Genomic DNA, 130,681 nt, shown 5'->3' with positions numbered 1-130,681 from the left:
CTGGAGGGTTTCTTCTTGTGTGGCTCCAAGATGCCACACAATACATAAAGGGTTCCCAGAGCATAGCTCATGCTCAGCCTCACTGATAGATGGTCCAAGTAGGTCCTTGAAGCATTTCACCTACATCCCCTACAAAGCTGGCATCAAATGGCAGGACAGAGTCCTCAAAATGAGGGACTAAAGCCTGCTCACTCTACCAGTGTGGAAGCTACCTGCCTTGCCAACCAACTGCAGGGCAGAACAGGTGTGTCGCTGTACAGCCAGTAAGAGAGGCATTGCAGAAGTTCTGGCTTGGGCAAAGCCTCCCCGGTGTGTCTTTACCCTTGGCATCACTACTAGCATATACTGAGAGCTCACTGGGTTCACGACACTGAAGTAGGCTCTTGGGGAATGTACAGAAGCAGTGTAAGACACAACCCCTTCCCTCAAGGTGTTTACAAACTGCTTTCATTTCTCCATTTGTCAAAAGGGGGTCAGGGTTGGTTTCCAAAACATTTTGAGAGACTTTAACATGGGATTCTACACAAGTTCCAAAGACTTAGCATGAAGAGTGAATTAAAGGAAGATTCCTTTAGAAGAGACGAAGCAACATTAGCAAATTCCATCAACTCTTAAAAATGCCATCCACTATTGCTGATATACTACCGTTGGGCAGTTTTCATTCCAACTCGATGTGCCATAATACAAAGTGGGGGGGAATGTGCTGCACATTAAATAAGACAATTGAAAATAGTGACTGGAGGAACTTGAGCAGCACTCCAAAATCAAAGGATGTGGAAGGAACCGAGGTGCCTTCTGCAGTAAGGTGGTAGTAAGTGCTTAACAAATACCAACATTATTAATACACCTGCAAATCAAGGAGATGGATATGTAAACAGTGTCAAGCACCACAACGTTACTGCAGTGGTAACCAATGGGCAGTCTTTATGATCCTGCAGGAAGAACACCACAAAGGTCTTTTGAAGCTCTCCCCGCCGCCCCCTTCAAACACACAGACACACACACACACACACGTGGGGTTTCACTGCCAGCAGGTTCCTTGGACTATAAATAATACCAAGGAATGCACCTGGAGCATAAAACTTGAAACATCTTTTCAGAGCCTCATGAGAGGCAAGATAACTCAAGAGTAGCATATGCAGTGAGAGGTTACAAGTCCTCTTTTGGTTTGTTTCTCAGCCACCTTTGTTTTAGCATTTGACAAATAGCAATAAAGTCATCGAGATTTTGAACAAAATGGGTCAAAAGAGCAGATTGCATCATGGTACAAATAAAAGCAAATCTGTCATCCCATTTCCCAATCAGCTGGGTTGGTGAGTGAGCCAGACGAAAAGTGAAAACACAGTCCATTTTGAATAGAGTGAATGTGGCTGTCAATTTCTGGCAATATTCTGAATGCACTTGACTCCTATCATCCTGGCCTAATCCATCCAAATTATTATCACGCTGATGCAAGCACTTATCCTATCCCACCTTGACTGCTCCATCTGCCTCCTAGCTTACCTCCTGGCCTCCTGTCTCTCTCCACTCCAGTCCATACTTCACTTTGCTGCCCAGATCATTTATCAACAAAAATGTTCAGTCCATGTCTCCCCACTCTTTAAGAGCTTCAAATGGCTGCCCATCCACCTCCGCATCAAACAGAAACCATAGGCTTTAAAACACTCAATACCTTGGCCCCTCCTACCTCACTGATCTCCTACTACAACCAAGATTGCATACTCTGCTCCTTTAGCACCATGCCCCATTTCATCTGTCTCACCGCCAAACCCTTTCCCACTTCCTTCCCCTAGCCTGGAACTCAGTCCCCGCCCATATACACCAGACCACCACCCTCTCCACCTTCAAAGCAATATTAAGGTCACATCTCCTCCAAGAGGCCTTCCCAGGTTAAGCCCTCCCCCACCTGGCTCACTCTCCCATCTGCATCATTTATGCACTTGGATGATCTGTCATCTATTAGCCCCATCCCTTATCCCACAGCCCTTATGTACATATCTTTCAATTATATATTATAAATGATCTATAATGTCCGTCTCCCACCGAAACTGTAAGCTCATTATGGGCAGGGAATGTGTCTCATTTTTGTTGTATTGTACTCTCCCAAACAGTACAGTGTTCTGCACACAGTAAGAGCTCAATAAAAACCACTGATAGATTGACCAATCGATCCTCCTCCAGGTGACTGGGTTGGTATGAAACATCAAAAGACCAAAATTGTTAGCATAAAACTCCCAACTAGAATTCATCATCATCATCATCTTGAGTACCTAAGTGCTTAAGGGGTACAGACTCCAGTGCATATGTGATGTAGTAGAGGGGTATAAATAGGGTGTGGTGAGAAAGAGGAAAGCAAAGCATAGTAAGTAGTTTGGTGTTAGAGAAATGAAATGTGTGGAGTCGGTTGTAACGGGAGAGGAGCAAGGATAAGTAGGAGGAACACAGCCGATTAAGTGCCTTAAAACTGATGGTGAGGAGTTTCTGCTTGATAAGGAGATGGATGGGCAAGCAATTTATTTTTAAATTACCTGGGTAACACAAAAAATTCTATTACAGAAAGTCAATTACGTTTTGGAGTATTCCATATCATAGACCAACATTTAAGGGGAAAGGGAGAGGGGGAAGGGGAGAGGGAGGGCATATGTGTGTGCATTAGGACATTAGCTTCTGAACTACTATATGCAATTCTGCTTGCCACATCGTGGCAGGTCATACATGGAGAAAGTACAGAAAAGGGCACCCAAGATGTTCAAAGAGTGGTGATGCTTCTAAATGAAAATAGGCTGAAAGATTACAAAGCTCCTCTCCAATACTCCACTTGACTAGCAGAGCAGAGGATGAACAGGGTAGTAGCAGTAAAAATGTTTTCTGTCCCTAGTTTGCAACTCTCCTAGTAATGAGAGGAAGAAACTGCAGCCATAAAAGCTTAACCTGAACAATTCGGTTGCCATTCCCAAACAGTTAAAGCGTTCCTGGAATGGAGATAAAGTTGAGGTTTAACACATAATGATTTTTATAATTAATTACTTTTATGATCCCTTCTGCCAACTGCAAGTGGGGAGGAGAGAACAGTGAATAAACCTCAATAAAAGATACAAGATGAAAAAGAGAGGAGGTTATGAATCAAAGAGGGAAATAAGTTGAGGATGGCAACTTACTGGTGTTCAACAAATCTCACTACAACAGGATGAGGGGCCCCCACTGAGGCAGCGTAGGAAGCAGTGTGCCCTGTTAATATTATTACTACTACTAATAGCAATAATAATTTAAAAAACGGGTCTGGGAATCAGAGGATCCCACCATTTGTCTCTGTGCCTCAGTTTCCTCAACTGTAAAATGACATTTCAATGCCTGTTCTCCCTCCCACTTTGACTTTGAGTCCTATGTGGGATAAGGACTTTGTCCAACCTAGCCCAGCACTTAGAGGAGGTGCTTTACAGATGATAGGAAGCACTTAGTGTGACCTTGGGCAAGTGACTTAACTTCTGTGCCTCACTTTCCTCATCTGTTAAATGGGGGTGAAGACTGTGGGTCGCGTGTGGGACATGGACTGTGTCTAACCTGATTAGCTGGTATCTAGCCCAGTGCTTAGTACAGTGCCTGGCACATAGTAAGTAACAAATACCATTAAAAAAAAAATCAATGTCTTCCCAAGCATTTATTGAATACTTATGTCATGCAAACCACTGAATGGGGCATTGGAGAATTTTCCTCCAAAATTGAAATAAGCCAGTCTCTGGACCTCAAGGAGTCTCCGAACTATGACACCCCTTCCCCCTCCACCCCAAGACAGAAAGTAAGCCACTTCCAAATTCAACCATTCAAAATGTTCACATTTTAAAACACACATGTATTCCATGGGATAGTGAGCTTTTCTGGTGCTACAAACCATCAGCCTAATTGAATTTCTTGATGCTACCCAAGCAAAGTTTAAACAGGAAGTGTAGGATACATTCAAGGAGGGAAGAAGAGGAAAGAGCAATCTGGAGAAAGAGAAAAAGTTTGTGAAAGCAGGTTGGGGGAGATAAGGGAGAAGAAAGAGCAGGAAATGGGAAGGAGATGACAGAGGTCTTTAAAAAAGAATGGCATTTGTTAAGTGCTTACTATGTGCCAAGCACTGTCCTAAGAGCTGGGGTAGATATAAGAGAACACAGTCTAACACAGCCTCTGTCCCTCATTGGGCTCACAGTAAGAGTAGATATTGAATCCCTATTTCACAGATGAGGATTCTATAGCATAGAGAAGTTAAATGACTCGCCCAAGGTCACACAGCAGACAAGTGGTGGAACCAGGATTAGAACCTTGGCCCTCTGACCCCTAGGCCCATGCTCTTTCCAGTAGGCCACACTTATCATCATCTTATCAGCATGGGGGAGAGCTTCACACTTTCCTAGGGGTAGGGTTCAGCTCTAAATCTAGTTATTTCTCACATTTGAAGATGATGCTCCCGACGGGTGATATTGCCTTGTGGGCACAAGTGTGGTTGAAAAGCTCACTGGGGGACCCACAGTCTTGGCCATATAAAGAGCATCCCCGTGGTGCTAACGGCTTTGCTGTTGGCAGGGCCTGGCACTGTTTTCACTTTAATAACTGTGGTATTTGTTAAGCACGCACTCTGTGCCAGGCACTGTGCTGAGTGCTGGGGTAGATACAAGATAAAAGTTCCCATATGAGGCTCACAGTTTAAGTAGGAGGGACAACAGGTTTTGAATCCCCATTTTGCAGTTGAGGGAACTGAGGCACAGAGAAATTAAGTGACTTGCTCAGGATCACACAGGAGACAAGTGGTAAGGTCAGGATGAGAACTCAGGTCTTCTGACTTCTAAGCCTGTGCTCTTTCCAGTCAGTCAGCCAGCTAATGATATTTATTGAGTGCTTACTGTGTGTAGAGCACTGTACTAACCACTTACCCACAGTGAGCTTACAGTCTAGAGGGGGAGACAATCATTTTAAATAAATAGAACACACTGCTTCCCTTTAGCTTTTTTGTCTCACAGAGTTCCCAGAGATACCACTCAAAAAGAGCTTCTCTTTCTGGGATTGTCAAGTGCCACACTGACATTTCTGCTATCGGTGTTTCAGTACTCAACTATGATGCCAACATTGTTTCGCATCAGGCTGCAGTTTACTCCTAAGCTTCCATTTCTAGGCTATCCATCAGCCGCCTCCTCAGATCAGCTCTCTTCTCTTGCTATCCCCCAGACTCATGGTTTTCAGTCCTCCCAAGCCAAACTTCTCACAATACCTGGTTCATGACTCTCCTGCCTCCAGTCTATTGCTCACACTTTTCCCCTCAAAACCTCGCCAGCAGTCACTGACTTCCTTGACCCTCCCTCACTACCAAAAAAAGAAAATAAAGGAAAATTCAGAGGACTGAAAAAGAAAAAAACAGCTCAGATAAAAACTATAAGATGAAATCAACTAAAGACCACCACCCTCACTTAATTGACTGTAGAGAAGAAAAATGTCAAAGGAGGAAACTTTACAGCAATATACCCACTTCGATTGAAAAAACAAGATAAAGCCATTATCCCCTCAAACTGATATACCCAACTGCATGAATCACCCTTTCCAAAACTCAAATACGTTAGCAAATCCATGAAGCCCTATCATGAAAACACTCCTTTATTGCCTCACTGAATGCTTTGGAAACTGGGAGACCAGAATGAATTCAGATCTTCTGCTGCATCCTTTTTTTTTAAGTAGTTGGTAGTAAAAATGCTATTTATTAAGCTCCTACTGTGTGCAGGTCACTGTACCAGCTCTTGGAAATGTATACCCAGGTGGGAATTAGACAGCAAAAAAGGAAATTGCTGTATTGCAAATCAGGCACTTGAAAGCCCACCTGTCCAAGCTGGCACAACCCAACCAGCATTTTAGTTACATTAATCTGAAATTCAAATGCTTTCCAGTTTCCTTTCCACACATGCCTCAAAGTCAAAAAGGTTTCCATGGAAACAAGGCCTACTCCGAAACCAGTCATATACACTAATTGAAAAACAAAAGATTACCTTGTCACTAACAATCTCTCACCCAACTACAAACAGAAACACAAACTGGATGAAGCCCTACAATAACCAAAATGTGGAAAATTGCATAACCCTCCCCTTAGAGTCGATTTTAAAGAAATCAGGGCCCTCCATCCAGTCACAGGGGCGATTCCATCAGCTTTTTGGGTGAAAGGTAGCTAATTCATTCAATAGTATTTATTGAGCACTTACTATGTGCAGAGCACTGTACTAAGCGATTGGAATGTACAAATTGGTAACAGATAGAGACAGTCCCTGCCCTTTGACAGGCTTTAGCTAATCTGCCCCACCCACTTTGAGCTGGAAAGGGCTCAGAGGACGAGCCAAGATGGTGGCCCTGGTCCTTGCCTTCTACCAGCAAAGCACATAGTAAGCGCTCAATAAATACTATTGAATGAATGAATGAATGAATGAAAGTGTGGTCCTAACCCATCCCAGGGACCTGTAGGGTTTCCTTCAGCCTTACCAGGTTATAGGGTGAGTTGGAGCTGCTCTTGCTCTCTATCTCATCCCTACTGTCAAGGCTGATCCAACTACTTCTCTGGCAGTGAGCCATCCCTTATCCCCACTCTCTCTCAACCACCCACTCACTGCTGCCATCAGGAAGTAGAGGCAGCAGCGAGAACAGGCTGGCTAAGCTGGCATGGGGATGGCTCACCACTTTTACTGATGACGGCATAAGAGGAGAACGAGGAGGAGGAGGAGGAGGTTGAGGGTGAAAAGGAGATAGTAACAGTGCAATAGGCTGGCTAAGTTTCAATAGAGCAGTGTAGCCTAGTGAATAGAGCATGGGCCTGGGAGTCAGAAGGACCTGGGTTCTAATCCCAGCTCCACCACTTTGGGCAAGTCATTTAACTTTTCTGTGCCTCAGTTTCATCAACTGTAAAATGAGGATTAAGACAGTGAGACCTATGTGGGATATGGACTGTGTCCAACCTGATTACCTTGTATCTACCCCAGTGCTTAGAACAGTACCTGTCACATAGTAATGTGTCTAACGAATACCATTTTTAAATAATCTGTAAACAGGATTCAGAGGTGCCTAATGAATTAAAAATCGGAGTATGGCATCACGGGGGCAAGGCTCTGGGGAGGGGGCTTTAAAGGGGTGAAATGGGGAGACAAAAGGGGGAAGAGAAAAAGGGGAGGGAGAAAAACAGAGGAAAGGATGGGGAGGAGGAATAGGGAAAGGAAGGTAAAGTAAGATCTGAGATGGTGACTTCTATTATCAGTTCCTTCATGCAGGTCCTTAAATCTTCCATGGGACTGAGGCTCGGCTGTCACTTCTTTCAGTAGCAGACTCCATCATCTCTCCCACAAGTTCCTAATTCTGCTCTCTGGCTACTCTGCACCAAGTTCATCCTCACACTCAAAATGAAAAGTGGGCTCCCCTGTTTGGGACTACCAGTGCCAAGTCAGCCAAGACTGTCATTTTCTAGTTTGAAGTGCCAACAGCAAACACCCACTTTTACTTGAACATTTCTCCCAAGTTTCCCATAGTTTTAAGAGAGAACCACTTCTCAAAACACCCCAAGATCCAGAGTGCAAATGCCTTTCCCAGATTTATGGGGAAAGGTTCCTGTGGGGCTGACAACTGAATCCCAATCTCTTACTATCCAATTCCCTGACTTATCCACAGCACCTAATGGCCTCTCCAGCAGGGCAAAGTAAGCAGATTCTGCAAGGGTTTAAGTGGCCCACAAATAGAAAAGGCTACAAAGTGCAAGAGTAGAATAGAGTGTCCTGGTCCCAAATGGATCAAAAGCCACTAAGAGGAATGTACAGACCAAAACACCAAGGAAACTAGAAAGGAGCTGGTCCCCCTGACATCGGGTCTTACCTGGCAAAATCATAGATTGTACGACTCCCGAGGGACAGGGATCATGTCTGTATTCTCTCTGAGCACTTAGTACAGTGCTTTGCACATAGCAAATTCTTAACAAATATCACTGCTATTGTTATCATTATTCGTATTATTATTATTATGGTATTTGTTAAGCACTTACTGTGTGTCAAGCATTGTTCTAAGTGCTGGAGTAGATACGAGATATGACATAGTCCCCGTCTCACATGGGGCTCAAAGTCTAAATAGGAGACAGTAGGACTCAATCCTAATTTCACAGATGAGGAAACTAAAGCACAGAGTTGTGACTTGACCAAGGTCACACAGCAAGCAATTGGCAGAGAATGGATGAGAACCCAAGTCCTCTGAATCCCAGGCCCCCGCTCTTTCCACTAGGCCATGCTGCTTCTCTAGATTCAAAAATAGACTGCAAACTGCTGTTTATCATGAGTCAGGTTATCAAGATAAGAGAAATGATTATTCATGAAGTTAGCATCAGACCACCAGAAATGATCTTAATTTCTGCAGATGAAAACATTTTCCTACCACCAATAATACTAAAGCCAAGGAGATGATTCCGGTGGATCTTTTTTCATAATATAATAATAATGATAGTATTTAAGCACTTACTATGTGCTAAGCACTGTTCTAAATCTTAGGGTAGATAAGAAATCAGGTTGGACACAATCCCTGTCCCACAGTGGGCTCAGGGTCTTAATCCCCATTTTATAGATGAGGTAATAGAGGCCGAGAGAAGTGAAGTGACTTGCCCAAGGTCACACAGCAGACAAGTGACAAGTGATGGAGCTGGGATTAGAACCCATGTTCTCTGACTCCCAAGCCCATGCTCTTGCCACTAGGCCATGCTGTTTTTTATGCCAACCTAAATCCTGCTCTTTACTGCTCTTTAGCAAATCTCCTCACAATCCCTTCCTCCCAAATCTCTTGCCTCTAACCCAGTGCTCACAACCTTTTCCGTGCACAGTATTTCTGCCTCTAACTTCTTCTCTCTTGGATGTAATCTCACATACAGCCACATTTTTCATCTTTTTAAAAAAATTGCCCTACTGTTTAAATCAATGGTACTTATCAAGCACTTAACTGTGTGCAGAGCACTCTATTAAGAGCACAACAGAGTTGGTAGATACATTCCCTGCCCAACACGAGTTTACAGTCTAGGGAAGTATCTCTCACCTCCTCACACTTCCTGCTGCATTTCACAAAAACTCCTAACCCTTGGCTTCCAGGCTTTCAATGAGCTGTCACCTTCTTAACTTTCTACTCTCTTTACCCAGTAATACCAGTCCCCACTCTTCACACCTTCCAAGCAAACTTTCTAGCTGCAATCCATTCAGGACTCCCACCTACAATCCACTGCTTATGTCTTCCCCCCACACCCTAACTCCCTCCCTCCTTCCTCAAATCCCCCAAACCACATCCACTCCCTACCGTTAACATCTCCTAAAAAGTCACTTCCTCAAAGAAGCAACCCCTCAACTTCTCCCTTCTGCCTTTGTGGATTTTTATGTCAATTTATTATTTATTGATCTAGCCACTGGTGTCTACCATTTGTACTTATTCATTCTCTAGTAGCACGTTTTCCAGAGTATACATTTGTTAATTTATGCCTGTCAAAACAACTCACAGGGGAGTTTGAGGAACATGAAATCACCAGAAAGAAACCAGCTTTGCCTCAGGCCAGCAAAAGAAGTCCATGCTGTTCCTGTGCTCAGCTACTAAAGATAGTCATTTTGTTGCTCACTATCTGCTCTTAGGACTCCTAAGTATTCCTTCACATTTCAAGCCTAGAAGACTATCCAAAAATCCCTGGTCCCTTCCTGGCCTGAGACCGAAGCCCCCAAAATAAGTAGTGCGCTAGGGTCAAGAGAAAAGGTAATGCTTTTGAGAGGCAGCGGACATCCCAAAGACCATGTTGCTCATTAAATACCTTTAATTGAGGGGAATTTAACTTTTGGTAGTAGTGTCAGGTTAACCTCTGCCTCTGTCACCCCTCTTGGCCTTGTCACGAGCTTCCTGATTATACCCCTTGGGTCTCCAGGAGCCAGAAGGATGAGTCCCAACCCAGGGGAGGAGGAAGCCTGGGAGGGGATTGTTCCTCTCATCATGCCCTGGTCTGGTCTCTATGACTTCTTTGGACCTGGGGGTAGAGGAGGGGGAAAGAAGGGGTGGGCAGTGGCAAAAGTCAAATATTAAATCTCCAAGCCAAGCCAGAGTGGAAAAGCACAGGAAACTATGAGGACAAGGAATGGCAAAGGGGAATTGGGTCCAGGGGCCCAGGAGGGTGGGAGGGTGGTCAGGAAACAGAGAACAAGATTTTTTCAGAAAGGCTGCAGGAAGGATGGAACTTACCTCAGGCATCACCATCTGAGGCAGAATGTGGGTAGTGGAATGGGGCTGCCCCAATAATCTGGATTTATGAGGCAATGAAGTTTGCCACAAACCTTTAATATGTGCTCTCAGACCCAGTCAACAATTCAGATTGGTTCCTGCCAGAGAACTTTTGGGATAGTTTCAGACTGAGCTGAAAAGCTTCCTATAGAAAGAAGAGTATTCTAATACCAACAACCAGGTTTCTTGTCAAAATCATGAGAACAAACAGAGCAAAATTACTGAACAACCTAACTTCCTCCTTTTGTGAAAGGGTCAACTCTGCCAGCGCACTTACGGCTTAAATGTGATCAAGCTGGGAGACAGCAGTAACTGGGTACAGTTGGCTGGGGTGATGCTCTTTCAGGAGAAGTGTATTTGCTGAATTAGATTCTCTCTGCCAATAGGAGCAATTTCAAACCTTAGGGCTGAGTAGGGGGTTGGGGCAGGGGAGAGTGAGGAAGAGAAAGATTGTCTCAGCAGCTTTCAGGATGAGGTGCATGGCTCTGGACCTTCCTTCTCAGAAGCTGAGAAAATTAGACAATTATAATGGGGATAACTGGCACCACAGAAACATTGATTTATCACTTCAAAAGCAACAGCACAAGTCTATGATGCCTTAATAATTTTAGGCCTCCCTGAAATAATTTTGAAAGACAAGGGAAATGTGCTGGCAACTTCAAGCACTCAGCATCTAGATTAAAATTCTAGAGAAAGAATCCCACAAAAGAACTCTCTGCAAAAAATAGATGGCTTGTGGGAATTTTAAACCTTCCTGTGGATGAGGATTAGACATACTGGCTAGAATTCTAACATGTGTCCTCTGTCAGAGTGCATTGGAATGGAGTTCTGAGGACAATCAATTAAGCAATCAGTGGCATTTATGGAGCCCTTATTGGGTGCAGAGCAGTGTACTAAGCAGGAGGAGATATGAAGCACTGCAGAGCACACAGTAGGTGCTCAATGAAAGTCAACAGTCCCTGCAGGACTGGTCCAGGAAAAGGTCAGGGGGAACAAGTGGGTTTGAAGAGCTATTCCAGCTCCCAGCAAGCAGCTTTCAGAGGCCCCCAGCTCCAGTCTTTAGGTAGACATTAGAAAAGAATCTTCATCTCCCCTCTTCCTCCTCTACTCTCACAGGCAGGGTCAGATCCAGAAGGCTCCATTTCCTTGAATCTTTTGCATAAAAAAAGTTTTCTGTGTAATTAAGGTCAAGTGATTAGCATGGGTGTTCTCCAGGGTAAATGTTCTAAATAGCTCTTGGAGCAAGATATAAAACAAAGCAAGCTCTAACACATTTTTCATTTCTATGTAATCCAGGATTTCTAACAGAAATCTACCCTGAACATCATGCGTGACCTTTACTCTTCGGAGCTAACTGGTACAACTTTTAGTCAACACTCATTATTTCAAGTACCGCTTGCAAGCTCAACAGAAGAAAAGGATGTAATGAAATTTAATTTACACCCTTAGCCTAATCCTCATGGTCCTTTGCACCCCTGACCAGCAGAATGATAGGATGGGGTGTAGTCGATATATCACCGACAGGATAAACCGGGCACCATTTATGTGTAGACCCTTGAAATGCCCTGCTGCACTTGTAGATAAATTACTAATCACTGCTAGATAAATTAAAACTCAACATGAATTGCAACTCTCAGGGTCCTTTTCTACAAAGCTGATGGAAGTTTCTCAGCAGAAGTGACATTTCCCACACAGAACTCCCTCCACTACAGTGGTGGCTGGTCCACAGCTGTGCATTCAGTCAAGGCACCAAGTCAGCATAATGGCCTCAATGAATCCAGGAGTTAGGGGCCCCCAGATAGGGGCTGAGTCCCCAAGAATGGGCCTTGACCTTCCCTCCTTCTTGACACTCTCTGTTTTAGTAATGATGGTATTCGTTAAGCACTTCTAAATGTGTCAAGCACTCTTCTAAGCACGGGGGTAGATACAATCTAATCAGATTAGACACAGTCCCTGTCCCACATGGAGCTCAAAGTTTTAATCCCCATTTTACAGATGAGGGAACTGAAGCACAGGGAAGTTAAGTGACTTGCCCAAGGACACACATCAAACAAGTGGCGGAGCCAGGACTAGAACCCAGGTCCTTCTGACCCCCAGGCCCATGTTTCATCCACTATTATTGTTATTATTATTATGGCATTTTCTAAGCACTTACCATGTGCCAGGTAGTGTACTAAGTGCTGAGGTAGATACAAGCAAATGGGGTTGGACACAGTCCCTGTCCCACATGGGGCTCACACTCTCAATCCCCATTTTACAGATGAGGTACCTGAGTCAAAGAGAAGCAAAGTGACTTGCCCAAGGTCACACAGCAGACAAGTGGCAGAGTCAGGATTAGAACTCATGACTTTCTGACTCCCAGGCCCATGCTCTATCCACTAGACCACACTGCTTCTGGCTGCTCGTTTAGTCTGTGAGCCCGTTGTTGGGCAGGGATTGTCTCTGTTGCTGAATTGTACATTCCAACCGCTTAGTACAGTGCTCTGAACATAATAAGCACTCAATAAATACGATTGAATGAATGAATGCTCCTTCCCCAGAGATCTGGGATCGGGCATGTTCTAAGGGAACAGACCACTGCTCCTCACACGACTACCTGAGAATGTGTTTTTTCTGCCATTTGAAGTACGCACATGTGCATATGTACATATGTGCAAGTCCATGCACTCCCACTGCTGTTTCCACGCTGACTGGCATTCATGTGAAAGCATGCTTCTCCTGCAAATGAGTAGGGCCCTCCAAGTCCCAGGGTTCAGAGTGGGGCTGTGACTTTCCCGGGGGGTCTCAGCTCTAAATTCCGGCTGAAATAGCCTCAGAAGTCACTACAGAGAAGCAACATGGCCTAGTGGAAAGAGCACAGGCCTGGGAGTCCAAAGACCTGGCTCCACCACTTGTCTGCTGTGTGACCTCGGGCAAGTCACTTCACTTCACTGTGCCTCAATTTCCTCATTTGTAAAATGGGGATCAAGACTGTGAGCCCCATGTGGGACAGGGGCTGTATCTAACCCAATTTGCTTCTATCTACTCCAGAGCTGACACGTAGTAAGTGCTTAACAAATGCCACAATTATTATTATTATTTAGGAGTGACAACACCCCAGCCAGCCTCCCAAAGCCCTCCAATTTGTCCATTCTTTGAACCTAGTTTTGGGGACCTTTTCTGCTCAGTGCCCCCCAGGTCCCTGCAAACCTATCACTGTCACCCCTTGCATGGCATAGTGGATAGAGCAAGGGCTGGGGAGTCAGAAGGTCAAGAGTTCTAATCCTGACTCTGCCACTGTCTGTTGTGTGACCTTAGGAAAATCACTTCACTTCTCTGTGCCTCAGTTACCTCATTTGTAAAATGGGGATTGAGACTGTGAGGTCCCACATGGGTTGGACTGTGTCCTACCCAATTTGCTTGTATCCACCCCAGTGCTTAATACAGTGCCTGACACATAGTAAGCACTTGACAAATGCCTTTATTATTATTATTATATTATTATCCCTTTGCTCTTCCCCCTTCCTATACATTACATGTCTATAATTTTATTTATTTACATTGATGTCTGTCTCCCCCATTCTAGACTGTGAGCTCTTTGTGGGCAGGGAATGTCTGCCCACAATCTGACATGTCTGCTCTGCATACAGTAAGCGGTCAATAAATACGATTGAATGAATGAATGTCACTGGTTATTGTTGCACTGTAGTTTCCCAAGCTCTTAGTACAGTGCTCTGCCCATAGTAAGCGCTCGGTAAATATGAATGAATTGAATGAATCAGTGACCTAAAGCCCGGACATCTCCTGCAGGGGAAGAGGTCACCGAGGACTAGCCTACCATCCCCTCCCAGGGCTGGCTTCAGGGCATTTACAAGCTAAGTGCTCCCTCCCATTCAAAAAGCTCCCCAGGTCCACACGTCTCTCTGACATCTGGAGCTTCTCCTCCAGCCCTAACATAGGCAGACAGCAAGATCTGAGAGCTCCACGGTGTTTATAATAGTTTCTTAAGTCAAGAGCAATGAAAATTGTAGTTCAATTCACATTTCCCTCTATCTAAGATTTTTCCCCCTAGTTTCTTCCATACTTCCCAATAGAAGTCCCAGGGTTCATGCTTCTCTGGTCCTTTCCCCTCTTCTCTTGGGGTGTCCCAGATTCCAGTCTCCCCCTTTCTGAATTGTTTAGAAGCAGGGTCTCTCAGCGTCCTTCAGGAGCTTCACTCCTCTGGAGTCATAGTTCTGGACCACAAACCTTCAGGATATCCCAACCTTAATCTGAGGTCCTCTCTGATCCAGGGTCCATCCAGGGTCACAACACAAACTTTCCTCATATCCTGCCATGACCAAGGATCTCCCGCCCCCCCCCCCCCCCCACACCTACTTTCTCCCCAAGCCTTCTCTCTGACTGGCTTGGCTAAATCTTTACACTTCCCTCAGGGAGGGGCCCCTCAGAGTGACTTCCCTGGCTTCCTCCCTGCCCGGCCTTCTTCCTCCCTCTCCTAAGTGTGGTGGCCAGTGGAACTGATGATCAAAGGGGCACAAATTGGAAATGTGGCTCTTGAAAGAGGACAAGCAGATCAGTCAGACAATCGTATTTATTTAGTGCTTACTGTGTGCAGAGTACTGTACTAAGTGCTTGGGAGAATACAATATAACAACGTAACAAACACATTCCCTGCTCACAAGGAACTTACAGTCTATAGGGAACTTAGAGTCTCCTATTGCATCTCCTTTTAGGTTTTCCTTTTCAAACAGCTTGTCTGGATCTAGCTAGACTTTGCATTGTACAAGTGGTACAAATCATGCCAAGACAGTTTCTGGTCACTCTAATCCTTTCCTGCTCATCTAATAATAATAATAATAATGTTGGTATTTGTTAAGTGCTTACTATGTGCCGAGCACTGTTCTAAGCGCTGGGGTAGACATAGGGGAATCAGGTTGTCCCACGTGAGGCTCACAGTCTTAATCCCCATTTTACAGATGAGGGAACTGAGGCACAGAGAAGTTAAGTGACTTGCCCACAGTCACACAGCCGACAAGTGGCAGAGCTGGGATCTTTATCTCTTTGTCTCCTCCAGGAAAGCTGGACATTGTATTAATTGAATGTATCAAATCCAGTCCACAGACTTCCCATAAGATTTCTTAAAAACATTCTCCACCCGGATGGAAATCCCCTAAAAGGTGTGGGGGGTGGGGGGTGAGGTGTCAGCCATCTTTAAGAGTCAATCAATCATATTTATTGAGTGCTTACTGTGTGCAAAGTACTATACTAATTACTTAGGAGAGTACAACAGAGTTGGTAGATGTTCCCTGTCCACAACAAGCTTAAAGTTTAGATGAGTCAGCCTGAGATCCAGCTAAGCGTCTTTTCACCTGCTTCAAGCAGAAGGGTGTTTTTCCTGACATGAGACAGTATCTACCCTTTGTATTGAATTTTAATGACCGTATTACCTCTCGCTTCAGCTGCAAAATTTACCTTGGTTTAGTGGTTCCCTTCTCTTAGGAAGTGATTCACTTCAAATGAATATAGGTAAAGGCAGATCTATTTAGCATTGATAATGACATCTCTAGTTTGTTAGTTTTAAGTACCTTTTTCTAATCCCCATTCTGCCACTTGTCTGCTGTGTGACCTGGAGCAAGCCACTTAACTTCTCTGTGCCTCAGTTACCTCATCTGTAAAATGGGGATTAAGATCGCGAGCCCCAAGTGGGACAACCTCATTACCTTGTATCTACCTCAGTGCTTAGAAGAGTGCTTGGCAGATAGTAAGCACTTATCAAATACCACAATTACCTTTATGAGTAGGAGCAGGAATATAGCACTTGGAAAATAAAGTAATCACATATATACGCAAAAAAAGAATTTAAAATCCTTCTTTATTGGTACATATTTGCATTATTTGATTATGTGCATTGTGTTTTTTATCACTTTTTAATGTACTTATATTCTTTAGGTTAACTTCTGGGATCTTGAGAGTACATTATTTCCTTTGAGAAATGATATTTCATTTAGCACTCCTTTGCTCAGCACTCTATTTTCATGGGATCAATTAAGAGTCCTAACTGGGGCCTAGCAGAACAAGCACAGACCTGAGAATCACGAGACCTGGGTTCTAATCTTGACTTCACTGCTTGCCTGCTGTGTGCCATATTTTACTCATCTGTAAAATAGGGATTAAATACCTGTTCTCCTTCCCTAATAATAATAATAACTGTAGTATTTGTTAAGTGCTTACTATATGCCAAGCCCTGTACTAAGTTCTGGGATAGATATTAGGTATTCAGGTCAGGCACAATCCCTGTCCCAACCAGGGTTCACATTCTAATTAAAAGTGTGAGCCCTGTGTAGGACAGAGACTGTGTATGACCTGCTTATCTTGTATCTACCCCAGAGCTTAGTACAGAGCTTGTCACATAGTAAGCAATTCCACAAGGATTATTAGTGTTCAACCATGCTTAGAAAAGGTAAGAGGCAAAGGTTATTCCATAGTGAGTTAAAGCAGGAGTTATATTAATCAAGGTACTAGCAAATAATTCCAAACTAGGGAAAGGTGAACTACAGGGAAAATATTTGAGGGACACGGCATCCTCTCCATGCACACTCATGATAAACTGTAACTGAGTACAGAGCGAGAACTGTTTGTTTTTATGTGTGCAAGCATACAGCTGAGAGCAGGTGGAAATACCCAAACTGAAACAGGGAAGGGCTCTCCAAGGAGATGAATCAGACCCAGTTACACACTTAGATATAGGCAGGTCAGGGCTGGCTTCAGACAGTACGACAGGCAAGCTGTAGCTTCAGGGCACAGCACATCAGGGGCAGTGTCCTGGGACCTCCCGATGATAATGGCCACCGGGGACCTTCTGGAAGTGGTGACCACCTCAAACTTTCCAAAGATGGTGGCTGGATGGCTTCCCTGAAAGATGGCTACAAGATGGAAGTGATCCGGCAGTAGGGCTTAAGTCAGTGCCTTGGATCCGACCTGGCCTGGGGCAACAGTGGAGAAATGTTGTGAATGGTGATATTATCTTCATGTGCACTGTAATTGAATTATGTTACACATAGTTAATGGCATCAGTACAGTGCACCGTCCACACAGTGTGATGTGTGTGCACCCATCCTGACATAATCGTCATCATTCATGGTATTTATTGAGTGCTTACTGTTTAGAGAGCACTGTGCTAAGAGCTTGGGAGAGGACAATACAGGGAAGTTGGTAGACCTGATGTTGTCATGTGGAACACGGGGCACAGCCAAATTTCTAAAGGCAACCCGGAGGACAGGTGCACACACTCGTGCACAGATGAGGTGGTAGCTCGCCATCGCCATCGCCTTTACTTCACCCAGACTTGCACCACCCACCACAGATTTTGGAGCATATTCCTTAATTCAAGATGGTTCAGCAGGCTGCCCAGTTTGCAAGTGAGGCTCTCAGAAATGCCTGCTTATTGACATTGCCACTGTTCCAGTTTTTTACCCTTGCTTCCCCCAGAAGATCGAAAAATGATGCCACCCTCATGAAAGGAGCACCTTTGCAGGAAACAAGCTACAACATCACCCACCATTTCAGAAGTCGATTTCTCTTCCTGTCTTTTCAGTCAGCAACACTAAAATTGTTTTTTAAAAAAAGGTCTTGTTGTTCTCTAAGAATCTCTGTTCCATGTAAACCTCAAAGGAGAGGTTTTCTTGATGCTCCCTTCCCCTAGCTTCCTCTTCAGGACGTGGCTGCCGAGATGTTTAGAGAACCGCTTCGGCTGGGGAGGGGGTACTGATGGCAGAAAATGGCTGCCAGCCTAGTCTTGTTCTTTGAAGGGTCCTGGAATGCTTGCCAGTAGGCAGAGGACCTCTCCCTTCCCATTTGAGAAACAGAGACCCCAGATTATGCACACCTAACCTGCAGAAACATATATTGTGGGTAGATCCTTTGAGTAACAGTTCACGAATATGTTCCTTTCGGAAGACTAAAATGCAACACACAATCATTGTCAGACTAATCTTTCGAATGATTAATCAGTAGAGAGATTTTTTCATTGTGATTCTGAATCAGAAATAAGCACTTAATATTGTGCTGTGTGATTCAAAAGAGGTGGGAAAGTCCATTTTTTGATTCAGGTGTGTGTTCTCTAAGATCCTTTTTCCAACAGATATTTCAAATGTAGCAAAATAATGCAACACTAATCTCTAGGACTTTTTCAGTAATAGATGTTTTTCCTCAGTAAATCAATGCAAAGGCTAATTGGGGTGGAAGGTGAGTATCTCTAGTGGTTATAAATACATTTGCATTGCTATCAATCTTTTCCACGACCAGTGTTAAACGAGGCTGAACAAGATTTCAGTCTGGTGTGAGAATAAGTGGATAAGAAACCCGAAGGGGATGCTGCCATCCAATGGCAATCTAGAGAGTTGCAGGTCAAGAAAATCAAATTGTCAAAGTTGGAAAATTTAAATCTCCTTCCATTTTGAGATAGACACTTTGTTTGTAAACTAGATAAACATTCTCCTCTCCCTTCCCTCCCAACCTACCAAGGGTTTTTGGTAGCAGCTTTAGAAGCTTTTTATTGTGTCACGGGTTCCTCCAAAATCTTTCATTTTGCATCTGCCATCTAAAATTTGCTCAGGGAGATTGTTATTGGTCATAACTTCTACACGGGACAAATTCTCAAGGAGTGAGTTGGGAGAGGCTCCCCACCTCCGTGTCTCATGTCTGAAAGGAAATATGATTTTTATCCAAGAAGATTAGTGAAACAACAAAGAGAAATTCCCAAACCCTGAAAGGTAAATTTTTTGACATTATATTTAGACAATGACTAAACCATTTTATGCACTTAGAATCTCTAGGTACTATTTTATAGGTCACTTTCCAAACGGACTCCTTTACTCTCAGTTTGATAGCCATTCCTCTCATCAATCCAGAAATTTGAAGGGCCCAGTTTTCCCATGTTAAATCGGAGAAAGCAGAGACCCAAAGCAAGTAAATAACTTACCTTTCTTCCCACATCTAAATCCCAAGCAGTGACAGGATTAAGAATTCCCAGTCAAAAGTTTCAAGTCTGTTGGCCAGCCCACAAAGAACTTCAGAGAAAGAGTAGCCCACAAATTTCCCAGTATGTGCCTAGACCACGTTTGGGTTTCTCTGGAATTTACCTGATGTTTAATATAGTTTATAGGTTGAGCACCAATTCCTGGGTGACTTGAACATTTACCCATCACATGCCTGAGGTGAAGATGGTCCCTGCATTCCTTTCAGAAAAGGGACTCGTCTGTCTCTTGTCTGCTGTGTGACTCTGGGCAAGTCACTTAACTTCTCTGAGACTGTCACCTCATCTGTAAAATGAGGATTAAGGCTGTGAGCCCCATGCGGGACTTGGACTGTGTCCAACCTGATTAGCTCTCTTCCCCTCTTCAAAGCCTCCTCCAGGAGGCCTTCCCAGACTGAGCCCCCCACTTATTCCTCTGCTCCTCCTCTCCTCCCCATCGCCCCTACTCCCGCCCTCTGCTCTACCCCTTTCCCCGCCCCACAGAACTTGTGTATATTTGTACATATTTATTACTCTATTAATGATGTGTATATATCTATAATTCTATTTATCTATTTTGATGGTATTGATGCCTGTCTACTTGCTTTGTTTTGTTGTCTGTCTCCCCCTTCTAGACTGTGAGCCCGTTGTTGGGTAGGGATTGTCACTGTCTGTTGCCAAACTGTACTTTCCAAGTGCTTAGTACAGTGCTCTGCACACAGTAAAGTGCTCAGTAAATATGATTGAATGAATGAATGAATTAGCTTGTATCTATCCCCAGTGCTTAGTACAGTGCCTGGCACATAATAAGCACTTAACAAATACCACAATAATCATTGATCATTATTATTACTTAGACTGTGAGCCCCATGTGGGACAGGGACTGTATCTAGACCACAGCACTTAGAACAGTATTTGACACACAGTAAGCACTTAATAAGTACCAGAAGATTTGTGGAGGGCTCAACATCCACAACCCAAATGGCACTTGGTGGAGCAGGAGGGATAGCCTTCCCTAGCAGCCTTTAGTGATGCCTGCTCACTTTAGTTCCCTAGGAGGTTGGAATGTCCTGGAGTCCTGGAGATACAGAGTCAAGTCCAATGGGGAAACAACAGTTTCTGTGACATGGTTATGACTCCTTCTGGAAGCCTGGCTGGACCTAGTCCCCATCCCCCAAAGTCCCTGCAGATCAGAGAAACCAACTCTGTGGCTATCTCCAATCGCCTCTTTTATCTGGTACTTGTGAACCATAGCCTAAAGACTGATTGATGAGGAATAAATGGTGCTTACTTATTTTGCCTCTCCTTAAATGATAAATACATAAGGTACTCTTGAAGAAGAGGCATTTAGCCCAGAAGGCAGAAATTAAGAGTCAATATGTCCCTATCTGGTCTTATCTTGATCCCAGAGACTAGGAGAGATGAAATACCTATTCTCTGTTCTCTGGTCTAAAATGTGTTCATTCCCTGAAGCCTCATTAGCTCCCTGGGTCAGAACTTAGTGCCAAAGCAGTCTTTGCTGGCCTCAAATGTCAATACTAGCTTACAAGGTACTGACCTTTCCTTTCTTTAAAATTATATTTGTGCAGTGCTTACTATGTGCCAGGCACTGTATTGAGCACTGGGGTAGGAGTGGGGTGGATACAAGCAAATCAGGTTGGCCACAGTCCCTGTCCCACACAGGGCTCACAGTCTTAAAACCCCATTTTACAGAAGAGTGAAGTGAGGCACAGAGAAGTAAAATGACTTCCCCCAGGACACACAGCAGAGATGTGGCAAAGCCAGGATTAGAACCCAGGTCCTTCTGACTCCCAGGCCTGGGCTCTATTCACTAGACTATGCTGTTTCTAATAAGTAGGGGGGAGAGTAGGAGAACCAAAGCCCAGCAAAGTGAAGTGACTTGCCCAAGGTCACACAGCAAGCATTTGGCAGAGTCATGATTCAAACTCGGGTCTTTTGACCCTCAGGCCCATGCTCTTTCCACCAGGCCGTGCTGCTTCGCAAGCCTGCCCAGGGGCCAGGCTGGGCAATGTCAAAGCAGAACATTGCCAATTCAAACTCACACTCTCCTCCTGGGCTCTCTCCTTTATAAGGGTCATGAAGCCAAGGGAACCTAGCCCAGCAGCTAGTATGTTCACACATGCCCAGCTGTTCCAGTCTGGGTGCACACAACATTCCCGGCTGCCTCTAGGATCATCTCTCATGAAGCGAAATGCCAGGCAGGAACTATGCCCGGTGGGGAGGAGGGTACAGCAGACTGGCCAGGTGGGACAAATTAATACACCTGCTCCCTGCAGGCTAGAAAACCCAGCACGGCCTTGAAGCCAACTACATTATCTGTTGAATTGAGCCTTAGCTTGGGCCACATGAACTATTCAACTGAAATGCAGCACCTCAGCCACCATATGTTACCAACTATTAAAATAAAATTGGAATCATCTTTTCATTCCAGTAGTTTGCCTAAAAGTCTCTCATAGGCAGGTTTGACCTTTACATTATGAATTTCATTCTGTTGTAAACGCTTACATTCCTATTACTGCTTAACATGCACTCTTCTTAGAAACCTGCCCTGACAATTTCTCGATGTACTTATTCATGCTGAGCTTTCTGCTTAACTACCAGACTGAAAATGCAGCACAGGTATCAGGGAACTAATATTTCCTGTTAGTTCAGCATTGGGAAGGTCATACCAGCCTGGTGCAAAAGCAAATCAAATGGTTTGCTATTTTTCTGTTGTGCTGCCCAACTGAAACACCTTTCCACTGCTTACAGTAGCTTTCAACTGCTGTTTATTTCACTTCCTATGTCATTAGCACATCCCCTGCCCTTCTACCAGTCAGCAAGGTGGAGGGAGGCTCCTCCATACCAGTGCTACCTGAAGCTCTTCAAAAAGCAGAGCGCTTCCAGTTCAAACTTGCACTCTCCACTTAGGCCCTTTTTAAGGGTCATCAAGCCAAGAGAACCCAGCCCAGCAGCAGAATGGCCTAGCGGATTGAGCACAGGCCTGGGAGTCAGAAGAACCTGGGTTCTAATCCCAGCTCTGCCACTTGTCTGCTGTGTGACCTTGGGCAAGACACTTAACTTCTCTGTGCCTCATCTGCAAAACAGGAATTAAGACTGTGAACCCTCTGTGGGACATGGACTGTGTCCAAACCTGATTACTTTGTATCTCCTCCAGCACTTAGAACAGTACCTGGCACATAGTAAGAGCTTAACAAATGCCACACAAAAAAAAAAACACAGAGAGAAAAGCAGCTAAAGAGTCACCTGCCAAGTGTAATGAATGATTATTTTGGCCATCCATCCAAAGAGCAGTGAGGTTCCATGTCTTGGTCTCTGTGCCTAGATTTTATTATGATGATGATAATCATAATGGCATTTAAGCACTTATGATGTGCCAACCACTCTACTGAGCAATGGAGAAGATACAAGCTCATCCGACCGGACATTCTGAAAGGAAAGAGAGAGAGCCTGGTGCACTCTTCTATCTTGCAGGGCAGAGGTCCTAGGAGTGGGTGATTGAATGGTTTGGCCAGTTGAGCGGAGACATGTCACTTCTTAGAAATGGCCCTGGCTGGGTCTTGGCCTCTCTGACAGTGTTGGCATCCTGGCCCAAAGACCACAGGTGGACTTGCTTTGGAAATTAAATTATGGACCTAAAATGCATCCCAAAGGATGTCATCCTGGTCTTTGCAGACACATCAAATACTCTCAAAGTCATTGCTAAAGGGATAGGTGGATTTCTTTGCTGGGTTTAGAAATGAGTGGTTCTTGGGCATTTTTCATACTGGACAAAATGCTAAACAAAGGGGAAATTTTCCCAAAGAAACCAAAACAATCAACAGTACTCCAGCAACAAGGCCTGGTTTTCAGCACTAAGTGACAGATATCATGATGTCAGTGTAGAATCGAATCAACTATGAAAAAGATATTTGGGATGTGGGCCCCATAAAATGCTAGAATTACCCTACAGCCCAGATTCTCATAGAAAATGTACCCTCCAAATCAATTTGTTGATTTTGTGTATGTGGGTGAAAATAGAAACTCTCCTGTCACATGGTGTAACTTTACCAGCACTAGGACAGAATGCCTAAGGATCTAGTATTCCAAAATTGGACCACAAAGCAAAAGAGCTTAAAAAGAAAATACCATTATTTCATATTCAGAGGGAACAGTTAGAATTTCCATAGACTAGTTCAGGAAAAGTTCAAGAAAACTTTCCCAGTTTCCTGCAGACAATTGCCAAGTCCTTGGATGGTTATAATCTCTATCCTTGATAGTCAAAATAGTCCTAAACTTTTAGGTACTGATGTTTATCTAAGGGCCTAGCAAGAGTACATACCACAAAATCACTCTCCTAGTGGTTGCCTCTTTTTTTTTTTTTTTGGCAGAGATGGGAGAACATAGATTCTAAATGTCAAAAACAAAAATATTCAAAGCCACAAAAGCACCAATAGGATCTTGTACTAAGAAAAAGCATTTAGGTTCTGTTCCCTAGTCATATTCCAGGGGCCCTCCCTAATGCACTGCACCAAATTAAAAGTCACAGACCTAGCCAAGCCCCGTGGGATGGAGCCCGTTTCCAGTCTGATGGGCCTTTTTTCTTCTGGTTGGTAACAACCAAATTCTGGTGGGAGTGAAGTAAGCACTTCAAACGTGTACAGGAATCACCTGTTAACCCCCTCCTGCAGAGGACACACAGATAGTTGAGCAGGCGGGAAATTAGCCATATCTGAACAAATTCCTAAGCCACAGTCTAAAACCAGCCCGATAGCTATGCCAAGCGGATCTCTTCCAGTCAAAATGATCAACAAGAGCATCTTCCTGAGCCCTCTAGAGAGGAAGAGACCTGACGTGGACATGGACACAGCCTCCCAACCTCTCAAGAGGGAGAGGCTAGGGTCAGAGGGAAAAGTTGTTTTTTTGTTGTTATTGTTTTTAATGGTATTTGTTAAGCACTTTCTTTGTGCCAGGAACTGTATTCATTCATTCAATAGTATTTATTGAGCGCTTACTATGTGCATAGCACTGTACTAAGCGCTTGGAATGAACAAGTCGGCAATAGATAGAGACAGTCCCTGCCGTTTGACGGGCTTACAGTCTAATCGGGGGAGACAGACAGACAAGAACAATGGCAATAAATAGAGTCAAGGGGAAGAATATCTCATAAAAACAATGGCAACTAAATAGAATCAAGGCGATGTACATTTCATTAACAAAATTAACAAAATAAATAGGGTAATGAAAATATATACAGTTGAGCAGACGACTACAGTGCTGAGGGGATGGCAAGGGAGAGGGAGGAGCAGAGAGAAATGGGGGGAAAAGAGGGTTAAGCTGCGGAGAGGTGAAGGGGGGGTGGTAGAGGGAGTAGAGGGAGAAGGGGAGCTCAGTCTGGGAAGGCCTCTTGGAGGAGCTGAGTTTTAAGTAGGGTTTTGAAGAGGGGAAGAGAATCAGTTTGGCGGAGGTGAGGAGGGAGGGCGTTCCGGGACCGTGGGAGGACATGGCCCAGGGGTCGACGGCGGGATAGGCGAGACCGAGGGACGGTGAGGAAGTGGGCGGCAGAGGAGCGAAGCATGCGGGGTGGGCAGTAGAAAGAGAGAAGGGAGGAGAGGTAGGACGGGGCAAGGTGATGCAGAGCCTTGAAGCCTAGAGTGAGGAGTTTTTGTTTGGAGCGGAGGTTGATAGGCAACCACTGGAGGTGTTTAAGAAGGGGAGTGACATGCCCAGATCGTTTCTGCGGGAAGATGAGCCGGGCAGCGGAGTGAAGAATAGACTGGAGAGGGGCGAGAGAGGAGGAAGGGAGATCAGAGAGAAGGCTGACACAGTAGTCTAGCCAGGATATAACGAGAGCCCGTAGCAGTAATAAGTACTGGTTGGACACAGTCCACGTCCCATACGGAGCTCAGTCTTAATCCCGATTTTAGAGATGAGGTAACAGACACAGAGAAGTTAAGTGACTTGCCCAAGGTCACACAGCAGACAAGTGGTGGGGCTGGGATTAGAACTCTGGGCCTTCTAACAGTGCTTGGCACATAGTAAGCGCTTAACAAATACCATAATTATTACTGTTATTATTATTGTTATTCTGACTCCCAGGCCCATGCTCTATCCACCAGGCCATTTGATGTGGATAGAGCACGGGCCTGGGAATCAGAAGGACCTGGGTTCTAATCCCAACTCTGCCATGTCTGCTGTGTGATCTAGGGCAAGTCGCTTCACTTTCTGTGCCTCAAGTTAACTCATTTGTAAAAGTGGGGATAAGATTGTGAGCCTCATGTGGGACAGAGACTGTGTCCAACCTAACAACCTAATTAACTTGTATCTATCTTGGCATTTCGAACAATGCTTGGCACTTAACAAGTACCATAATTATTATTATTAAGATTATTTGATGTTACTCTGTGCTGCATTTTGGTGAGTAGAGCTTGATGAGAATAGAGAAGCATCATGGCCTGGTGGATGAGCATGGACCTGGGAGTCAGAAAGACCTGGGTTCTAATCCCAGCTCTGCCACTTATCAATCATGTGACCTTGGGCAGGTCACTTCACTTCACTTCTCTGTGTCTCAGTTACCTCATCTTTAAAATGGGAATTACGACTCTGAGGCTCATATGGGACATGGACTGTGTCCCACCTGATATGCTTATATTTATACTCCAGTGCTTATTATAGTGCCTGGCACATAGTAAGCACTTACATAACACACAAAAAAACCCTCAGCCTACTTGTATCTGGAACTTCGAGGGTCATCTGACCCAATCACCCGATTCCAGGCAGCTAATTGACCAACCCACCCAGAACATACAGTGGCTTAGCTTTCCAGATAGATCTCCAGGGATGGAAGTGCTATTCCTGCCTTGGACAACTCATTCCAGTGTTATTCAATTTGAGAGTCAGGAAATTCTTTCTCATGTCCAACTGCAGTCTCTCCTGCTTTAATTTTAGTCCATTTCCTCTTGTCCAATCTTCAGTGAGTTTCTGGTCAGCACCCTCCCCACAGCATTGTTCTTAGACTTGAAGAGAGTATGGCTCTTCTGAGGGAGCAGATTTTTTCTCACTCACTCATATTTTAAATTTTATATTTAAATACTCAATTTTTAGGAACAAATGATCTGAACACTTAAGAACATAAAGCTCTATTCCCAACTGACTCAGGGACTCAGCAGAGGTGATCTTGGTAAGGGAAAATTCTTCCTCACAACCAGAGTGCCACGTGCGGTTTTCGGTAATTCTCTCAAGCCTGTGTTTGCTTTTGGTGTTCATATATATATAAACATATATGTATACATGTTTATATATGAATACACACACACACACATATACACACATTTGTTCTTCTGTCAATTACTTTATGAACACTTTCTTTGTTTGTCTCTTTATCGTCCATCAGACTCGACGGGACTGTGTCTGACTCTTTCTTTGCAACTCCCTGCAGTGGTGCAGAATAATTTCTGCACAGGGTGGGTCCTCAGTACTGATGACTGATAAAAGACTGTTGTTTTATTAAAATTTTCAAATTACAATAGATTGCATGGAGTAGCAACAAACTTCTTTGATCTTTAAAGCCCTCTTTGAAAGAGATGAAACAAATTGGAGATCAATCCTTTGATTTCATGAGCATCTGCACTCACCACCTTCTAATTAGTTGCTAGAGTTATTTTTTCAGAAAGCAGGAATCAGTAGAAGTAAAAAGCCATCAACCAGTCCTGCTCCCTTGCCTGAAAGACAGTGCATGGATAAAGTAGAAACTGTAACCAGATGTTTAAAAGCCCAGAAAGAGTTGTATGTTGTAAGCTTTTTAAGATGGAAAAGCTACAGTGTGCTATGACATGATATGATAAGGAAAACACTATAGCTGGTGTTTCTCACTGTGCCTCTTTCTCGTCTATTTTGCCATCAACCCCTCACCCTCCTCCTGCCCCTGGCCTGGAACGCCCAACCTCCTCAAATTCATTCATTCATTCAATCGTATTTACTGAGCGCTTACTGTGTGTAGAGCACTGTACTAAGTGCTTAGGAAGTACAATTCAGCTACAGAGACAATCTCTGCCCACAACAAGGTCAAATCCAACAGACAATTGCTCTTCCCTCCTTCAAAGCCTTACTGAGGTCACATTTCCTCCAAGAGGCCTTCCCTAAGCCCCCCGCTTCCTCTTCTCTCACTCCCTTCTACATAGCCCTGACTTGGTCCCTTTGTTCTTCCCCCTCCCAGCCCCATAGCACTTACGTACATGTCTGTAATTTATTTATATTAACGCCTGTCTCCCACCCTCTAGAATGTAAGCTCGCTGTGGGCAGGGAATGTGACTGCTTATTGTATTATCCTTTCCCAAGCACTTAGTACAATGCTCTGCATACAGTAAGCACTCCATAAATACGATTGAAATGAATGGTGCCAAGGTGCAGTATAGCCTCAAGTCCCTGATAAAAGGGAAATGTTGGTCTCCCTTGCTTTACACCAGAGTGGTGAACTTCAACTCAAGGCAAATCAGTCTAAAGTGAAACAAGCTGTATGTTGGAAAACAGGGATGAGGCTCAAGTTTTCTGAGCCAAGATCAGACAGCCTCCATTCCCATATGCCACTGTTGTTTCTCCCGAGTCAATCAACGTCTGCCTACCTGGGTCTGTGTGATCCATCCAGCATTGGCTCACTCCCACCTTGGAGCTCTGGGTTAAAGTGGCCCAAGCACAATGCTGCCAAGCCTCCGGAAGCCTGAGCTGAGCTACTCCAGGTCTCCCGGGCCAATACTGAAAGGATCAGTGTGGCTCTGCTGAACTGTAAGAAGCCTGAATAAATGTGAGACTCCTGTGCCTGGCCAAAACTACTTTTCTCCTAACCACCCCAGGGTGGACTAAGTTTTTAATAGCAAAAGTAGAATCCTGTAAATGTGAACCAATGTAAACAGAGCTCATGGGCAGTGAGACATCTGTCAGTATTCTGTTTCACAGATTCAACTCTAATTAAGTTCTTCCTGTTATCTATCCCCAAGGATACATTAAAACAAGCAAAAAGCACCTCTGGTTCATCAAAACAGTGCTTTTAAATGATCAAAGAAAGTCCATTTGTGGCTGAGATCTTGGGTTGAGTGACTTTTGAGATGTTAGCCAAGACTGTAGGAAAGGGAAAAGACAAGTTTAAAAAAAGAAAACTATCTTTATTTTTTATTTCTTCTTCAGTTACACACTTTTAAACTGGGATGTATTTTATTATTCAGACATTCAGGCAATGCTGATTTCATTTGTGTAGACAGAGAAAAAGCATGTAAATGCAAAACACTGTTGGCAAAATCTGACCATGCCTCCACTGTCTATTACCGACCAGCTGGTGTTGCCAGAAGACTCTTTCCTTGGCAATACAGTGGAGCCTTGAAAACATTGCTAAAAGCAAATATCTACGAACTGGTCTTTGCAGCAAATAAAGGGTTTTATACCTTAAAATATTTAAGTCCAACATTGGATTAATATAAATACCTTTTGTGGAAGGAGTCCAGATCATATAAACACTGTACAGTCCAAAATTTTTTTTTTTTTGAAAATGAAACTAAACAGGTGTATAGGAAATACAGGAATTGCATGGACATACATCTATACTGGAGCAAAACATTTGGTCAGATATTGTTCAGAAACACATGACTTCACATTAGAATAGCCAGGTTGACCATCTACCTTTTCAGCTCAATGCAAACAAAACTAAATGTTTAGCATGTAAATCCTGTAGTTTGAGACAATATGACTCATATTTTGAATAGGTAGAATGGAAACTGTTGACCAGATGTTACTGTGAAGGTTTCATAGGCTGAATTCAGGTCTTTAAAAACAAGTATTTAGCCAGATCATTTATGGCAACAAAGAGAATGTCCAATTTGTAGGTGTGAGTGCCAAATTCATAAAAAAAAAGGCTCAACTCCTGGCTGCTTCAAAATAAATTATAAAATACAATTAAAATCCCTGTAACACAATAATGAATTCAAAAGTATGTGTTCATATATTCCAATACTTTTTGAACATTAGCTCAAAAGAAAAAAAAATAAATAGGTATGCCAAATAGGCATGAGCTTAATAAGACAAGAAGTACTACATTAATATGAGGAGATGTCCTATTCAAAAGTGTGAATCTGATATTTGGTAAATATAACTTCTCTTGTCTCTCTCTTTCCCCAACTTTCTCTCTCCAATACTCCCTAGAAATTCCTGGCTAGTGACAAAAGTCACACCTCAGTCTTTGTGGTTTAAATGAAAAAAATGAGAAGAGTGGGAATGAATTGCTTTTTCTAGAGGACAACTGGTGTGTTCATAGCACAGGCACTTGGAGAGACTATATTGTACACTAACTGCAACAACACTGAAAAGGGACAAACATTTCAGAGAACCCAATGAAGTTTTGAGTCTCATAGGCTAATATGCACAAAAGGCAACACAGTCTGACACATTCTCTTCTTTTTTTTTTAAGTAGAGTGCAATAAAATTTACCGTTAAATGGCACATCCAAAGTTTTCAGCTTCGGGAAGGTGTCCTTTAGCAGGAGGCAGCAGTGAGATTGTCTTCAGCTTGGATCCCCAATCCTCTGAACAAAGTTTACATATTTCCTCCCCTTTGGAAAATTCCTCCCTCATCGCCTGCTACCTAGTAAGCCTTTTCCCCTAAAAGCACTGTAGTAGACCAACATGTTGTGTTTCGGTGTAGCATGTGCTGGTGGCATTCCAACAGCCACTTGGAACCTCAATTAGCACACGCTCAAGGGAAAGTGCCTACTGGTGACTCATAGTTATTCATTTACAAACAGAATATTCTGACCATTCTACTGAATCCATCTCGTTATTTAGTACCTTTGGGGAGTGCCTGTACCAAGATTTCTGAAAGAGAATGCTAGTACAATTCATGAAGGCAGTACCAACCCTAATTTTGAAAATCACTGCAGATGTATTACAAAGTACGAAAGCTCAAGATAAAACTTCTTTCAAATGTTTGAGCAGCTACGTTTTTGGTTTTTGTTCTCTCCCCCCTCCTCTCCCCCCTCCCACCCCCACCCCCAACCCCCGATTAACCCAAGGAAAAAGCAACTGCTTTTGAACTGTTTGAAACATCAAAAACCAGACATGGATTATATGATTATCACTTAAGATACTGCTAACACTTTCTAGAACAGGAAAAATACTTTTAAAGTCTTGCTAAAGATACAGTAGTATTCATTTGCACCACTTCATTGATCCATTTGTTGATGGTCAGAGAAGCACTCATTTTTCACTAAATTAAGCTTATATAAGACACGGCGAAAAATAAAATATGAACAAAAGACAACTAAACTGATGCAGGGAGGCAATGATGTCTTTGTTTCTTTTTCTTCCATTAAGAGGGTGCCCTTGCTAACAATTATGGTCACTACAGAGATGATTTTAATCACGAGGCAGCGGCTGAATATTTAAGTAATTCCCGAAGGTCTGTCTGCTCGCAGATTTATTTGCGGCGTTGAATGGCTTTCCTTTTTCTTCGCTTGTGAAAACAGCAGCACCTTTAAATGTTTGGGAAAAATAACACTTCAGTTACTGCAAAGGCATGAAGAAGACACCCAGAGTAAGGATGAGTCTAATGCAGTTATCAATGTAATTTTTACATAACAAGGAACAGGCTACTGCAAAGAACACATTAAAGAGGGCAACAAAACACAGATTAGTGAAATTTCTGCAGAATGAGTTCTAAGACATTTCACCAAAGTGTATTTTTTAGGAGCAGCTAATCATGCTGAGCAACAAAAAAAGAAGCAACTAGACTACAGATGCGTTCAGCCAAGACAAAAAATGAGAGAAAAAGAGAGAGAGAGAGAGAGAGAGAGAGAAAGCAGCCAGAATGTCCTGTATTTTAACCCCAGATCCTGACTCACCACGTGAAATTAAGCATCTCGCTTAAACTCTACGTCGACTCAGTAAATCCTCCTTGTCAGCTCACCTTTTCCTGGCAGTTTTCTCATGGGTTCCCTCTCCTCGTGTCTAAGAGGCAACGAGGGCTGGATGCATGACCAGAATGGAAATACTTAATAGCAAAGGTGGGCCTAACTCCCAGAAAGACCATTTCCCTCCTCTTCTTCTCAGAATCCTGTCCCACTCCAGAGTTCAAAAGAGGGCCTGGCTGTGCATCCATCACCAGATTCTACTAAAGAGTACAAATGACGCCACCATACTAATTAGCCTAAACACTGCAGGCTCTGGAAGGGGTCATGAATGTCCAGTGAGAATCCTCTTTTATCTCTTCCTGGAGATTTTCTTTGACTGCTACTCCAGACACTTATCCTAATTCTGCCTTACACTGTCCCTGAGGTAAGAGGTATTTTTGCCCAGCCTCCTCAGAATGACCTGCTTGATTCAGTGTCGTGAACAATAATGTTCTCTAGGAGGTTGCAACCTGACATCCAAGTTCAAAAGAGGAATCCAGGACCGCTCTCTCAAGAGGACTAGTTCCTCTTAATCTCCCCACCAGCCTCTCTCCTGATGGACCAAGTCCCTGTGAAGGCCTTAGCCTTAGGGCAGCTGGTCAGAGTTGAACCCCAAGAGAGAGTGCTGTCCTTAGGAAGAACACAATGAGCATCCAAAGACCAAAGATTCGTGTTCCGTGGAAAGGGACTGGGCACTTCAGTGTGACCACCATGCTGTCAAGGGGCTGGTATGACAGTCCCAGGAGCCTCACATCAGCTGGGCTTCAGGGCCACTAGCTTTGCTTGCCTTGAGAACAGCGAGGGGTTATTACCTTTACTGACACAGTCTATTCTTGGTCTAAATACACATCCCATAAAGAAATGGACCAAGGTTAAGAAGCCTGTCCGGAAATCCCTGACAGAGCTTGCTAAATGGAAATTCACTTTTTTCCTGTAAAATTCCAAGATCTCTGTCATCAAGGGTCCCAGAAGCTGAAATGCCTACAAGAAGATAACTCCTTTACAATTTTCTACATGACAGCCAAGATGGCCAGAAAATTCTTGTTTCAAAGGCACCATCACTTTCTCCATCTTCTTTCTGGTGAGAAATTATTTCAGGCCCTTGGTTGGGATTAGGAGCATGCCCACATTACTACTCAGAGGGTATCCAAAAGCAAAACACCTGAGTTTCACTTCAGCATTCATTTAAGTAGTGTGTGCTGATTGCAGATCAATTTATGAAGCCTGAACAATTCAAAATGGGTGTGTGGGGTCACTTTTTCATGTACTGCTTTGACTGCAGAATGGTACACACTCTGACTCAGTCATGGTGGCTACATAGAGTTCAGAGTCCACGGGAGTCACTACAGAACAATTACAAACAGGTCCTAGTGGAGTACTTGGTATAATTTCGCACAACCTGAGGATGTGATAAGGCAAAGGTTTCTTGCAGACAGCTCTAAAAATATCACAAGGAGTGACAAAATTCTCCACATGGAGAATTATCTTCTCTGAGATCCAAGCAACTGAGAAAACAAAGCCAACTGATTTTCTCCACAGTAATGAACTCCAGTTTGAACGAGATGGAACAAAAACTATTAAACTATGCATGAGCATGTAATTACAGAATTTGGAAAATTTCTATCAGCAAGAAAAAATTAACGGGCACCTACTGAATACAACAGGCTACACTAGCGATATCAGTTTGACCTTTGGGAAAAATGAATTGCACAGCCATAGTAAACTAACATTCCAATCACCTAACATAAAATAGCCCCACCAGCAACTAGTGTTCCAAATCTGTATGGCCACCTCAGTGCTCCATAGGGATGTAGGTCAATTTTTTTATATTTCTATTTCAATTGCACTTGGTTGCTGCATTAAGAACACTCCACACAGAAAAGGTCGAGTATGAAATATTCTCAATGGGGGTTAAACTCCTAAGACCTTTGCACATTTACCAGCCACTCAAGTGGAATATTTACAACTCCACAATTTAATACTTAACACATATGACTGTACTTCTCATAAATGCGATAATCCAAGGGTTGATTTTTTTTCCCAGTTTGCGTTCAACTCCCACTTGAACTGTGCAAATGTAACTAAAGGCAAAGATATTACATTGCCAGGAGAAAATATGTTCAACCTGCAACATTTGGGAAATCACTGCAATTAAAATCATATGAAATTATTTAAAATCAAATATTTTTAAAATGGTCATGGGAAAGGAATTTTATGGCCCAAGCCATCGAAAAAACTATTGTTTTTGTACAAATGACCTCCATTTGAAAAAAATCACACTTGCACACATGGATAAAATCTCACCAACCCCAAAGGGGAACTCAAATAACGCACGCTCTCTCTCATCCACTCTCTGTGCCCTTTATTCATAGAAACTATGCTACTGACAGTGAGCTTTTTTTGTAGGATGTGCAAATGTGGCCAATAAGGCCCATGCCTGCTGATGATCCTTCCGCATAGAGGGTGTGCGAAGATAGCCGCTTGCTGCGCCATCCTATTTGCTGCCCACAGTGTTGGGCATTGCTTTCGTTTATCTTTCTTCATGCTGTGATCTTCCATAATCCTCTCCTATAGTAGAGTAGCTCCATCTCTAACTACAGTAGCTCCATCTCTAACTACTGTACATAAAGCTACCATCTTCCAGTGCCACCATCTCTCAACTATCCGGGGCTGTGTCAGATGGCCCAGGTTTTGGCTTAATAGTGTCTTCAAAGCATTTCTTCTTCTATCCTATTTATGGTTTCCCCACTGCACCTCACCATTCATCAGCTATCCTGCTTCTGTCCATCCCTCTTGCATGTCCTGCCCAGAGAAGGTGTGATTTGATCGGCATCGCTTCGATACTAGAGATCTGACTGCATTCCAATACTTCATTGTTTGTGATCCTGACTTCCAATCTGATGTTAACAGTACCCCGTTCACTTTAAGTTCACTCTGACCCTTCATTTCAGTCTGAAGCTTGAGGTCATATTTGTGCCACATTGTCAGCCTCCCAAACGAGACTCCTTGATTCCACTTTTTTTACCTCTTTCCACAAGAGGCAGAGTGGCCTAGTGGAAAGAGCGCAGGACTGGGAGTCAGGAGACTAGGATTCCAATCCTGACTCTACCATTTGCCTGCTGTGTGACCTTAGGCAAGTGACTTCACATCTCTGAGCCTGTTTCCTCATCTAACTGCTCTCCCTCCCTCTTACACTATGGGCTTCCTGTGAGACAGAGACTGATCTAATAATCTTGTATCTACTCCATAGCTTAGTAGGTTCTAATCCCTGCTCTGCCACTTTTCAGCTGTGTGACCTTGGGCAAGTCACTTAACTTCTCTGGGCCTCAGTCCTTCATCTGTAAAATTGGGATGGAAGCCTGTGAGCCCTAAGTGGAACACCCTGATTACCTTGTATTGACCCCAGCACTTAGAAAAGTGCTTTGCACATACTAAGCGCTTAACAAATGCCATTATTATTATTATTATTATTATTAGTGAAGTACTATCCGCTTGGCACATAGTAAATACCACGATTATTCTTATGTGTGATGTGTTGCTCAGGTAGCAGAATTAATTAACAGCCTTCAATTCGGTGCTGCTGTGGGAGAACTTTGGAGAACCTTGGTAGGTTTACTCAAACTGTCAGTCCATAGTGCCTTGACAATTCTGAAAATTGGCTTACAGTCAGGTGCAGGTCTTCTGGGGGTCTTCTGCTTGGGTCAAGGTGTTTCTTGCAGGTGCCTTCATTCTCCTGAAGTTTGCAAGACTTTTCTCTTTAGCGAAAGTATTCAAGAGATAGTCAAACTGTTTGGCCCCCTCCCATCTCCACACTAATGCTGACTCCCCTTCAGATATCAAGCAAAGGCAATGGTATTCTAGTGATTGTGTGACTTTGGGCAAGCCACTTAGCTTCTCTGTGCCTCAGTTACCTCATATGTAAAAATGGGGATTAAAAAATGTGAGCCCCACATGGGACAATGTGATTACCCTGTAACTACCCCAGTGCTTAGAACAGTGCTCAGCACATAGTAAGCACTTAACAAATACCATAATTATTATTATTATTAATGTATCCTTGTTTAAATCTTAGGTGTAACCAAGGTGTCTTTACAAGTTAATGTTTGGCACATTCACTGAGCAGAAATTGGCCCTTGTTTTCAACTTTCTAGTCTAGGTTAGTCCTATGATTTTTCTTCAGATTTTAGCATCACTGCCTAAATGGGTGTTGAATCTTGCACGGCAATGAACCTATCAGACAAAAGCACTGTAGGGTTGATTCAGTTTATGAAGAATTTTTCTTCACATTCATAAGGAAAGACAGGCGTCCGGTAGTCCAAATCACCACTAGAGGGCAGCACGATTACGTGTGATATGGATTTCTCCAAAAAGCACAGAGATATGCAAGGGCCTTCCTGCTGAACTAGGAAATACCTTGAGTAGTCAGATTAACTTCAGATGTTGCAGATGAGAGGAAAACAGGGCATTCAAGAACATTGTAAAGTGATTTTTTTTCTGCCCGAGTGAATTGTTTATACTAATGCAAAACAATGTATATACTTCAGCATAAATAATGACTAAGTTACTGCTATGATTACTTATTCCGATGAAATCAAGTATGTTCTAGGCAAATAGATTTCTGAATGGATTTTTCCTCTGAAGATATGTCTTTTTAGTCCAGATCTACACAGGGCAAAGCTCACCCTCTATGCCACCCCACACTGGCAGTGGTAGCTCCGTGATCCCAAAGGATACGGTTTTGCAATAGGAGTCCAGGCTCGGCTCTCATCAGGGTACCTGACGATAGCTCATCAGTTTGACAGGTGGCACTGAGGTTTGTTCAACCATTCATCCTCCTTTTTTTTTTTCATGGCTAGCTTCTCCCTAGCTTCTCCACCTCCTGCCTGATGTTGCCTTTGTGTTACACATTCACAGAAGAGGGCACATAAAGAACACTGACCCACTTTTCTGATCCTAAATAACACAGTTTATGCTGAAATGCCTCCAGCCCTTCACTTTCTTACTCCAGAGAATCTCTGTATTTGTATGGCCATCTCAGTGTTCCATCCAGGCAGACTCCCATACAAACAGGAGGATTGCCTAAAGGCACAAACTCATCAGCTCTCCAAAACGTAAGTCCGACAGTTCGGCTGACACAAATACCATCGCCATTATCACCTCCATTTATTGAGCACTGCCGTTAGGCGTCTGGGAGCATACAACAAGAGCACACTGTCCCTGCCTTTTGAGAAGCAATGTGACAATGTGACAAAAATCACCACTGCATCTCCCCCAATCTATGCCCTACACAGCGGGCTAAGAATCGAGTACGTTAAAATACATCTGCTCCATGAAGAATTGGCCCGTCTCTCTAAACAGGCTTCAGGCTCCCTCAGGTGGTGGAGAACACCAGGTTTAGTGCTGAGGGGAATTGCTGAGAAATGACAAGACACTAGTCCTTCCGAGTTTTCTGCCTACCTATTTTACAGACAAGAAACCCACCAGAGTACCCTAATGGCATCAAAAAATGAATCAGTCTCCTCAGACAGTAAGTTCAAATCGAAAGCATCTCTCAAAGATCAACAGATCCACCATTCTCCTCGCTGCCCTGTCTGCTGGGGAAGCCACTCCTCTGATAATAATAATAATAATGTTGGTATTTGTTAAGCACTTACTATGTGCAGAGCACTGTTCTAAGCGCTGGGGGAGACACAGGGGAATAAGGTTGTCCCATGTGGGGCTCACAGTCTTAATCCCCATTTTACAGATGAGGGAACTGAGGCACAGAGAAGTTAAGTGACTCGCCCACAGTCACACAGCTGACAAGTGGCAGAGCTGGGATTCGAACTCATGAGCCCTGACTCCAAAGCCCGTGCTCTTTCCACTGCGCCACGCTGCTTCTCGTAATCATACTGAAAGGTTCCTGAATCATCTTTAGAGAAATCCACATTGGTGGAAGCAGTGGTGGAAGCTTTCCCCTCATCCACCAGTCCCTTGCAAGGTCTGGGAGCAGGAGGGGATAAGGGGAAGGAGTGTGAGGAACTCTTTGAATTGTGTGCTCAACTCTCCAACACCTCTGCATCCAAAATGGCTAGGAGTTACAGGGGGACAGAAGCTGGGAGAAGCCTGAGAACCTGCACAGGCCAAATCTGGGGGACCTGGGCCCTCCCCACCCCCTGGTAGACAGTAGAGCTAAAAGCGGATTTGCTGGTGTGGTCTGACAATGGCCCAGTGACTCTGGCTGCACATATACAGCTCACTGGGCCATCCCAGCTCCGTTGGAAGAGTAGTTACTGGAGGAGGGTTTTTAACAAAAACAAAACAAAAACCTCTCAAATTTCACTTACTTATTTTGTTCTTTCTCCTGTTATCCTCTTGTGGCCGAGTCAGCAGTGGAACCAACAGCATATGGAAGGGGAGTGCAGGGGCACTGGCCTATACCCAACTGCATATGGCTTCGTGCAAGCATGGGTTGGTTCCTTGGAATCTGGACCTGTGGAACCTGCAGGCTGGATGGGGCCTGTGCAGGACTCCCCAGGGAAAGAGGACTTACCTAGAGCCTCTGGCTCCTGCTGTCTCTTTGTTGCCTCTTCCTTGTGACCATGACCATGAGCTGGCACACCAGGTGCTATGGAGAAGTCCTCTCCCTGGACCCCCACAGCTCCTGGCATAGATTTGTTGTCCAATCCCTCAGTCAGCATTCTATAGGCCCAGAAATTTAGAGTCACAACCCAAACCTGGGAAATATGTGAACAGTCTACTCCTGTATCTAGATGCTCTAGAAACCACCACTCACTTAGGCAACGGTGGATGCCTAGGGAGCTAGCCTAGGAGGCTGGGTTGAGCTGAACCGGGGGAGGGGAGAAAGAAGGGAAGTCTACTGGAAAGTAAGGGGGTGAGCTGCCCCAACTCGGCAGAAGAGATTTTGCGTGTAGCCTAGGAAACCACATTGCTGAAACATCCTGTTAGCATGGAAGCTTTAAATAGCTTCATGACCCACACTGGATCACCACCCTGCCCTGAGGGAAGACTATATCCAGTCAGTGTGGAATCCCTCCTGTCTTTGGAGGGTGGGGAGGAGGAGATGGAGGGAAAGAAGGTGAATGCCACCAGCCTCCACTCCTTCCTGCCTTGAAAAAAGGGGGTCCAGGAGGTGGTGGTCAAAGGGTGGGCCCAGAGGTTTCCTTTTCATTTTCTTTCATATACACGTACGCACAGAGAGCTTTATTTGACAGAAACGTATGCGATCGCAGACGTAGGCCCACACAGTGGGACTAGAGATGCAACTCCTAAACAAGGGATTCAATGGGCATCGAATATTGCCCAGAAAGATCTACTCAGGTCAACTGGCCGAAAATTTGAAGAAGAGGGAAGCACCATATACCAAAACCAAAACCATATACCAAAGCCAAAAATAAACTAGTTGACAGCAAATGTTGAAGCAGGAGGAAAGCAGTGTGAATCAGTTTCAATAAAATTGGAATTATGCCATTGAATGGTGGGCTACCGATTAAAGAAGAGGAGGGAACTCGCTGACTCCCCTGTTTTGCCATAGGTGATATTCAGATCAGAACATCAGTCAACTACATGCACTAAGGAAGAGAAACGGCTGAATCTCAAAGAGCATTGGAGTGATGCAAGGGCAAGAGTATGTTCTAAACAAGAAACCTGGTTGTGAACAGGTGCCAAAGACATGGGGCAAGTAAGTTATCTATGAAACAAAATGATGATGGCTGGGTCATGCAGCTAGCAGTAAGGACCCCAGATGGACTTCTCGCTCCCTAACACACTGGACCCCAAGAACACACAATACCCATTTAGAAGATCAAGTCTGTGCTGGGCATATCCAATGACAAGAGTATGTTAGAGATGCATAACAGCACAGACCAACGTGACACTGCCTTGCATTTGTAAAGCCTGCTACCTCGCTAAATATAATAATGTTGGTATTTGTTAAGCGCTTACTATGTGCCGAGCACTGTTCTAAGCGCTGGGGTAGACATAGGGGAATCAGGTTGTCCCACATGGGGCTCACAGTCTTAATCCCCATTTTACAGATGAGGGAACTGAGGCACAGAGAAGTTAAGTGACTTGCCCACAGTCACACAGCCGACAAGTGGCAGAGCTGGGATTCGAACTCATGAGCCCTGACTCCAAAGCCCGTGCTCTTTCCACTGAGCCACGATATAAATACTGTGATGAAGAGGACTTAAAAGACCAGGTGGAGAGATTGAAGAAAGAATCTAAGATAGCTTTAAGAACCACTCCCATGCTCTGTCTTGGTTAAGAGTAGGCAAAGGAGCTCAAGATACCTCGACAGAGGATAAGGTAGGCACCAAGACTACATTCCTTTAACTCATGTGCCTGTTACTATCGGATTGTTGTATCTCTCCATTTGGGATCTACGATCTCTGGGGGCGGAGGGGGCGGGCAGGTATTTTCTCCGTACATCTGTACTGATATCGAGAAGATGATTTCTGAAAATGACTCTGGCTAGGAAATTAGACTATTTCTGTTTCCTCACTTAAGCAATGGTGGAAATGGCTCACCTCACAAGACCCGAGGCAGATTTCCTAAAGGACATTGTTCTCTTGAGATCGGATTGAAAAGGGTTCCAAGAATTCTCAGGAAGAAAAATATTCGAAGAGGCAGGGTTTCTGAGAAGAAAATTTTGCTCTGAAGATTTCACTTCTTCTTTGTATCAGATCCATTACTGCATAACCTGCATTCAATGGGATAGTTCTACATCCTAATACCCTTAATTGCCCATGCCTTGCCCGTCTCTCACACCCAACAAAAATCCTCATGGATAAAAGGCCCACCATATTCTGAAAGCCATCACATTAAGGTAAGCTGCCAACACATTTCACAGACAAAAATTTTACTTCCAAAGTAGTCTACTGGAACCATCATCCTCATCACTAAGACCACTGATTGTGTGCAAAGGTACTTGGAAACATACAACAGAAACAGTTGAAGTGTTCATGTCTAAAATCAAAAGTGCTTATTCTAAAGAACATCTGAACTTGGGGCCAGCAAAAAAAGACTACCTGGAAGTGGATTAAAGAGGAAGATTTTGGCCATGGATGATATGTGACAATTATAATCTGTGAGAGCTATCATCTTCGGACCCAACAGGTAATTTCAAAATCAGTCCTGATAACTGAGAAGATGGTTTTGACAAAACCACTTCGATAAGAAAGGATGTACCTGCAATCAGCATTTAAAAATCAATGCATGTCTACTAACTAAAATTTAGCTTCATTTTCTACAAATATCAGAGAGTGAATTCTGATGAGGATGCTGTTTGACCTACATGCATACTATTGCATTTGTCAGTATGCTGGATGTTTCCTGAAGTTAAGATTTTGAAATGAGTGTACTGTCCTACTACTATTTCGGGCCAAGCTAGATCTAAAAATAAAATAGATACTGAAGCACTAGGATGTAGCCAGTAGCTCAAAAGTTTGGAAAGCTTGATTTTCCATCTAAAGAAGCATATAAAGCTTTAGTGCTGAAGAAGCCCACAGAGTGATACTGCATCATCCACTTGTTTAGAAAGTGACCCCCAAACTAAGCCACTTTGAAGCAAACAAATTGCAGCAGGCAAAACAGCTCCTCAAACTATTTCTTTCTGTTTAAAACTAGTGTGCTGTGCTTCAGATCCCTTTGGGTGGGTTTTACCATTTGTAGTTAGAACAGTTTTTTTATTATTATTAAATACAGTTTTAAACAAGATTTTGAAATTACAGTCGAAGGAGTTATTTCTGCCTGTCTACACTCTGGAACTCACCACATGTTCAACACTTTCTGGCAGCTATACAACAGAGAGAATACAAGGGAAAAAGAGATTGTCAAAAAAGCAGAACAGCCCTCAGTGAAATGCCAGTTTTCCCCATGATGTTGATCATGCTTACTTTTATATCATGCTTTATTAAAAAAATTCAGTTAAAACAGCTCATTCTAGACTAATTTAAGGCATGCAGATGTTGGGAATTTAAAATGGAGAGGAAACAATTACTTTCAAATCCATAATGAGTAAATTAACATGTGAAGTGAATTTTTTTAAGTAACTGACACATTATGTAAAGAAGTGAAACACAATACAGTTAATTCAAGATTGTTTGCAAATGGATTATCCACTTTGTAGATTATCTATGGAAGTTTCTCATGCTTTCAAATTTGCATCAGCTGTAAACCAGCCATTCTTCTGACTTCCTCTTACTCTGTGGCAGCACACAACACCAGCTCTCCCAAGTCTCTAGATTTTGTGAGGCTTTTCTAAATAGATAGATCCCTCCTGGGCCGCCCCACCCCTCCACCCACCGGGCCTCAAATGACTCCCTGGTGTGGATTGTTTGGATTGTTGTTTTCGGTTCTCCCTCCAACCAGTGCAAATAATCGAGAATTGACTGTAAGGTTAAAATAATACCACTCATTCTAAGCAGAAATTTAGGCACAATTCCCGAGTAGATAATTAGTAAGATAAAAAGCTTTACCAGAGCAGCTAGATTCTGCATCCTTCAGATTTCAATACCAACCTTGAGTTTTACTCACCTTCTTTAAACACTAAATACGCCTGCTTTTAAAAAATGTATCAAGGGTCATTTGAAATGGCTCGACTGCCCAATGTGAGGGGCTTAACTAAAAACATAATACATACTTGCTTTCTTCCAGGACTTCAATTTCTGCAGGGGCTGTAATAGGGGCATTGGAACGGCCTGCAGTGGGATCATCTGTATTAAGTTCGCCATTTGTCACACTTACAACCTGTAAAGACCAAAGGAATTCAAAATGTTAAGCTGAATAATGTGAAAAAATATACTGGAAAAGTAACCTACTTACCCTATCAATGATTAATGTGAAAAAGACTTCAAAAATTGAGGTACAGCTGAACACAATTTAAGGGTCCCTCTAAGGGCACAGGGAAAGCCAAAGCCCTAAATAGAGGTCCTGGGAGGGAAGAGCTGATTTCTTCATTGCCTCTTTCTATCTCGCACTTCTTTCTCTTCCCCCTTAGTCTCCCTCTTTCACCCCACACCCTGTTTAGTTACTCCATTAAGCTCTTCTGACCGGAAATCAAGGGGAAAGGAAAACTCACTGCAAGTTCAATGCAACCTTCTATCAGAAACCTGTTTTTCTAAAAGGTGGCCAACTTTAAAATGAACGTTTTACACCATTCCAAACATTTACTTGATATACTAAAGAGGAATGTTTTGTGTGACTTTCATTTCTTGACCTCCCTTATGCAAAACTGGAGAACATTTCTTTGAAAGACTTGGAAAGCTTTAACTTTTTCAGTTAATTCTGTTGAATACAGTTGGGATCCAAAGAGCACTGAGTAAGGTACTTATAATTTTAGCACTGTGGAAGGGTGTCCCTTTCAGACTCTCATCTTTGGGCATTACTGGAGAGTCAGGGGTTCTGTAGAAACAGGATGTGAACACATGGTGGGGCCACTCTGAAATTCCTGAGGGCATCTGTATAGATACTATTTTTGTCCTTGACTTCCATCACTGCCACTACTAAAATGATTCCAGTGTCAGAGTTGATCCTTGTTAGTCTGATGATCGTGTCTACATACACATTTCCTTGGTCCCCAGGACACTTAGGACAGGCATTGCTCATACTGCAGAGCACTATGGGCAGATATCCAGACACCAGGCCAACTTCAACCACTTCAAATCCACCCTCTCTTGCTAACACTATCCATTAAAAAAAAAGGTGCTTGTTAAGCACTTACTATGTGCTGGGAACTGTTCCAAGCACTGGGGTAGATACAAGTTAGTCAGGCTGGATACATACAGTCCTTGTCCCACATGGGGCTCACAGTCTAAGTTGGAGGAAGAATTGGATCCCCATTTTGCAGTTGAGGAAATTGAGGCACAGAGAACTTAAGTGACTTGCCTAAGGCGGCACACAGCAGGCAAATGGTGGAACCGGAATTAGAACCCAGGTCCCCCTAGCTCCCAGGTCTGTGCTTTTTCCACTAGGCCACTGGTTTCTTCCTCTCAGCAACATTTCTTCTCCTCCCTCGTCGACTCTCATACTCATTGCCCTCACAAGTCATTCCAGACAGTAAGTCCCCCTTGAAATCCCCAGTTCCCACACTCCCTGTTTAGTTCTTGATGACCTCACTGAAAACACTAAAAACATCAGGCATGCACTACCCAAAATCTTCCCTTCACATCCCGATCTCCTTCCCTTCCCTGCATCATTTCTCTCATCCTTCTCATCTCCCTCTCTAGAGAAAATCTCCCACCTGCTTTCAAAACCTACCCTCACTCCCCATGCCACACAATGCCCCCCACCCTCCCACACTGCCACCACCTTCTAAAAACACTTGCTCCTACGCTTCTTTCCCCCCACCCTACCTCCATCTTCAAATGCTCGCTCACTGGTGGTTCTTTCCCCTCCTCTGTCAAACACACTCACATATTCCCTATTCTAAAAATAACTTTTCTGGAGGTCACTGCACCCTCCCATGACTGCTCCATCTCCTTGCTACCATTCCTGCTCAAGCCCCTTCCTCTCTTCCTTCCTTCCTCCAATTACTCTCTTGACCCACTACAATCTGGCTTCCACCCCCTTCACTACCCCAAGACCGCAGTCTCCAGGATCACTAATGACTTCCTCCCTTGCCAAATCCAATGAGGTTCACTCTATTTTAACCATCCCTGGCGATTTTTGTTCTAGTGGAAAGAGCTCAGGTCTGGGAATCAGGGGACTTGGGTTCTAATCTCAGTTCTGCCACTTGTCTGCTATGTGACCTCGGGCGAGTCACTTAACTTCTCCGGCCCTCAGTTTCCTCATCTGTACAATAAGGATTTGATGCCTTTTCTCCTTCCCCCTTAGACTGTGAGCCCCTGTGGGGCAGGGACTGTGTCCGATCTGATTTTGGTGCAACTCTCCTAGTGCTTTGCAGACTGCTTGGCACATAGTAAGTGCTTAACAAATACCATGTTGTTATTATTTTCATTCAACTTTTTATGGTGTTTGCTAAGTGCTTTCTATGTGGGAGGCACTGTATTATGTGCTGGGGTAGATACAACGTTGTTAGGTTGGACACGGTCCCTGTCCCGCATTGGGCTCACAGTCTTAATCTCCATTTTACAGATGAGGTAACTGCGGCAAAGAGGAAGGGAAGTGACTTGCCCAAGGTCACACAGCCAACAAGTGGCGGAGTCGGGATTAGAACCCGGGTCCTTCTGACTCCCAAGGCTGTGTTCTACCCACTAGGCGGTCATCTTCAAAGTCATTCTGAAATCCCAACCCTACCAGGAAGCCTTCCCTGATGCATTTTTCTCCTCTCTAGGTCATATCTTCCCAACTGAACCTCAGCACTTTTGTATAACCTCCAGATTTATGCACTCAAAACAACCCATAGAACTTCATCGACTTACCTGCTTCTTTCTTTCTACTCTTGTGTTAAGTCTGTTGCTAAATCCTGTTGGTTTTTCATCCATAACATTTTTCAGATCAATCCCTTCCTCTCCACTCAAAGAGGCACCATCCTGGTCCAGGCACTTGCCATATCATGGATTAGCTACTGTACCTGAAAGCTTTCTGGTCTCCCTGCCTCCAGTGCACACTTAACTCCCAGTTCACTTTCCTAAGACATCATTCTGCAAACATCTCACTCAAGTATTTGTTTATCCACATATTAAGCAGAAAATCCTAACTGTTGCCTTCAAGACACTTCCCCAACATTTTCCCCCTTATCCATGCTCTCTTTTCCCACTAAATTATAGCTTGAACTATTTTGTTTCTCTCAAGCTAACCCACTCATTGTACATCATTCTTGTTTCTCCCTCATGCTCTTTCTCCTGCCTGGGACTCTCTTGCCCTTAAAATTCACCCATTCATCTTGAGAGTCCTTCGGAAACCCCAACTCTACCAGGAGGCCTTCCCCGACTGATTTTTCTCCTCTCTAGGTCATATCCTCCCAAATACCACCTCAGCACTTTTGCATAACCTCCAGACTTATGCGCTCACAACAACCCATAGTACTTCATCGACTTAATTCTACTATATAAGCAATTACTCAGTACATAGCCACCACTCCATTCTTTTGTTCATCCTATCTGTAAGCTACTTGTGCCTGTCTCCCCGTCATGCTGGTCTCCCCCATTTTCAAGGCACTTTTGAAATCATATCTCCTCCAAAAGGCCTCCCCTAATTCATCACTCATTTCCCCTTCCTATAGCCACCCTTCCCGGCCTCGTCAAATGCCCCTTTAGCATTCCACATCCCCACTACCCCCCGCCCCCGTTGCACATATATAAACATCTCTTTATACTCAAGTGCTACCCCTTACCTGTAATTTATTTTAGAGTCTGTCTCTCCTGGTAGACTCTACGCTCCTTGAGGGAAGGGATCATGTGCACTAAGATCATGTCCACTAACTCTATTGTACTCTCCCAAGTTCTTAGTACAGATCTCTGTACACAGTAGGTTCTCAATAAATACTACTGAGACTCCATCATCACCACCGTGTATTCTCTTATATTACGAGTGTGTTCTCTCTACCCAGATTATACGCTCTATATTGATGTACAGACACAAAACCAAGATGAATGGTTCATTTGGTCTTCAAATACTTTCTTGGTACGAAGCACAGAAAATCAGCTCATGTTAAAGAATCTTAAAAATCTACTTAGATGTCAAAGCAAACATGGAATGAAAAGGGAAGTAAATACTTAATGGAGGGCATGAATGAAAATTTGCTATCAACTAATTTGGGCTTTAAAACAAATATTCAGATTGCAGTTGTGCAAAAATAAATCTGGTTTAGGCATCGAACAATTCATAATTTGTTAGACAAGCTGTCTGACTGCTGCTAGAAAGCCAGATTGCTAAATGATTGCTGATATATTTCTGATATAAGCAGACAATTGGTGTAAGCAGACAGCCCTTCTACATGGTGTTAAATCTGATTGGAGTGATTATGAGGTAATATGAGAAAATAGCTGGGAGCATTACAAAGGAGCAAACCTTGTGGCTAACGGCCAGTCATGCCATGAGCTCTGCAGTGGCATAAGGTCAGAAATTAAAGAAATGATTACTCATGCAAAAAAGCAAATACCTGTACCGAGCCACCATGTCTGTCAGTTGCTAGGTGAGCTCTCAAATGATGGGGATTGCCCTGCTGAGAGTCCCAGGCTGCCCTGTGGTCTGCCGCCTGCCCATTGTTGACCACATACAGAAGAGGAATAAGAGAAACCCAAAATACATTAAACACAGTAATCTTAGTTTAGACCTCTGGACACGATATTACAGATTACAGGTATACTCTACAACACAGCTGTTCCTTGAAAATGTGGTTGGACCTTGGAGCCCATTGCCTCCTAGACTTGCATGTTATCAATTGGGATCCAACCTAGAACCAACTCTGGTATCAGGCAAAGCACTACAGGTCAATTCTAATTAAACTGCAAATCTCTCTCTTGCCACTGTTCTTCCATTCCCTCCGGCCTTCCTACCCCTGATCCCGTTTCTCCTCAGGGCTTTGAACTGTGCAACATTTTCTTACCTTTCTGAACTTTAATTTTCATTTTAGGGTTGGGGTCATTCGCCCCTCCCAACTTGCGGCCTCCCCCTCCTTCAACCTCCTCTGCTGCTACTCAGGCATCATCACCCCCAATTCCCCATCACAATCCCTGTGGCTTTGGCTGGGGAGGAAAAGCAGGGAAAGCGCAAGTTGGGGCAGTGACCACTAAAGTTAAAATTCAAGTTTTGAAAGAGAAAAAAAAAACTTACTGTACAGTACAAAAGTCACCATTGGGCGAGCACGGGAGAGACAATAGAGACAGTAGAGGGGGGACAGTGAAGGGGATTTACTTAGCGGTGGCAGTCAGTCATGACATTGGGACAGGATGTGCAGATCCTGGGGCGGGTCACCCAAGAGTAGAAGTTGTATTATGAAGGGAAGCAGCGTGGCGTGGTGGAAAGGGCAAGGGACTGGGAGTCAGGAGACCTGGGTTCTAATCCAAACGCTGCTGTTTGCCTGCTCGGTAGCCTTGAGCAAGTCACTTAACTCCTCTGAGGCTCAGTTTCCTCTTCTGCAAAATGGGGATAAAATATCTGTTCTTCCTCTCTCTTGGGCCGTGAGTCCCATGTGGGACATGGACTGTGTCTGATAATAATAATAATAATGATAATACTAATGTTGGTATTTGTTAAGCACTTACTGTGTGCTAAGCACTGTTCTAAGCACTGGGGTAGATACAAGGTAATTAGGTTGTCCCATATGGGGCTCACAGTCTTAATCCCCATTTTACAGATGAGGTAACTGAAGCACAAAAAAGTTACGTGACTTGCCCAAAGTCACACAACTGACAAGCAGCGGAGGCTGGATTAGAACCCACAACCTCTGACTGCCAAGCCCGTGCTCTTTCCGCCAAGCCACACTGCTGATTACCTTGTATCTGCGCCCATGCTTGGTACACAGTAGGCACTAAATAACCACCACAGTTATTATTATTATTTTTATTTCATATCCCAAGGAAGGTAGCAACCCAGGATTCAGCTGTAAAATCCTCAAGCTTTTGAATGAGAGAACTCTTCTGTCTTACTCATTCACTGATCAAAAATAACAAGAAATTAAATCACGAAACTTGAAAGGCCATTCAGAAAGCTGCCTTTTGATAACAAAGACTCTTCCCCTCCTTCTCCCACCCCTATCAATGGAAAGTTTAATTTACTACCACACAGGTGAAATATAAATTGTGCTATGCAGACTGCAGAACAGGGTAGGCAAGTATTTTGACTGAAAGGCCAATAGCTCATGGACTTTCGAGGTGTACCCAGTACGGCATGCAAAATCATCCTGGATATCAGGATAAGAGTGGGACGAAGATAGCAGGGGATGGTAAACTGTGGACGTGTAGCCTACTGTTCATGAGGTTACATGGTGCCAGGGATTGTAAACTGCATCCAAGGTCGGCTTGGATCCAGGGAGGAGTCTCTGGAGGTGGAAGTGCCAATTAAGAGCCGGGTCGAATCCAGCCCATGGGCTCTATTTTCTCCCTCACCGTTGCAGACCCGATTATTTAACCCAGAAAAAAGTCAGAAGGAACATATGTAAATTATTCCAATTGGTTTAGTTAATAGATCCATCAACTGTTTTTATTGAGCGTTTACTATGTGCACAGCGGTGTAGCAAGCGCTTCAGAAAGTATGATACAACAGTGTTGGTAGGCACGTTTCCTGCCCACAATGAGCTTACGGTCTAGAGGGGGAAAGAGACATTAATATGAATAAATAAATAAATTATGAATATGTACATCAGTGCTGTAGGACTGAGGGAGGGGGGCAAATAAAGGGCGCAAATCCGACTGCAAGGGCAATGCAGAAGGGAGTGGGAGAAGAGGAAATGAAGGCTTAGTCAGAGAAGGCCTCTTGGAGCTGTGCTTTTAATAAGGCTTAGAAGGTGGGAAGAGTTTGTCGGATATGAAAGGCCTTGACCAGGACCTATCAATCAGTCACCCAATCAATGGTATTTATTGAGCGTTTACTGTGTGCACAGCCACATGTTATGCACTTGGGGAATATTGTTGACAGACAGGATCTCCACCCACAAGGAGCTTACATTCTACAAGGGGAGGCAAACATGAAAATACTTTACAGAAAGGGGAAATGGAATATAAGGATATTTATACATAAGGGGCCCTGGGTTCCCTTTCTCAGGTTCTACACTGGCAGTTGCAGATTCCTACACTCCAATGGCAGTGGGAGATCCAGGCTGAAAGAGCAGACCCTTTTAACTTCTGGGCTGCTGGGGATGAGGTTTGTCCCGAATCCCAAGACCCTGGCCGCCGACTTCTTGCAGGATCAAAGCCCAAGCAGGCCACGGCAAGGTCCTGGCTGCAAAAATACTACCTCGGGTAAGCGTTTGGTCTCACACTCAAGCATGGCCAAGCATGGCATGAATAAGTCCATGTGGCCCAGACCCCTATTTAAGATGGAGAGCTCCAGGGTCACTGCAATCCAATGCCCGTACCAACTTCCCCCAGCAGCTAGACTACCACTGCAAGATGCCTACCTTTAGAATGCTTTGAATACTGGGGAAACTATGCCGGTCTGTACCTAAGGGATGTTTGTCTGGAGTAGTGTGAGCTGTCTAAGGGCTCCTCCCAAGAATTCTTTATTTACTTATATTAACATGCCTGTGCATTTTTTGTTTGTTTTTTATGATATTGGTTAAGCACTTACTATGTGTCAAACATTGTTCTAGGGGCTGGGGTACGACAAGTTAATTAGGTCAGACACGGTCCCTGTCCCTTTGTAGGGCTCACAGTCTAAGAAGGAGGGAGGACAGGCATTTAATCTCTATTTTAGAGTTGAGGAAACTGAGGCCAGAGAAGTTAAGTGACTTAGCCAAGGTCCCTCAACAAGCGCTTGGCAGAGCCGGGATTAGAAAACAGGCCCTCTAACTCCCAGGCTCGTGGATCTTTCTTTCCCAGGCCACGCTGCTTCTCTTTGTTAACTGTTACTTACTGTTTTTTGCAGTGTGCTGCCTTTATATGCTACAACTGCGCTCCCAGCGTGGGATGAGGACCATTATACAGTATCTACTCTATCTATGTAATAAATACCATAATCAGTCAGTCAACGGTATTTATTGAGCACTTACTCTGGGAGAGGACAATACAAAAGAATTGGGAGACACAATCTCTGCCCACAATGAGCTTACAGTAGTATGGAAACCTTGCCAGGCATAATTTTGCAATTCATAGCAAAGGCTATGACCGTAACTTCCAAGTGTGGCATGGAGTTACCTTAAAGGCCTGATGTCATTTTTTTTTAAAGTTGCTAAGGTTGCGGCTATAACAAGGCTTCCATCCCTGCCACTTCCAGACATCTAGATATATTTTGCACTGTTAAAATTCACATTAACGGGCTATAGTTGGGTCCACAAAAATCTAACCCAAGTCTACATCAATAGTCAAATCATGAAGCAAATATAAGTTCAATCCTCTCCCAAAATGGAACAGGGAGCTCTCAACCTCATCTCCGTCTTCCCCTCTCTGCACCCAAACCACATTCAGATCTGGATTCAACTCACTTCTGACTCATTCAAAACTTGCCAGGGGGAGGGCAGCACAGGGATGTGTAGGCAACCAAGAACCCGCAGCATGGTGTAGTGGATAGAGCACGGGCCTGGGAGTCAGAAGGTCATGGGTTCCAATTCTGACTCCACCACTTGTCTGCTGTGTGACCTTGGGCAAGTCACTTAACTTCTCTGTGCCTCAGTTACCTCATCTGGAAAATGGGGATTGAGACTGTGAGCACCACGTGGGACAGCGACTGTGTCCAACCCCATTTGTCTGTATCCACCTCAGCACTTAGTACAGTGCCTGGTACATAATAAGCACGTAATAAATATCATTATTAAGTTTGGGGCCAGGGGCACTACCGAGCCCCAAATTCAAACCGAGACAAGTCCCAGGCCCAACCCCAGCAGCTTGCTCCTCTTTCCCAAACCCTGGCTTGCTTTTGTGTACCCCAGAAAGGTCCGGGACAGGAAAATCCTTTGAGAGGCAGCACAATGTTTTGGGTCTTAACAGGGATCTGGCTTAAGGCTTGGTTGCATCCTTGGATTCATACTTCACAAGAAGCAAAGGCTGCAGGCCAGAGATAGAACCAGCTCGGGGATGCTGTGATCCTGGGCCAGTGAAATCTTGAAGGTGGCCACATTGAGCCAGAAGCCCTAAAATGACTAATAAACTCCTTTTGTGGGAAGCAGTGTGGCCTAGAGGGTAGAGCCCAGACCTGAGAGTCAGAAGGACCTGGGCTCTAATCCCTGCTCTTTCACCTGCCTGCTGTGTGACCTTGGGTAAGTCACTTAACTTCTCTGGGCCTCAGTTACCGCATCAGAAAAGTGGGGTTAAGACTATGAGCCCCAGTGGGACACGGACAGTGTCCAACCTGATTCATTTGTACTTTACAGTTCCTGGCATATAATAAGCACCTAACAAATTACCGTTTTAAAAAAAAAACTTGGGGCAAAAAGATGAATTGGTGGGAAAAACAGATCACTCCTTAGGTGGTCCCTTATCCATCAAGTGCTCCCTCTGCACCCAAATCTGAGTCCTTAAAAGAGAACACCTAGTTTTACAAATCTGGGGAAGTCTGAATTTGAGGGGACAGGCTCCTCATTTGTGCAGTGTTCCTCACTGCCCTGGTATGGAGTCCTATTGGCTAATCTTCAGAGCAAGATGTAAGTCAGGTATCTTTTTAAACCGCCTTTTCCGACCGGATATGTTAAGGTTGACTTTTAAAAATATGCTATTTCACTTGGCCATGAAATAAACTTGCTTTTTCAATTAATCCCGTCATTCTCTCTGAGTTCCAAGATCATACCAGAAAAGGTACAATTTCTAGAAATCCAAACAACATTCTCATGTGTGTACAATTACGGTACTTATTAATAAATTTGTTGGGGGATATTGATCAAACCTCATGTGGGACGGGGACTGCATCTGGCCTGATTAACTCGTATCTACCCCAGCACTGAGAACAGTGATTAACACAAAGCACTTACATACCATTAAAAAAAAACAGGCTAAAATACAGTAAATCAGTAATGCACCATACAGCTTTAGTACCACTGGTATACAGAACATGAAAAAATTGTTGATTTAAGTACAGAAAACTATAATAAACAGAAATTGTCATTTGGCACAAAGAATTTTAATACTTGAACACATTTAAAGTTTGATTGTTGGAAGATAATGTAGACTCAGATCAATGAAACGTAATGTCAGAAAGGACTGCAAACTGAATTTCAGGACTGTTGTATGCTTTCTCTATTCTGTTGTGACTGATTCTCTGTTGGATGGGTAACATGACCGAAGTTGAGTCAACTAAAATACACAATTGACACAAATAGTTTCAGACTGCATATTGAAACCGTTTGAACTTATGCCAACTAAGAAAAAAAACACAAAACTACAAACCCGTCAGTCGGCCTAAAAACGTGTGAAATGACAATTACAGGTTGGGCTAGAGAGATGGGGGCAATGGTGGAGGTGTCACCTGGGATGGGAAAGTGAAGCAGAGAGGATTTGAGAGGGAAAATTAGTTCAGTTTGGGACACGTTGAGTTTACGGTGCCCGTTGGGTGTCCTGGAAGGAGGAAATGTGAGACTGCAGAGGTTGGAGAGGTTGATTAGGAGTCACCTGCATAGAGGTGGTGGTTGAAACTGTACAGAACAAATGAGGGGCATTAATACAACACAGGTACTAACACGTAGTTGAGATGGTAAGCATCTTGGGAAGTTCAAGGCACGAAGGAGAGGAGCAGCAGTCATCAATCAGTCCAGGACTTTCAATTTAAAGCTTAGTACAAGGCTACGTGCAATCCAAATTTATTTTTGAAGAAATGATGTTTAGTTAAGCCTTTAATAACTCCTTCTAAGTAAGGCCACTTTGTAAAAAAAAAATATATATAAAAACCTATCCACAGCTATACTGTGACCCCTCCCCGCACCTCCAAAATGTGGCAATCATATTAGATTACTGATTGAAAAACCTTATTCAACTGGCTCAACAGAGAAACCGAGCACTCCACAGAAGAAGTAACTGTCATCGGTCTGTAGAGAGTCAGAAGACTGGGCACATATTGAGTCAAAGACACACTGGGACGGCACACACTACTTCAGAAGGTGAATGAGGCATGTCAGTGTTTCCTTCAGTTCCCGATCCTTGGATATTTTGAAATTACTACTTCTCAGAAAGGCAAACTAGTTAAAAGTTAATGTTACTCACCATTTGTTTGTCCATCCAGTCATACTCATAATCAAATATGTACCCTTTCCGTTCGAACAAATCTGTAAAGAGCTTTCTCAAGTAGTCATAGTCCGGTTTTTCAAAAAAGTCCAGTCTTCTTACATAACGCAGGTATATAGCCATTTCATCTGTACATGGTAAAATTGAACAAGCACAATTTGCGTCAGTGCTTTCTCGTAAAAATATGTATCAGATACACTAAAAATAGAACCCAAACTTGAATTCTTAAGTAGTTTTATATGATAATAGCATTTATTTTGAACAAACAAGAAGCATAATTTTGCATTCTGATAAGCACTTTGATTTTTTCTTCATTTATAATAAAACTGAGGGGAAGAGAACTTCTGTTCTTGTTAAGTAGGGAAATAGGACATAATTTACATACTTACAAACATTTTAGGGTTTGGCTTTTTTTTTTTTAATTTCCCAACACTGTTTTTTAATTTACGGAAATTTCTCTGTGATGTGTTCAAAGGGACACAGTGAAACTATTTTAAAATGTGGCTGATTTAGTCATAAGAAACTTCGCGATTAATTGAACAGCATCTCTTACTGAAAATTTGTGGACACATTCAATTTTAGTTCTGTCCTTCACATTTAAATACTTTTCCTGCTACTTGTTCTAATAACTCAGAACTATAAAACACTGTACATTACTGACCCCCTGATCACCTAATGACTAAAGCAGTACGAAAATACGTGATCTCTTGATACACTACCCAGGTGGGCCTGAACTGGACCATTATCTTAGCCCATTGTGTCCTTCCCCTTTTTCATTCATTCATTCAATCGTATTTACTGAGCATTTACTGTTTGCAGGGCACTGTACTAAGCACCTGGGAGAGTACAATACAACACTAAACAGCCACATTCCCTGTCCACAACAAGCTTAGGGTTTATTGAGCCTCTCAAAAGTTGTCAGTGAGCATTCCCCTTTCCCATCCCAAGTGCATGGGCGGGAAAGGGAAGGACCAGAAATGTGTCTCTCCAGTCGACCCTTGCATGGGCTGGTCTCACCCCACTTATCCCGAGTCCCAGGGGTCTGCTGAGCATAAAAGCTGCAATGGCAGAGGCACCAAACTCAGGAAAATGTCTAGGATTCCCTTTAGTGCATTGTAGCCCACAAGGCAAATATGCCAATTTAGCAGTGCTTCCCAAAAGTGAGTCTTGGGACACTTCTGGTTAGGCCAGGGGTCACTTGCAGTTCAGCTGTGCTCCAACATTGTCATCCAGTGCTGAAGCCAAGCTAGGTTAAGTGAGCAGGGCCTGAGGCAATTTAACTGCAGCCCTACATTTCTATCCCACCATGGGTTCTAGCTCTCGGACTGTTCCTCATGTCTTGCGAGTGCCCCAGAGTAAGAAGAGGGGCCTTGCGTTTTTGGCACATGGGTAGGAAACCACACTCCCTTAGCCAGACAATAACTGCACTCGAGGCAGACTAGGATGCTTCTGGGGTTTTTTTTTCTGTTATACTAATTTATACCCAGAAAAAACAGTTGCAGTATCGTTAGACTTAAAGGCTAAGCACCAGCACTAAATGATAATATGGAGGCCTGGAAGTTTTTGTAGAACTCGCTAATACCAGGAACTTACTCAATGTAGAGTTTACTCCCCATACAATCAAAGCCCATACGCAAAGTTAATCACCCTCTTTCTTCGATCATTGAATTAATAGCGCTGAGGGACAGTTTGGGCATCATTAGCCATACTCAAACAATACTGTGGGTTGTTTAGGAAAGAAATCATTATACATAAGCTTGTAAAAGTCTTTAGGAAGATAAGGGTATATCAGATTTTAATACATGAAAACAAGTTTCTGACAATCCTAGCTTTGACCTCGGGCCTGGGAGTCAGAGGACCTGTGTTCTAATTCTGGCTCTGGCACTTGTCTGCTGAGTGACCTAGGGTAAGTCACTTCACATCTCCGCCCCTCCATTTCCTCATCTATAAAATGGGGATTCATTACCCATTCTCCCTCCTACTTAGACTGTGAGTCCCATGTGGGGTAGGGACTGTGTCCAACCTAATTATCTTGTACCAACCCCAGAGGTTAATACAGTGTTTGGTATAGAGTAAGCACTTAAATATCACAATTATTATGATTTGAACTGTTCATTTCTACTGTGAAGTCTACATGAGTGTTGAACATCCACACTCCATTTAGAGTCTAATCTCAGTTTATTCTGCTTGCAAGCCTGTGCTTTTCACTAGCTGGAATCAGAAATGAATTTCTTCTTCATCACTTAATTTTGAAAAATAGCTCTATACTGTAAATTTGTTGTGGGCAGGGAACTCTCTTACATTGTACTCTCCCAAGTAATCAGTACAGTGCTCTGCACACAGTAAACACGCAATAAATACAACAGAGAAGCAGGGTGGCTTAGTGGATAGAGCATGGGCCCAGGAGTCAGAGGACCTGGGTCCTAATCCCAACTCTGCTATGTGGCTGCTGTGTAACCTTGGACGAATCACTTAACTTTTCTGGGTCTCAGTTACCCATCTGTAAAATGGGGATTAAATCCTATTCCCTTCTATTTAGACCGTGAGACCCATGTGGGACAGGGACTGTGTCCAACTTCATTAACTTGTATCTTTCGTAGCGCTTAGAACAGTGCTTGACACAGATTGTGCGCTTAAGAAGTACCGTTAAAAAAAACTGATTGATTTGTGCACCTTATAGTTCCCTCTTCTACCACTAGGTGTAGTCAGACACTCCCAGAATGCTACAATACATCTGAACACTGGCTTGAGTCAAAACAGAAATTCTTATATTCAATGGAACTTGATAAATTCACCCAGTTGTCCTACACCTCAACAGCTGTGTTGTTACGGAACCTCACCTTAAGGAAAACTTGCCATGCCTTAAAGTATGCACTGTGTTTGATGCTGCAAGCATGTCCACAATTCCCACCAGACTGTAAGCTCCTTGTGGGCAGGGAATGAGTCTACCCACTGTCATATTACACTCATCTACATGCTTAGTATCATGCACTGCACACAGTGAGGGCTCAATAAATACCAACGATTGTGTACTTTTTGTTAGCACTTAGAACAGTGCTCTGACCGCTTAGTACAGTGCTCTGAATACAATAAGGGCTGAACAAATACTATTACTATTCCCACTATAATGGCCTAGTCCAGTACCATGTTGAGCTGTATCCCGATGGGGTCATGTTGTTTAAAGAATATTCCTTAACTCTGTCACTGCGTTGAGTCAAGATGCATAGAGAAACCATGCACTCTGGCAGAACTGAGTGTATTTTGTTGCAAAAGCTATTGGAATCTTATTCCTGAAGAAATAAGTTTATTACACATCATCTGGTAAAGACATACCAGTTGATGCAAGAAATTTTTTCTTAATGTTAATGCCATTTTGTCTTAAAAATACACATTTTAGAAAATGTCTGTACAAAATGCAGGCCGCTTAAAATCATACTTTGTCTTTTTCACTTAAATAATATTTTTAAATGTAAGTTTCCCTAATAAACACAAGTTATTCTGCCTATTACCTGGAAAGCTTTCGCATAAGATGTCAATGGGTGTGGATCGTTTGGTGTCTCCAATTTTCTGATATCTTTCCTTCAGGGTTTCAGCCTGAAAAAAGAAAAATAAGCGACGGTTTAGGAGATTATAATTCCACAAGTCAGGGAGCCTAATTCTATTCCTGCTGGGGGGTGGGGGGGGGAGAGGCCTGGGAGGGAGGAAGAAGGGGTGAGCACTATTTGGAGAAGCAGCGTGGCTCAGTGGAAAGAGCACGGGCTTTGGAGTCAGGGCTCATGAGTTCGAATCCCAGCTCTGCCACTTGTCGGCTGTGTGACTATGGGCAAGTCACTTAACTTCTCTGTGCCTCAGTTCCCTCATCTGTAAAATGGGGATTAAGACTGTGAGCCCCACGTGGGACAACCCGATTCCCCTATGTCTACCCCAGCGCTTAGAACAGTGCTCGGCACATAGTAAGCGCTTAACAAATACCAACATTATTATTATTATTATTTTATCTGGGAGAAAAGAAGGGACCCAAACTAGTCTTTCCCAGTGCACACCGGAAGGCAGCCCGAGAAAAGAAGCAGGCAGAAAGTCTGACAGAAGGGGTTGGGGGAGTGGTTTCTTCAGCCTTGAAAGGGTGTGTTGTTTGGGGACCTTCCAAACGAAAAGGGGGAAACAGCAGAACACTTGTTGATCTAGAAATGATAGGGTCAAAGCCCATTACCTTCAAACCTTGCCAAGGAAGGCTGCCTCGCAGAAAATACATGAACATGTGACCTAAAGCTTCCAAATCATCTCTTCTACTTTGTTCTGAAACATAAGATGCAAGGACACGTCAAATTCTTGACTACTGGCAGAGAGTAGCAGAAAGTCTTACAGAGTTGCATCAATTCCAAATTCCTGTCTGAAGTTTGATTCACAGCTAGCATTTGAACATTTGAGGAGATAGGAGTGGGGAGCCATCTCGCCTCCCTTCATTTGATCTGGAGAGAAGTGTTGCACAAATACAGCCGTGGTTTTCCGTAAGTTCACCCATCGGGAGAGACTCAGCACCACCCCGCCTTGTGTCAAAGGGTGCTAAGCATGGCACCTACGCTCAGCAGTCTACCATGAGACCTTGCTAGGGTGCAGACATTTTCGGCCGAGATGACTGCTGAGCTCTGGTAGGAATTCTGGCACTTGGGCAGCAGTGACCCGTCATCCCCTGGTATTCCCTTTCCCTATGCATCCTTCCAAGGACACAGTGGGGGAATGTGGGGGGGGAGGGGGTAGAGAAGCAGCGTGGCTCAGTGGAAAGAGCATGGGCTTGGAAGTCAGAGGTCATGGGTTCAAATCCCAGCTCTGCCACTTGTCAGCTGTGTGACTGTGGGCAAGTCACTTAACTTCTCTGTGCCTCAGGTACCTCATCTGTAAAATGGGGATTAAAACTGTGAGCCCCACGTGGGACAACCTGATCACCCTCTATCTACCCCAGTGCTTAGAACAGTCCTCTGCACATAGTAAGCGCTTAGCAAATACCAACATTATTATCATTATTATTATTAGTGCTGAGCCCGGGGAGAGAAAAAGACAGGGAGGAGGAAAAGGAAGAGGGGAGGAGGACGAAAGGGAAAGGAAGAGAGAGGGAAAGGTAAGACAGTGTTTGAGGCTGTGTCTTGTCTATTAATTGTGGTATTTGTTATGAGCTTACTATGTGTCAAGCACTGTTGTAAGCAATGGGGTATATAGGAGTTATTGCCCCCACATCCTATGTGCAGGTTCTCAGTCCTGAAGTTTTCTATAGGGCCAAAGTTCAACTGTTATATTAGTAGTCACAGGAATTCTAGTTCAGTACTCTGTAGACAGTAGGCATAGGTACCCAACAAATCAATCAAATGGCATTGATTAAGCCCTTCCTGTGTACAGAGCGCTGTACTAAATGCTTGGGAGAGGACAATACAACAGAGTTGGTATACATGTTCCCTGGCCACAACGAGCTGCCAGTCTGGAGGTGGAACTTCCAGGCAAACCTTTACCCTGCTTGTCCATTTTCCCCTTTTTGCCCTCCGCCCTCCTCTGCCACTGCTTAAATCCATACTGGGCTACAGGTCAGTAGGCTTTGCTGGATCTGGGGCGCAGGGTGGCTGAATTGTTCATTCATTCATTCAATTGTATTTATTGAGCACACACTTGTGCAGAACACTGCACTAAGCGCTCGGGACAGTACAATATAACAATGAATGACACGTTCCCTGCCCACCACAAGCTTAGTCTAGAGATGAGCTTATCTCCTCCCCGGTGCCCGAGGGGGCTGCCATCAGTGCACACAGCAGTTGGGCACAAATATTGCCCTCACTCCGTGCCCCAGCAGTTCACTGCCACATGGTACATGACTGCTCAGGGCTCCTTCCTCTGCCCAGGGCCCAGTCCACCTTCTGCCACATCAGGGCATGCAGCACACAGTCCTCTGGAGCGAAAGTGCCCCGTGGGAAGGGAACGTGTCTGAAAACTCTGTTAATAAACTGTACCCTCCCAAGCGCTTAGAAGAGTGTTCTGTACACAGTAAGCACTCAACAAATACCACTGCCTGACTGATGATGTGGGGGCTGCTTTGGTTCCTGTCCCTGCCCAGGGTGCAGCTTGCCCTCTGCCAGTCTGGGCATTTGGCATCTGGAACACGAGCTGCTTTTACTTCCTGTCCAGCACTGGAGGATGGGAAGGAGGGGCCCCCTTTCCTGACTGCTTTCCTGGCCTGCCCTGGGCCCAGCGGCTGCTTGCTGCTGAGGGCAGTGGATGGGTAGTACACAAAGGATAGGGAGGAAGGCGAGGGGGAGGCAGTTTACTGTCAGGGAAAGGGCTGGATCGCCCCCACAGGCGCTGCTCTGGCTCACCCTTCAGCCCGGTGATGGGAATCCCAAAGGTCTCTAGGCCAGGCTGGGTCTGTGTCCTGCCAGCAGAGGGTAAGGAGTAGAGCTGCCATACTGGCTCTGCCTCTTGCCCATTTCCAGATTTCCATTTCTGGTGGGGCGATCCAGCTATTGTTAGACTTTCAGCCCAAGAAGCCAGGAGAACGAAGCTCACAGCACCGCCCCTTCGGGGCCAAGACAGAGAGAAGAGCGGCAGGGTCTCGCTCTGGAGGGGAGGCGAGGGCGATTAGGTGCGAACTAGAACTTTCGGCTAGTGGTCTCTAAAAAGGCTCACTACCTTTTAGATCATTCATTCATTCATTCAATCGTATTTATTGAGGGTTTACTGTGTGCAAAGCACTGTACTAAGCGCTTGGAAAGTACAATTCAGCAACAAAGAGAGACAATCCCTGCCCACAACGGGCTCACAGTCTAGAAGGGGGGAGATCAGTGAGGCAGATTCCCATTTTGACTTGGAACTGCCAATCAGATAGCAAGACATATTTATTAAGTGAGAAGCAGCATGGCCTAGTGGAAAGAGCACGGGCCGGGGAGTCAGGGGACCTGGGTTCTAATCCCAGCTCTGCCAACTGCCTGCTGTGTGACAGCGGCCCAGTCACTTAATTTCTCTATGCCTCAATTACCCTGTTCTCCCTCCTATTTAGATTGTGAGCCCCATAAGGGGCAGGGACTGTGTCCTAGGTAACTGACTTGTATCTATCTTAGCAATTATAACAGTGTTTGACACATACTCAACACTTAACAGATACTATAAAAAAAACTGTTTATCTTGTGTTAAATGCTGGGTTAGACATGAAATCATCACACTGGACACAGTCCCTGTCCCACATGGGACACAAAATCTAAAGTTAGGGAGAGCAGGCATTTTATTCCCAATTTAAGACTGAGAAAACTGAAGCCCAGAGAGGTTAAGTGACTTGCTTTACGTCACCCAGAAACCCAGTAGGCCTACCTCTGCCTACTGACAGGTAGCCCCCCCACCCCGTTGTTTCCACTAGGCCGAGCCTTAGACAGGCACATCGTGCTTATTTTTTTTCTGCATTCTCTTGGAATAATCATTTCTGGTCAGGGGCAGAAGTAAAATCTGGATCACAAGAGCAACCTGGCAAGTTCTACAGTGTCATAAAATATTTCAGCAAACAATTGCAATGTTTATTTTTAATGACAAGTGTTGAAACTTTCATATTGCACAGTTACACAGAATAACTGGTATTTTCAACTCAAACACACTTCTGATTCAGTATTATTTGAAACAATCATGTCTCTTAGTAGAGAGAACTATTCTGAAGTGGGTGGAAATTGAAAAAGGACATTTCTAAAAAATGCAGAGAACAAGTAAAATGCAAAATTGAAGTGATTATCCCACTGAAGAAATCAATTCCTTTGCATAATTTTGGAGTCTTGTCATTTGAATTTTTGAGCTACGTTTTAAATTCCCAACATGATTTCTTGCACAAGAAACAGGTTGCTTTTAAATACTTCCAGATAATATTTTTTATACAGCCCAAACTACTCTTTGTATCCTGAATTGCACTTTTTTGCTAGCTTTTGTGAAACATCAGTGAAATTCTTTTGAGAAACGCAATGAGGGCTTAAGAACTCAAAAAGCTAACTGCAGACCTACTGTAATCGAAACTCTTCAGTCTGAAGTCACAGTCTGGTTGAAGACATTACAATTATAGATCAACTGTTATTAATATCAATATGGCCTCACACCACAAGTTAAATAAAATCAGAGTTATGAGGACAAGAAGAGGGTGAGGAAAAATGCCAGAAAGGGGGAGGACAATGAGAGAATGTGGGGTTGAGAATGCCAGAAAGGGGTTGAGGGAGCGAAAAAAGTGATGAATATGGTTAATGTTAGAGAAGCAGCGTGGCTCAGTGGAAAGAGCACGGGCTTGGAAGTCAGAGGTCGTGGGTTCGAATCCTGGTTCTGCCACTTGTCAGCTGTGTGACTGTGGGCAAGTCACTTAACTTCTCTGTGCCTCAGTTACCTCATCTGTAAAATGGGGATTAAGACTGTGAGCCTCAAGTGGGACAACCTGATTACCCTGTATCTACCCCAGCGCTTAGAACAGTGCTCTGCACATAGTAAGCGCTTAACAAATACCAACGTTATTATTATGTTCTTTACTCTGTATATGACCGAGAGGAAGAGGAAGAAACGAGAGACGGAGGGAAAGATGAAGTTGAGGACAAAGGAAAAAAAAAAGAGAAAGCCAAGCACAGATCCAGAGCTATATGTAGATCGCTTCTAAATAACAGCCTGGGGGAAACGTTTATATCCTGCCAATTTTGGGGAGTAACGAATAGAAGTAAATGGGGCTTTCTTTCTAAAGAATCCCCATGTTGAGCCGTAAGTCATATGATGACTGTGGTATTTGTTAAGTGCTTACTAGGTGCCAAACACTATAGTAAGTGATGGGGAAGATACAAGCTAATTGGGCTGGACATAGTTCCTGTTCCACATAGGGCTCACAGTCTTAATCCTCATTTTACAGATGAGATAACTGAGGCACAGAGAAGTAAAGTGACTTGCCCAAGGTCACACAGCAGACAAGTGGCTGAGCTGGGATTAGAACCCAGGTCCTTCTGACTCCCAGGCACATCCTCTACCCACTAGGCCACGCTGCTTCTCAGCTTCATCCTACATTGTATGCAAAACATTACTTGGGACACTAAGACATGGTATTCAAAAAAAAAAAAAGAGCTTTCATTGTAGCCAAATCTTTCAGGTGTTTCATAAAAGTAGGCAGGGCTTTCTTTCAAAAACCTGTAGCATGAAGCATGAGGGGGCAGCTCCCCATTTGTGAAATAGTTTGTGCTTAGCAGCCACTATATAGGTCATGAGTATTACACAGTGGAAGAACTGAATGGGAAATGATCATTTTAAGACATTCTCCCTTCAGGGGTTCAGTCAAAAAATGAAGTGAATTTAAGAGCAAATGGAACTTCGGGATATTCAACAAGCACTGAAACTTTCAAAATACAGTCAAAGAAAGAACAGGAGGGAGGATAGCAAGCAAGGGCAAGCCTGAAATCTTTTTCTCATATTCAGTAGCAGCTGGTTAAATCCTGGGCCTGTATGAGTAATTTTATGATGGCTCTCTATGCAAAAAGAGGGTAAGGAATATGTTTTTATAAAATTCTCTTAATTCTTTGGATGTCGAAGAGAGCAAATTGAAAGGTATCAACAAAACAAACGCTAGAATTGCAATTGGATTTGCACCCTTTATTTACCCCTCCCTCAGCCCCACAGCACTTATGTACATATTAGTTCATCTGTCTCCCTCTCTAGTAGACTGTAAGCCAATTGTGGGCAAGGAAAGTGTCTACCAACTCTGTTGTATTCTCCCAAGCAGGAGAGTGAGTACAGAATACAGTAAGTACTCAATAAATACGAGTGATTGATTGACTGATTGATAGAAGACAGGGACCAAAAATAATTGCATTTGCGGCTTAAATTCCATATACATACCCTGCATTTTTGAAGATGAAGCCACTGTGCATAAGATATTTTCTATCTGTGAGAGACTGAAAGACTAAAATGTGGTCATTGTGGGCAGGGAATGTGTCTGTCTGTTTATTGTTGTATTGTACTTTTCCAAGTGCTCAGTATGGTGCTCTGTACACAGTAAGCGTTCAATAAATACCATCGAATGAACGAATGGTGCAAACCACCAACCACTTACAGGGTTTCTTCAAATGGGGAAAAATGAAATGAAGGGTGGACTATAAAACGTTATCATACACAAAAAGACATTACAGTCTGAAATTATGACCCTGAAGCAAAGAATTCAAACCGAATGAATAAAGTGGCTAACTTCTAAGCTTTCTACTGTAAAATCACCACGTACCTTTACCCAAGTGCGTGTTTATACTCATGTATCTAGCAGTCCCAGTAAGGCTCTTGTGTTCTCGGTATGGTATGTGCTTCTTCGTCTCTGGATCGACATACTCCTTTGCCAAACCAAAATCTATTATATGGATAATATGCTGAGCTTTGCTTCCTGGTCTACCTATCAGGAAGTTCTCCGGTTTGACATCTCTGAATATCAAGTTTCTTGAGTGGGCGTATTCCATACGAGAAATCTTAATTCAAAAGAAGAAAGGAGAGATGGTTTAGGATAAATGGCAGAGACCTTAAGAAAGGTTGAGAGAGGCAAACTACTGTTGTCCCACTAAACTGATTAGGTAAGGCTATCGTCATATGAAAGAACCTTTTTGAAACAAGCTAAGCCTGTTCTTCCTCAAATATTCACCCATCTGTTGTTAAGGAGCTAATGGAAATTATACCTAAGTATCAAAAGGTGACTCCACTCATAGAGCTAAACTTGAAGCTGTAATGAATCTTAATATATAAAAGTGGAGAGAAAAAATTCCCATGGTGAATCAAATGTGCAAACAGATTTGTGTGCATGTTTACATATAATTCTCAATACTGGTCAGGGAATCATTCTCCTTGGCCAGCAGTGATATCTGCGTAAGTAAGCAGTAATGTTTTAGAAAATGGAATGTGTTTATATGCCTTTCTTCATTCCAAAATGGGATTTCAAATTAAATGACTGGAGTAAAAATAGCAATTCAGACTATTCCTCGAGAGACAAGAAGAGATCTTCTCATTAGTGAACTATCTGCCAGCCCCAAACCCAAACCACCCTGCCCATCTGTGATTTCTTTAGAATATACTCCGCAGGATTACAGGTCATTTCTGAAATTGACTGATGACTAAAGAGCTGAATTTATCCACCCTGAGGAAAACAATCTACATGAAAAAAGGAAAAAAAAACTTTAGGCTCTTTATTCCTCAGTTCCATTAAAGGGAATATACAACAGTGTCAATATGTTAAATATTAGTTAAAGATTTATTTAACCTGACAACTGCACTCAGAGTTGCAATCTCAGGGAATATTCTAAAACTATCTTAACAGCAGCGTCCCATCTGATGTACGGTTTCATTCCTCTGCTATCTATCATTAAGAATACTTCAATGAAAACAAAATCCCAGCCTGTTGTGGGAAGGGAACATGTCTACCAACTGATATATTGTACTCTCCCAAGTGCTTAGCACAGTGCTCTGCACATAGTAAATGCTCAATAAATGCAATTGATTGATTAAATTCCATCTCCTCCAGCTGTTTATATTCTCTCCCCTTCTCTTTCTCCACCCAGCCTCTCATTCCTCCTCCTTGAACTGGTAACCTAAAGAATTTTTGGTTTGATACTGAAATTCCAACTTCCAAACAGATCATTTATGTGGCAAAATCAAAGAGCTGATGATATAGGAAACTGTTTACATAAACATTATTGGTCAGGACACTTGCTCCTTTAAGGCTGGTGTACAATGTTTCAAACATTTAATAATGAACCCAGATGAGCGAACAAGCATACAACTGCTCAACACGATTTTAAATAATGTCTTTCCTTCACTTACCAACTGAATGGCTATCATGAGAACCGTTTTAAGAGAGAACGTTCTGTCGCACAAATCAAACAAATCCTCCAAACTAGGCCCCAGTAGTTCCAGCACCATGGCGTTGTATTTGCCACAAGGTCCAAAATAGTATACCTGAGGTATACCATCTGGAAAAAAAATATTCAATATTAATCATTTGTCCAATTCAACACCAAGTTTCTTGTCTCTCATGCTTGATAACGTTCAGGTTCCTAGACTTAATTCATGGGATCTCCTGTTCCAGAAGAAGAAAAAATTTAAAGGCCTTGCAAAAAAAGCCCATTTGCGTTTCAATGTCTCAACCACAACCAAGTTTCATTTAAAAGCTACTTTCTCCAAATGGTTTGAGATATTAGGATCTCAGAGGGAAGATAAATCCTTTCCAGGAAAAACCTGAGGGCAATTATGTAAGATCCTGAAGTGAAGAAATGAGCCATGTCATTTGGTCCCCAAAGCACTATTAGGAGAAAATTCTCCAATTTTTTTTTTTTATGGCATTTGTTGAAGGCACTGTTCCAAGTACAGAAGTAGATACAAGGTAATCAGATGGGACATGGGACATGTCCCATATGGAGCTCACAGTCTTACTTCCCATTTTACAGACGTCAACCTTTGAAGAAGTAACTTTTATAATCCAATCTCTGAAAAAAAGGAAAGCACCTGGATCAGATGGCGTTCATGCAGAAATCTAGAAATCCACTACACTGCAACTCCCCTGAGGGCAGGGGTTATGTCTACCAACTTTATTGTATGCTACTTGCCCAGGTGTTTAGTACCCTGCTCTGTACACAGTAAGTGCTCAATAAATACCACTGATTGATTGAAATCTACATGCAAAGAGTGGAGCTAATCTTCAGGTGTCTGCATGAGCCAACGTTTAACATGGAATACTGAATAAATGCCTCAGGACTTCAAAGAGAAGCAGCATTGTCTAGTGGATAGAGCATGGGCCTGGGAGTCAGAGGACAGCATGGGCCTGGGAGTCAGAGGACCTGAGTTCTAATTCCAGCTCCATCACTTGTCTGCTGTATGAACCTGGGCAAGTCATTTCACTTCTCTGTGCTTCAGTTACCTCATCTGTAAAATGGGCGTGAAGACTGTGAGCCCCGTGTGGGACATGGACTGCGTCCAGCCTGATTAGCTTGTATCTACCCCAGTGCTTAAAACAGTCCCTGGCACATAGTAAGTGCTTAACAAACACCATAAAAAAAGGCCTCCATATTCACCACTTTAAAGAAGAAAGGGCACAGAACTGAATGTAAAAACCCCTGAGGTGTCTCACTGATTTTCACTGCTGGCAAGATCACGGGATGGTAGATATGGACAGCAGTTATCGAAAAAGTGCAGGGAACACCACCAAAACCTTTGTACTTCTGGTGTAAAGTCAAATGGTGTTGTAAGCAATATCGACAGATCTTGGGTCTGGTAATTACTGAGGACACTTAGCTACCCTGAGCTCACTAAGAGCCTTAGGTTACTTCACTTTGAAATGTTACTTGGACAACCTCTTTTCTTGAAAGACTTTTAGCCAATTAAAGTAAGGCTATCTGTTTTCTCTGTCATCTTCTGTTACCAAAAATCCATAACAGAGAACATAGGATGCATGATTATTCATTCATTTTAAAGGTAATCCCAGTAACAGCTGGGATAATTCATCACCCTAGGGGTTGTGGCAGGTACTCCATCACCTTAAGCAACCATGATCCTGGGGAGGGGGCCAAAGTTTGCATGATTTGGGAAGTCAATTCATTACTGCTTCTTGCGGATTTTTCTCTACAGATTTTTCCTGGGGTAAAATCAACTTTCATCTTTTGCACAAACTGCACCCACTCCTCTAATTCACCACCATCCGGGGACAAGAGAGTAGAAACCCACAACTCCCTAGGTGAGGGTCACAGCCTCAACCCAGAATTCTGGCAAAGTGCTGGTTGTATTTTGCACTAACAATATTCTTTATACATTGTTTTGCTGTTCCAATTATAGAAAGTGTGAACCCTTTTAACACAGTTTTATACAACTTTAAATTAGACAATTCAAAAACCATATATGGTTACTAAACAAACACCATCTCCTATCCAAGTAGAGTATGCGCTAGAAGCAACATCACAGCTATAAATCCACTAGGGGGTTCTCACTTACCTAGTAGAGATTCTTCAATCATATTTATTAAGTGTTTACTACATACCAAGCACTGTACTAAGCACATGGGAGAGTACAATACCAGAGTTGATAGACATGTTCTCTGCCTACAAGGAGCTTACAGTCTACAAGACGGGGACAGACATTAAAATAAGTTACAGATAAAAAACCTAAGTGCTGTGGGGCTGAGGGTGGGATGAATATCAAGTGTTTAAAGGGTACAAATCCAAGTGAAAGGGTGAGGCAGACAGGAGAGGGAGTAGGGGAAATGAAGGCTTAGTCGGGGAAGGGCTCTTGAAGGTGATGTGCTTTTAATAAGGCTTTGAAGGTTCAGAGAGTGATGCTTTGTCAGATATGAAGTGGGAGGGAGTTCCAGACCAGAAGCAGGATGTGGGCAAGGGATCGGTGGCAAGAAAATAATAATGTTGGTATTTGTTAACCGCTTACTATGTGCAGAGCACTGTTCTAAGCGCTGGGGTAGATACAGGGTCATCAGGTCGTCCCACGTGAGGCTCACAGTTAATCCCCATTTTACAGATGAGGTAACTGAGGCACAGAGAAGTTAAGTGACTTGCCCACAGTCACACAGCTGACAAATGGCAGAGCCTGGATTCGAACCCACGACCTCTGACTCCCAAGCCCGGGCTCTTTCCACTGAGCCACGCTGCTTCTCCAATAGACGAGATCGACATGCAGTTAGTAGGCTGGCATTAGAGGAGTCAAGTGAGCAAGCTGGGTTGTAGTAGGAAACCAGTGAGGTACAGTAGGAGGGGGCAAAGTGACTGAGAGCTTTAAATAATAATAATGGCATTTGTTAAGTGCTTGTTATGTGCCAAGCACTGTTCTAAACGCTGGGGTAGATAGAAGGTAGCCAGGTGGTCTCACGTGGGGCTCATTTTACACATGAGGTAACTGAGGCACAGAGCGGTTGAGTGGCTTGCCCAAGGTCACCCAGTAGAAAAGTGGCAGAGCTGGGATTAGAACCCAGGTCCTCTGACTCCCAAGCCCATGCTCCTTCCACTTAGCCACGCTGAGACAATGGCAAGGAGTTTCTGTTTGATGTGGAGGTGGATGGGCAACCACTGGAGGTCCTTGAGGGAAAGGGAAATGTGGATTGAATTTTTTTTTAATATGATCTGAGTAGCAGAGAGGAGTAAAAAGCTTTCAGTCCATGTTTCCCCACTCCTCAAGAATTGAGACTGAAGTATCTCCAGTCACCTGACCACGATTTAAGACACACACACACATACACACAAATTCTTAAATGTTTCCAGTGCCCATGTGACCTGAGCCTCCCACACCACCACCCCCTAGCTCCAGAACTTCCCTCCCTCCACCCCTCTCACCACCTCACCTGGTGTTACAGGGTTTCCTAGTTCAAGGAACACTGCCTGAAATACATGTATTACACCCCATGCCTCCTGCTGGCCACCTGATCAAATATTGCCCACTGACATGTTACCCCTTAAAATGTGGGCACCTCTGATGCCCAATGGGGGATAAATATCAGAATGCACATTTTAGCCAAATTCAAAGATTCCTTGGTTCCTATTTAATAATAATAATTGTGATATTTGTTCAGGGCTTACTATGTGCCAGGCACTGTATTAATAGCTGGAGGGATACAAGCAATTTGGATTGGACACAGACCCTGTCTCACATCAGGCTCACAGTCTTAATCCCCATTTTACAGATGAGGGAACTGAGGGCCAGAGAAGTGAAGTGATTTGCCCAAGATCACACAGCGGCCTAGATTTCTGATCCTGGGTTGGGCTCTAGGGAAACCACCCTCCTCCCATTTGGCCAGCGGCATGGGATTCTGGGGCTGAATGCTGGTGAAAAGGAGCAGGCAAGATGTAAAAACAGAAAGAAGCAGGTGTATGACACCCTTCACCTGTCTCCTGCTGCTCAGCCCAGGCAGTTCCCGAAGGAGAAGCCAACATAGTAGAGTTTGGCTTGGGCAGTAAGAAAAACAGTTAAGACCTAAGTCTGATGATGATTCTTGACTATGAGTCAGAGAAATAACTCATTGCATAATCTAGAGGTAATTTGGGTAGCAAAAAAAAAGCAACACTTTTCAAAATAGTTCACATATGTGGTGAAGCAAAATGGTTACTAGATGGGCAAGACTTAATTTCAGTTCTATCGGAAAATTAAAATATGAATGCAGAAACTTCCACTGCTCTATGTGGATCCAAATCAAGTGCTTTACTTTCTCAATATTTTAGAGCCTTATAAGTGTAACATACCTTTTGATGCAATCACTATTCCTGTAAATACTCTTATTTTCCATAATTACTAGACAGTTCACTAAGTGCTGAATATTTTAATTGAGGAAGCAACCAGAATTCTTAAGAGCCCTTTTTGAGACTTGATATTCATCATTTCAGGTAATCAAAGATGTTTTCCTATCTCACTTGCACTCACTTGCAAATTTGAAATGACGATTTCCTTTCCAATGTACCTCTTTCCCAATAAAATTCTCTGCTCCCACAATAAATGCTTGTTGCCTGATCATTACTTTGAATCCACCTTCTAGATAACAACCCCTGACTCGTTACTTTTTGAAACCTACAAATGAGATCTGGTGGAAAATGTACATTTGCCATAAAACCCCGCTGTTCCACATAACTGACAGTGCAATCTGCATGACAGTCGTGTTGGTTGGCTTACGAAACTGTCCGGGCATCCTAGGAATTCTACCAATCCCGAGGCAGAGGGAATGAATTACAGTCCCACATGGTGCCACCTCCCCATCCCCCAGTCATAAGATGCAATCCAGATGCGTCCCGGGTGCCCGTCTCCCGGTCTGCTGCCTGCCTCAAGTCCAGTGACCTAGTAATCTAGGTCGGGCTATCCCTAAATGGGATTGTCTCGAAGGATTAAGCATCCTTAACGTTTTGGAGGAGCAAAGTCTGCCAGATTGTTGTGGAACCATCTACCTCAGCTGGGAATCTTCCCAACTGGAATCTGCTGTCAAGGTATACGTGGTGCCTCGGTATGCCTTCCTTGTCCTTTACCAATCTGCCTGGACACTGGGACTGCAGGGAGACAGAGAGTGGCAGCCAAGTAAGAGGCTGGGGGGCAGCGGGATGACACACTGACATCAAAGTTTCTGGAATGGATTTGAAAGTGGAGCTAGTGGTACCTGCAATACGTGCAATTATCCTGCGACAAGGTGATTACTTTCTTGACCAACCTCATGTTAAGGTAAACCTATGTCCTAGTATTCGGTGTATGCACACAATTTCCAGTGGCATAAGGTTGGGGGCAATTGTTAGCCCCACTCAGGACTGGGTCTAAAACTGATTTTGTTTTCCTACTGAAAAGCTAACTTCGAAAACATGGGCTTTCCCTTCACGGATTAGTGTAATATCTAATACTGTTTGTTCAAAATATGTTCTAACTGGTTTTAAAGTAGACTGGGGGTGAAACCACAAGTGTGCTACTATGCTACAGTCCCTAGACTGCAAGCTCGTTATGGGCTAATTCTGTTGTATTGATTGATACTAACCTAATTTTAATCCTATTCATCAGTAACAAATGTCCTAACAAGCAAAAACATTTTGAACAAGTGTTCAGAAATTCAACACCTTTTTCAACCCAAGAAGGGTCAAATAAATGGTTTTTGTAGCTTATTTCCTCATTTTTTTTCCTCAGGCAATCGTATTTATTGAGCACTTACTGCGTGCAGAACACTAACTAAGCCCTCAGAAGAGTACAATATAAGAATAAACAGACACATTCCCTGAGCTACATTATTCATGTAGCTACATCATTCATTCGAGAAGCAGCGTGGCTAAGTGGAAAGAGCATGGGCTTTGGAGTCAGGGCTCATGAGTTCGAATCCCAGCTCTGCCACTTGTCGGCTGTGTGACTGTGGGCAAGTCACTTAACTTCTCTGTGCCTCAGTTCCCTCATCTGTAAAATGGGGATTAAGACTGTGAGCCCCACGTGGGACAACCTGATTCCCCTATGTCTACCCCAGCGCTTAGAACAGTGCTCAGCATATAGTAAGCACTTAACAAATACCAACATTATTATTATTATTATTATTATTATTATTCAAAAAGGTTAAATTCCCACTATGGCAAGTTCTGAATTATTTTACAATAATTCAATGTTTCAACCCTAAAATAAGGCTTGGTCACCCTAACTGTATTTACCAAATTGCCTTGGCTCTTGGAGCTGCACCATTTATTCACCCCTCCCTCAGCCCCACAGTACTTACGTACATATCCGTAATTCATTTATTTCTATTAATGGCTGCCTCCCCCTCTAGCCTGTAAGCTGGACATAGTCAGGGAAAGAGTCTACCAACTCTGTTTCATTGTACTTTCCCAAGCGCTTAGTACAGTGCTCTGAACACAGTAAGTGATCAATAAATGCAAATTGACTGATTCTCCAGTTGCTTTCTTAACTGGTCACAGACCAAAATAACAAGCTCTTCATGGCAACATCCCCTCCAATGACTGAAATAAAGAAGAGGGAAATCAAGAATGGGACCACGGAAGTGGGAATCTGGGCATCCAGCTCACCTTGACATATCACGAGGGCCCAACACTGCTTAAAATTGAACAGGTTTACGGGCACTATCCAAAAATAACCACTAGATGGGTATTAACCTCGCAATTTAGAACCCGGTAAAGTTACTACAGATGACCCCGGACCCTGCTGAACCAATCTGTACATGCACTTATTTAAAAGTACTTCACTTATTTAAAAGAATTAGGGCATTTATACCCGGTATATAGCTTATTTGCTCTGAAATGTATGCTCATGCACACATCCCCACTATACTGGCACCATGGTAATGTCATTGTCTGACTGGAAAAGGAGAGGCAGAGGCAGGAAGAAACCGAACCTGAGAGGGCCAATTAGCAGAACTATAGTGGGCACAAGTGGGTAAATGGTGAATGAATGTACTGAGGGAAGGAGAAAAGATGTGTTTTTGGGGCACCATGTACCCAGCTCAAAATAAAGATATGTAATTTTGACACTCTGGTATGCGTCCTAAGAACTCAACAAATACCATGTGCATAAGACTCTTTTCAGCTCCTGAAAATCAACTATAATTGGAGAAAGTCCAAAATGTGATATTATCCTGTAGTGACAAAGAATTCATCATTTGGATTCGCCTAACAAAAACGTTAAATTATTCTGACCTACAATTTAAAGTCAAGTTTTGTTAATCCTCAAATGTGTTTTTCCCCATACTATGAGTTCCAAGTGATTTTACCTAAAAAAAGGTCAGCATAAAATGTTACTCAATATCAAATATCCAGAATATCTTCTTGCCACTTAAATGTAAAATTCTATACATTCAGTACTAGTATTGTGAGTCCAGAAGAAGGGCTTGGTTTGTTACTGGGAAGGAGTCAGGAATGGGGAGGAGGGCTGAGGTCCCTCTTTTGGCCCCCGCAATGTGAAGAGACAGCTCTGAGTGGAGCTTACCCACCTGCTACTGGAACTCAATTCCTCCTGCCTCATTTTTCCTCTTTCTCTGCACTGTAACTCTCCTGGTAAAAATCACATCAAGCGCATGAAACATTCGTGTCTGTTCCCAAGACATGATAAGCCTGCCTAAGTTTGCATTTTTTTATGGTATTTGTTAAGCACTTACTATGCATCAAGCACTGTTCTAAGTGCTGGGATAGATACACGATTATCAGGTTGGACACGGTCCCTGTCCCACATGGGGCTCACATTCCCACATGTTTAGCAAGAAGCAAAAGCCCTAATCTTGAATATGGCCAAACTCAAGTGCCTCACTCAGCAGTTGGGGCTCATGAAGTGGGAGAGCCTCAGAGAAGAATCTCACAGCAGACAGTTTCTATTCAATGCCAACTCCTGCCAACCATCTCGAAGTGTGCTATTGGCCACATGGGAACGGGGTAAGAAAGTACGGATGGTTCTTCCCAACCGCCGGAAGGCTATTATTCCTCCTAGGTGAGGGATGCCACCCCCTGCCCTGACATTGCGGGGGTCGAGTTCTGAAGCCATAACATGGCTTGCCACCTTTTAGAATGTTACATCAGAGACATCCCTACATTAGAGACATCCCCGTCAGGCAGAGAGAAGCCTGAAAGTTGCTCCTTTAACCATAAATTAATGTGGCTAAAGTTACTGTTGTTGTTGTCATTGTCTTTGTGGTGTTAACTTGTTTCTATGTGTCCCCAGTTCCCTGCCCCACTCTGAGATTGTGAGCCTCCTACGGGTTAGGGACTAGATCTGAATTATTATCCATTTACCTTTTCCTAGCAGTGTTGAATGTACTGAATGTAAAAAAAAAAGTATGTGTGTGTGTGTGTGTGTGTGTATATATAATATATATAAGCATCTCAATCAATGGTATTGAATGCTTACGTGAGCAAGACACTGTACTAAGTGCTTGGGAGAGTACGTCAGAGATGGCAGACCCATTCCCTGCCCACAAGGAGCTTACAGTCCAGAGGGGGAGACTGACATTGATGTAAATGGAGTAACCCATCTGGAAAAACTGGAAAAACAAATCAAGTCCATATCCCTTTCACTGCACTCTCTCCTTTCCCTCTTCCCTCATAAGTCAGCAACAAGTACTGGTTTCTCAGTTGCTGAAATAGTGGCAGGGCTTTTTGACAATCCACTTGGTGCTTGAGAAGCCCTTCAAGGACACATTACTCTCTCCAATTGGGTAAGGGGCTTGTTTGAACAATTGAAAGAAACTGTCTTTTCAGACACAAACCGATGTAATTCCACCACCAGCGTCATCATCTTTGAATCAGTCATGCTACTTCTTGAGCGCTTACCATGTGCAGAGTACTGTACTACACGTTTGCAAGGGTACAATATAACAGAGTTGGTAAACATAGTCCTTGCCCACAAGGAGAATAAGGGATATGAAAATACAGTATAGCTTTACTGTACATGTAGATTTAAAAACTACCATTTTCTACCAGCAGGTGGCAGTGAAAATTGTGAATCCATTTCCAGGGTTTTTTTTCTTTTTACTGTTCACATTTGTTCTTGTTCATCCTCCATGCTTTATTCATTTCTCTTCAGCACAGGGAGCAATAATGATGTAGTAAACTAACATTTAGTTGTGATTTTGATTTTAGAGCCCTAAATGAAATTGTGTAGCCCCAACCTATCTAACTCTTCTAATCTGAGTAGTTGCCTGTAACTTTATTTTTTTTTAATCTATGAATTTATACCCAAACTGCTGTGGGCAGCAAAGGGACCTTTTAACACTGTAGAATTAGCTCCAAAATTAACCCATTCTTTGGGGTCAAGGTCCTATGAAGGCTTGAGAACACCCAATGCCATGTGAACCCCTCCTAGAGCAGGAACTGTAGGGTCATTCTGGAAATCCCAGGGACAGAAAGGAAAAAAGGGAGGAAAAAGAGAAAATAGATGCAGGGGGGTGGGAGAAGGAAAGCAAGGAAAAGGAGAAAGGAAGGTGGAGGGGCAGGGGGGGAGTTTGGGGAAGAGCAGGAGGATACCCTACCCCAATCTCTCAATTTTCTTCCCTGGGCTGGATTGTGACAAAAGACCTTAGTAGTTAACTACCTCTCTGATTAAGTGCCATTAAGACAAATGTCCTTTTCAGCCTATTAGCTTGGGCCCTAAGCAGGCCATACACAATGAAAGCTTCAGGAAATATTAATGAAAAATGAAGTATTATGCTTTCAGATCAAGGATTTATGGGGTAAAGTGGCAGTTAGGAGAACCATGAATTTGCAGAGACAAGCTTAAATTCCAGGATTTTTTTCTAATCCAATATTGTCCTATAAATCTCCTAGTTATAAAGGAGTCATATTAGCTCAGACAAGTAAATGAAAACTGGCATGGAATAACTCAGTTCCCCACATTTACTCCTAAAAAGGTTATACACTTGATATAATGTCATAAGAGCTGAGAGCTTTGTTACTGTCAAGTCCAGTGGTTTAATCATTTAAATTTAACTTAATGACATAACAAACTAGATAAGTGACCTCCCAAGGAGTGGCCTTCCCTGACGAAATTCTCGCTTTCCCTCTTCTCCATCTTCCGGGTCACCGATGAACTTGGACCTGTACCCCTATAAGCACTCTGAATTTCACCCCACCCCCACACCATTTATGTACCTATTCATCTGTAATACATTTGAATGTCTGTCTCCCCCTCTAATCTGTAAGATCCTTGAGGACAGAGAATATGTCAACCAACACTGTTGTACTGTACTCTTCCAAGAACTTAGTGTAGTTCTCTGCACTAAATAAATGAGCACTAAATAAAATACCATTGATTGACTGATTAAATGTAAAGCCTCATATTTTAAAAAAATCCCAAGGTACATTTGTAAAATACACGATTCAAAGTCAAATTATGCTGCTGTTTCAAATTTTCGATGAGCCTTCCTAGTTTTATTTGTGTGGCCATAAAAGTTACTCAACTGCTTAAGTTTTCATTGTAGCAGCTCTTCACAAAAGAGAGGAACCTGTGGAGAATATTTTGTGTTTCCACTTGGTTCTATTTCTGGCATTTATTTTCTTGTTCAAGTGCCCAAATAATGCCAGTGCAAAGGTTGCCCTGTGAAATGTTTAACATGATGAAAATTAGGATAATTCTAAAAGTATATGAATTCCCATTTAAATTGTGATCGTGTTCTTCTGAGAGGAAATGCAGGTGCCTGCACAGTCACTCCCAATTAGCACAAAGTAACAAGTCCCAAAAGAAGTCTTTTCTGTATTTTTAAGAATTTCTAAGAATGAGAGAAGCAGTGTAGTCAAGTGAAAAGAGCACAGGTCTGGGGGTCAGAGGACCTGTGTTCTAATTCCAGCCCTGACACTTGCCTGCTGTGTGACCTAGGGCAAATCACTTGGCTTCTCTGTGCTTCAGAGTCTTCATCTGTAAAACAGGGATTAAATATCTGTTCTTCCTTCTATTTAGATTGTGAGCCTCATGAGGAACAAGGGCTGTGTCTGACCTGGCTATCTTGTATCTACTCCAACACTTAGTACAGGGCTTGGCACATAGTAAGCACTTAACGAACACCACAATTATTATAATTATAAACTACTCCATCCCCAAATTTAGTGCTTTTTTCTGTTGGAAGCAGCTTTTCGGCTAGGACTTGCTCAAACACTGAATCCGACATCCTGATAATAATCCAGTTCATATGGAGGATTTTTTAAATGTATAAGCCCTATGTGTGTTTTCATCTTCCTTCTGCCCTCTCAGGTAATATCACAGCACAAAAAGAGTAGACATAGATAAGACTATCAGAGACTTATTCAGCAAAGGATAACTTTGCAACACATCAATAAAACTACTCATAAGGAAGTGCTGACTAGTGGCTGCTAGATCAACAAAGAAATTCACTCATGATTATAAATTTCTTTTTACAGACCCCAGTGCCTAACTAAAGTTATCCACAAGCTCTTCAGTGAAGAAGTTGTGGAATGAAATTGTGGTTCTGATGAACTTGAGAGGGAATCAAAGAAGAAATACCCAGTTAGAAGAGCATACATTTCCCCCTCAAGTTATACTTACAAAGGAAAGAGTCTGATTGTTAAGAGAAAAAAAAGCAACGTTTAGACAGGAGAATGATGTTTGTCAGTGAAGAAAGCTAAATTCAGACTGATATAATTGTAAGCAAAAAAATTGGGGTTATTTCAAATAGTTCAAATGCTGGGATATCGAAGCAGCATGGCCTACTGGAAAGAGTGTGAATTTGGGAGTCAGGGGACCCACAAATCCCACCTCTACCGCTTGCCCACTGTGTGACCTTGGGCAAGTCACTTTCCTCATCTGTACAATGGGGATTCAATCCCTGTTCTCCCTTCTACTTAGATCGCATGCCTTATGCGACCTGATTATCTCGTATCTACCCTACCACCTGTAACAATGCTTGACACTTAGTAAGCAATTAAAAAATGCCACAATTATTATCATTATTAGGAGGGCTTATCGATTGAGGATTCTGGCAGCAATGATGCACTGATTGGAGGGTTTGGCATGACCCTAGATGAAGGTAAAGCAATGGTTTAGGCGAGTTCTCAAGTTGCGACACAGAGCTACTTGTCTATGCTTTCACAGACTACTTAGTATTTCAACACAGGCATACTGTCATTTAAGCCCACAGTTGAGATATTAAAAATGAGAATTTTAAGAGCTGGCAGATTTCTAAAGGCATAACTCCTCAGTTTTCTGGAAGACATGTCTAGGCAACTTCTTCCAACGGGTGAACAGCTGCAATTGTCAATTTGTGGGAAAAGCAAGAGCTACTGTAATCTACCACGTTGATTTAACAGCATTCTGTAGGATATTTTTAAGGGGTGAAGGGGGATAAGGAGAGGGAGAGAGAGAGAAAGAGAGAGAGAGAGAGAGAGAGAGAGAGAGAGAGAGAGAGAGAGAGAGAGAGAAAGAGCCTTCTAGCATTTTTCTAAATCAAACAACTACTGCTACTTTAGAGTGGTCTGTTTGTTGTATTGTACTCTCCCAAACACTTAGTACAGTGCTCTGCACACAGCAAGCGCTCTGTAAATACAATTGAATGAATGAATAAAGACTACAGGCCTTGAAAACACAGTGGTATTTTGCCAGTTTTTCTTTTTCCACATTTCCTTGATAAGCCCCTTCCTCACCATCCCAACAGCCACCGCCGTCCTATCCAATTTTTACTACATACACCCACCTCTCTGCTCCTCAAAAATCATCTGCATTCACGCTTTACCATTTCTCTCCACAGCAAGCAGAAACTCCTGAACATTAGGTTCAAGGCAGTCTGCCTGCTCTCTTCCTACTTTTCAGCTCTTCTCATCCCCTACACTCCGACTCACATTCTTCACTCCTCCAAAGTTAACTTGGTTACTGTGCTCTGTTCTCAACTGGCTCATGGTTGCTGTCTCCTATCTGGAGGTCTCTTTCTCATCAAATCACCAGAACCCAGCTCTCCCCATCTTCAAAGTCTTCCTGAAAATCGACCTTCTCCAAAAGGCATTCTCTCTTGGAATGCTCCTCCCCCATCAGCTAATGTCAATGATTCGATCACTATCGAAGCACATACGTATAGAAATTGATATTAATTGACCCATATTTATATATTTATCCAACTATAATCCTGCTCAACAGTTCTAATGTTGCTCTTTCACCTACTCACTCCATTTGTATCCTTCATGCTTGCCTGTATCCCTCTATGAGGGCGGTACTCTCCTAAGGTCTCAGTCCAGTGCTCCACATACAAAAAGTGCTCAATAAATACTATTGATTGACAAGCTCTCGGGAACTGCAAAATCAAATGACAAGCTCCCTGTCCTTAAGAAGTGTGAACTCTAAAGCGGGAGTTCATACCTATCTATTCTACCCTTCTGCACTCTCCCAAGCACTTGGCATAGTGCTCTGCACACAGGAAGAGCTCAACGCAATGGACAGATCATCAAAATCCTTGAATGTACAGTCGAGTATGCAGATGCACAAAAGTCCTGAGGATATGCATGAATAAGCCTATAAATGCTAGAGATGGCTGATGGGTTTGGGTAAATTGGGATGCTAGGAATTAATCATGGAAGGCTTGTTGGTGGAAGTGAGATTTCAGGAGGGTCCGGACAGAGTTAAGGTCTGTCTGACGTGGGGAGAGAGTAACAAGCCGGGGAAACAGCCTCAACAAGGGGAAGGAGGCAGGAGTCACCTTTGTCTATTTAAGTCCCTTTTCATGTTTGTCCACATCGAAGGTTGTGATCAAAATGGGTTTTCAGAGGATAGAGAACGGTGTTTACAGCTTTGCAATGCAATGTTTACATGGAAACCTGGTAGATGTGTTTTGATGATTGTGATGATTCCCCATCCCCCAAGACACATGACGAAAGATAAATAAGAGCCTGTCAAGCTGATATTCAAACACAAAATGAAGGCTTAATCTAGCTACTCCAACATGGTCTTAATGAATAGTTTTACATTATAATTTGCAATTCCCCCCCTCATGGTATGCATACTGAACCTCCTCTCTTCTCACCCACCCTCACTATCCAGGTATATATCATTACAAACTTGCTAAAACTGTACCCTTTTCCCACTCCAAATTCTGAACCACTCCACTGTAAGATTCTGGCTCTTAGCCAAATAGGAATTCTGCAAAATATTGCAAACAGGGCAAAATAGGAATACATATGGGACACCAACCTATTTCATAAATGGTAAAGAGAAGCTAAACTTGCTCCAGACCTCTTACTGGTCTGTGGCAGAATAAGATGATGAGGATACATTAGGGAAATAAATGTATTTACTAACTTTTAAAAGTCTCAAATTGGCAAATTTAATTTCTACAATCAACCTTGCAGAGATAGTGGAACGGGGAGTCAGGGGACCCAAGTTCTAGTTCTGCCATCTGGCTGCTATAATGGCCTTGGGCACATCACTTCTCTGTGCCTCTAGTTTCCTCATCCATAAAATGGTGATAAAATACCCGTTCTCCCTCTGTCTTCAACTGTGAGCCCCATGTGGGGTACTGTGTCTGATCTGATTATCTTGTATCTACCCCAGCACTGACAAAGTGCTTGGCACACAGTGAGTACTTAATAAACATTATCATTATTATTTTCCACCCATTGGGCAAAACTTGCTGCTGAACATGAAATGTGAATATTTGGGTATCAAAGGCTGATAAGAGGCTTGTACAAGCCTCAATTTGGGGGGCCCAGCCCACCCCTGTCAAGCCTCCAAGTCCAGCTTTAGCCTAGTTAAGTCAGCAAGTTATTATACACTTCAGGATTTGACCTGCCTGCATCTCAAAATTTTCAAAATATCAGGCCTGCCTTAAGCAACAATTTTTAACTGTGAACAACCGCTTTTAATGACTGAACTGCCTTCTGTTAAAATGCCATTCTTCAAAACAGCCACACAATCCATTACAGAAAGTGAAGTCCTTCAGAGCAGCCCTCAATGGCGGCTGTGAGGGTCATCATGTCCCAGAAAGCACTGTGCCACAATTAACTTTAGGCATTTGAATTCAGGCAAGGTGAGGTTTGGATTTACACGATCAGGTCTGAGCTCCCCAAAGTCACCCCTCCGCCTCTCCCCTCCCCCCCACCAACCCCCTCCCCTACTTTCCCATCCTTCCCTGCAGTATCCTCAGAGGAGATCTCCTCCCTCCTCGCAAGTGCCACCCCCTCCACCTGCGCCTCGGACCCCATTCCCTCTCACCTTCTTAAAACCATCGCCCCTGCCCTCCTACCTTCATTAGCTTCTATTTTTAACCACTCAATCTCCAAGGGCTCCTTCCCCTCTGCCTTCAAACATGCCCACGTCTCCCCCATCCTAAAAAAACCCGCTCTTGACCCCACTTCCCCCTCCAGTTATCGTCCTATCTCCCTACTACCCTTCCTTTCCAAAATCCTAGAACGAGTCGTCTACAATCGATGCCTAGAATTCCTTAACTCCCATTCTCTCCTAGACCCCCTCCAATCTGGCTTCCGTCCCCTCCACTCTACCGAGACTGCTCTCTCTAAGGTCACCCATGACCTCCTTCTTGCCAAATCCAATGGCTCCTACTCCATTCTAATCCTCCTTGACCTCTCTGCTGCCTTTGACACTGTCGACCATCCCCTCCTCCTCCATACCTTATCTCACCTTGGCTTCACGGACTCTGTCCTCTCCTGGTTCTCCTCTTACCTCTCTGGCCGGTCATTTTCGGTCTCCTTCGCTGGAGCCTCCTCCCCCTCCCATCCTTTAACTGTTGGAGTTCCTCAAGGGTCAGTTCTTGGCCCTCTTCTGTTCTCCATTTACACTCACTCCCTCGGTGAACTCATTCGCTCTCACGGCTTTGACTACCATCTCTACGCAGATGACACGCAGATCTACATCTCCGCCCCTGTCCTCTCCCCCTCCCTTCGGGCTCGCATCTCCTCCTGCCTCCAGGACGTCTCCACCTGGATGTCGGCCCGCCACCTAAAACTCAACATGAGCAAGACTGAGCTCCTCATCTTCCCTCCCAAACCCGGTCCGCTCCCAGACTTCTCTATCACCGTGGATGGCACGACCATCCTTCCCGTCTCTCAGGCCCGCAATCTCGGTGTCATCCTTGACTCGTCCCTCTCGTTCACCCCACACATCCTATCCGTTACCAAGACCTGCCGGTTTCACCTCTACAATATCGCCAAGATCCGCCCTTTCCTCTCCACCCAAACGGCTACCTTACTATTACGGGCTCTCGTTATATCCCGGCTAGACTACTGTGTCAGCCTTCTCTCTGACCTCCCTTCCTCCTCTCTCGCCCCGCTCCGGTCTATTCTTCACTCCGCTGCCCGGCTCATCTTCCTGCAGAAACGATCTGGGCATGTCACTCCCCTTCTTAAACAACTCCAGTGGTTGCCTATCGACCTCCGCTCCAAACAAAAACTCCTCACTCTAGGCTTCAAGGCTCTCCATCACCTTGCCCCTTCCTACCTCTCCTCCCTTCTCTCTTTCTACCGCCCACCCCGCACGCTCCGCTCCTCTGCCGCCCACCTCCTCACCGTCCCTCGGTCTCGCCTATCCCGCCGTCGACCCCTGGGTCACGTCCTCCCGCTGTCCTGGAACGCCCTCCCTCCTCACCTCCGCCAAACTGATTCTCTTTCCCTCTTCAAAACCCTACTTAAAAATCACCTCCTCCAAGAGGCGTTCCCAGACTGAGCTCCTCTTCCCCCTCTACTCCCTCTGCCATCCCCCCTTTACCTCTCCGCAGCTAAAGCCTCATTTTCCCCTTTTCCCTCTGCTCCTCCACCTCTCCCTTCCCATCCCCACAGCACTGTACTCGTCCGCTCAACTGTATATATTTTCATTACCCTATTTATTTTGTTAATGAATTGTACATCGCCTTGATTCTATTTAGTTGCCATTGTTTTTACGAGATGTTCTACCCCTCGACGCTGTTTATTGCCATTGTTCTTGTCTGTCCGTCTCCCCCGATTAGACTGTAAGCCCGTCAAACGGCAGGGACTGTCTCTATCTGTTGCCGACTTGTTCATCCCAAGCGCTTAGTACAGTGCTCTGCACATAGTAAGCGCTCAATAAATACTATTGAATGAATGAATGAATGAATGAATGATTTTTGGAAAATATAAGAGATCTGATGGGATAAATCAGAAAAATGGAAAACCTGCCTGAGAACAGACAAGTCCATAAAGAATGGCAGGTCAGATGTAATGGTGGGCCAAAAAGAATTTTGAAGAGCACCTTTCAAGGAATGCCAAAGCTTTTGAGAAATATTAACAACTGGGAAACCGTCAAGAGAATCAGTGAAGCTGTGTAATGACTGTGATGTAGAAGATGCAGTCAGGGATGAAATGGAGAAAGAGATGAAACTGGATGAATTCGTTTGTCAGATAGGTCTTTTCTGAAGAAAACGTTTAGGCGGTTCCAACACCTAAATCATTGCTTGCAGCAGACCAATCAAAAGAATGCTATAACATCCACAAATGATCTGCTTCCCCTGTAGACTGTAAGCTCATAGAGAAGCAGCGTGGCTTAGTGGAAAGAGTCCAGGCTTGGGAGTCAGAGGTCATGGGTTCTAATCCCGGATCTGCCACTTGTCAGCTGTGTGATCTTGGGTAAGTCACTTAACTTCTCTGTGCCTCAGTTACCTCATCTGTAAAATGGGGGTGAAGACTGTGAGCCCTACGTGGGACAACCTGATTACCTTGTATCTACCCCAGCACTTAGAACAGTGCTTGGCGCATCAGAGAAGCAGCGTGGCGCAGTGGAAAGAGCATGGGCTTTGGAGTCAGGGCTCATGAGTTCGAATCCCAGCTCTGCCACTTGTCAGCTGTGTGACTGTGGGCAAGTCACTTAACTTCTCTGTGCCTCAGTTCCCTCATCTGTAAAATGGGGATTAAGACTGTGAGCCCCACGTGGGACAACCTGATTCCCCTGTGTCTACCCCAGCGCTTAGAACAGTGCTCTGCACATAGTAAGCGCTTAACAAATACCAACATTATTATTATTATTATTAGTAAGTGCTTAACAAATACCAACATTATTATTATTCCCCTTCTACACTGGAAGCTCGTTGTGGGCAGGGGAATGTGACTGTTTATTGTTATATTGTACTCTCCCAAGTGCGCAGGACAGTGCTCTGCACACAATAAGCACTCAACAAATACGACTGAATGATTAAATCTGGTAGAAGGAATTTGCAGTGAAAAAGTCCCGGTTTGGAGAGCACACCAATCTCTTCCAGGTGGTTAAATGCCAGGCAAATGGGAATAAACTTCAAGAAAATCTTATCAAACCAAATGAACAGGCAGAAAAGTGGCAGACAAAGCTTCAGTGAGAGCAAGTGGAGGACAATTCAACCAGGGAAAAATATTCCCAAGTACAAGTTGGAATTCCACGCCACCAGGGTATGGGGTCATCCGCTACAGTGTGAACTTGGGAAAAATCAGAACAAACTTAAGGAGACACTTTTCCACCTAGAAGGGATATACATAAGGAATTCCTTATCTCTGGAAGTCCTGTAGCAGAAATCATCTAGAAGGGTTTGGATTACATTCATTAGTAAGAGGACTATAATGGGATAAAAGGAAGAGTTAGAGACACTGGAACAGGAAACTGGGGCTCAAGAAGGATTCAACTGTTGCATAAATTATTGGTTTGTGTTAGATTACTAGGGGGGAAAAGTTAGGGATATTAGATCCCTAACCACCAAGACGGATGGAAAGGAGAATGACCATATCACACTGTTCCCCCCAAGGAACCTATACTGCCACAGATGGACACACAATATTAGGCTACACGGACCACTGGTCTGACCCAGGATGGTAATAATGTTGGTATTTATTAAGCACTTACTATGTGCAAAGCACTGTTCTAAGCGCTGGGGAGATACAGGGTAATCAGGTTGTCCCAAGTGAGGCTCACAGTTAATCCCCATTTTACAGATGAGGTAACTGAGGCACAGAGAAGTTAAGTGACTTGCCCACGGTCACACAGCTGACAAGTGGCAGAGCTGGGAGTCGAACCCATGACCTCTAACTCCGAAGCCCAGGCTCTTTCCACTGAGCCACGCTGCTTCCCAAATAATAATAATAATGTTGGTATTTGTTAAGCGCTTACTATGTGCAGAGCACTGTTCTAAGCGCTGGGGGAGATACAGGGTAATCAGGTTGTCCCACGTGAGGCTCACAGTTAATCCCCATTTTACAGATGAGGTAACTGAGGCACAGAGAAGTGAAGTGACTTGCCCACGGTCACACAACTGACAAGTGGCAGAGCTGGGAGTCCAACTCATGACCTCTCCCTCCGAAGCCCAGGCTCTTTCCACTGAGCCACGCTGCTTCCCACACGATGGTACCGCTTAGGTCCTTAATCATCATCAATGGTATTCACCGTGTGCAGAGCAGTGTACTAAGCACTTGGGAGAGTACAATACAACAATGATTTGGGACACTGCTCAAGCCTAGCCCCAACCTATGCTTTTCTTTTAACCAACTCTCTGGCCAATTGGACTCGGGGTCCATGGGATGATTCAAGTCCAGCCAGTACTCTAAAAGTTAAGGTCCTGAAAAAAACATTTTACAGACCATTAAAAGTCACCCAATTCTGCAGTGGTCTCTTGCAGAATTTCTCAACAATTTAACTGAGCACAAGAAATCTTTCAACCTAAATAGCTCTTATATCTCTACGTGTATAAAGAGATCACTACATGCTACTGCCTGGGTCCCCACTGTGAGGTCTGATTGGCTAGGATGAATGGGACCAGGGGAGGAACGCACATCGGACACCTCCCTGTGTCCACCTCCCATAGTCCTGTCTACCAGGAGAGGGCTTTGGCAACAATAGCTGGGGCAGGGTGTGTGTGTGTGTCTCTGTGTGGGAATGGGGAATATGGACAGGAGGCACACTGGTAACTCGATTCCCCTCTTGGTTGCCCACCAGACCCCCACTGCCAAAGTATTAGCCCCACTTCCCACAGGAGCACAACTCGTACAGCAGCTAAGGCTAAAACACATCAGGATGGCAAGCAACAGGGAGCAGATCGGCAGTCAGTGTATTTACTGGCTGTCTTTGCCTCCTCGCCATGATGACCCTTGGCATTCCTCATGCCCTTCTCCTCCATGTCCCCCACATGCCCTTCTCTTTCTGCATGTTTGTGAACTTCCCTTTTGTGCCAATAAACTAAAATGCCACAGATGAGGTGGCAAAGTAATCTTTAAGCATCTGTTCGTGTCTTATTACATGATACTCAACTAACAGTGACTTACACCCTTTACATGCAAAATTTAATTTAAATCATTAAATTGTTGGTTGGCCTCAAAAAACCAAAGTCATGATTCAGAACTCATCTCTTCTGTCAACTTTACAACAGACTCCATATGAATGCTTTCATATATTTTAGTAATCTTGAATTAAGTCTTTGGCATTCAGAGAAATCTCCTTCTCTCATCTGCTGATGTCACTCCTGACATCCTAGCGAGATGCATTTATATTAAATAGAAAAATAATCATTTGGGTCCAGTTACTGCAAAAGGTTAACTCAGAATCCCTTCAGCTAACCTGCCCAGAGCGAAAGATGGTTTAGGGGAAGCTGGGTTCTGCTTTCCTATTATGTATATATCTGTGTGTATCTGTAATTTATTTATTTATTTATCTATTTATTTATTTATATTAATGTCTGTCTCCCCCTCCTGTCTGTGAGCTTGGCGTGGGCAGGGAATGTATTTGATGTTATACTGTACTCTCCCAAGCACTTAGTACAGAGCTTTGCACACAGTAGGCACTCAATAAATACGATTATTAATAATATTCAATACTATTACACTGAATGAACTCCTGGTCTCTACCATGTCTACCCTCAATCTCTTGCTTCAGATCCCCCACATGCCACTCCTTCCCAAGGCTGTGTGGGTTGTGAAGACCATATCCCGTTTCACACTGCAGTTCCTTACACAAACTCAATTAACTTTCAGTTTTCAGTTGCCCTTCCCAAGAAATGAATTTTTGAAAGGGTGAGCTTTAATCGTTCACGGAATGGTTTTCTCTGTCACCACCTAGAGATCTCTTAGCACCCACTCCCACTTGCTGAAGAAAAAATCTTTAATGACCTGACTTCATTCATTGATACAGAGAAATGAATTCCACTACTCTGGGGAATAGCATAGCTGAGCTTTAAGGGAAAAAGATAAAGTTAGTATTCCCCCCAACCTAAAAGGAGATTACGTTAATAGAGTGACAAATGTGAAACCCACAAATGTAAATCAATAAACAGGGCTGAAGCCTGTAAGATTTTAAAAATTACTTCCTCAAATTATGTTTCATTCCAAATAGTTAAAGCCTCTCTGATCCATTAAATATTGGTGTACATGTATAATCCTCTTTGCAAAGACATATCCAGAATGGTAAGAGGACATAAAAATCGCTTATGGCAGAAGCAGGCCCCATATAATTCACAGAAATTAGTTTTTGGAAGAGCTAATAAGCTGAGATAAAATAATGGCCTGTCACAAATCAGGAAACCCTTTTTCCATAACAAAGTTGGATTTTCTATAGTCATAGCACTGCCTAATTTTATCAAATCTTTGGTGGTCAGGGACACTTCTTTTGAAACAGAAAGTAATTTGCTACTGAAACTAAAATTAAACATGCCATTAGAAAAGCAAGTCCTCTCCCAAAATAACTGATTTGTATGAAGTCTGACAAACAACTAGGTAGAACAAGCAAACATTTCCAAATTAAGAGAATGCACTGTTTTGACATCACTGGCCTTCAAAAAAGCCATTCTTACTTGTTCAAGTACCTGGAAAAATGACTAAAAACATCACAGTCGCTATTCTGAGTGCTGAAAATGAATCTGAGGAGAGAGTTGCCACTGGGAAAATAGGTCAGGGATGTTCCTTCTCCATTTTCTCCATGAGAGACAGGGACTGCATCCAATCTATTTTGTACCTATCCCAGTGTTTAGTATAGTGCTTGGCACATAGTAAGCCCTTAACAGATATCATTATCATCATTTTCTAATATCTGTGTTGATCTCTAGCCCTTCCAAACTCCTTAGACCTCCAGGTAGCTTTGAGATGCTATCCACTTAACTCTACTGCACTGAGAGAAACGGCGAGACCAAGCACTTAGTACAGTGCTCTGCACATGGTAAGCGCTCAATAAATATGATTGAATGAATGAATGAAAAGAGCATGGGCTTGAAGTCAGAGGACGAGTGAGTTCTAATCCTGACTCTGCCGCCTGCCTGCTGTGTGATCTTGGGCAAGTCACTTGACTTCTCTGTTCTTCAGTTTCCTCAGCTGCAAAATGGGGATAAAATTCCTGTTCTCCCTCCCCCTTAGACTGTGAGTCCCAGCTGGGCCAGGGCCTATGTATGACCTTATTATGTGAGAAGCAGTATGGCATAGTAGATAAAGCAAGGGTCTAAGAGTCAGAAGGTCATGAGTTCTAATCCCAGCTCCATCATTTGTTTGCTGTGTGACCTTGGGCAAGTCATTTTACTTCTACGTGCCTCTGTTACCTCATCTGTAAAATGGGGATTGAGACTGTGAGCCCCGCATGGAACATGGGACAGAGTCTGTGTCCAACCCAATTTGCTTGTATGCACCCCAGCACCCCACCCCAGAACGGTGCCTGGCATATAGTAGGTGCTTAAGAAATACCATAATTATTATTATTATTATTATGCAGTATCAACCCCAGCACTTAGTACAGCACTTGGCATCTACTAAGCAATTAACAAATACCACAACTAGTCTGATTATTATTATACTTGCACAGATTACAGATAGTAAGCTTGCTGAGGGCGAGATTGTGTCTATCAGTTTACTGTATTGTACTACTCTGCCAGGCAATTAGAACAATGCTCTGTACATGATAAATTGTCAATTGATTGACTAATTGTTCCAGAGTCAAGTCAGTAGCGGAGACACTACAATATGCAATCAAGACTAACTCCAGTCCAGGGAGTTCCAAATACCTATCCCCATTCATCACCTGCTCTGGAGAGCAGTGCGAGAAGCTCATGCTCCTCCTAGACTGTGGGAATGGAGCTGAGCACATAGATGATTCGCCTCAGTGTCACGTCAGGGGTCCATAGCCAGGTCACTAGCACTGGCTGTGACAACTATGCTTTGGAGGCCTGGCTAGAAAGCATAAAGGTAAAAATACAAATGACCTAATACGTAACTTCACACCTGGAGTCTCAAATAACCGATTATGAGACTCTTCTGGAAACCATTATTCCTGAAAGAAAAGGGTAAGCAATCACTCCTTGATTAATCATGAATGCATTATCTGGGGCAGATTCTGAAGCTCTGCCAGCTGTAAGCCTGGCTTTCCTTTGGCATGGCCTTATCCCTGTGGCACCTGCCAATCACCACAGTGGTTCCTAGCAGGTACCATTCCCCCTGGGCTGCCTCCCCACAGGGTCTAAAGAGTTTCTACAGCCTCTCTCCATTTTTTCATTTTGTAATATCCAAACCACTTCTCCCCATATTACAGTAGACAGCTGCCTGCAGAGCCTACATTTAGAATTAACATGGGAAAGATTTGTAAACAATGCAAGCATGCTTAACAATTGAAACAGACATTTGAAAGAGGCAACATTGGGAAACTGGGGGATCATATGTGGGGTACCATACCGTTCCATCTATTTAGGAGGATTGTATACTCAAATCATTATAGTCATAAGAGCAGCAGTGAATTAGCAATGATTAGAGCAGCAAGATTTCACACTAATGAGTGTTCTGCATGCAAACAATTCAATAGTTTCTTATCAGCTTTTCCCTCCATAAAAAGTACTCATTACCACTTACGTTGATGTTCAAATAAAATTTATCAGAAAGTACTTTAACTGTCATGCTGCTGCCAGTCTGGGTACATATCACAGGTTGGTAAATCCTGTGGAATCATCCTAAATTTCTTGGCTAGTCTTACCAATTTCTAGACAAAAAGCAGCACTGGCATGAACAAGATGTTTCAGCAAAAGCTAGATCTTAAATAAAAAGGTTGCCCACTCCTTGAGGTTTTTTCCACTTGATCAAGGACTCCTAATTAGACTTTGCTTCTGGAAGCAGCATCATAAATCAATTCTTAAACTATTCAGCACTCTGATGTATACTCTTGCCCAATCTATTTTTTTAAAGCCTTATACTAATTGTATTTTACCTGCACATCCTAACTGCTTATAGAATCTGTATTCCAAATGCAGCTGAGGGGCTCTGGATTTCATCGCTTCCTGAGAAAAACAAAACAGAAAATAATTGTAACATATAACCAACAACTTGATCCACATTTTGAATGAAAAAATCTTAAGAATCAAATTTCAGAGGTGACTATGTTAAGACATCTTTATTTCTTAATCATTTTATCGTTCAAGTGAAATAAACCAATGCTATTCACCTACAACAAGGAACTACCACTTCATTTTTGGTTTGACAAAGGTTTCCCAAAGCCTGTGTTATCTTTCTTTTCTTTTCCCCCTTTGTAATGCTCCTCTACCTCCTACTTCTGGCAAAAGGGATCAGGTTCAATGGAAAAAAAAATGAGTAGGTCAAAAGGTTTAGAGAAGAGAAACATGAACATGACAACTTTATTGGAAAATGACCCAGCTCGGCCCATATCCAAGATGGCATCAATCGATAGAATACATATACACTGAGGTCCTCCTACTTCAACCACCTGAATTGACCCCTTGGGAATTTGTGGCTCTTGAACTACTTCAAAAGTTCTACAAAAATGTAACGCATCGCCTCACTACGTGCTCTCGAAGGAGGCAGACACAACCTAACCTGAAACATGGAGGGCCATGGCACAGATTCCCGGGGGAACTGCTGGTTATAATGTGCCGTGTCCGTTCATGCGGATATGGTGGTGCCCCCCGACCCCCACCCCCGGTGGACTATAAAGTTCCAGTAGCCCAAGGAGGGCCACTACGCACGCACAGGCATTCAGTATCTGTGCAGCAGCACCTGCCGGAAATTCAACCAGGCCTGGGATGGACTTGGAACTCGGACTTCTAGGAATAAGCTACAGCTGGAATTGGGAATGGTCCAGGTTCTGAAAAGCCCATGCGAGCCTTTAGGGAGGTGGAACACATGCCGCTAGTGCAGGCGCACAACTCTCGTGTTCTCCCCATGGGTTCAGACAGAGCACGCACCCAAAACGCTTAATGTTATCTGCTTTAAACCTGAAGGTAAATACTGAGGGTTTTTTTGCCATTTTTCTTGAAAACCTGTAGGCACCATAAACAAGTAAAACTAGATTCGTAATTTTCACTTTCTTCCCTAGAAGTGTTAAACCTTCAAGCACAGCAGACACGAGCTGAAGTTATTCCGTTTCATAATTGTGGCTTCCCGTGTAGGCTATTCAAAGCACTTCATTTAATTACTGCTGTCTTGTTGGAACAACTAATTAAGGTAATGAATGCAGAAAAGTTAATGAAATATTTACATCATGCTATATTTGTCATCTAAATGATGCGGTCCAAATTCTCTAATACACTCAATTATGCCAAAATGCATGTTTTCACCAGGCATTTTGGCTAGAACTCAACAGCTGAATTAGAGAACATTCTTCCAAAATGTCAGCATGACTACACAGAGTGAGACACACTGTTGGAAGAAACTGTTGTGCACATGCACGTGTTTGCAGCATGGGACAGAGTGAGTACTAAAATGCAAGTTTTCCTTAACATGGGGTCCTGAGAGAAAGCAACCCCAGTTTTATAGAACTGGGTGTACTCCAGTAGTCAGAGGATGCTTTTCTGCAATTCTCTGAATTTGGGGATGACAATTTGGGACAACCATGTAGCCAGCAAATAAGTACAGAGTCCATTAGGCAATGCCATCCTGCTACAGTGTGCTAGCTTTGCTCTTGAAAACCCTTGAATTGTCAAAAACTAGCATTATGTCAACCATTCTTTCAAAGGGAAATAAATGAATGGAAAGAAGATGGCTCAAAATTCCAACACAACCAACCTTTTTGTATATCAATTGGAATACTTCTATAAAGTAGAATGCATTTTTATAATGTCAATATGTGCTTTGGTAATATCAAGTAGGCAAATAAACAAATACAAACTATAGCTAGGTGAGCAACTGTTTGCTGACAGAGAAGGGAGGGGGAAGCAGCAGACACCTTTAATTTTTTTCAGCATTTCAATCAATCAGTGATACTTATTGAGCACTTACTGTGTGCAGAGCACTTTACTAAGTGCTGCATGGGCATGGACTGTTCTATGGTTTCTATAAAACCCACTACTTGAAGATATGGTACAGTCCCTTGACCCTTTCATCAAGGGCTCCAACTTTTCATTTTGAATGCACGGCCAAAAAGAGGGCAGGGCTATTATGGGGGATGGGTCCTGGGATGGGGCAGGTTCCAAAGAGCTAATGGGCAAGAAAGCCACCATTTTGGGTCTTTTTAATCCTGACTGGTAAATCTTAGGTCATTAGACAACTGTGATGAGTAGTTAATAATAATAGTTGTGGTATTCGTTAAGTGCTTACCATGTGCCAAGGACTTTACTAAGTGCTGGGGTGGATACAAGCAGATCGAGTTGGACATAATCCCTGTCCCTCTTGAGGCTCACAGTCTTAATCTTAGTTTTAACCCAGTTTTAGTTCTGAGGGTCCAGTTCAAGTGGCTGAAGGGACCGTCATCTCCAATTTTTTAATGGTATTTGGTAAGTGCTTACTATGTGCCAGGCATTGTACTAAGCGCTGGGGTAGATAACAGGTGGGACACAGTCCATGTCCCACAGGGGGCTCAGAATCTTCATCCCCATTTTACAGCTGAGGCAATTTAGGCCCAGAGAAGTAAAGTGACTTGTCCGTGGTCACACAGCAGACAAGTCGCAGAGCCGGGATTAGAAACCAGGTCCTTCCGACTCCCTGGCCCATGCTCTAGCCACTAAGGCATGCTGCTTCGCATTGCCATAGCACTTTATCACATCAAACCTCTGCCCCGAAGTCAGTGTTTTTCTCCTCTCCAAATTCCTGCCCCCTAATAACCACTCATTGCTAATATTATGATAAAGCAATAAAAATAAGCCCCCACTAACTGTATGAGCTAGTGGAAAGAGCGAGGGCCTGGGAGTCAGAGGACCTGGGTTCTACTCCTGGCTCCACCACTCATGTGCTTTGTGAACTTGGGCAAGTCACTTCACTTCTCTGGGCCTCAGGCAACCTACCTGGAAAATGGGGATTAAATCCTCCTCCCTCTCCTTTAGCTTAGTCTGAGAGACCCATGTGAGATAGGGGCTGCATCTAATCTGATTTATCTTGGATCTACCCTAAGCCCTTAGTAGAGTGCCTGGCACATAGTAAGCACTCAAATACCACAAAATAAAATCCCCTCTAATAGCAGCAGTAATAGTAATTAGTAAGAGCTTACGGTGTGCAGAGCACTGTATCAAGCACTGGAAAAATATACAGTATACAATATAAAGAGGTGGGAATTAGACACGGTCCCCGGCACTCTCAGCGCTTAGAACAGTGCTTTGCACATAGTAAGTGCTTAACAAATGCCATCATCATCATCATCATCAAGGAATCTAAGAACATAAGAGGGAACTATGGACTGTAAGCTCCTTGTGGGCAGGGCTCCTACTGTTCAGGACTCTCCAAAGCACGTAGTACAGTGCTGAGAATACAGTAAGCACTCAATGAATATCATTAATTGATTAATTGCGAGGGGATTGGTGACAGTCTTTAAGGGGTTATGAAAGAACAAAACAGCATAAAAGACAACTACACAAAATAAAAATAAGAGCTGTAACTCAAAGCTCTTTAGCTCAGGATTGAGCTAATTTGGCCATCTCAGAATCTTGACCACCCCCGGCCCCAGTCCTAATCACCCATGGAAAAGCCATTTTGAATTCCAGCTTATTTATTTAGTTGAATTTCTATTTTAAAAAGGAAGAGTTGGGTTTGAAAGATAGCACCACCGGCATCTCCAGTGTCCTTTAGAAAGAACACTGTTAGGCCTAACACTATTTTCACAAAAGTCAAATTCAGCATATTAAATTCCCTGGGTTTAATTATGCTGAATTACAGCTAAGAATCAACTTGATTATCATATTTGAAAAACATCCAAAGGCATCTGAATGGAAGATTACTTAAAGTACAGTCCAGTTTCTATGGAATTTGCAGTGTGAAAAATGTATGTTTTTGAAAGCTGAACGGCATCACAGCTAAAATTGCCATTACGGCTTTTCAAATGGTAGGCATTTGGTAGACAGGAATCACCCCATTTTGTATCTGATCAGCATTGTATCTGCATTTGGGGCCAGTTTTGTAACTGTTGAATGGCTGAAACGCATTTTAACAGAATTTTGACCATTTTCATGGCTGCTGAAATCTTTCAAAATGAAGCTCTGCAAGAAGTAGCATGGCCTAGCAGACAAAGCAAGGGCCTGAAGGTCAAAATGACCTGGGCTCCAATCCTGGCTCAGCCACTTGTCTGCTGCATGCCCCTGGGCAAGTCACTTCACTTCTCTGAGCCTCAGTTACCTCATCTGCAAAATAGGAACTAAGACTGTGAGCCCCATTTTCTCCAACCTGATTAGCTTGCATCTTCTCCAGTACTGTGCCTGGAGTGTAGTAACCACTTCTACACCATAAAAAAAAGAAACTCCAAATGCGAACAGCCTGTTTGCATAGTGCTACTATCCTTTCAAGGGGTGTGATGAGACTTTAAATTTTAAGACACATTTCAATACAGAGGGCCTTTGATTCTTCAAGTTGGGTAACATGAAACAACTTAGTTGTTCAGAACACTGAACCTCCAAAACACTAGAGCAGTAAAAGTTGCAAGCTATTTGCTTTGTATAGAAGAAGACTACTCTGAGGCTTATGTGACTGCCTTCAAGAGAGGCCAGTATTAAGAATTTTAGCCCCCGAGTTAAAGGATCAAAAAACAAACTTCAGAGAACAAAAATAATCCCTCCACCTTGCTGCAAAAAGATTTCTGTCGTAAGCCTCTAGCTTCATTTGTTCAAGTTTTTACCTTAATCGGAGAGCATGGTGATTCATTTTCTAAAGTGATATTTCTGACTTCCGGAGCAGGCAGATAATTAAATATAAAGAATACGGTTTGGATTCATTTGTGCTGAAATTTTTTTTTATGATTTCATATGGCTTATCCTCAAACTATTTCAAATCATTTATTATTTGGAAAAGACTTTAAAAACGGCAAAACAAAATTCAACCTGGTGCATGTGTGGAAATATGTATCAAGTTTCCCATAGTGTATTTGCAGGAACCACAGAAAGGTTGGATGACCAAGCTTCCTCTTCACAATAGACAGCAGTTTCTCTCCAGCCAAACCAGCCAACACCTGCTCACCACCCAATTCCACAAAAGGAGTTATGTATGGAATTCCCATTTAAGCCCACAATCATTTAAGCCCATGGAGGAAAGTAATAATAATAATGACAATAACTGTGGTATTTGTTAAGCACTTACTATGCATCATGCACTGTTCTAAGTGCTGGGGTAGATACAGGTTACTCAGGTAGGACACAGACTCAACAGTGAAATTATAGAAACTGCAGGCAGTCCCCCAAGAAAAAGTATTTTGGCCTGGGGGTCTACAACTTCTACTTGCAATCAAAATCTATAGTAGCCTACGCTACTTCGCCTGGAAATTTAATCCACATTTCTTAATCTGGAGCACTATTCTACAAAGGTAGTGAGTATAGTGGCCTATTGATGAGATTATCAACACTGCAAGAGCTGGAGCCCACAGGTATTTATGTATTCACATTGACCCCATGCTCCCTCCTCACCCTGAGCAAAACAGATTCTGGAACAATCAGTCAATCAATCAATCAAGAGTATTTATTGGCCACTTAGTGTGCGCAGTGCACTTTACTAAACAAGCCCTTAGGGGGAGGAGCATGGCCTACTGAAAAGAGCACTGGCCTAGGAGTCAGAGGATCTGGGTTCTAATCCTGGCCCTACCATTTGCCTGCTGTGTGACCTAGGGCATAGTTTCTCTGTGCCTCAGTTTCCTCACCTGAAAATGGAAATTCATTACCTTTTCTTTCTCCTATTTAGACTGTGAGCCCCACTTAGAACAGGGACTGTGTCTGACCTGATTACCTTTCTCTCCCCCAGATCTTAGTTATGAACTTGGCACATAGTAAGCACTTAACAAATTATTATTATTACAATACAGTAGAGTTGGTGGACATGATCCTTGCCCACAAGGATGAGAAAATTTTCAAGCTTCCCCTTTCTTGCACTTCTGTCCCACTTATTGCAATGCTCAGCTAATTAATTTCCTTGCTTTCTGCTGAAATACAGTCAGAGTAACCCTTGTCTTTTGAAAAAAAAAATCACCCTTGCACAAGGGTTTGGATGTTCTCTTTCTTTTCCTATGGTTTAATCCATTTTCTTCCAAAGCTTATAACAGACTCTCTTATTTTTTTTTTGAATGGAGGCACTTCAGAGTTTAACCAGTTAAATGGATTTACCATCCCATTACGTTATCCAACACAGCAAGAAAAATAATTTGGAATTGACTTTCCTTTGATACCCCAACTCTCCTCCACTGTGTTTCCCAGACAAACTTTGCACTCAGCCAGGGGAACATTATTAAGGTGCCATTGCAGCTACAGGCATACTGGACTCCCCCAGGGAACTCCACCCTGCAAGGGACCCCCGGACACTGCCAATCAGGTCTGGAAAACGCTGCACACATCATTCGGGGGACTGCACCCCAGCTGGGGGGAAGGTGTCTCGGAGCATGTCCTGAATCCCAGGAGCCCAATTTGCTACTAATGATTTTATTTCCTAAAAAGTTAGAGAAATGTATTTTGTACTGCTGCCCTGTATAAACTGATTACTTCAGCACCTAATGCATTTAGCAAGTTGCTCGTGGTTGACTTAAACAGCTGGACCACAAAGCCGGGTTCAAAATGAATTACTTCTATAGGAAACAAAATCATTGCTCAGAAATTTGAACTATTATGGCAAACAGACTTCCAGTATAGTAAATTGCCTTGCATCTGGAGAACACTGGAGATCCTTAGGGATTACAATGACCCCATATTTTCAGTTAGTCAACTCTCAGTGATCCGAGGGACAGACTGGATAAAGAATCCTGATACACTCGGCAATCAAATTTTTTTTTTTGGAGTTTCTCATTTCAGCCAATTGTTTCAATTGGGTCACAACAATTGAATAGCATCCTGCTTTATGTTTTGGCAAAATCAGGATAGAGAGATGTTGCACCGCACAGCATGTTACGCAAACACCATGGTATGAGGCAGCCTATCATCTTAGCTGGGTACAAATTCACCCTACCAAAGAGGTCCCCAGAATCTGTCCGGGGTTGAAGGGTGGAGGGTGAAGAAGGAATGGGACAGGTGTCCCATAGCTACCATGCAATGCCTCTTTCTTTCTGCAATTTCCACAGTGTATTCCAGATTGGCCAATCACCAGAATATTCTGTCTTCTGACCCTATTTTACCTCTTTTAGGAAAAATGTTTTCCAGCTTTCACCACAGAAATCCGATACACAGACATTAAAAATATTTTCAACCAAGAAGTACTTGAACATTAAGTAGAAAACAATAAACGGGAACTTACCAGTTTAATTGCCACGTATTCATTTGTGTACAGATTTTTCCCTTAAAGAAAATAAAAACCTGAATGTCAGATTCTGCTAAAGATTGGTTTAAAATTAAAATACATTTTAGTCTATGAACAAGAATACTATACAGCCCAATTAAATAAGACTGTGCTCAACAATGGTCATTTGCTTCAACAACACAATCTGCTACTTGCCAAAGTGTCTAACACAGTAAAAATTGCATTTGTGCTCAACTCACTGGAAACACTGTATTCAAATAACGTATGACCTTAGCAAAAAAGTAATGGTTATGTTTGCCAAAATCCTTACAAAGGACAAAGTCTTTATTTTTATTTGCCAGATTATTTTACACTGTTTAGAAAGTGTAATCAAACATCTTCGAATAAGGGTCAAACCTAAATATTGTACTTGTTTTAAAATCAAAACACTCTAGGAGAGCATAAACACAAACGAAGTTTGATGCCTCTACGATTACTGAACTTAATACTTACTGCACATGAAAATAAATATTTTTAAAAGTAACTATTTTCACAGCAATGAAAGGTGCAACTCTGCAAATACAACTTAACATTGGTTAACAAGGGTACAATCCTGGCTTCAAGGTCAGTATAAAATAGACCTACAAAAAAACAAAAACCTTAACCCTTGTTTTAAACTTTAAATCGTAATTGCTACTTACCTGTTTTTCACACAGATTGAAACAGCAACTAAAATTACCAGGGAAAAGGCTCGATATAATGGATAACATCAAAAGACACACAAAATCCATAGTTAAATACAAGTCAGAATTCTGTGATGTACCTTACCAGTGTTCAAACATCCATGAGAGACTATTTTAAGGGTTTATAAATACCAATAAAAATTTCTCTAGAACCATATTACCTACTGAAAATAGAAAATTTTCTGATTTGCAGTGCTTTTTGCAGCCATATACAGGCCTATTCCACAATACAACCAGGTTACTTTCCTTGAGAATGTTGTTGTAGTGTGAATGGTTGAATTATGGGGTATGCTATCCCATAGGCTTACATGTCATTAATTAGGACCTGTTCAAAACCCTATGGAAAAAGAATATGAAATGCCGAAACCTGCTATATGCCGAAATGATTAAAATCACTACTCTACCGTTTCATCTTTATTAAAGTATTTCAAAGGATAACAGCATGACATTAAATGAGGAATGGCCCCATGAATCCAACAGTTCACAGCTCAAAACCCCTCCTAAAATCCCATCTCCTCCAACAAGCCTTCCTCAACGTATTCCTAAGATCCAGCGATGTAGCAATGAAATGACCACCTCCAGCCCTTGTGTATTTATTGATAGCCACCCTCAGCATTTGGGTCATTAGGTATTGTCAACTGCACACTTACTTACATATTCAGATTAACTCTACTGGTAAATACTTTTCCATCTATCTTCCTCATTTGAGTGTAAGTTCCTTGGGGGTAGGGAACATGTGGGATGTCTCTGTTGTGCTTTCCCAGGTGCTTAGTACAGAGCGTGACACCCAGTGGGTGCTCAATAAATGCCATTACCACTGCTACTACTACTACTACTACAACAACTTATGAATTTTTCCAGAAGACTGCAGAAGTAGAGGTTTGTTCCACTGACCGTAATACTGAATGTTCTAGTTTAGTGACGAATTGTTCAATTTAGGTTGAACGGCAGCCTCTTTTCTTCAATCACCATCTTGCGGTAGGCCAACACTTTCTGAACACCTCTGCGCACCTTTGAACCCCTCTCCCCACTAAGGCCGAGTTCTTCAATTGTATACGTTCATCCATTTTCTTGAAAATTGATCCAAGACTTGTTTGTTCCAAGACTGGGCTGGTGGTGGAGAAACCGTCGTTTCTTCACCTCTTTTGGCATCTTGTGAAGATGCACTAGATTGTTGAAGTTGGAGATGGTCCTCGTAGGACCCTCGGGGGCATCTGCTCACAGGTCTCTTCAATGCCTTGCCTAACACAAACTGTGGGCCGAGTTTCCTCCAAGATCCACTTATTGTTGCTTGCTTAATTTCAGGCAAGAGGGGGAGGGGACGGGAAGGGGATTACTTACCTGTAGCGCTCGGCCGGAATGTTGGAGCCGGTCGAGCACATGCATGGGGTAAGGCATCAAACAATACTGGTTGTATCCCCGGGGTGGTTGTAAACTGGGGTAGGCCTGTAATTTAGAACACATAGCTTTGAAGTAAAAATAAGACAGCTTTCATAATTTCAGAATAACATACACCTGCCTCCAGAAAAAAAAAAGCCAACGAGAGGAGATACTGGAAAGCATAAACTGTGTTCATATTTCACCTGCTCAAAACGGGCAGGTTTTGAAAGACAAACACATCGAGAGCTAGGAGAGAGGGAGGGAAACAGGGAGAGTGAGCACACATGCACCACCTTCCATCTGAAGAACTCAAGGAGCTGTACAAAATCATTCAGACTAGGAACATTGGCTAGTCTCGAGTCCTTCGCAAAGTAGTGAAGTATATGCGATGGGAGAGGGCAAATGAGAGATGGGCCAGAAAGTACAAGGGGGAATGAGCAAGCAAGGGCATATTGCAGATATAAAGAACCGTTTGGCTTCTCGACTAATCCCTGTCTTCAAATTACTAGTGTTCCTGAAAAGGGCAGGGTACTGCAAGGCCTCTCCATTCCAGTTGATCTAGGCTCTGCTTTCCCAGGGCTACAAATGAATGTTCTTCCCAGATTGGGCAGGAAGCCAGCATGCAGCAAAGGTTCAACACTGACTCCAAGACACTAGTTCTTACCTTCTCAGACTGCCTTTTATCTGTAGGGGTTCTGGAGAAGGAAAGAGCCAGCCAAAGAGTAAGAGAATTAAATTGTGACTACGGAAACATTAAAAGGGAGAAGCGTGATCATTTTCCAGTAATCTTATTCTAAAAGCTATCATTAACAAGATAAACCCCAATCAGATTTTGAAGCCTCTAAATGTAGTACAAATACTGATCCAACGTTCAAGATTTCCATACATGGGCTCGTGAAAGAGACCCAAGTCAAAGTGTTAGCAGAACAAATGGACTTTTCGACTATAATTTCTATGGAAAATTAGGGAGGGATCCGAGAAAAGGCAAAACCAAGGAAAAATTCCCTTACCATGATCGCTGTTCTCAACTAAACACAACCACACAAAAGGCTCCACCCATCACTGGTGCTGCCAAACTGCTCCCTCTCCCTACAACCCCTGTCAACTCAGGGCCTAACTCTGCTTCCGAAGTCCAGGTCCAGGAATTCTCACACCTTGGTCTAGTTCTAGACCTGCCAGAGTTCTGGGCTTTTGCTGGCCTCCCCATTTCCGAGGAGCAGCACTAGGCCTGACCACTTGACTGCCCCTACTGTTTGACTGCTCACATCCCACTTGGACTTCGGAAACTTGGAACTCCTTAAAGCCCAAATTGCATTCTTATGAGCACTCAGAGTGGTAGAGTCGGCTATGAGTCCTCAAAGCTGTCGGCCTAGTCGATGCTCAGAAAGAGGGAGCAGGTGGGCAGGGCTGAGCTGAATCAACCCGACACAGCCATCCCTCTGCCCAAGTCAGGACAGAAGCCTACAGGACTCCCTGTCTCCCCCCACCACACTGCTACCTGCACAATTTTTCTTCTCCACCCTCTTTGGTGATCTATTCCTCCACACCCGCTCTACTTCCCACATGGCTCCTCTTGCCCCTCCCCACCCCTGGAGGGTGGGAGAGTCAAAACCAAAACTCAAAGGCATAATCTTAAACTCCAACCATCTGCTTACTGCAAAAGACGGTATTTTTGAACCCAAAGTACTACCTGAAGCTTTTTCATAGAAAACTCAACTGAGTTCCAACTGGCTAGTGTGTAAATGATAAAATATCTGTTTTCCTCAACTATTCATTTCCCTTTTTAAAATTTTTGTGAACAACCCTGCTCTTTCAGGATTAAGTTAAACTGACAGTTAAGGATTTAGTGCTTTTGGAAGAGCAGTAAATTAACTGTGGTTTTCATGCCTGGTATCAGGCTGATAACAGGTTTTCCTGGGTCGCTGGACCTTCAAAATTGAAACTGGTCTTCAGTCTGACATCATGGGGGCCTCTGCCTCTATCTTTCCAACCAAAAAGCCACAAGAGGTAGGTGAGAATGTACAAAAAGAAAAAAGTCAGTATTCAGTTGTGACAAATCTGGGAACTATCAATCAATGAGTGCGTAAGCTTTAGCAACAAAGCATACATTTTTTTCTGACATGGGCAATATTGAGTACAGACTACTTCCATGAGGAAATGAAGTTGAGTATCCCTACTTGAGAGATGTAAAATACACACTGGATGGAAGGATTAGAATACAAATGCTTGTCCTGCATTCTTAGATGGCAAATTAACAATAAATGATAAGAATCGTGCTGAATCTTTCTCTTTGCAAGTAGAGGAGAAACAAGAGCTTTATATGTCACCTTCAAAGTAGTTAGAGAAAGCAAGTTGGAGGTCAGATTAGATGGACTGATCACAGCCCTCCCCTTATTCAAAACCCCTCCTGAAATCCCACCTCATTCAACAAGCCTCCCTTGATTAATTCCCAGTATTCCAAGTCAAATAAGCTGATCAACCCTCTCTAACCCTTGTGCACCCATTTATGCCCAACCTCGTTACTTATGGATATACATTTATTCAATTTTATGTTCAATTATGCATTTTGATGACTCTGCTCATTCATGCTTTTGTGTTGGTCAATCAATCGATTGATCATATTTATTGAGTGATTACTGTGTGCACAGAACTGCACTAAGCGCTTGGAAGAGTACAATATAACAAAGCTGGTAGACACATTTCTTGCCCACAAGAAGCTTACATTTTAGACAGCATTGCCCTAATGGTCTCTTCCATTAGGGCAGGAATTTGTCACTTGCTTGTTTTGTCCTTCCCAAATGCTTTGGATAGTGGACACTCAAAAATGCTCTTAGTACTACTACTAGCTTACTCCGGTGGCTCCCCAGTTTTGGTGAACTACTGTAACCCAATGCAAACAAAGAGAAGAGTATGAGGACAGGCACTGAGTCTTTCCCTTCTACTGTACTCCCCCAAGCCCCTAGTACATTTCTCTGGGAAGAGTAGGTGTTCAATAAATAACATGATTTTTCCACTTCTCTAAAAATACAAGAATTGGTGAAGCCACTGGCATTTGATGTGGGAGAAGATACAGGAGGAAAAATATGGGAAAGAATCTATAAGGAAGTGGCTTAATTTTAGGAGAAGACTTTATATTGGTCAATTTATCGGTGCAGGGTACCAACCACCATCTATCCTAATGGAAGGGGCATTCAGGAGGGAGTCTGAATAACTGCAGATAAACAAAATTTAGTTGTAGCCAGGCTCACAGTGGTGAAGCTCTGTCTGAGGTGGTGTGTGCCAGGAGTCAGAAAGGGAGGAGGCTTGAGAACACTTGGAATTGGGCAGCTGCTTTGTGAGACCCTAATTTGGGGGATGGCAGTTCCTGGGTGGACAACACTGGGAAAGGGTCCATGACCCAGGGAAGACCAGGTATCAGAATGAGGTGGACTTCCGTAGGCAGCAACCCCCAAGAGGAACCGAGAGATTTTTTTGCTAGCTCTCCCTTGATCAGTGATGTTCTGAACAGCATATGTGTGTTCTGTGTGTGTCGGGTATATACAGAGGCAAAGTTACCCCAGATCCAGTACACTAGGGCCTCAAAACAAGCTATCAAATCTATTATTGCCAGTGCAGAGGAAAAAAAAATCCTCAGAGCTCAAGAGTGGCAAGTCTATTAGGTCTGCTGAAGTGTCCAGATTCTGTGAACATCTGCAAAGCTTTTTGTTTGGCGGGGTCAAAAGTGAGGACAGTTATGAGTTTTTTTAATTATGGATATACATTAGCATTTCTTTGAACTAAGAATCTTATTGGTGCAAATTTACACTGTTATTTGACCATGGAAGTTAACAGGGTTAAATATGGTGTGCTTTGTATTGTAAATATATATAGATTGTTTTGGTTAATTTTTTTAGATCTTGGGGATGCAGTAATGCTCTTTATATTATTTCCTATGGGAATCTATCCTTCATTTAGCACATAATATGCCACCTTCAAAGAAGCAATTATGAGTACTGATGGGAGCTTTTTCAGTATGCTTAAGTGCTAAGGGTGATCGATGGGAAAATAATGATGATGATAATAACAATAATAATAACTGTGGTATTTGTTTAACACTTCCTCTGTGCCAGACACTATAAGAATTACTGGGGCAGAAACAAGTAAATCCGGTTGGACACAGTCCCTGTCCCACATGGGGCGCAGTCTTAATCCCCATTTTACAGCTGAGGTAACTGAGGCACAGAGAAGTTAAGTGACTTGCCCGAGGTCACACAGCAAAGGGCAGGGCCGGGATCAGAACCCGGGTCCTTCTGACTCCCAGTCCCGTGCTGACATGACCCGGGAAGACAGGATACTCAGATCTGGCAAAACGCGCACTTTTACAACACATTTTAGGTAGGAAAACGATGGCCCGATTAGGGAACGTTCTTCCGCCAATGTGTGTCTGTCTGAAAGTGTGGTGCCAACCTGGCCTCTAACGTCAAACCAACTACAAAACTGTAATAATGTCCAACCTTTCCAGGTGGTTTTACAACCTGGACCAAAGCAGGTCTGGACTCCCAGAAAAGTTTCATCAGCATCACCTAGAAGCTAAAATAAACGTTAAATGGCAAGGCAGGCTAGCCTAACAATAAAGTTATGGAACACAATCAGTCCACCTGCACCAAGGCAATGATATTATCATGACCCAGCTTCCTGGAGTGAGACAAGTGAAAGAGCATGGATGGCGGGCCCGACACTGAAGCAACTGTTTTATGGTGTGAGCTTAAAGTGGGAACATGCAAGGAAAGAGAGCAGAACGCTTTAAAGATACAGTAAAGCAATGTCCGAAACAATGTGATATAGTAGTGGACAACTGATAGACAACGGCAGCAGACAGACCAACCTGGTGGGTGCCACTCCTCGAAAGGAGGTTTCAGAAAAATTGCGATTCCAACAGGTATCTGCAAAACCAGTAACAGATGCTGCCACAAGGAAAAGCATCAGCAAGGCAAAGGACTGTCTTTGCCTGCACATAATGTGGCATGGATCATCAGTCCCACCTACACACGTGGATAAGATCTCCTTGTCGGTAGCATTAACTGGAATTTGACGAATAAGCATTTGTTCTTCATTTCCCCCTCATGATTCCCCCCTCCCCAAATAACTTCCTCCCATTGATTAATTTGAATTTGGTTCACTATAGTAGGGATTTTTTGCGTCCCCCCCCACCCCTCCCATAAGATGAATATGTTAAGAACCACTTCACCGAGAGAGTTGTCTCTTCTTCCTATTTATTACCTGTGGGGATTCTTGAATTACTGCATGAAAAGCTTAAGTAAACACTTGTAGTTAACCACATAACTTTGCTATTCTAATGACCAGCTTTCCTCTTTTACTTGTCCAAAGTAGCCAGGACAACCCTGGAGATGGCTGTTTTCTGAGTGTTTCATGCAGGAACGTGGCACTGGCTTTCTGCAATGACCACACTACCGTTTGCAGAGGACTGGTTTAAGCAGTACAGAAACGCTGGCTCCAGCTCTTCACTAGCTTCTCTTCAGCAGTACTGAGTGCATTGACCATTTTTTCACTGCAGCCCAAGGTAGCCCAAATGATATGGGACCCCAATCCACTCCCCATCTTCTTCAACTCCCTGTTTTCTTTCTACGTCTCGCCGCCCTCCTCCCTTCTTTTCAATTCTCCACCATTGGCAACATTATCTTCAAACCGAACTCTGAGGAGAGAGCCCCTCACCCAATTCTGGCACGTGAATCTCTCCCTCGAAGTCAATTCCAAGACATTTTTTGGTAATGGAGGCAGCGGTTGAATTCAAGTTCAGAATCGTTTATTTTAAAATGTATAGTCCATTCAAATGGACCCTGAGCAGTAGTCACTAGAACACTGGGAAGCAGAGCTAGCAAGTAAGGGTTCCTTCTCCTGTAACATAAACTAAATGTCAAACTGGATGTAGTAGTAGCAGTAATGGTATTTATTGAGCTCTGGATGTAATGCACTCTTTATGAAAACTAATTGTATGTATACACTATATCGCTTACAACTGCTTAAATATGGACTGTGAACTTAGAGCACTCGGACTTTAAACACCCATAAAGCCTTTGATTCCAATATCCCCTTGAATAGTTCATGGTGAGATTATGGATTTTTAAGGTTTTATATCCAAATTTTACTCAAATAACCACTAAAGTTCTCATTCATGCTGGTGGGCCTAATGCCGCTCCATCCTGTAATAATAACTGTGTTATTTGTTTAGCACTTACTATGTGCCAAGCGCTGTACTAAGCACTGGGGTAGATGTGATATGATCAGATCGGACACAGCCCCTGTCCCTTATGGGGCTCACAGTCGAAGCGGGAGGGGGGAACCGGTATTTAATCCCCATTTTGCAGATGAGGAAATTGAGGCACAGAGAATTTAAGTGACTTGTCCAAGGTCATACAACAGGCAAGGGGTGGGGCCAGCATTAGAACCCAGATCCCTTGGCTCCCAGGCCCGTGCTCTTTTCGCTAGACCACATCACTGAATCACTAAATACGCACTGGATTTCCTTCAAAGAACAGCACCTCGAAAGGATCCTAAATGCCGACCGGGAAGTGGGATTAAGAGACATGAGGTATTTCAAATAGGAATAAAGGAATTGAGAAACAGTGTGGCCTAGAGGAAAAAGCACGGGACTGCAAGTCAGGAAAAGGGAAATTAACAAGGGAAAGGAGAACAGCGAGGAGTGATCTACAGTGTAATTTTTGCTTATCTTATTCTATACTGCTGTCGGGGAAACTTATATAACAGAACCTAATTGCATGTAAGTCTATGGGTAAAATGTACCCTTATAAGACCATTCACAGTACAGCCACATTTTTGAGGAACATATTACAGATATATCCTAGGGTACATCTGTACTCTTATCCAGCACTTAGTAGTGTCTAGCACTTGAGAATATAGTACGTGGTATAGCACTTATCATAAAGTGAGCACGTAAATAATAATTGGAATGCTCAACTGCAATCCTATTGGCTAGATTTGGGGGATTCCTTGACGATCACCAAAACCTAGAAAGAAAGTCTCCATTTCTTCCTCTCAGTAAATAGACCGACCAAAATTTATCGAACAGTGAGGGGTCTGGAACACATTTTCATTTTCAAATGCAGTGACTGGAAAACATTTTCATGGGTAGCAATGAAATGCATGTGTTGAAATAATAGTAGAATAGGAGAGAAGAGTCTTACCTAGCCGCAGTTCTCCAAAATTGCCGCATCCAATCTTTTTGCCCACTCGGAAGTTTGGTCCTACCATCAAAACGCTGGAACTCGTAGATCCCATCCCTCGAGGGTGATGTCCTATTCGACCACTAGGGCGTGCCACCGGTTTATCATCTATCTTGTCCTTTTTCTTATCCATATCTAGTTTCTGGTACTCCACTTTGAATTCTGCAATTAGGACAAGCAATTACAGAATAGGGTGCTGCAAAAACAGAAACATCCCTAATTAACTGTGCTAGTTATGTAAGATTAAGCTTCAAAGAGGGATTGAGAGATCACTGACAAGGAGCATATCATTCCATCTGCAGAGTGTCTTTCTTTGGTTGACCTTTCAGTTAAATATCTTCGCACGGGAGCTGTTCAGGACACTGTTGACAAATTCGTAGAGGAGCTGAAAAATGAAAAGGAAAATCAGTCAGATAGAGAGGATGCATTAATTGTCTTTCACAATTCACACACACACACACACACACACACACCACGCCCCTCTCCCCCCCGCCCGAGATACATGAGCTCTGTTTACTGGATATCAAGCCCCGGGTTGAGGTCAAAGTACCACATCTCATTTAAGAATAAGAGTGCCGTAACTGTTGGAAATGACCATTATCTTCCTGGAAGCATGTTGCTTTCTTCAAACCATTTTGCAGAACCACAACATTGGTTTTCACAAGTAATGCCAACAAATAATACCTCTAGTGCCAGCAGGCAGCTGAACTCACCCAGCAGCTCCACAGGTACAACTTAAGGCTGTGAATGGAACAGTTATATCTGTATTGGGTTTGGCCATCTCTTAATCACAACCTGATCTGCAGCTTTCAGTCACATTTCTTTATTAATCAAGAGGATTTAGCTGCAGGACCCTGGCGGCTCCCAACCAAAGGTGTCATGGTAAGTGGCCAACTTCACTTCCCGCCTAGAGGAGCCATTTAGGCAGAAAATTGCCTGAAAATAATGGGGACAGAAAGGGGTTTACTAGCCAACCCACCAACCGGATTGGGGAAATAATTTTCTCTTTGCAGGGATGGTATTACAATGTAGCCTCTTTATGCCTTTCAATGACAGGAGGTTTTTCAGGCGAGATTTACCTTCTCCAATTCAAGTTAGGTAGGCAGAAACCAACGTTATTCTTTCTTCCCATTCTGCCTGTAAGGGGTTATTGGGTGTCATTTAACCAAATAGAGAATTAGATCTTCTAATTACATGGAGATGGTGGGGGGGGAGGGAGATTCCCCTAATCCATTCCCTTAAACTCCTCTTTGGGTCTTGAAAATTTTTAGCGATAAAAGGTAAATTTTTCTGTTGCGAAACCAGTGATGGGGGCTGTTCTTTTTTTTCCACAAGGAATAATGTATAACTACTACACTAGTTGTATTCAGATTGTGCCACTTAAGAAAGACTCCTTATAACATCTACCTTTTGAGTAGATTGTCAATGATGAATGCCAACTGAAATATATGTTCTTGAGGTTTATCAGTAAGAAAATAGATCAATAAGAGACAGTTTATCAGTAAGAAAATAGGCTAAATGACCTTTTGCAAAGAAAACAATCTCGGTTCTACCACTTGCCTGCTCTGTGACTCTGGGCAACTCACTTCACTTTTTTGTGCCTCCGTTTCCTCATTTGTAAAATGGGAATTCAATACCTGTTCTTGCTCCTGCTTAGACCCTCTGACCTTCTTATCCTGTATCTATTCCAGCAATTAATACAGTGCTTGGCACATAGCAAGCACTTAAATACCATCGATATTATTTATCATCTAGCTGTTGTTTGCTTTATCTAGTTTTCTAGTCCTATTTGTAGGTATCTATTAAACTCAAACTGAAGTCAGTTCTGCCGGAACGATCGTTTTCATGATAGATTTTGAATAAAATGCAGAGGTAGAATTTGAGAATATTTTTCCTACAATGTGCATCTCTCTGGGAAGAACACAATGCAGTGTCAGAAGAAATGATTATGCACATATACACCACAGGTTGAGTACTTCAACTCAAATTTCCCTTAATGTGTGGTTCTTCAAGAACATAACCCCACTTTGTAGGAGAAGTATTATGTTAATTTTATGGAAAAATTTATTTCTCACTACATTTGCCAAACCATCAATTAAGAATGTGAAAATACAATGTATATTCTGGCTTTCTGGGAAATTGAGTTATCCGTTAACATTGTGCTGACCTCCGTGACTCCTATCTCTCCCCTCTCCATTCCATACTTCCTGCTCCCTGAATCATTTAAAAAAAAAATTCAATCCACATCTCCCCACTCCTCAAAAGCCTCCTAGGCTGCCAACCCACCTCCACATCAAACAAAAACTCCTTACCATCGGCTTTAAGGCACTCAGTCAGCTCTCCCTCTCCTACTTTACCTCAATTTCCTACTTACAACCCAGCCCACACATTTTGTTCCTCTAACACCGACCTACTACTCCCTGGAACTGAATCTTGCCGACTCCTTGCCCATTTCCTCCCTCTGGCCTGGAACGCTCTCCCCCTTCATATCTGACAGACCACCAATCTCCCCATCTTCGAAACCCTCCTAAAACCATATCTCCTCCCTGCAGCCTTCCCTAACTAAACTCTCAATCCCCCCCCCCCATAGGAGGAGTAGGGTGGCTTAGTGGAAAGAGCATGGGCTTGGGAGTCAGAGGTCATGGGTTCTAGTCCTGGCTCCACCACTTGTCAGCTGTGTGACTTTGGGCAAGCCACTAAACTTTTCTGTGCCTCAGTTACCTCATCTGTAAAATGGAGATTAAGACTGTGAGTCCCACGTGGGATAACCTGATTACTTTGTATCTACCCCAGTGCTTAGAACAGTGCTTGGCACATAGTATGTGTTTAACAAATACCATCGTTGTTATTATTTGCTCTCTCTTCTGTGTCACCTTTGCACCTGGCTATGTACTTCAATCAATCAATCATACTTATGGAGCCCTTACTGTGTGCAGAGTGCTTGGGAGAGTACAATGTAACAGAGTTGGTAGACACATTCCCTGTCCACAACGAAGCACTTTGACACTCACCCCATCCCCAGCTCCTCAGCACTTCTCTACCTATCCTTATACCCTGTCATTTTTCCCTATCTGTAATTTATTTTACTGTCTGCCTCCCCATCTATATTGCAAGCTCCTTGAGAGGAGGAACTGTGTCTATCAATTCCACTGTATTGTACTCTCCCATGCACTTAGTACAGTGCTCTGCAATCAGTCAGTGGTATGTACTGAGCGCTTACTGTGTACTAAGCACTTGGAAGAGTACAATATGACAGATTTGGTAGACATGTTCCCTGCAAGCAGTAAGTGCTCAATAAATACCAATGATCGACTGTGCATCTACTTTATTTATACTTTCCATATAATGCTATTTTATCAATAAATGCGATTAAGAGATACAGGTGAACCCCCAATTCCAAACAACCACAATATACAAGATCTACTGAATGAGCCCAGGATCCATAAGTCCCACCCACGTTATGTGTAACCATTGCAGGGAATTCAATTCTCTCCCTACCCCTTCTTCCACTTGCCCCTTCCCCAAACACAATATTGAAGCCCTGCTTCTCCACTTGCCAGGATCTCAGGAGAGAGGCAGGGCTCTTAAGTAGACTTAGGCAACGCTTTTTCTCCTATACCTACTGTGGTGTGCTTTCACTTGACATAGAGAAACCCCTATTCAGCTACTCCCCTGCCTTACCCATTCCCACCTACTCCACTGCCCAGCTCTGCTACCTCACTGCTGTGTGACCTTGGGCAAGTCACTCAACTTCTTTGTACCTCAGTTTCTTCATCTGTAAAATGGAAATTCAGTACTTGTCCTCCTCCCACCTTAATCCCTTTATGGACTGTGTCCAAGATGATTATCTTGTATCTACCTCTGTGCTTTGACCAGTGCTTGGCATAAAGTAAGCACTTAAGAGATATCACCATAATTATATTATTGTTAATAACAGTAATGAGAATTTCAGAATGGAAATTTAATTCAATTATTTTCCTCAAGGCCAAAGTGAAAAAAATCATCATGATCCCAACTTTCTCTATTACATTTTTTGAACATTTATACCTTCTGTTGGTAACATCAATTCATAATCCCAAAATCACACTGACTGCCTATAATAAGGGCCTTTGGCTTTAAAATTAATTAGGATCATTCATTGTTATAGGAATTATCAATAGCAAGCAAGCTGCGCTTCCTTAGGGAAATCGAGCCCGGGCCGGGGAGTCAAAGGTCATAGGTTCTAATCCCGGCTCCGCCACTTGTCAGCTGTGTGACTTTGGGCAAGTCACACTACTTCTCTGTGCCTCAGTTACCTCATCTGTAAAATGGGGATTAAGACTGTGAGCCCCATGTGGGACAACCTGACTACCTTGTATCTACCCCTGCGCTTAGAACAATGCTTGGCACATAGTAAGTGCTTAAGAAATATCACCATAATAATAATAATTATTATTATTAAAAGCATTATATGATAACAGTCGTACAACCGGTCAGAGTAATTTCAAACACTTCTAACTCACATAACAGTGGAGGAAAAAAATAAAACGTAAATAATCATCAACAACACTTTATGGTTTTACATGAGTTTCAATACTATCCCATACAAACCTTTTACCACAGCTATAGAGTGTTATGTTATGAATTTTACTTCCTCTTGCTAGTAAGAATTCCACTGAAATCTGACAGGCAATTTACCTACCAACCTTCAGGGTGTTCCCGAAAATAACCCACCTCCTCCTGGAGACATTCACCGATTAATCCCAACCAACCTGATGACCACCTTTAGCATTTCTGGGTAGAGTGACTGATCGATTTACTTAACCCACTCCTTTTACCTTTTACCTTCATTTTTACTATGCTTTCCCTTTCATTCCCATTTTATGCATAGTCTCTGTGCTTGCCTGTGGTAGCAGTAATGTAGTAACGGCACTATATTGAGCACTCCCTGAACGATGGGCTTGAGAAAATACCACAGAAGCACAAGACACATTCCCTACCCATGGTCACTTACACTTGAATGTGGGAGACAGACATGAAAGTATTTACAAATCTAGTCAGAAGAAGTAACTTACTTCAAGTGATTATGCATTTGCACAGTAAAAATACATATGAAAGGTCAAAATAAATATGAAAGTGGTAGAGATGGCCGTCACATTAACATGGGAGTTATTTGAGGGAGGCTTGCTGAAGGTGGGGGGATTTTAGGAGACATTTTAGGAACATTGAGAGAGCTGTGCCTGGTAATCTGTCATTTTAAGTTCCCTGTGCCTCAGTTCTCTCAGCTGTAAAATGGGGATAAAATACCTGTTCTCCCTCCGACAGCGAGCCCTGTGTGGAACAGCAATTGTGTCCGATCAGGTTATCTTCTAACTACCTGACCACTTGATAGAGGATTTGGCACACAGTAAGCACTGAATAAATGCTATTATTATTATTGGCTGTCAGATGGTGGGGAAGAGAGAGATCCAATTCTGGGGAAAAGCATGAGCATGGGAAAGGAGGTGAGAACGGCGAGGGTGAGAAACAGTTGGAAGGTTAGCTTGGGAGGAATGAAGCAAGCAAGTGAATTGGGAAGTAGCAGTTAAGAAAGCTGATAATAGCCACGCTCTGATCACTTACCTTATTTCCGGAAGATGGAAGTCCGGGAGTCAACTTGGTCTGTACCCACCGCCACCACCACCACCACCCTCACAGCCTTCTCTCTGAGGCTCCATCCCTCATTCCCCAGCAAATGAAGCCCTGCTGCCTCTGGCTTCTCTGCCTCCAGCAGAGCGGTCAGCCTCATGACCACAGAGTCCAGTGGCAGAGCCCACCCCAAGCAGCCAACCAGACCCGAGCCCTTATTTTCAACAATTGGCAGATAGCTTCCCCGGGGACAAGGATGGGGGCAGGGAAGTCTGTGCCACTGGTAGCAAGGGCAAAACTCAGAGATGATCTCCCTGGAAAGACTGTCGAACTGGGGCTGGGAGAAGGCCAGAGCCAGCCAGGGAGCAATCCAAGAGGAACGTAGCTGAGTTAAACCAAGCTGGCTCCTGAGGGCAAGAAGACAGAGCCAGGAGCCAGGCACCTAGCCATCAGGAAGGCCACATCCTGGGTCTGAATAATATCTTCCTGCTCCTCTCATGAGGGCAGACAGTGCTTCCGCCATAAGCCCCCTCCTTTCCCGTTCCTGATGCATGCATCGCTAGTATCAGTGGGGTGGGAGGGGAATGGGGAAGGCAAGGAGATGGGAGCCAAGTTCAAGGTAGGGAGGAAAACTGCTCAGAACCGAGAAAAGTAAGATGGAGCAGGGTCTGAAGAGGAGAGGATGGGGAGCGACTGGATTTACCTGCAATGGTTGGACATAAAGCTGGGAGCAGGCTTATGGATTCTGAGGAACATCAACAAATAGTGTGGGCTGTGTCTCCAGGTGGCACACACTGTGGGGTGACCAAAACCCGGGGAACAGCTGTACTTAAAATATCTCCCTGCATGTGTATAGGCACTCAGTGCCTCCCAGTTACCCAACATTCTCCTAAGTACTGACTATCTCAGCAAGAGGGCAATTTCTCCCCACTTCCCCTGTTGCTATTCCCTGATGCTCCATTCAGCAGAAACAATTAAGATAACTGAAAGCTTTTGTTAACCACAGTGGAGTGCAAATGCTTCCTATATGAGACTAAAGCCTGGTTTCCTTTGGAGGACTCTAGGCAAACAGACATTCCACTTGATAAAGAAGTCTCCACGTTCTTTAATAAGTATCAACTTCATTGTGTTGAAATTGTGTTAGACAAACAGGTTCCCTCAAGCTCTCTACCTGTCATGAGCCTTGTAAGCTGCAGCTCCTACTCTCCCTCAGCCGCTAAATGGAAATCAGTAGCATTTATTGGGGATCTTTATGCACAGCACTGTGCAAAGCCCTTGAGAGAATGCAACCGAGTTAGACACAATCCTTGTCCTCAAGGAGCTCATAACCTTGTTGGGAGGGGCGGGGAGCAGGGAATAGCAAATAAAAGGAAGAGAGGATATAGAGATGGGTGAACGTTTAAGAAATTGGGGCATATAAGACAATTTGTACACAAGTGCTACTGGAGGTTGTGAAAAAACAAGCACATATTTGGGGAGGAAGTGCTAAAGAGGTAGTTAGGAAGGTATAACAAAGGGAGATGACAAAAACTTAACTGGGAAGGCCCCTTGGAGGAGATGAGATTTCAGAAAGGCTCTGAAGATGGAAAGAGCTGTGGTCTGAAGGATCTGAAGAGGGAGAGAGCTCCAGGCAGGAGGGGGAGCCTGGGGGTCAAAGGCAGAAGAAATGCAAACGGGACAGGGGTTAAGTTAACTTGAGAACAATGGAGACTGTGAGCTGGGGTAGAGTGGGAGAAGAGAGTGGATAGGTAAGGAAAAGAGAACTTATGGAGTACCTTAAAGCCAACGGTCAGGAGTTCCTGTTGGACGTGTAGAAGAATGCATAACCACTGATGAACTTCTGAGGGGTGGGAAGATGTAGAATAACACTTTTAGAAAAATGATCTGGGCAGCAGATTGGAGAGGAGAGAGATCAGTGAGGAGGCCGATGCAGTAGTCGAGCTGGGATGGTAAGTGTCCAGAGCAGGGTAGTGACCTTCTGGATTGGAAGGAAGAGATGGATCTGGGAGATGTCATGGGGGAAAAACTTAAAGGATTTAGTGGGAGACTGAATAAGGGAGTTGAAAGAAAAGAGTCAAGGATAATGCCATGGCTGCAGGCTGCAGAAGCAGGAAGGATGGTGCTGGTGTAAACTGTTATGGGGAATTGTGGGGGAGAAGAAAATTTGGAAGGAAAGAAGAAGCACCTTCAGGAGCTGGCCAACTATCCCAATAGAGATGTTCTAGAGGCAAGAGGAAATGCAAGATTGCAGAGGAGGTGAGAGGTCTGGGCTAGCTAGATTTACAAATCACACAGAAGTGGTAGTAGAAGTCATGGGAGTGGAAACACTCACTCCCATGGGGAGCAATAAGTGAGAAGGAAAAAGGGATCCAGATAGACTCTTGAGGGACACCCACAGTTAGGGGGAAGAAGCAGCTGCAAAAGAGATCAAGAAGTAGTAACCAGAAAGGTGAGAGAAGAACCAGAAGAGAACTGTGTTGGTAAAACTAAGGTTATAGAATGTTTCAAGAAGGGCTCCATAGCGAGAGGTCGGTATGGATTAGGAGAGAAGAGAATCCATTCCATGACACAAGGGCTGACTCATTGGTGATCTCGGGGAGCGTAGCTTCCACAGAGAAAAGGAGGAAACAAGATAGCAGAGGGACAAGAAGGGAACTGGAGGGGAGGAAATGAAGGCAGGCACCAGGTGTATATGACCTATTCCAGAAATTTGGATAGGAATGAGAGCAGGGAGATGGGTCGAAAGTTGGAGGGGACTTTTTGAGTAGGGGGGAGACTTAAGCAAGCTTGGAGCGGGAGGGGGAGGCCCCATCGAGGAGTGAGAGATTGAAAGTAGCAGTGAAGTGGGGCAGAGTGAATGAGAGCGAGTGGTTTTAGGAAGTGAGAGGGAACAGGCAGAGGCAGTGGAAGACAGCAGGTGGGATGTAGAGAGCAATGGGAGACTTCCTCTTGAGAAACAGTTAGAAGGCAGAAGAAAGATGAAGCAGCGGAAGCGGTGAGAGGGAAATGGGCTTTGGGAAGTTCACAACTTAATCATTTCAATTGTATTGTTCCAAATATCAAAACTTCACTGCTTTCTAATCATTTGCAGGAAGCAAGATAGCCAACTCTTACTGATGAACTGAAAATGCATCTTCCACCAATGAATCTTTAGCTTTCTTCTACCTAATAATCAAGCTATTTTCAAAAGTCATTTCTCTAATCAACCGCTTATTCAAATCCTTAGCATACCTACTCTATAACAGCTCTTACTTTCAAATTTTACATGTTTAATTTACCAGCTTATTTGGAGGGCAAAGTCTTCTAAACACACTTCCGAATACATCTGCAAACAGACCAGGAGTAAATTTTCTGGAATCCCGAAGAAGGGTCTTTCGATTGCTTGACTGATGTGATACGATCCAAACGTGCCTTGATATTTAATTCTAGAAAAAAAATTACTACCTGCTTCAGAGCTTCTACTCTTCCAAACTGAACTATTTAATTTGCTCCACAACTCTGAATAACTTTTTAAAGAGCATGAAGGGGGGAAAATCCACCCATAAAAAAAGATTGAGTTAACATCTTAACATTATTGCAACTGAGTAGAGTGTTTTCTGTAGTTCAACTTTCACTCTATTCACCAAAAAAGGAGTGGAAAAAAAAGTGTTTATTGGGAACTACAAAATTACAATGTCTGCACTTATCAACACCTCACTTAAAAGTACATTATCATGGCTATTGCACTAATGTGTCCATCCATCTGTGCATAAGTACAAAGATCCATCACTGTTTCTGCCCACTACTGGACTAACCAGTCTTAGAAACAGACCAGACGAGCCCAACCAAGATTCTCAATCCAGTTGTCTCAGTCCTCCACAGCTCTTCTCCTCCAAGAGGCCTTCCCCAATGAAGCCCTCTTGTTCCCCCACACCCCAGAACTCCCTCACCTTTCTGAGTCATCTTTGCACGTGGATCTGTACAGCGCTTAGAACAGTGCTCAGCACTTAGAACGGTGCTCGGCACAAAGCGCTTAACAAATACCATAATTATTATTATCATCTGTACCCTTTAACCACTTGATGCTCATCCCGCCACACTTATGTACATATCTTCAAATTATTTATATTACTGTCTCCCTCTCATTCATTCATTCATTCAATAGTATTTATTGAGCGCTTACTATGTGCAGAGCACTGTACTAAGCGCTTGGAATGAACAAGTCGGCAACAGATAGAGACAGTCCTTGCCATTTGACGGGCTTACGGTCTAATCGGGGGAGACAGACAGACAAGAACAATGGCAATAAACAGCGTCAAGGGGTAGAACATCTCGTAAAAACAATGGCAACTAAACAGAATCGAGGCGATGTACATTTCATTAACAAAATAAATAGGGTAACGAAAATATATACAGTTGAGCAGACGAATACAGTGCTGAGGGGATGGGAAGGGAGAGGGGGAGGAGCACAGGGAAATGGGGGGAGAAGAGGGTTAAGCTGCGGAGAGGTGAAGGGGGGGGTGGTAGAGGGAGAAGAGGAGCTCAGTCTGGGAAGGCCTCTTGGAGGAGCTGAGTTTTAAGTAGGGTTTTGAAGAGGGAAAGAGAATCAGTTTGGCGGAGGTGAGGAGGGAGGGCGTTCCAGGACCGCGGGAGGACGTGGCCCGGGGGTCGACGGAGGGATAGGCGAGACCGAGGGACAGTGAGGAGGTGGGCGGCAGAGGAGCGGAGCGTGCAGTGTGGGCGGTAGAAAGAGAGAAGGGAGGAGAGGTAGGAAGGGGCAAGGTGATGGAGAGCCTTGAAGCCTAGAGTGAGGAGTTTTTGTTTGGAGCGGAGGTTGATAGGCAACCACTGGAGGTGTTTAAGAAGGGGAGTGACATGCCCAGATCGTTTCTGCAGGAAGATGAGCCGGGCAGCGGAGTGAAGAATAGACTGGAGAAGGGCGAGAGAGGAGGAAGGGAGATCAGAGAGAAGGCTGACACAGTAGTCTAGCCGGGATACAACGAGAGCCCGTAGCAGTAAGGTAGCCGTTTGGGTGGAGAGGAAAGGGCGGATCTTACTCTCTAGACAGTAAGCTCCCGGTAGACAGGGAATGTGCCTATCAACTCTGCTGTATGCTCCTAAGTGCTTAGGGCGCTGCACATAGTAAGCGCTCAATAAATGCCACTGACTGATGGACTGATTTTGCTCAATCTACAGCAGCCTCCTGAATAGCTGCAGTTGACAAGGGCCTTGGGGATGAGAGGGTAGTAGTAATGGTATTTACTGAACACCCACTGTGTGCAATGCACTGTACTAAGGCCCTGCTGTGGATAGATACACCCGGCCCCTAAGTCCCCTAAGAGTCCCTGTTCTTGGTGCAGTGGAGCAGACATCCGCACGCCCCTTGCCCGTCGCACTCTCCAATGGAGGGTTCTCAAGGGGGCCATCACTAGCCACCCTGTTAGGGACAGCGACATCGGGTAAGCGTGAAGTGAGAGAGAAAAGGTACGAGTTAGCTAGAGAGTGGTCCCAGTTGCCAAGGAGTCCAGAGCACAGAGATGTTGGTCCCGCTGCACCAAGGACTAGAGCTAATGGCGGCCGGGTGGGACAGCTGCAGAGACCACAGAGTCCAGGCATGAGTGGCTTGGGTGGGGGGAGAGAGAGAGAAAAAGCCGGGACAAGGAGGGTCTCAGCGACATTTTCCCAGTCCTGGCGGCGGCAGCAGTGGGGTTCTCTGCATACTGCCTTTAGAAAAAAAAAAGGAATGTTTAGAGACGGAGTGGAGGGAGGAAACTGCTTTTGAAGTAGGGGAGCTGAAGGAAGCAGGGAACACAGGAATCAGGAAAGATTTGCATTGTAATTTTTACTTACCTGTAGGGCCCGCTCATCATGTCAGGAGTGGTTCCGGAACAGAACCCAACTAATTACCTGCGTCTATAAGAAAACAAATCCCACGATACAGCCATTTACAGTAGAGCCACATTTTTGAGAAACATAATCTAGCTACAGCATGGGGTACGGAGGTGGCGGAATCAGAATCAATTAACAGACTGTACCCTGGAATACAAATATACCCCTAAGTGCTGCGGATGAGTGTGAATAAATGTATAAGTGATAGAGGTAGTCGTTGGGTTCTGAGCATTGGGAGTTAATCTTCCCAAATCCGACAGCCTCTACTCTGCCCTAATCCCCCTCGACCACTCAGCTGCCTTCGATACTGGTGGAGCACCCCTTTCTCCTGGGAACATTAACCAACCATGGCTTCACTGACACTTTCCTCTCCTGGTTCCCCTCCTATCTCTCTGGCCACTCATTCTCAGTCTCTTTCACGGGCGGCTCCTCTGCCTCCCAACCTCTAACAGAAGGAATCCCTCAAATCTCAGTTCTGGGTCCCCCTTCTACTCTCCATCTAGGCCAACTCTCTTGGAGAACGCATTCGCTCCCTTGGCTCCAACTGCCACATCTAGATGGATGTCGTCCCAAAACTACCTCTCGGGCCCTGACCTCTCTCCTTCTCTGCACTCTCATAATTCCTCCTGCCTTCAGGACAACTCTACCTGGATGTCTCGCAAACTGTAAGCATTCAATAAATACCACTGATTGACTGAATGATTAATCAGGAAAAGCTCATTGGAGGGGATTGGATTTTAGGAGACTGAGATCTGGTGGGTTAGCGGAAACTCTGTCCTCCTTTCCTCAGCAGTATTGCTCCAAGGTCCTTGGATACTGGGAAGAAACTGAGTTACTTGTAACCCCTGCTATCCCAAACAAAACACAATCGATTGTATTTATTGGATGCTTACTGGGTGAAGAGCACTGTACTAAGCACTTGGGAGAGTATACGATATAACAGAGTTGGTTGGCACGTTCCCCTGTCCATAGTGATCATCCTGCTTTCCCCACAGCTAGGCGGTGGGTTGTGGGGGGCGGGGAGAGGGTGGAGAGAGAAGAGGAACCTGATCAGGGATTTGGCTATAATTCCACCTCTATCAATCAATCGAGTACCTACTGTGTGCAGGGCACTGGAGTAAGTGTTTGGGAGAGTACAATACGACCGACTTGGCTCTCTGAGGTCTCCAAGGAACTCAGCACATTGAGGTTTCTGGGATTAAAGGGAGCTGGGATAAAACCTACAGGAAAACCAACCCAACCCTAATTTAACCTCGTCCACCTCTAGCTGGCTGATGTTGGAGCCCACCCACTCAGTTAAATAAGTAGATATGGCTCAATAAGGACCACGCTATTTTTGCATGGTTTAGCAGAAAAAACACAGGCTGGGAGTCAGAGGACCTGAGATCTAGTCCCGGCTCTGCCATGTATCTGCTGTGTGACTTTGGGCAAGTCACTTAACTTCTCTGTGGCTCGGTTCTCTCATCTGCAAAATGGGAATTCAATAGTTCGAGTTCGAATCCCAGCTCTGCCACTTGTCAGCTGTGTGACTGTGGGCAAGTCACTTAACTTCTCTGTGCCTCAGTTCCCTCATCTGTAAAATGGGGATTAAGACTGTGAGCCCCACGTGGGACGACCTGATTCCCCTGTGTTTACCCCAGCGCTTAGAACAGTGCTCTGCACATAGTAAGCGCTTAACAAGTACCAACATTATTATTATTAAAATGGGGATGAAGACTGTGAGCCCCACGTGGGACAACCTGATTCCCCTGTGTCTACCCCAGAGCTTAGAACAGTGCTCGGCACATAGTAAGCGCTTAACAAATACCAACATTATTATTACCTGTTTTCCCTCCTACTTAGGCTGTGAGTTCTTGTATCTACCCCAGTGCTCAGTACAGTGCTTGGCATATAATAAGTGCTTAACAAATACAATAATTATTATTATCACATCCCATTTTTTTCCTCAGTCAAGAAATCATTTTAAAAAATAAAACATCTCATTTTGAAAAACTGCTACAGTGAGACTGCCTTAGAGACAACTTCAACTATAACAGTATTGGTTTCCTAATTTGGTGCAATTTGATCCCTTCCCCACCCCACTTGCTATAAAAAGATCCTCATAGCAAGGTTGTGCCTATATTTTTTATACTAAATATCATTCATGACTACTGTATATCATATGCACACAAATATGAGGTCATCCTTCCCTCCTCTCCCCTTCCACCTCCCGGGCTCCCAACCCCCCAGTTAAGATCTGAAAGAAACCCTGCATGCCCTAAATTTGCACATGAAACTGAGGTCAGTGGCAAAAACTTCCCCATCTTCTTTCCACTGTGTTTGCTTCTGGCTTACCTTAGTCGGTATCATCGTTGGGATAGAAAATAGAATTCATAGAATTCACAGAAAATACACAGCTTTGGTTTAGTCTTGCACTTTAATTTTGGCGGGGAAAAAGAGTGATTTTTCCATTTTTAATTAAAGAAAACTCAATCTAAGTCTTACCTTTAACAAAGAGCAAAGTTAACTTCCAGCACAACCTCGGAGATGATCTTGCACACAGTTTTTGAAAAACAGAAATTACAAGCAGTCCTCAATTTATGTTTAAAGACATGGCATTTTTTAAATTTACCTCTTATTTTAGTTTCAACTTTAAAGCACTAGCCTCTTTTATGACACCAACCCCACTTACCACCTGCAGTTCAGTCCGTCATGGAAGGAGGGGTGGGGAGAAGAGTTTCTTGGGGAAAAAACTGGATCTACGCTGACTTGGGGACTTGGTTTTCAGGAACTGAAATTGACAATGCATAGGAGGGGAAGAGGATCGTACCCCACCTACAGGTAACGACAACAGTCAAACTGCAGAAAATGCACATTTCAGCCATAAGCTAGAGTCATCGTGGTTATTCAACTTTAGGCTAATTACATACCTGACCTTCCAAAAGGAGTAATTTCCAACGGATAACAGGTTGGTACATAAACTCAATCTTCTTTGGGCTAATTGTCGGACCAGGTACTTTACTGATTTAGTGAAGCAGTTCTCGGCTAGCAGACCAATTGCGAAAGCTATCACTGAATCCTGCTACATATGTCACGATGCAAAGCAAAACGAGGAAGTAGAAAACCGAATCAAGAAGGCTAGGATGTCCTTTGGGAGAGCTACACCAAATGGTGCACCTACCTGGCATCAAGACTGACACTAAACTCAGGGTCAAGCAGCTCATCCAACTTCTACAGAAGTTCCAAAATCGCACTTACAAGACATATTTAACATCGAATGGCAAGATAGGCTCACAACAGTGAAGTCCTGGAACGCAGTCAGTCCACCACCATTGAAGCGATGCCTGTATCGCACCTTTGCTGGGCGGGACACGTGAGGAGAATGGACAACAGCAGGATTCTTAAACAGCTGCTGTATGGTGAGCTGAAATGGGAAAACTATAAACAGGGTGGACAGATCAGCCAGGCATAAAGCAATTAGAAATGGGTGAGACTCAGAGCAGATGCTTCTAGAAGACTACAACCCAAAGAGGGAGATACAGAATTGGCACCAGGTACTGTAAATAACTGCAGCTGTGGGTCAGGGGACAAACTTTAAATGCAATATGGAAGGGACTGTCAGTCTTGAATGGGTCCTATCAGCAACATCTGCACACACTGATAAAAATCTCACTGCCAGTGGTGTCCTCTTCAAACCTGAAGGTCAGACGATATATATTATACAAACATCTCTCCTTTTCCCTCCACCAACTGGAATGACCAGTTGGGTATGGGTAGCGAGTCAAAATGATCAAATGAGGCTACAAGCTCTCAGAGAGCCATTTTCTCAGCTTCCTATGATGCTCTGCAACTTGGGAGCATGCAAATATTAATTTCTTGATTGATTTTTCAAAACGTATCTCATTTCTAGAGGGGCAAAAGCCACTGTTTTTTTCTAAGTACAAAAGCTAATTATAAATGAGCCTTGGAAATAGTATTAAACCAAGATATAATGTAAGGAAAGTTTGGACAAAATTGTATCACACAAATTTCCCATGATACCTGCTAAGAATTGTTCATTACAATAGACATGAGTTTGTCTAATTTCTGTTTCTAACTGGTAGTCTATTTGTTTTTAAATAGATAGTGGTTTGTGGAACTGTGCTTATAAAAGTCCACTGCTATAAACAATAATACCAGAATACAATCTAAACATTTTATTTCAGAAGCCCCAAATATAACACTTGTTATATTTAGTCATTCATCTTTGAGTAATCATGAAAAAATAAACTAATCCATTAATATGAAGTCAACCAAAGCCCCCTCGCCAAAAAAAAGAAAAAAACCCGCTACATTGATGGAGACAGTGACCTGCTCTCACTACTCCTACCCCTTAACTGATGTCAGTTAATCGTATTAAAGCGCTTACTGTGTGCAGATCACTGTGCTAAGCGCTTGGGAGAGTACAATATAATGGACACATTATAACGGCTAAACCTCTCATATTTTCTCTGCACAGATAGCCTTCCTCCTCCCAAACTTCTCCCAAATAAGATGTTGTACTCTCCCTCTGTCCACCTCTTCTTCCCTTTTACAACTGAAAGAAGCAGTGGGAGAGAACTGGAATAACCTATTCTGCTCCTCTGCTGCCTTCAGAACACAGTGGAGGAGGCTGTGGGCCATTTCTCATTAATAAAATACAACTGAGCATCAGGAAAGCAATGCCTTCCTCAGCAGGATTGATTTTTTTTAAAAAAAATTTCGGTCTTTTTGATAAATTGACTAAGCCCGAATAAAAAGCTTTGTCCTATCAAGAGGATGGCCACCCTCTACCCTCTGAAAAAACTCAATTAAATAGTAAAACTTTGAACCACCAAGCTAAATGTTGACCCTCTAACAACTCCTTCACTATGACCGAAGTGTTTTTTGTGCATTATGAAGTCACCTCCAACCACCCCCCCAACACACACACACACACACAAACACACACACACAATTTCTGAAGTTCAATAACGGTGCATTTGGAATCGTGATCTTGACTTTTAAACCTTTTGTCCAGGTTCAGCAGTTCACCAGCTTGCCTCTTTTCGCTCCCCAGCCGAAGTGCACGCATTTCCAGCCCCCTTCTCACACCTCCCCATTTTCCTGGCAACTTTAAACCCTTTTCCTCAAGCATTTGGGCTCCACCCTAACCATCGCCACGAGCCCCATCCTTTCTCAGCCTCTTAACCTGCCTCGCCCCCTCGCCCCAGTCCCCCTTAATCCCCCACCCCCCATCCCAACCTGCCTTCCTTTTCCTCCAGACCCAAAACGTTCATCCCCTCAAACTCCGCCGATCCACACCCTCCTTCCAACTGCCCCAACCCTTCTCACCTTACCTCCGGGCTCCTCAGCACAGACCCCTCTCCCCGACCCCTTCGCCACCCCCAGATCCTTCTCGATCCCCTACCCCTGATCTCGTCCCACCCCTCCGGCATCCCGGGAGTAAGCGGTTGGTGGCGGGGGGCGCGAGGGGAGGATCTGGAGCCGCTCGGAGGCTCGAACTGGGCGAAGACGAAGAGGAAGGAGAGATCGAGAGGGAAGGGTTAGTGCAAGGGAATGAAGGGGAAATGGGAGAATTTTACCTCAAGCTGGCGAGTCCCCAGTGGCAGGAGAGAACGAGTCGGTGGCAACGGCGGCCGAAGCACATCACATACCGGGGAGGAAGAATGCAAAATACAAGAGACGATCGATGGTAGGGACAGAGAAATGAGTAGGCTGAAACACTTGGGACGGAGGGCGGACAGATGGGATTTTCGGCAGGTCCCGGCCCCCCTTCCCTCCCCCAACCCCCTCCCGCCTCCCTGGGCGACCGCCGCCCCCCTCGGCGGGATGTTAACACCGTTACCGCCCGGATCGAACTAAACGAGGAGCGGGGGGCCGCGCGCGCGGAGCGAGGCGCGCGGGGCAAGGCGCGCGAGCCCGGGCGCGCGGCGGGACGAGGCGCGCGGGACCGAGCGCGCGGGACGGAAAGATGGCCCGCGCCGACGGGGGGGCGCAGAGGGAGAGCAGGGAGGAGGGCCGCTTCCCCGGGCAAAATGTTCCGAGTCAGAAGGGAGCGGGATGGAAAACGGCCCCGGCGCCGCCGCCGCCGCCGCCGCCGCCGCTGCCGCCGGAGGCCACGGGACCCGCCTCGGAGCCGGCACGGGAAGGAGAAGGGAAAGAGAGCGGCTACCGGCGGCGAAGGCAGAGGGGACGGACCTCCTCCGATCTGACGGATTCCCCACTTGGGTTGAGGAAAAGTAGGCGGAGACCAGAATTGGCGGCGGAGGTGGGGAGAGAATGGGGAGGAGGGAGCCCTTATCCGCCTCCGAGATCCAGCACGCCCCCGGCACACACACATACACACACACACACACGTGGAAGGATGGTCAAGATCCACAGCCAATGGGAGGGCGGCTGGGATGGCATGCTTGGCGGGGAGGGGGGCAGAAACCGGGAGGGAGCCGGAGGAAGGGATTCGCAAACAGACCAATGGCAACTCTTGGGCGGCAGGCAGGCGGGGCTCCGCTAATGTGCCAAGATCGAGGCTTTGCAGATAGATACCTGCTTCGCGACAGGCGAATCGAGTTGAAGAACCTCCGCGACAGGTGGGAGGATGCCGAAACGGGCGAGATACGCAGGCCCTCGCCTCGCCCAGAACTTGCACACGCTGACAAAAACTTTACATGTCCCCGTACGTGCCATCACAACACCCCCACCCACCCCCACCCCCGATGACTGAAGATGGCTCCGGCCTCATCAGAGACAGGGAAGAAATCCTGAAGACAGGGCAACAATATATCCGCCTTCCCCTCCAAAATTTTAAAAAACGGGGCCCGACGAAAGATAGAAAGCCTTTCCAACGTGCAGACATCTGACCCAACTACTGGGGGGGTGGGGGGAGTCAGTGCAGCACAGTCATGGAAAATGACACAGAGCAAGCACCTGGATTTGAAATCAACAAGTATGGAGGAGACACCCCCTGCTTAAACACTCCACAAGCTCCTCCTCGACAGACGGAATCCCAAGGCGATGTGCCGGCATCTCAACAGATGCTACCGTCATCTCCATTTTCAAGAAGAACGGTGACGGATCACATCGTGGCAATCACTGAAGGCATCTGGCATCGCTCACCGTTGCTGGAAAAATCCTAGGCAGGGTCCTCCTGAAATTGACTACGGAAAAGTATCGACTCCTAAACGTTCTGGGAATCACAGTGTGGCTTCAGATCACAGCCCGGCACCCCCGGCGCGATCTTTGCAGCCCGCCCGATGCAGGAAATGGGAAGGACACGGAACCGAGAACTCTAGGTGCAGAAACCTTACAAAAGTATTCGACATGATCCTTACCACTTCGAAGTTCCTCTGTCACAAAAAGGGCAGCTTGAAAATCCGCCCAAAATGATGTGGCTGCAAGGCGGAGGGTCGGTTCTCTTCCTCCCTCGCCCAGCACACTTCGTTGGGCTTGTGTGAAATGTCTGGCCTGCCGATGCAAACTCCTTGCCCATGCCTTTGTCCATGTCACAGTGATCCATGTGACATCACAGACCTAGTGAATGCCGGTTTCAACACTCGACGGACCTTGCCAGATTATGTTGGGGATTGCGAGTTTCTTTTATAAAAAGCGTATTATCTGGTAGTGTTTGTCTAACAAATGAAAATCTTGCCCTTTAGGAAAGGTGGCAGGGTACCCAGCAGGCAGTTATAGCATTTCCTCTTTGATTTGCAGTCTGTTTCACCAGCAACTGGAGGAGTCAGATTCAGATTGTTAAAGGCAAAACTGAACGAAGTCTTTGCCCGTGTTTACTATAAAAATAAAAGTCACTTTAAAATCACATAGTGATGACATGCCAGGAAATAATAAAAAATACCAAAATGATTGCAGATGAAAGGCCTAGAAAGAACCATAATTTCCACAGATCTAAGAAAATGACCAAATTTTCAATGCGGGCAGAGTTATTTAAGCTTAAAAACAATTAGTAAGCCCATGACCATCTGGCCGCCGACCGTTTGGCTCTCCAAACACACTCGGTTTTGCCATGAAGCATCTTTTCGCTATATGTTTTGGTTAGAACCCCAGGGAACGAAATTAAGGAACGTTCTCCTGACACGATAAGCCTATTAGCTACAATGCGACGCTGTACCAGGAGAAACAGTTGTGCACATGCATGTGGCATCGCACACAATGCAACAACATAAGCCTTCCTTGCCGCAAGGTTTTTCTAGAATGCAATCTCCACATTATCAGCAAACTAGGTGCCACACTTGCAAGGGACTGTCACTAAACAGGTTGTCAGTAGTTTTGTTGTGTTTGTTTATGGTATTTGTTGTTTTTTTTAAGTGCTTACTATGTGCCAGCACTGTACTAAACTCTGGGATACAGACAAGATAACCCCTGTCCCACAGAGGGCTCACGGTCTTAATCCCCATTTTACAGATGGGGTAACTGAGGCACAGAGAAGTGAAGTGACTTGCCCAAGGTCATGCAGCAGACGAGTGGCGGGGTGGGGATTACAATCCAGGTCCTTGACTCCCAGGCCTGGAGTTCTTTCCACTTAGCCATGCTGCTTCTTGGCAATTGGAGACGTGAGCCACTTCTGATGGTGCCCTTGTTGGGGCTCTTACTGCCTCCAGAAATAGCATAGCTCCAGTTTCCTGGAGCCCCAGTGGCACTGTGGACATGGAAGTAGACTAGAAACAGGTCCCAGGAGTTCCGGAGCCAAACTAACTCTCTTCCCCTCTTCAAAGCCCTACTGAGAACTCACCTCCTCCAGGAGGCCTTCCCAGACTGAGCCCTCTCTTTCCCTCTGCTCCTCCTCCCCTCCCCATTGCCCCTATTCAATTCATTCATTCAATAGTATTTATTGAGCGCTTACTATGTGCAGAGCACTGAACTAAGCGCTTGGAATGTACAATTCGGCAACAGTTAGAGACAATCCCTGCCCAATGACGGGCTCACAGTCTAAGCAGGGGAGACAGACAGCAAAGCAAAACAGAACAAAACAAAAACAAGACATCATCAAGGTAAATAGAATCAAGGGGATGTACACCTCATTAACAAAATAAATAGGGTAATAAATAATATATACAAATAATATATACAAATGAGCACAGCACTGAGGGGAGGGGAAGGGGAAGAGCAGAAGGGGGAGGGGAGGGGAAGCAGAGGGAAAGGGGGGGCTCAGTCTGGGAAGGCCTCTTGGAGGAGGTGAGCCCTACCCCCTCCCTCTAGTCTACCCCCTTCCCCTCCCCACAGCACTTATATATATATTTGTACATATTTACCGCTCTATTTCATTAATGATGTGCATTTATCTATGGTTCTATTTATCTATTTTGATGGTAGTGATGCCTGTCTACTAGTTTTGTTTTGTTGTCTGTCTCCCCCGTTCTAGACTGTGAGCCTGCTGTTGGGTAGCGATTGTCTCTATCTGTTGCCAAATTGTACTTTCCAAGTGCTTAGTACAGTGCTCTGCACACAATAAGTGCTCAATAAATACGACTGAATGAATGAATGAATATACTTTCCTGGCACGTCCAGCCCTCATTCCTCCTCATGGACCTAAGTCGATGGTCACTACATCGGGAAATCTCACTGGGCTCTTCTTCCCAAGTACTTCTAAGTCTGTTTTGCGATGCCTGGGGATGCAAGAAGATACCCTGCCTAGCCGAGAGTCCCCTGGCACTCGCCCTACTTCGCTTGATCGCATTTATTGAGCGCTTACTGTGTGCAGAGCATCGTACTAAGTGCTTGGGAAAATACGATGCGACAATAAACAGACACATTCCCTGCCCAAAACGGTCCTGCATGCCACCTCTGTGAGAGGTACAGACACCTCACGGGGCATTGAGCTAGGCACTGGGAAAATACAGTGAAAATTGACAGGCATGGTCCCTGCTTATAATCTAAAGCAGGGAGGAGAAGCACACATAGATAAAGTCCAATTCTCAAAAACATAGTTTTTAAAAACTCAGGAGTAACAAATAAGGTATTTCAGAAAGGGTTTAAACAGGTAAACCACCATCCTAAGGCAAATTGTCCTCTTAAAACATCAAGGAATAATAATGACCCTACTACTACTACTACTACTAATAACAATGGTATTTGTTAAGTGCTTTCTATGTGTCAAACACTGTTCTAAGCACTGAGAGACACAAGTTAATCAGGATGGACACAGTCTTACCTTGGACACCCACACACTAAGCAGAGAATGGTTATATAATCACCTCTTTGTTTTCCTGTGGTTACAGAAGGCTATAAAAGCATTTTTATCAGGCCTCTGTTCCAAACCTTTGATTCCTTGTTTCTTGGTATCTTGTCTGCACATATGCAGTCCAATTCATGACTTTTTCTTTGCTTCTTTGTATTTTCCCATATCAACTCAAATCTCCTTGAGTCTCTCCCTCCACTCTCCCAAAAGCAAAACTTTTCTTTTTATTACCTCAGGTTTATTTTGTTGATCTCCAAGTTTCTATGACAACATAGAGTGTGAAAGTCAATAATCACTGACCACAACCGTTGACGTAATAGTTACTGTACAGAATAGTCTGAAATCAACTGGAATTCCTGCATATTCATTTCTACATAAGTATAAAAGAAACCTATTAGCGTGATATTCTTTTCACATAAATCACCATAACATCACATCTTTCCTTTTATCACAATTACTAGGAAGACATTATCGGAAAACTCCATTCCGTTCAAACAGAAACTTGATAAAAATTTTCACTGGTGTTACCAAATGGTCCTAACAGCTAAAGCATTCAGACCTGTGATTGATCTGATCATCTTGTATCTACCCCAGGGCTTAGCAGAGTCGTTGACACAGAAGGTGTGCTTCATAAATGCCATTTCTAAATATGAACCAGCACTTCCCTGATATTAGCATGTTAAAACGTAACAACAGGCCATTGATTTGGGCCAAATGACTTGAGGAATGCACAACCTGAAGTTTGGTTCAAAAAGTTAACACTTGACACTGCTTTAAAGTTGAATGTGTCAGAAACCGGTGTCTCTCTTTCCAACTACTGATCTCTTTCAATGAACAACAACTAGATAGAGAAAGTGGGTGACATAAGACTACTGAAATTCATGCAGAATTGTGACTTCCTAATGTGAAGAAGGGATATTTCCTTCTCCATGTAAAATCGAAGAAGGAGGTGTTTTCTTAACCTTTCAGAAGCAGCAACAAGATGACTACTGAAGAGTAAAGTCACCTTTACTCGGAGCACCTGCTTTGTAACAAGTGAATGCTTTTTTTGGTCAAGTTCTTCCAATAACTGGAATAGATGGGACTAGGGAGCTCATTAGACCAATAAGGTGATTTTCAGTATATTACGGTTTCTTTATTTATGGAGCTTAAGTACTTACTATGTGCCAAGCGCTGTACTCGGTGCTGGCGAAGATATGAGATCATCAGGTTGAACCCAGTCCCTGTCCCATATGGGGCTCTCAGTCTAAGGTAGGAGGGAGTAGGCTTTAATCCCTTTTCACAGATGAGGAATTGAGGCACAGAGATTTTGCCAAGGTCGCACAGCAGATATGTGGTGGTGCCAGAAATAGAACCCAGGCCCATTAACTCTTAGGCCCGTGCTCTTTCCACTAAAGGCCATACTGCTTCCCTAACAAAAAAAACTATTTTGGATTGGTGGGTTTCTTAAAAATTCATGAAATAGCCATGAAACTGTGCCCAATTCCTCTTTATCCTGGTGTTTCTGCCTGGGGCATTATCTGAAGGAAAATGTAAGCAAGAAAGTCAGCAGGTATAATAACAATAATTGTGGCATTTGTAGAGCGCTTACTCTGTGTCAAGCACTGTACTCAGCTCTGGGTAGATACAAGACAATCTGGTTCCGCATGGGGCTCACAGTCAAAGTAGGAGGTAGAACAGGTATTGGGTCCCCATTTTGCAGATGAGGGAACTGAGGCCCAGAGAAGTGAAGTGAGTTGCCCCAGGTCACACAGTAGGTAAGTGGCAGAGACAAGATGAGAGCCCAGGTCCTCTGACTCCCAAGTCCGTGCTCATTCCACGAGGCCATGCTGCTTCTTATGAGGAAGGTCCCAGATGGAGAATTCACCTGGAGGTCTCACACATCACTTGAACTGGGGATATGATCGCTGATCTTACTTCAGACGCAGTGAAGGGAGATGACCCTCCAGACTATGTGATGGCAAGGCTAGCAGCATAAAATTGTGAAAGCATAACCCTGGAGGGATACATAGCAAACTTTTTATTTATTTTATGGTATTTGTTAAGTGCTTACTATGTGCCAGGGACTGTATTAAGATGAAGATAAAGGTAGATAAAAGTTAGTCTGTTTGGACATAATCTATGTCCCACATAAGGCTCCCAGTCTTAATCCCCATTTTACAGATGAGGTAACTGAGGCCCAGAGAAGTGAAGTGACTTGCCCAAGGTCACAAAGCAGGCAAGTGGTGGAGCCGGGATCAGAACCCAGTTCCTTCTGATTTCCAGGCCCATGCTCTATCCACTGGACCATACTGCTTCTCACTTTATGTTAGACTGCCATCTGGCCACAGCTAAGGCGGGGCCCCAAAGACATTGCATTTGCATTCAGTGAAGGGTGGTCTAACTTGTTTATGGATATAAAATCACATCTTCAGAAAGTACTTAGAAATGTATCTTTTGTAGGTTATCCTTATCACCTAACAGAGCCTCCTTTTTGCAGTTTTGAACAGGGCAGTCAGTGTAAAATAAGCCCCAGAAGAGGCAGGATCCCACAGTGTGACTGATAGTGTCCAGGAACAGAGTTAGGAACCAAAGGTCTGACACGGTTTTCCTTCAAATTATGGGAAGGAGGAAAAAATCTATTTGGCCTGGATGAAGAGAGCTCTCAGAGTCCACATTCAGACAAGGATTCCATGTCAGTAAAGCAACTTCTACAGAATGTAAGGGAAACTCAGCTGTTAAGAACCTATTTTAAAAAGGAAGTACTATAGATCCCCCTGAAAGGTAGGCCAGTTTCTTGGAAACTGGCTAGGTTTCCAATCAGCCAATTCCATTTCTGTGTGTGTTTTCCAAGATAAGAAATGTAGCTAGTAGCCATTCCTCTTACCGGCGCTCAGTTGTAATTCATTTTACCAGCTCTCTGGGACCTGTAATAACAACAATAATAATAATAATTGTGAGATTAAGCACTTACTGTGGGTTAAGCACTGGGGTAGATAAACTGGGCTAATAGATCAGGTACAATCACTGTCCCACACATGACTCACAATCTAACAAGGAAGGAGACTGACTCCAAAAGTTAACTGGCACAAGGTTGAAAGTTGTTACTTCCTTTATGTATAGCAAAGAATTGGATGTGTTCAAACGTAAAGATAAGGAATTTGTTTTTGCTTGCAATTATATGTTTGTTGAATCATTCAATA

The 130,681-nt window shown here is 43.7% G+C and overlaps 1 protein-coding gene across 10 annotated transcripts; it reads right to left on the bottom strand.

Annotated features, from left to right (window-relative positions):
- Window positions 1-30,580: 30,580 nt before the first annotated feature.
- Window positions 30,581-130,390, bottom strand: CSNK1G3 (casein kinase 1 gamma 3). 10 transcript variants are annotated; one of them, XM_029055619.2, is made up of 18 exons: window positions 122,893-123,110; window positions 119,982-120,080; window positions 119,795-119,841; window positions 117,272-117,334; window positions 106,113-106,220; window positions 105,797-105,997; window positions 98,556-98,660; window positions 96,490-96,530; window positions 89,060-89,129; window positions 64,799-64,947; window positions 63,222-63,456; window positions 57,183-57,268; window positions 56,482-56,566; window positions 52,952-53,100; window positions 46,267-46,362; window positions 41,845-41,951; window positions 37,735-37,883; window positions 30,581-30,785 (listed from the first exon to the last, which is right to left on the bottom strand). In XM_029055619.2, exons 6-18 carry the CDS (start codon window positions 105,966-105,968, stop codon window positions 30,670-30,672), a joined length of 1,560 nt encoding a protein of 519 aa, XP_028911452.1. In that variant the 5' UTR covers window positions 105,969-105,997; window positions 106,113-106,220; window positions 117,272-117,334; window positions 119,795-119,841; window positions 119,982-120,080; window positions 122,893-123,110; the 3' UTR covers window positions 30,581-30,669. The 10 variants fall into 10 exon arrangements, with proteins under 10 accessions (XP_028911452.1, XP_028911454.1, XP_028911456.1 ...); XM_029055621.2 differs by lacking the exon at window positions 119,795-119,841; XM_029055623.2 differs by lacking the exons at window positions 117,272-117,334; window positions 119,795-119,841; window positions 119,982-120,080 and adding an exon at window positions 123,483-123,541 and having other exon boundaries at window positions 122,893-122,898.
- Between the last annotated feature and the right edge of the window lie 291 nt (window positions 130,391-130,681).

Source organism: Ornithorhynchus anatinus, chromosome X5, assembly GCF_004115215.2.
Source record: "Ornithorhynchus anatinus isolate Pmale09 chromosome X5, mOrnAna1.pri.v4, whole genome shotgun sequence".
Classification (NCBI taxonomy): Eukaryota; Metazoa; Chordata; class Mammalia; order Monotremata; family Ornithorhynchidae; genus Ornithorhynchus; species Ornithorhynchus anatinus.
Note: the sequence above shows the minus strand (reverse complement) of the source record. Positions and strands in the feature narration are given on the sequence as shown.

Excerpts from the sequence above, each read along its gene's own strand:
- CSNK1G3 (XM_029055626.2), bottom strand. The coding sequence starts at position 105,968 with ATGGATAAGAAAAAGGACAAGATAGATGATAAACCGGTGGCACGCCCT. Across the intron at positions 98,661-105,796 it reads TTTTGGAGAACTGCGGCTAG|GCCTACCCCAGTTTACAACC; the intron begins GTAAGACTCTTC and ends TCTAAATTACAG. Across the intron at positions 63,457-64,798 it reads TCATGATAGCCATTCAGTTG|ATTTCTCGTATGGAATACGC; the intron begins GTAAGTGAAGGA and ends TTTTGAATTAAG.